General features: G+C 42.1%; 3 protein-coding genes and 1 long non-coding RNA gene across 7 annotated transcripts; 3 read left to right on the top strand and 1 right to left on the bottom strand.

Annotated features, from left to right (window-relative positions):
- Positions 1–28,340: 28,340 nt before the first annotated feature.
- Positions 28,341–59,056, top strand: LOC101953934 (carboxypeptidase B). Its single transcript, XM_005303294.4, has 11 exons — positions 28,341–28,477; positions 28,588–28,663; positions 34,098–34,222; positions 38,145–38,244; positions 38,338–38,439; positions 39,283–39,384; positions 42,688–42,798; positions 42,891–42,981; positions 43,690–43,892; positions 54,564–54,648; positions 56,429–59,056. The coding sequence occupies exons 1-11, from the start codon at positions 28,341–28,343 to the stop codon at positions 56,614–56,616; spliced, it is 1,320 nt and encodes a 439-aa protein (XP_005303351.2). The 3' UTR covers positions 56,617–59,056.
- Positions 59,057–75,352: 16,296 nt separating this feature from the next.
- On the top strand, positions 75,353–94,979 carry LOC101930758 (mast cell carboxypeptidase A). The gene is made up of 11 exons (XM_005303295.5): positions 75,353–75,489; positions 75,578–75,653; positions 77,694–77,818; positions 80,695–80,797; positions 81,446–81,547; positions 83,409–83,510; positions 84,890–85,000; positions 89,360–89,450; positions 89,630–89,835; positions 92,389–92,473; positions 94,632–94,979. The coding sequence occupies exons 1-11, from the start codon at positions 75,419–75,421 to the stop codon at positions 94,817–94,819; spliced, it is 1,260 nt and encodes a 419-aa protein (XP_005303352.1). The 5' UTR covers positions 75,353–75,418; the 3' UTR covers positions 94,820–94,979.
- A 5,843-nt stretch (positions 94,980–100,822) lies between these two features.
- On the bottom strand, positions 100,823–119,524 carry LOC135973671 (uncharacterized). Its single transcript, XR_010590622.1, has 3 exons — positions 119,387–119,524; positions 116,987–117,070; positions 100,823–100,903 (listed from the first exon to the last, which is right to left on the bottom strand). It is a non-coding gene; the product is annotated as an uncharacterized LOC135973671 (long non-coding RNA).
- Positions 119,472–143,687, top strand: GYG1 (glycogenin 1). Of its 4 annotated transcripts, XM_042853652.2 has the most exons (9): positions 119,609–119,738; positions 126,872–127,007; positions 129,623–129,797; positions 130,097–130,259; positions 136,602–136,728; positions 139,222–139,293; positions 140,566–140,785; positions 142,536–142,586; positions 142,836–143,687. In XM_042853652.2, the coding sequence occupies exons 1-9, from the start codon at positions 119,732–119,734 to the stop codon at positions 143,019–143,021; spliced, it is 1,137 nt and encodes a 378-aa protein (XP_042709586.2). In that variant the 5' UTR covers positions 119,609–119,731; the 3' UTR covers positions 143,022–143,687. The 4 variants fall into 4 exon arrangements, with proteins under 4 accessions (XP_042709589.2, XP_042709586.2, XP_042709588.2 ...); XM_042853654.2 differs by lacking the exon at positions 139,222–139,293; XM_042853653.2 differs by lacking the exon at positions 142,536–142,586.
- Positions 143,688–144,179: the final 492 nt, after the last annotated feature.

Below are 144,179 nucleotides of genomic sequence, written 5' to 3'. Positions count from 1 at the left end.
ATAATAGTGTATTTAGGCCGGGATTTCCACAAGAATTTCAATAGGATCTTGGCACCTAATTCCCTTAAATCCTTTTGAAAAACAGTCTTTTTTATTTAGTGGCAAGTTTGAGCTTAATTGGACAAGGAGCTTTTGAAATAACGGACAAGAAAATAGTTGTTTTTCATCTTTTGAAAAGTCTAATGATTTTTGTCCATTCATAATTTAAAAGCTTGTTCTGAAAACTTCTGATTTCCTTTTATGGTAGTTCTCAATGGCAACTGATATGCAGGGCTATTTTTACTGAAGTTAAGTGTAAATTGAGGGAATAATTACATTATTAGAGATCAAATATAGAACTTTCATTATGTGGGGGTTTCACAGGATAGTAGAATTTCTGTGAAATGTCCTGCAGACATGAGCTGCCACAGTTTGTAAGTTCTAGGAGAGGAATAATTACAGATCATGGAACTTAGAAACTGGTGGCTTTGCTACTACAGCTGCAATTCATGACACTGATAAGCTCCATTTGCACAGCTGAGAGAGGTTGTAAGTGCCATATGTGAAAGAATTGTGGTTTGCAGCAGTTAGAAGTTTCAGTGGCGGAGCTGGCAGAGCTTGTAACTTCCACAGTATGATTGAGTGCAGTTATTGGACTGCTTGGATCTTGGGATATTGTAGCTACCCTAATATGTGTAAGCTTGCAAAAATAGTCAAGAGAGAGCATCTGTGCATAACCTCACTTCATGCAATTTTTAGTCTCCATCAGACACCTTGTGTTATTGATAAACTCTGAGACTGCTACCATATGTATTGTAATATCTCACAAACTCTTTGTTTAATGGCTTGTAGAGTTTGCAAGCCTCCCAACCAAAACTTTATAGGTCCTGATGGCAGATTTTACCATTTCTGCCAGCCTCGCCAAGAATCCAGTGGAGACTGTAACTCATGTGAGCTCCTATCACCCACTAGTCAGATCTTACAAGAGCCATGAATCATGGTGACTTATATTTGTTATGAATCCCTTATATATCAAATACTTGTGAGTTAAAAGATTCATCAGCTTCTGGATAGAGCTTGTAACGTCCTGAAAGCATTGAAATAAGAGACTTGCGAAGATTATTAGAGAGACAAGATGGGTGAGGTAATATCATTTATTGGACCAACTTCTGTTGGTAAGAGAGACAAGCTTTTGGCCTCACAGAGCTCTCCTTTAGGTCTGGGAAAGCTACTTTGAGTGTAACAAATAAATGCAAGGTTTAGCAGAAGTAGTTAGCGCATCTTCTAAAGCAGGGCTTCTCACAACAAATTTTTTGGTGGCCTCAGAGTGCAGCCACCAACTTTTTTCTAAAACACTTAATAATTTTAGGAAAAACAAATAAATATGCATGTATACACATCCAGATCATTTAATTTATTTATGTAGAAGTGTTTATTTTTGGCGGATTCAATAATAAAAATAATGCTGTGAAAGTGAACATAAGAACATAAGAACGGCCGTACCGGGTCAGACCAAAGGTCCATCTAGCCCAGTATCCTGTCTACCAACAGTGGCCAATGCCAGGTGCCCCAGAGGGAGTGGACCAATAGGCAATGATCAAGTGATCTCTCTCCTGCCATCCATCTCCATCCTCTGACAAACAGAGGCTAGGGACACCATTCCTTACCCATCCTGGCTAATAGCCATTAATGGACTTAACCACCATGAATGTATCCAGTTCTCTTTTAAATGCTGTTATAGTCCTAGCCTTCACAACCTCCTCAGGTAAGGAGTTCCACAAGTTGACTGTGCACTGCGTGAAGAAGAACTTCCTTGTATTTGTTTTAAACCTGCTGCCTATTAATTTCATTTGGTTCTTGTATTATGGGAATAAGTAAATAACTTTTCCTTATCCACTTTCTCCACATCACTCATTATTTTACATACCTCTATCATATCCCCTCTTAGTCTCCTCTTTTCCAAGCTGAAGAGTCCTAGCCTCTTTAATCTCTCCTCATATGGGACCCATTCCAAACCCCTAATCATTTTAGTTGCCCTTTTCTGAACCTTTTCTAGTGCCAGTATATCTTTTTTTAGATGAGGAGACCACATCTGTACGCAGTATTCGAGATGTGGGCGTACCATCAATTTATATAAGGGCAATAATATATTCTCAGTCTTATTCTCTATCCCCTTTTTAATGATTCCTAACATCCTGTTTGCTTTTTTGACTGCCGTTGCACACTGCGTGGACAGAGAACTATCCACAATGATGCCAAAATCTCTTTCCTGATTAGTTGTAGCTAAATTAGCCCCCATCATATTGTATGTATAGTTGGGGTTATTTTTTCCAATGTGCATTACTTTACATTTATCCACATTAAATTTCGTTTGCCATTTTGTTGCCCAGTCACTTACTTTTGTGAGATCTTTTTGAAGTTTATCACAGTCTGCTTTGGTCTTAACTATCTTGAGCAGTTTAGTATCATCTGCAAACTTTGCCACCTCACTGTTTCCCCCTTTCTCCAGATCATTTATGAATAAGTTGAATAGGATTGGTCCGAGGACTGACCCTCGAGGAACACCACTAGATGCCCCTTTCCATTCTGAGAATTTACCATTAATTCCTACCCTTTGTTCCCTGTCTTTTAACCAGTTCTCAGTCCATGAAAGGATCTTCGCTCTTATCCCATGACAACTTAATTTACGTAAGAGCCTTTGGTGAGGGACCTTGTCAAAGGCTTTCTGGAAATCTAAGTACACTATGTCCACTGGATCCCCCTTGTCCACATGTTTGTTGACCCCTTCAAAGAACTCTAATAGATTAGTAAGACACGATTTCCCTTTACAGAAACTATGTTGACTATTGCTCAACAGTTTATGTTTTTCTATGTGTCTGACAATTTTATTCTTAACTATTGTTTCGACTAATTTGCCCGGTACCGATGTTAGACTTACCGGTCTGTAATTGCCAGGATCACCTCTAGAGCCCTTTTTAAATATTGGCGTTACATTAGCTAACTTCCAGTCATTGGGTACAGAAGCCGATATAAAGGACAGGTTACAAATCTTAGTTAATAGTTCCGCAACTTCACATTTGAGTTCTTTCAGAACTCTTGGGTGAATGCCATCTGGTCCTGGTGACTTGTTAATGTTAAGTTTATCAATTAATTCCAAAACCTCCTCTAGTGACACTTCAATCTGTGACAGTTCCTCAGATTTGTCACCTACAAAAGCCGGCTCAGGTTTGGGAATCTTCCTAACATCCTCAGCCGTGAAGACTGAAGCAAAGAATCCATTTAGTTTCTCCACAATGACTTTATCGTCTTTAAGCGCTTTTGTATCTCGATCATCAAGGGGCCCCACTGGTTGTTTTAGCAGGCTTCCTGCTTCTGATATACTTAAAAAACATTTTGTTATTACCTTTGGAGTTTTTGGCTAGCCGTTCTTCAAACTCCTCTTTGGCTTTTCTTATTACATTCTTGCACTTAATTTGGCAGCGTTTATGCTCCTTTCTATTTGCCTCACTAGGATTTGACTTCCACTTTTTAAAGGAAGTCTTTTTATCTCTCACTGCTTCTTTTACATGGTTGTTAAGTCACGGTGGCTCTTTTTTAGTTCTTTTACTGTGTTTCTTAATTTGGGGTATACATTGAAGTTGGGCCTCTATTATGGTGTCTTTAAAAAGCGCCCATGCAGCTTGCAGGGATTTCATTTTAGTCACTGTACTTTTTAACTTCTGTTTAACTAACCCCCTCATTTTTGCATAGTTCCCCCTTTTAAAATTAAATGCTACAGTGTTGGGCTGTTGAGATGTTCTTCCCACCACAGGGCTGTTGAATGCTATTGTATTATGGTCACTATTTCCAAGTGGTCCTGTTATAGTTACCTCTTGGACCAGCTCCTACGCTCCACTCAGGACTAAATCTAGAGTTGCCTCTCCCCTTGTGGGTTCCCGTACCAGCTGCTACATGAAGCAGTCATTTAAAGTATTGAGAAATTTTATCTCTGCGTTTCGTCCTGAAGTGAAATGTTCCCAGTCAATATGGGGATAATTGAAATCCCCCACTATTATTGGGTTCTTAATTTTGATAGCCTATCTAATTTCCCTTAGCATTTCATCATCACTATCACTGTCCTGGTCAGGTGGTCTATAATAGATCCCTAATGTTATATTCTTATTAGAGCATGAAATTTCTATCCATAGAGATTCTTTGGAACATGTGGATTCACTTAAGATTTTTATTTCATTTGATTCTACATTTTCTTTCACATATAGTGCCACTCCCCCCCCACACACACACACACAATCTGTTCTGTCCTTCCGATATATTTTGTACCCCAGAATGATTGTGTCCCATTGATTGCTCTCAGTCCACCAGGTTTCTGTGATGCCTATAAGTGATATTTGTATCTTTGTTAATATCACTTTTCACAGCAAGTCCTGGCAAATTAAGAGCTGGATGGAAGGGTGGTATATGAGGCAACGGGGGCCAGGGAGGATAGAAGTGGGGCTGGGGAAGGGAGCAGAGAACAGGAGTGATGGATGGGGGGCCCCACTGCAGCCACATGGTCGGGGCTGAGGGTTGGCACCTGGGGCTGGAGGTCACTGCCCAGCACCCACTGGAGCCCAGGGTCGGTGTCCACTGCTGCTGATTGGCTCCCAGGGCCTGGGTTTGGCACCACACAGCCAAAGCAAGGGATTGGAGCCCACCACTGCGCAGCCAGGGGTTGGAGCCTGAAACCCCGTGGCTTAAGGCAGGGCCACGTGGCCAAAGCAGGGGGTCAGCACCTGAAACCCCAGGGCCAGATCTGGGTGTTGGTGTCCAAAGCCCCATGGCTGGAGCCTTGGTCCGCAACTAGGCTCCCTGAGTCCCTGTTGCCCAACCACCTCAGGGCTGAAGCCCGAACCCCACCCCTCCCTCTCCGGTAGAGAACTCACCTTGCTCCTTCAGCGTTTTGCCTCACCTATCTCCAGAATTTGTGGAGGAAGTCAATTGTGTCCTGGAGTCCTTTATGTGGTCAGTGGTTTGAGGATGGTTACTAGGAGTCCTAATAATCCTTCAGTAAGAGTGCCATGGCCAGATATGATGGGTCTGTCTGGGTTCTCTTGTCTGTGTATCTTGGGAAGCATGTAGAAGCATAAGTGCTGGAACTAAAGGTGCTGGGGGTGCTGCCACACCCCCTGGCTTGAAGTGGTTTCCATTATATACAAGGTTTACAGTTTGGTTCAATGATTCTCAGCACCCCCACTATAAATATTGTTCCAGCACCCCTGTGTACAAGGTCCCTGCAGTGAGTTTCTGGGGCATGAGTTTGAGGAGTTTCTCTTTGAGTTGTTTGGGGAAGGATTTGATGATATCCTTAAGTTCCTGGGTAAATTATGGTGTGGTGTCGTCTCTGAGTTCTTTATAGTAAGTGATGTCAGAGAATTGTCAGTTGGCCTCATTATCGTAGTCATCACAGTTGAGGACTACATTGGTGTCCCCTTTGTCTGCTGGTTTGATCACTATCTGTTGGTTAGATTTCAGGGACTGTATGGTAACTCTTTGTGGTGCAGAGATTATGGTGCATGCATACAACAATTGAAATGATTATAGAATTCTCCAGTTCTTTGTGAACTCCAAAATGAAAGACCCCTGGAAATTACAAAATCTGCCTGCTTGCCAATGCTGAACATAAAATGAACCATGAGTCTGAGAAGAATGGCTTCTGAAGGTTCCTAGCATGAGTGCAGAGTTTGTAAGCCTGAAGCCCTGAAATTAATAGCTCATGCAGTTTGCAGATTCCATGAGACTGTCCAAACAGTTTCTAAAGTTAGTAAAAATGAACTTATGGAGTCATGAAGATAATAAAGTCTACTGAATAGTTGAACATATGAACATAAGAACGGCCCTACTAGGTCAGACCAAGGGTCCATCTAGTCCAGTATCCTGTCTTCCGCCAGCGGCCAGTGCCAGGTGCTCCACAGGGAATAAACAGAACAGGTAATCATCAAGTGATCCATCCCGTCACTCATTCCCAGCTTCTGGCAAACAGAGGCTAGGGATACCATTTCTGCCCATCCTGGCTAATAGCCACTGATGGACCTATCCTCCATGAACTTATCTAGTTATTTTTTGAACCCTGTTATGATCTTGGCCTTCACAACATCCTCTGGCAAGGAATTCCACAGGTTGACTGTGTGAAGAAATACTTTTTTGTTTGTTTTAAACCTGATGCCTATTAATTTCATTTGGTGACCCCTAGTTCTTGTGTTTTGAGAAGTAGTAAACAACTTCCTATCTACTTTCTCTATACCAATCGTGATTTTATAGACCTCAATCATATCTCCCCTTAGCTGTCTCTTTTCCGAGCTGAAAAGTCCCAGTCTTATTAATCTCTCCTCATACGGAAGCCGTTCCAGACCCCTAATCATTTGTGTTGCCCTTTTATGAACCTTTTCAATTCCAATAGATCTTTTCTGAGATGGGGCAACCACATCTGCCCACAGTATTCAAGATGTGGGCATACCATGGATTTATATAGAGGCAATATGATATGTTCTGTCATATTATCTATCTCTTTCTTAATTATTCCCAGCATTCTGTTTGCTTTTTTGACTGCCGTTGCACATTGAGTGGATGTTTTCAGAGAACTATCCACAATGACGCCCAGAACTCTTTCTTGAGTGATAACAGCTAATTTAGACCCCATCATTTTATATGTATAGTTGGGATTATGCTTTCCAATGTGCATTACTTTGCAGTCATCAACATTAAATTTCATCTGCCATTTTGTTGCCCAATCACCCAGTTTTGAGAGATCCTTTTGTAGCTCTTCACAGTCTGCCTGGGTATTAACGATCTTTAGTAATTTTGTATCATCTGCATGGTGCTGGTTCCTCCTTGTTTCCACATTATAGTGGAGTAAAACAAGCTCAAAAGTACATTAAACACCTTTCCATGTAAGCCAATTGCTGCAAGGATGTTATGTGATTATGAATGAAAGCAGCTGAGGTCAGCACAGTTTGTGAATGGGAGGGGAGGTGGTACACAGGACAGTCTCTCTCCGACCATGTGGTCTACACTCTGAATAAGAACCTCTGATGTAGATTTATTTTTAACAGAGTTTTTTAAAACATGCTTATGTGATTTCTCAGATTATTTATATAGACATATACATAGAGACATTTACAGTACACATTTACATAGACTGTTCATGTTCTTCCAATCTCTTATCCTCCTGCTTGATTGTAATTGTTCAAGGCCGATTTAATTATATAAGGTAAACAGTATAAATCAAAAGCCCTTGCAGAATTGTACTGCAGAAAACCAAAATCAAGATCTGTAATGATCTTATCTCCTTACACTCAATTACAAAAAGAGTACCTTCAATGGGAAAATCTTACTTTTATGATTGTTCTTCTATTGACCTATTTTTTCTGAACTCCCCTGAAAAGCTATGAGTACTTTTTAAACTTTGAGATAAAAAGAGGGAAGTAGGTCAAAGTACACTTACATCTATTTTCTGTTATTGAAACACACTGTACTGTAGCAGCCAGAATCAGCCTGAATTGTATGAGACTTGGAGGGTCAGAATGGTAATAAACTTAAAGCAAGATGTAGTCCCTATAGGTTTAAATGCAAAATAAGAATGTAACTTTCTTATTGCCAGTTTTAAAAATTATGCTGTTTTTCTTCCCTTTTAAGGTCAAGTATGAAGTATTTTCGAAAACAAACAATAAAAAGCATTATTAGAAAGAAAGGAAGATGATATTTCCTTCAGTCAAAGAATACAGAATCATTCTATCATTCTAGTGTAACTTTAAGTTGCAAACAGCAATGGCAGCATGAATGATGCAGTGCTTAAATTGCAAATGCAGTATTTAAGACAAAGCTTGAATTCAAAGAACATTGAGATGAGATGAGAAACAGTCACATGGGTTATTAGATTATTACTGGAGTCCAGACATTCCACCACAAATCCACATAATATTTTAAATTGCCATACACGATATTGTTTTATACACTAAATATATACACTTTATTATCAGTAATTGATATGAATAAAATAAATCTAGAGGTGTAGTTAACATTTGACAATGGCATCATCTTTAACAGTGTAAATATATGCAGAGAACTATATATATATATATATATATATATATATATATATATATATATATATAACACTCCTTTCTATTCAGTTGCTTGAAGAGTGAACAAGGTGTCCATACCTGGATGTGTTTCTTAAAATACATCCACTAGAACTAAACCAAGAAAGGATGTATCCCCTCAGTGTCATCAATCCAGCTTCCATCACAAAAAACCTCAAAAGAAGAGAGAAATATTCAAGAAGAAGTTCGGTTCTATAGGACAAGTTCATTCTTAGAGGCAGCATCCATCTCTTGCTTTGTTAGTTTTCCAGCAACAGCTGCTAATTATCTGTCATATTAATATGCTCTCAATATACTGTATTTGAAACAGCTGGATCAACTTGAAACCAACTGGAAAAACATGTTTCAAAAGAAAGGCAAAAGAAATGATCTGTAACATTAGAAACACAATATGTCCTACACGGGGTTTCCACCAGTCCGGTTTTTATCAACTCAGTTATTTTTGTTATCATTCAAGGTCTCCAGTTATTGTGCTGCTCTTAGCCCTGGTCTACACTGCGAGTTTAGGTCGAATTTAGCAGCGTTAGATCGATTTAACCCTGCACCCGTCCACAAGACGAAGCCATTTTTGTCGACTTAAAGGGCTCTTAAAAATCGATTTCAGTACTCGTACCTGATGAGGGATTAGCGCTGAAATCGATCTTGCTGGGTCGAATTTAGGGTACTGCGGATGCAATTCGACGGTATTGGCCTCCAGGAGCTATCACAGAGTGCTCCATTGTGACCGCTCTGGACAGCACTCTCAACTCAGATGCACTGGCCAGGTAGACAGGAAAAGCCCCGCAAACTTTTGAATTTCATTTCCTGTTTGCCCAGCATCACGAGCTGATCAGCACAGGTGACCATGCAGAGCTCATCAGCACAGGTGACCATGCAGTCCCAGAAAAGAGCTCCAGCATGGACAGAACAGGAGGTACTGGATATGATCACTTATGGGGAGATGAATCCATGCTATCCGAACTCCGTTCCAAAAGACGAAATGCCGGAATATTTGAGAAAATCTCAAAGGGCATGAAGGACAGAGGTTATAACAGGGACCCGCAGCAGTGCTGCGTGAAACTTAAGGAGCTGAGGCAAGCCTACTAAAAGAACAGAGAGGCAAACGGCCACTCCGGGGCAGAGCCCCAGACATACCACTTCTATGATGAGCTGCATGCCATTCTAGGGGGTGCCCCTACAACTACCACGCCCCTGTGCTTTGACTCTGTCAATGGACTCTCATGCAACAGGGATGCGGATTTAGGGGACGAGGAGGAGGACGACGTTGAAGTTAGCGCACAGCAAGGAAGCGGAGAAAACGTTTTCCCTGACAGCCAGGAACTGTTTATCACCCTGGACCCAGTACCCTCCCAACTCACCCAAGGCGGGCTCACGGACCTTGAAGGCAGCGAAGACACCTATGGTGAGTGTACCTTTGTAAATATTGTACATGGTTTAAAAGCAAGCGTGTTTAATGATTAATTTGCCCTGAAGATTTGGGATGCATTCGCGGCCAGTACAGCTACTGGAAAAGTCTGTTAACGTGTATGGGGATGGAGGGGAAATCCTCCAGGGACATCTCAATGAAGCTCTCCTGGATGTACTCCCAAAGGTTTCTGGAGAGGGCAGCCTTATTCCGTCCGCCATGGAAGGACACTTTACCACGCCAGGCCAGTAGCACGTAGTCTGGAATCATTGCATAACAAAGCCTGGCAGCGTATGGTCCCAGTGTTTGCTGGCATTCAAGCATCATCTCTCTGTGTTATCCTCAGGAGAGTGATATCATTCATGGTCACCTGGTTGAAATAGGGGAATTTTATTAAGGGGACATTCAGAGGTGGCCGTTCCTGCTGGGCTGTTTGCCTGTGGCTGAACAGAAATCATCCCCGCTGTGCGCCATGTGGTGGGGGGGAGGGGTGAAGCGATCATCCCAGGGTGGGGTGGAGGGCTTTAGTTGGGTTTGTGCTGCGTGTTAACTTGAAAACCGCAGCCCTTCCTTCTAAATGGCCAACCCAATTTAAATGGCCAACCCAGTGGGTGCTTGGTATGGGACACGAGGGCGCTGCTGTTTGAAACCATTCCAACATGGAATTCCAACCGGCAGGCCCTCAATATAAGAGTCAAAATGCGACCTTGTAAAGAAAGCACACGTGCTATGTAATGTTAACAGCTTGGTTCACTGTGAAAGAGTGTACCCATTGTTCTCTAAAATGTGTCTTTTTAAATACTACTCTCCCTTTTTTTTCCCTCACGCAGCTGCAAATGTTTCAACGCTCGCTGTATCATCTCCATTCCAGAGGCTAGCGAAGATTAGAAGGCGAAAAAAACACACTCGCGATGACATGTTCTCTAAGCTCATGCAGTCCTCCCACACTGAAAGAGCTCAGCAGAATGCATGGAGGCAGACAATGTCAGAGTGCAGGAAAGCACAAATGAACATGAGGACAGGAGGGACACGCGAGAGGACAGGAGGGACCAGCGAGAGATGTGGCGTCAGCGTGATGAAAGGAGGCATGAAGCAATGCTCAGGCTACTCAAGGATCAAACTCATATTCTCTGGCGTATTGTTGAGCAGGACAGGCAGCAGGAGGAACACAGACTGCCACTGCAGCCCCTATGTGACCAACCGCCCTCCTCCCCAAGTTCCATAGCCTCCTCACCCAGACACCCAAGAACGCAGTGGGGGGGCCTCCAGCCACTCCACTCCAGAGGACTGCCCAAGCAACAGAAAGCTGGCATTCAATAAGTTTTGAAGTGCATTGTGGCATTGTCCTTCCCTTCTCTCCTCCTCCACCACCACCCCACCTGTTGCTTCCCTCCTCCACCACCCCTCCCGGGCTACCTTGGCAGTTATCCCCCCATTTGTGTGACAAAGTAATAAATAATGCATGAATTTTAAACAACAATGACTTTATTGCCTCTGCAAGCGGTGATCAAAGGGGGGAGGGGAGGACGGTTGGCTTACAGGGAAGTAGAGTGAACCAAGGGGGCGGGTTTTTATCAAGGAGAAACAAACAGAACTTTCACATCGTAGCCCCCTGGCCAGTCATGAAACTGGTTTTCAAAGCTTCTCTGATGTGCACGCGCAGTGCTGTGCTCTTCTAATCGCCCTGGTGTCTGGCTGCGCGTAATCAACGGCTAGGCAATTTGCCTCAACCTCCCACCCCGCCATAAATGTCTCCCCCTTACTCTCACAGATACTGTGGAGCACACAGCAAGTAGTAATAATGATGGGAATATTGGTTTCGCTGAGGTCTAACCGAATCAGTAAACTGCGCCAGCGAGCTTTTAAACGTCCAAAGGCACATTATACCACCATTCAGCACTTGCTCAGCCTATAGTTGAACAGCTCCTGACTACTGTCCAGGGTGCCTGTGTATGGCTTCATGAGCCATGGCATTAAGGGGTAGGCTGGGTCCCCAAGGATAATTAAAGGTATTTCAACATCTGCAACGGTTATTTTCTGGTCTGGAAAGTAAGTCCCTTGCTCCAACCATTGACACAGACCAGAGTTCCTAAAGATGCGAGCATCATGTACCTTTCCCGGCCATCCCACATTGATGTTGGTGAAACGTCCCTTGTGATCCACCAGTGCTTGCAGCACCATTGAAAAGTACCCCTTTCGGTTTATGTACTCGCTGCCTTGGTGCTCTGGTCCCAAGATAGGGATATGTGTTCCGTCTACTGCCCCACCGCAGTTAGGGAATCCCATTGCAGCAAAGCCATCCACTATGACCTGCACATATCACTACCCTTGATAGCAGCAGGTCAAAGATCGCTTTGGCTACTTGGATCACAGCAGCCCCCACAATAGATTTGCCCACTCCAAATTGATTCCTGACTGACTGGTAGCTGTCTGGCGTTGCAAGCTTCCAGAGAGCTATCGCCACTCGCTTGTGAACTGTGAGGGCTGCTCTCATCTTGGTATTCTGGCACTTCAGGGCAGGAGAAAGCAAGTCACAAAGTTCCAGGAAAGTGCCCTTATGCATGCGAAAGTTTCGCAGCCACTGTGAATCATCCCAGACCTGCAACACTATGCGGTCCCACCAGTCTGTGCTTGTTTCCCAGGCCAGAATTGGCATTCCATGGCATGAGCCTGCTCCATTGTCACCAGGATGGACAAATTGCCGTGGCCCGTGCTTTTAGAGAAGTCTGTGTCCATGTCCTCATCCCTCTCGTGACCGCCCTGCCGTTGCTGCCTCGCCCGCCTTTGCAGGTCCTGGTGCTGCATACACTGCAGGATAATGCACGTGCTGTTTACAGTGCTCATAACTGCCGCGGCGATCTGAGCGGGCTCCATGCTTGCCGTGCTATGGTGTCTGCACAGAAAAAAGGCGCAAAATGATTCTCAGCCATTGCTCTCAGTGAGGGAAGGGCGACTGACGACTGGAGCTATCCCACAGTTCCCGCAGTCTCCGCCAACCATTTGAATTCTGGGTTGAGCTCCCAATGCCTGATGGGTCAAAAACATTGTCACGGGTGGTTCTGGGTACATGTCGTCAGCCTCCCCCCTCCCTCCTTCAGTGAAAGCAATGGCAAAAAATCATTTCTCGTCTTTTTTCACTGTCACCGTATTTCTCCTGGGTGCTGCTGACAGACGCAGTACTGCAGTGCTACACAGCAGCATCCCCTTGCCTTGCTTTGTGGACAACAGACGGTGCAGTATGACTGATAGCCATCATCGTCGTCCTGTGGGTGCTCCTGGCTGGACTCGGTGAAGTCGGTCGGGGGCGCCTGGACAAAAATGGGAAGGACTTCAGGTCATTCTCTTCTTTAAGTTTTGTATAATGGAGATTCAGTCCTGCCTGGAATATCATGCCAGCTGGAGGTTTCTGCCTCAGGCTGCTCTCCCAGTCGGCAGCACCGCACGGTCGCACCTGCTCCAGCCTACCCCAGTGGGAGCCGCGATCGGCCGGACCTGCGGACGCGGCACATAAACAAACCGGCCCGGCCCGCCAGGGGCTTTCCCTGAACAAGCGGCGGACTGGCTTTGAGAACCACTGCTCTAGTTCACCCATCTTATTATTTAGACTTCTAGCATTTATGTACCAGCACTTTAAAAACTTGTCACTGTTTATTTGTCTGCCCTTTTCTGATGTGTCAGATTCTTTTTTATGTGAATGTTTCTTGTCTGATCTGGCCCATTTCTTAGTTTAAAAACTGCTCTGCAACCTTTTTAATGTTAAGTGCCAGCAGTCTGGATCCACTTTGGTTTAGGTGGAGCCCATCCTTCCTGTATAGCAGGGGTCAGCAACGTTTGGCACACGGCTCACCAGGGTAAGCACCCTGGGGGGCCGGGCCAGTTTTATTTACCTGCTGACGCGGCAGGTTCGGCCGATCGCGGCCCCCACTGGCCGCGGTTCGCCGTCCTGGGCCAATGGGGGTGGTGGGAAGCGGCGCGGGCAAGCGATGTGCTGGCCGCGGCTTCCCGCCTCCCCCATTGGCCCGGGACGGTGAACCGCGGCCAGTGGGGGCCACGATCGGCCAAACCTGCCGTGTCAGCAGGTAAATAAACTGGCCTGGCCCGCCAGGGTGCTTACCCTGGCGAGCCGCATGCCAAACATTGCCGACCCCTGCTATATAGGCTCCCCCATCCCAAAAGTTTCCCCAGTTCCTAATAAATCTAAACCCCTCCTCTCTACATCATCGTCTCATCCACGCATTGAGACTCTGAAGCTCTGCCTGCCTATCTGGCCCTGTGCATGGAACTGGAAGCATTTCTGAGAATTCTACCATAGAGGTCCTGGATTTCAGTCTCTTTCCTAGCAGCCTAAATTTGGCCTCCAGGATGTCTTTCCTACCCTTCCCTATGTCATTGGTACCTACATGTACCACGACCACCGGTTCCACCCCAGCGCTACACATAAGTCTATCTAGATGCCTCGAGAGATCCGCAACCTTCGCACCAGGCAGGCAAGTCACTGCTTGCAAGTCATGTTGTTACTGCTTGTAGTAGGGTGGTTTGTTCAGTCAACAGGCCTAGTGATCCAGGCCTCCGAGTCAACTCTTTCTATCAGTTTGTTGCAGGATGGTTTGGTCAGCCAGCAGGCCTATTGGTCTGGGCCTCCAGTTCCAGCCTTTGTGTTAGTTCAGGGTGTCTCTGCCCTCTGGATGAGGTCTTGGGCTGAACTGGCCTCTTCGATGATAACCTCTAGCCCTGCCCTCCTTGGAGCCAGCGGCATAGTTCCAGGGTGATTAGGGGGACCTCTCCACAAGATTCTGGCCCAGGGCCCTGAAAGTGGAGCAGCATGCACTGGCCTAAATTCAGCCAACCCACTTGCTCACCTTCCCCTACACTACTTCCTTCCACCATTGCATTTTAGTTTAGGGCATAGTCACAGTGGCCTTAGGGTCTTTACTTTCAAATCGACACAGTCTAGGGCCAATGCCTGCAGCCTTCTCGAGCCCTTCCCAACAGTTCTCCCTTCCTCTTGGGGAGTGTCTAGGATGGCAGAGGAATCTTACAGCTGTAAGCCTTACATGAACAAGGAGAGAAAACAGAAGTAAGGAAACAGAGGGTTAACAATGGACAAAGCATGAATTCACAAGTGGCCTCCTAAATAACAGGTAGTCAACAGATAAGGAAATAGGAAGAGGAGTAATGTGTGATAACCTTGTAGCTGAGGTTTGCTTACTAGCATACTTTGCAGCTTGTGGACAGTTGAAGATTTGTACCGGGGTTGGTTACAAAAATTAGTATGGAAATTATGAAGTGTGGTACAATGTAAAATGTAATGTGAATGCATTAGTCTGTTTTAGAATATGTATATAATCTGATTTATTATTAGGTGCTTTGGAGCAGTGGTAGGTCCCTATACCCACCCCATTATGCTAGAGCTGGATCACCTCAACACAGTGTTCCTGTACGACAATTTAAAAAAAAACAACAATCCTGTAACAAGTCCAAATTCAAGCTAATTTCTTGGGAACTGAGTGGAAAGGTCTCGGAGAAAAATCCCAACAACAGCCAGATGGCCTGGGTAGACGTTTCCGCTCCTATTGCTGAGGCAATGCCTGAGGAGTGGGGCCTTTCTGGCCCACTACTCTAGCCCTTCCCCTGTCTCTGCCTTAGTGTGAGGTTTATAAACCCTGTCACACTGCTGTTACGGTATTGCAAGGATGATCTGCTGGCCTTTGCGGACACTGATTTCCAAACCCAGCAGCTTTCCAAACAGCAAACTACACAAAACATTCACTACAAACAAACCAAGTCACCCAACTGTGTTTCATGCAACTTCTAGATTGAGAATTCGAATGCGAAAGGAAAAACAATTCAAAGTCATTTTCTCTGCAAGTCCTGTATCTTGATGCCTTTGCACAAAAGGAATACGTTTTTATTATTGTATATGCCATTAAGGAGGCATGTGATAGAAAAATCCTGTGGCTCAGTTTCTGTTGCCTGGAAACCATAATTTTAAATACCCTGGTTTTTCTGCATTTAAATTCTCAAGCATTAACATAGTATTTGCACTGAAATTTCTTTGTTTGGGTAATTTTAAAATGAAAAAAAAATAAGTGATTGCACATTGAAATAAACATGCTTGCAACGCGAGATTCAACTGGTTAAGAAAAAAATACTAAAATACAAGACTGATCACAAACTGAAATAATCACATGCTTCTGCAGGGCTATAATAATGCAATCAGAGGCACCATCAACCCTGCTATTATTTCACAGTTTCCCTGGTTTGGATGCATACCTTGGCTCAGAAAATCCACATAAAATAGATACAGGGCCAGATACACTAACGCTGCTTTACAGTTCTCTATAAGTTATGTTTCCACTCACATTCACGGCCCTTTACACTGCCAGAGCAGAGTAAAGGTAAAAGGGCCTTAGTTTAAATGACCATCAAACCCACAGTGAATAGATGGGTGCAGTCACATCCTTGCATGGCATCTCGGGATACAGGGTTAAAAAAAAAAATAGATAAGTTCACCATTGATCTGATCCAGTATAACTATTCTTATGTTCTTGTACAATAAGAAAACCTTCAGTACCACCATTTACAAGTCAGAACTATCACCACTATGAACTGGAACAACATGTTATTACTCCTATATTACAGCTGGGCTGGGCTTATTCTCTCATCCAAAGTCTTTCTAAACAGCAAATTACACACCTTTTAATACAAATAAAAAAACACAACCCCCACAAAGCCTTGCGTTCCATTTTCAATTGATAATTTCAATATAAAAGAAGAAACTCAAACTTATGGTTCCCACGGGTACCATATCATGTTTAGCACAGGGGTGAGCCTTGTGGAAAAAAATAGTATGTGCTCATTAAATTAAAAATGTATCATAATGCACATGCCAAGGGAGTAGAATTAAAGTTATATGGACAATCATAACACTGACATTTCCTAGCTTCTGAGTGCTTGATTTTGCAACTTTAATAACATTCTTTAATATGGTTTTTAATGGAATACAATACTTTTGGACATTTTCCCCACAATTCAAAATAAAATAAGAACACACTGGAAACAGAACAACCTGCAATTGTCATGGAGGAAAGTCTGACATTTAGGTTACATATTCTGGATTTCATACTGTTTCCTTTGAGGGTCATCTCCAGAAAGGAGTACAATGTCGATCAGTCTGCACAGCACTGGAACTTAAACTCAGGACTTTTTCACATCTTACTCCTCCAATGATACCATCCACTTCTTCTCCCCTACCCCCTCCAGACCAGGATAGAGCTTCTAGTTTTTACTCCCCCATCTTTAGGACTAGGCACTGTTACAACTCTTCCTCCAAAGCTGAATAAGCCAGAAAGACATTTGCTTCCTCCTACCAGGAAGTGAGCTCACTCACTGCTTGAGACTAAAGAACAAATTTGAAGTCTATCGAGGCATTACATTCCCCAGGACCGGCTGTGCCCAGGGGACAATTCCGTTCGGCCTCAAACGCACACAGAGGATGCCATTCTGTAGAACAAAACAGTGTCCTCCACACAGCGTGACCTCGCACACATGGTACGTGCAAAGTCATGCCACATGGAGGACGCCATTTTGCAGGCAACTGTAGATTTTCATGCCTGACTAAAACAGAGCCGAAGAGTCAGAGGAGGAGCAGAGCCACCGCGGCTGGAGGCTCTGCTCCCCCCCTGACTCTTCAGCTCTGTTTAAGAGCCGGGCTGCCCGAGCGCTACCGGCTTCGGGCAGCCCCCATGCCTCCGGACCCTGCGCCGCCGGAGCCCGGGAGGGGGAGTGCCCGCCCGGCGGCTTGGGTCCAGAGGCAAGGGGGCTGCCCGAAGACGGTAGCACTGGGGCGGCTCGGCTCTTAAACAGAGCCGAAGAGTCAGGGGAGGAGCAGAGCCACCATTTTCCCGGACATGTTCGGCTTTTTGGCAATTCCCCCCGGACGGGGGTTTGAGTGCCGAAAAGCCGGACATGTCTGGGAAAAAGAGGACGTATGGTAACCCTAACAAAAAGTCAAACTTTTCCACAGAAAGCACACTTTTCAGAAAAAAAGACCTTTAGTAAAAAAAAACAAAATACAGTTTAGACAGAAAATTTTGGACCAGTCCTACCGATAGCTTTCTGGGGGCATGGAGTATGCCATTTTGTCGCCATGAAAGCCCAAAGTGCCCAGATTTCAGGGAAAAGATTCAACTGAACATTGATGAAATGGCGTTAGCCCTGAGAAGTGGGCATTACAATTGTTTCTCCTCTGTCAGCAAGGTTCTAGGTACCCTTCCACATGTGACAGTGCATGTGATGATAGCTTAAACTCTAGCAGGATATCTAGGATAACAGCACAAAGGCCATCCTTTCATATACATCATTTCAGACAGGAAAAACTACCTGCAGTTCATAATATTTGTATCATTTGGGGTGAAGTGGAAAAAAACCTAGGAGTAACAAAAACCTATCTAAGAAGGACACTAAACAGATTATCCTTTTCAAACAGTGTGAAGATGCTGTACTATGATATCTGTTCCTCAGTGAAGGACAGTTTCTCCATTTAAGCTGGCACGATGATATTTGTGTGCTCAGTAAATTATCCTAAGAATACCAATGTTTTCCTCCAAGTTTTCAGGGAAAGATTTTGTGATAAAACCAGAAACTCATGAGAGAAGATGAGACATGGGGGGAAAATCTATAACTGGTTATCATTGAGAACATCCAGGGCACAAAGCATATATGCAACCCTTCATTTATGTCTGTGTTTCCTTACATCCTTCATAGTGTCTCAGAGTAGCAATGGATTTCAGAAATATGTTCCTTACTTATGGTTGTCATGTCAGATTCTCTCTCAAATGCAAATGTTAGTGTGTACTGACCTTCTGCACTAGGAATGGTATAACTTTTGTAGATGTAAAATTTAATTGTAAAATCACAGTAAAAAAGAAAAAATTACTTGTCCAATATTAATGGACCATCCTCCAGTCACTTTTCCATGTGCATCTTGAAAGATTCATATAATATAGGTCCTACTGAAACACACAATAGACACAAACTGACACCTAAAATGTGTAGCTCCAGTTAAACAACTAAGGAGCTCTAGGTTATAATGGACTGGAGGCTAACCTACCATCTTGTATCATGCAACACTATGTACTGGGCCCTTTCTTTCCTCCCTTATACCTGTGCAATTTCTTGTTTTCCTGGGGAATCTCATACACCATTCAGCTCAGGACTACATTGAAGACCAGTGTGCTTCAGACACTAATGTAGAAGGCTCTGGCCTCCATTAAAAGACCATCCTTTTATTTGTTTAAAAAAAAAATCTACATAAAATGTGCTACTCATTGGTACTATGGCTAGCCTGAGAAAAAAGGACAGTGTAGCTTCACTGATGGTGACGGTGGCTGTCACACAAGAGAGCTGTTGACAAACTGACCTTCTAATCCAGTTGTTAAAGACAGTGGGGTTTTTGTTTGTTGGGTTTCTTTTTAATGATACTTTATTGGGTAACAACAGAAATAAAGTTTCACCACACAGACACACACAGGTACAGACATGCAGAGTCAAATTTTGCTCTACATTACACTGGTATAAACCCAGAACCACTCTACTATGATCAATGGAGTTTGGATTTACACTGAAATAACAAAGCAGACTCTGGGCCACTGAATTTAGAATAGTTATGCTGGCTGCATCTGTGTTACCTGAGACCACACACTGAGGTGCAGGCGGTGCAAGCTACTGGTCAAAGTTTGGCTTAGTTCTTGGAGCAGAATCAGAGGGCAGAATCAGCAGTCTGGTCAGGAGACAAGCCAGTGGTCAGAGCCAGGAGTTAGGAATCAGGGGTCGGGCAGGACTAGGGCTGGAGCAGAACATGCAAGGCCTGGAGCAAGAGCTGGACAGGAAGTAGATCTAGCACAGCTGCAGGTGTAGAATGCATTGAACAGCACTATCCTGCTGTTGTTACTAGGACTAAATAGAGATCTGATGGTCCTTCTGACCAATTAGGGAGCACAGTCACTTGAGGGAGGGCGGGGGGGTTATTAGGCTCAGCTGAGCTCATTGGATTGCTAGTGACCATGCCCAGAGCCAGCTGAGTTCCTGACACCTACATTGTTGCCATATGGAGGGAGTGCTGAATTTGTTCCAAAATTGTGCTGATTTAGTTTGTACTGTAGTTTGCACTGTATTTTACAGGCCTGGTTGTGATCTCAATCTAGCTTTATACCAGTATTATATAATGTTATAGATTTCAGTGGAATTAGTTGCCAGTTACATTGGTATAAGTGGGTTCAGAATCAGAACCCATGACTATCTTTTTCATTTAAGCATAGAATAAATTTTAATGTGGTTTCCCTGTGTGTCCTGGTAAAGTACAACATTCTATTGCTTACTGAAGAACAGGGCCGGCTCCAGGCACCAGCAAACCAAGCACGCGCTTGGGGCGGCACATTTTCAGGGGCGACATTCCAGCCGGCCTTTTTTTTTTTGCGTGCTTGGGGCTGCAAAAGCCTAGAGCTGGCCCTGGCAGCAGCAGCGGGTCCTGCACGGGAGGGCGCCTTGGGGCCGCTGCGGATTGCGTCAGGGAGCAGCGCCCGCACCTTATGGCCAGGCAGGCTCCGAGTGCGGGATACTCAGGCTGGGGCCCATCCCGTGGGGCGCACGGAGCCGCCTGCAGGTGCTGCAGGGAGGTTGCCCCCCAGCGCTGCATCCGGGGCTGGGCGAAGCAGCCCGAGCCACCCAGGGACTGCGGAAGGGCGGCCAGGAGCAGCAGCAGCAGCGGGGCCATAGTGGGGACCGGTGCCCGGGGCGCTGCCATGTGGGGCCTGCGTCCCGCTCTCCGGGGCTCCGCTCCCTCTGGGGGTGCCCTGCCCCGGCTCCTCAGCCCTCTGCCGGGCGGTCCCCCGGCTCTGCCCTCCCGGGTCCCGGCCGGTCCTGGAGGCAGGAGCCCCGGCTAGAGGGACCCTGAGCTGAGGCATGGCCCAGGAGCCCCACTGCTTATCCCAACCCTGCCAGCGCCGGACCGGCTGGAGGCGAGGGGGGAGCGGGCGGAGTCAGCACTGGTTGGGGGGATCCCAGGTCTGGGGCAGCAGGGAGTGCAGGGGAGAGCCCAGGGTTGGGGCGGCAGGGGTGCGGGTTGGGGGGGGAGAGCCCAGCGCTGGGGCAGCATAGAGGTCCGGGGGGAGCCTAGGGCTGGGGTGGGGGGCAGCCAAACATTTTTTTGCTTGGGGAGGCAAAAAAACTAGAGCCAGCCCTGCTGAAGAATCATAATGAATTATCCTTTGGCTGAGAAATCTGCTGTTACCCCTATTCTTATAGTTTCAATGAGCAAGTTACTTGGGCCAAATTTAGTCCCATTCACTTCAATAAACTGAATTTGGTCTTTGGAATTGTAGCCCTGCATCACAAATGGCTACTATGATTGTTTAAATCCAATGTGTTCCCTTGTGTATTCAAACACTGTTTACTTGTAAATTTATAGAGGAACAAGAAGTGCCAGGTTCAATTCTTTCTGACTAATCTGCTGTTCCTTACTCTAATAACAAGCAAACTGCAGCTATGAACTTTAAAAAACATGCATAGCTGTTCAATAACTGCGTTGCTTGAGGTGTTCATATATTATTTTTTTAGACTAATGAATTACTATGGAAGTGTTTTATGAATAAGTTTGCTTAATGAAGGAGGAGGGGACTGTTTGAAACAACATGCTGTGATTAGATTAATAAATTTATGTCTAGAGTACCTGATTTATCAAAATGTATCAGTTGTGGATTGTTTGGGGATTTCTCACATTTTGTTTATTGATTTTCACAATTTACAATATGATATACCAAACTACAGACCCATAACTTCTGCATTACAAAGAGAGGGTGGAAAGTAATACTAGTGTGCCTCAAATTATTTCTATCTTTTGTTAGTAGATAGGAAAAGCATTGACCCAAATTCATCCGTGGCTAGAATTTCACTGCTTAATTAATTATTTTATTATTATTTATTTATTTGCATTACCGTAGTACCCAGGAGCCTATTTCAGTGGAGTTGTTCCTCCTTATGCCAGGGGTAAATTTGACTTATTTCCTTCAATAAATACAATTGAGAAAGTTCTCTTAGCTCTAAAATGTGTTGGGTTTTAGTAAATGGGGAACTCCCTAACCTTCATCCCTTCACACCAGCCTAACAGTAGTTCATCCAGCCTGCTTCTCATCTAAGCAAAGGCCACCAGATTTCAAAATCATTCAGAGTTGAAGGTAACCATCCAAACACCGAGCTTTAAACTTTATCACGTCTAAGGATCACAAACACCAGATGCAGAAGAAAAGAACTTTCATGATTTACATCATCCATGAAGGCCAATACACACCAAAAGCAAAACAGAACAGTAAATTACCCAGCAATCCTAAAAAATTTCCACTACAGTCCACATTAGAATCAAAGCAGCAATTCTCTGTCTACTCTGTTCCTGACACAACACATTTTTGTGATGTTTTACAATGCATACTGAACTCTCAGCTTATGTAGAGTTTGTCTTTTCTACTATTCACAGTGATCCAGGCATATCCTACAGTGCTAGGCTGACTCCAGGACTGTGTTGTTGAAACTCACTCACTTAACTGGAGTTAAGATGGAGTTTCAATTGTCTGCCCAAATCCTTATGCTAAGGAGACAGATGGATGATTGTACTACTAGTGCCTGATTCATCCCTCAGTCCATGCAGAGCCCAGGACAGGTACTAAGAGATGCAGTGTGCTTTAGAGCTTAAACTAGTCTCTAATGATTAGACATCAGGATTTTTTTTATTATTATATGCAGATATATCTCATAGAGCTAGAAGGGACTTTGAAAGGTCATCAAGTCGAGTCCCCTGCCTTCACAGCAGGACCAAGTACCATCCCTGACAGATTTTTGCCCCAGATCCCTAAATGGCCCCCTTAAGGATTGAACTCACAACTCTGGGTTTATCAGACTAATGCTCAAACCACTGAGCTATCCCTCCCACCGAAGGATGAGACCTATGTGTGGGGGGCAGAGTATCCCCTACTTAATGCAGGGGTCTATGCCATTGACTGAAGCCTCTGGTTCTGGCCACTGCTGAAGACAGGATGCTGGACTAGATGGACTGCTGGTCTGAATCAATATGACAGTTCCTATGTCCAGCGATAGGATAATGAATTGAAAGTCAGGAGACTTGGGGTCTATTCCTGGTTCTGCCACTCACCTGCTGAGTAATACTGTGGCAAGTCACTTCCCCTCTCTATGCCCTAATCTCTGGGGTGGTAGGATCCTCCATTGCTAGTACCTTGATTTGATTTTTTTTGTTTTATCTTGTCAAGAACGAACATGTCAGTCTTCAGACATGAATCATCTTCCACCCAAGAGGGCTACAGTTAGATTGCAGCACTTGAGAACAGGTTTTCCGAAGGATGTGACTGCAATGCATTCTTGAATTAGACAGGCTGGAAGTGACAAATGCAAGGCTTTGGGTAGTATTAGCAGAGTTGTAAATATAATTTGAATGTCATTTTTATTCCAGACAGGAACACTTGAGGTAGTTACTTGGAGTGGCAGTAAATTGTACCAGATGCTAAGTGCATTTTAACAGCGTTTTAGCTGCATTTCTCATACTCATAAAGGGGCTCCCATTTTAATTTTCAGGTAACTCCAGATTTTCTGCAGAGTACCTGGGAAGAGAGAAATTGAAATTGTTTTGTATTGAAGCTTAGTGCATCAGTTATTTGAGTTTTCTTAACATATGCTTAACTTTATAAAGCACAAACTAAACTTTCCTAGGACCTCGAGGAAGAGCAAACCACAGAGAAGCCAGTTTCCAGCTTACAGGGCCGGCTCCAGGGTTTTTGCCACCCCAAGCGGCGAGAAAAAAAAAAAGAAGCTGCGATCGCGATCGGCGGCAGCTCCACCGCGCCGCTTTCTTCTTTGGTGGCAATTCAGCGGCAGGTCCTTCCCTCAGAGAGGGACTGAGGGACCCACCGCCGAATTGCCGCCGAATAGCCCGACGTGCCACCCCTTCCCCTTGGCCGCCCCAACCACCTGCTTGCTGGGCTGGTGCCTGGAGCCGGCCCTGCCTGTTTAGCAGCTCTGTTATTGCTCTGCAGCTGCATCCACACAATTCAATTTTGCAGGTTCAGAGTACAATATTTTGACCTTTGACTATTCCCAGGCTCTTTAATCCAAAAGGAACACAGATGACGTACAGACACCAGTCTAGACCATCTACACATGTTATAATTAATAAATCCCTTTTGTTGCTAGATTAGATTATTGCACAAACATATATAACAGCCTCTTTTGTAAATGAGTGATAAAAGTGGAATGACAACATTTTGAATTTATACAGCTGATGATCTCAAAATGCTTTCCAAAGTGGGAACAGACCCCAGATTCCCGACACCTACTCTCTTGCTCTAATTTCTAGACACACTCCCTACTGTAGAACATGGTGCTTCTGTTTTGCTGTTTAATCTGGAAATCTGATGTCAGACTGGATGACAGGAGATAGAGAGCCTGTTTATTTTACCATTAATTGTATGAATTACCAGTTGAAGCAGCAACTCTTGCAGGCCATTGTAATAAATCAATGTGCTGCAAACAACAGACAACTGGTTACACATTACACATGCGGGGGACCTGGGACCAGAACCCAGCTTCTGTAGCCAGAGGTCTCTACCACTTGAGCTAAAGGACAGCTTCTGTAACCATTTGTACTAGTAGATCCTTTATCCTTTCTGTGGTTCAGCCACTAGTGGGCAACACTGATTCACTCAGTGATACCCATTAAATCTCACAGGAGGCAAGTAAGGAGAAGAAAAGTCCATGAGGATGTATGATGTACATTATGTTCCCTCACAGCTGTGGTTTGCCTACATCCCAGATTCTTCATAAAACAGCTTTCATCTGATAGAGCCAGGGAAACCTAAGACCCAATAGGTCACAGGAAGCTGTGGCATCAGCCATATCTTTTTTGACCAAGCATCCCAAAAGGCTGAGGTTCTTTGTTTGAAGAGAGTTTTCAGTGGGTACTGGGACAGCAGTATATGCAGTCTGAAATCCTCCCAGTCAGGAGGGAATGGGATGTCTCTCCCTATAACAGCACGCTCCTTCTGCCTCATTGCCTCTCTATAGCTGCTCACTAATGACTGGGCCCACCTGCTCCTGCTTCCTGTCCTACACCTTGAGAAATATTCTTCTGGGTCCTAGGTCCCCAGTCACACCCACCCCCACTCCAGTAGGCATATCCTGTTTTATAACGAAACTCGTGCATAGGGGAAAACTTGGGGTCTTCTTCCTATACCCCATTAGAGATGGCCTATCAGGCATTGCCACTAGCTATTTTTGCCCTGAGAACCCTCATAAAGGTGGGTTCTCTGCTACAGAGGGGGCTCTAAGGGGGTAGAATTGGAGGGGAACAATATGCACCCCTCCAGCCCTGTCCGTCCCTTTCCTCACCCCATCCAGACCCTGTCCCCTCCTCCCAGACAGATCCCAATTCCAGGAAGTGCCCTCAGTTGGCCTAAGGGAAGGAGAATGTGGCCACAGAAGGGGACAATCTGGTCCTAGCACATTAAACTATGTCTGCAAAGGTGAAAATAATGGAAGATATCTATGTACAGCCACTAAAACAGCCTACCTCAATAATTAGGGTTGCCCCAGGACAATAAAGTTGAAAAAGCCTTTGATGAATTAAAAATATAAATAGAGGAAAGGTTACAACAAAGCTTGGCACACAGGCTTGATGGCAGATTCTGCAGTTCATGATATCTTCAAAGAACTCTCAAAGGTCATCAGAATATATTCAATAGCACTATCTTGCAAACTCAGGTTAAAGTTCAGGTATTACGTTAACAAATAAATGAAGGCAGGAAAGTTCCCACTATTCAAACATGTGTTGGTGTTTGGTTACATATATATGACATAGTTCAGATTTGGGCATTCATGAGTTTCTCATTAGTCTGTATTAACTCTTTGGAGCATAATAAAGATTTTCAACCAGGATTACAAGAACCTACAGTATTTTGTGACCAAGAGTACTGGAAAATTTTAAAATATAGTTCAACCAGATGTCTGAGTCAGGAAATCTGTTATGTTAGAACTAAAGCACAGATTTTATTTCTACTCATAGTGTTGGACTCAGTATGATAACAAATAGGACAAAAGGCTTCACAGGATGAAGGGTGCTTGTGAAATGGTGACACTAATATGTATTTTTCCTCTTATCAGTCTGTACTTAGCCTTCACATGCATTTTCAAAATGGAATACCGCAACATTTATGTTCTTAAAATTGAAATCAATAAATTGCTGGGAAAGTTGATTCTCTCTGGAATATACCCATTTATTAGTACACATCCTTTATTAGAGTTCATGTAACAGAACCCAGAGAACAAGTCTTGCAGGTGGCAAAATTCTATGTGGCTTGAATGCTAGAAGATGCACAAGCAATAATGACCAGAATAAAATTGTGGAGGCCAATACATTTTTTTTTATGCATTAAATAACTTACTCCTTGTTGATGAACTCCTAAACCATGATACATGCTGTCTTGTCTGTTTGTGTTTCATTTTTGGTTAAAAAAAATCTTGCCTTCAAATCTTTTCAAGAAGATGGGCAATGTGCATGAACAAAGATATCCAATTCTAACCTTTTCTGTCAGTTCCCAGTATATATGGCAATGGTTTACTCATCCATGTCCAGCTGATGTGCTATGGTCTTGTAGTCATAAAATGAAGGGAGCAGCTGGTCTATCCAAATTTAATTTGCTATTTGATTTCTCCTTATGCTGCTACTTTATCATACCGATATTGAACATTTATCTAATGTGGTTAGAAAAACAAGACTATGTTTAGAGCTAGCTTATGAGATAATTTGACACATAATCATCAATCCTGGGATGCAAAATGAACCACTTCAATAAGATTCCATGTCTGTTTTCTCTGACCTAATCTGTGATGGACACAGCAAAGACTGTCATCAGAATTATAATATTCTACATAGCTTGGCAGCTCAGTAGTACTAGCAGTAAAGCTGGGTTAGTGATTGTTTTGGAAACTGCATGAAAAGGCACAAAGAATTTCTTAAAAGTGAATTCAAACACTGAAATCTGACAGTCTTCTATTTCTGAGATGCTTCCTAGAGCTCAACAGGGAATGATGACATCTGCAATTTGTTTGATTACTTTTTGTGATCATTTATTCATTGCAAGTTCTGGGCTTGATCATTCTGCACTATTGTCTTAGCAATGTTCGTGAGACCATACAACTTTATCAAATATGGTAGATCTCATTTTAAAATTAAAACTTTTGAAGTCCTTGCATTATTGTTTTGGCAGTCTGTCAGAATAACTCCTGCTGTCATCCTGCTTAGCAGACTTGACTCTAAGTAAGATTATTGTTTGTGGCAACGTGCAGTGTTACAAAATTAGGTCATTAGTTGTAAATTAAGTTCAATCCTTATATTTTGGCAAATATAATTCTCAGGTACATAAGATACGTGCAATTTGGGAATCTTGTTTAAACAACAAATTCATCAGGGATCAGACTGTTAGGTGCAAATGGCTGCATATGTTGGATGTTCCAGTCTTAAAGTATTTCTAGGCTGTTCAGTGTAGTTTTGCAAAATTGCCTCCCAAGAGTATCATAGGATATTCAGGTGTGGAATCATGTTCATTCTTAAAAGAGTGTGACAAAGTTCCTCCTCTGCCTTGGTGGGTTCTGCGCTTTCTGGGGGATTTGCTCGCCTCAGAGGTTTTCGGCAGTCCTCAGTCTGGCTCCTTTTGTTAGTGGCACAAACCTGTCGTTCACTCGGCTAACCTCATCACTGGCCAGCATGGGGGAAAGGAGGAGAACAATCCCCCGCAGTCTCTGCTGGCCCACCTAATGGGTCGGGGGACAGGCCAGAGACCTTCCCCTCTGGTGGGACCCACAGTGCAGATCAACTCCTCTTATATCAAATAGGGAGTTGAGGGGATGCAGGGAACCCAGGCCCACCTTCTACTCCAGGTTCCAGCCCAGGACCCCATGGATTGCAGCTGTCTTTAGTGTCTCCTGTAACAACTGCATGACAGCTACAACTCCCTGGGCTAAAATACAAAGTTTAAATTAGTACCAGTGAACACAATTAAAATGAATCTATTGCTTGGTGAATTGAGTGGTATGACATCTAACTATCAAAGTTATGTGTTGTTATGAGCAAAATAGGGGCAAGTACTATTTTTCCTTTACAACCACTTGTGTGCATTTTTGCAGGTGAAACGGAGGGAACAGCGGAAAATGTGGCCCTTTATTTATATGACTACATGTCATTAGATTTTCTTTATCCATATGCGGAGTACAGTAGAGTATTATGTGAGCATTCAGAATGCTATGAAGGGTTAGAGGCAAATTCCTCCTAGACATTTAGATTAAAGATGCAATCATCACCTAGACAATCACAAGCAATGATCCCCACCTCGCTGAATGATGTACAGGATGTGTACAGGGCCCCTGTGGACTAGAGATATACTGTAGGCCCAATTGGCATACAGCTTGTGCACCGAATTTGTTCTCAGGTACATCCATTGAATTACTTTGAATAAAAATTCATGAAAATTGTTCACCAATCATTCACAAGTGAAAAAAAAGAGCAAGATTCATCATATAAATTCTCCACTCTGAATAGGTCATCCAGTTTTAGCGGTGAGCACCCTGAGCCAGCTGTGAGACTCTCAGCTCTGTTTCCACAGGTGTGCAACAAAATACACAGATCATAAACAGTGTACAGATAAAACAAGGACAGGAGAATAATCAATCAGCTAATGAAGGGCTGCTTTGCTGTGTGATCAGTAATGAGCAGGATAAACTGGATTATAAAAGCAGATGAGAATAATCACACGCCCTTTACTTCTAAAAAAATGTGGGCTTTATTGGTTCTTGTAGGTGCCGCAGCTGCTTCAGCTCCACTTCACAGTCACCATTTTGATGGGTAAGAATTCAAATTAAGGTTAAACCGGTACTTTTTTGCTAAACAAAACTCTCTTAGCTGATATGCCTGTTTTAATCATGTCTTTTTCTCCTGCCTCCTCCACTGCCAAGAGAGAAGGTGTTTCGTGTAACACCACACAATGAAGAGCAGGTAGAATTCCTCAACAACTTGGCCAGCAACATGCAGGTAAATAAGATGGAATTGGGTGGGGGAATAGACTGTAATTTAAAGCTCTTTTGTTTTACCAATACTGATCTAAGAAATACTATATATCGTACCGTTCAATTGGAAGCCTGATCCTGAGTCCATTCAAGTCAATGTGAATTTTCCTGTTGAGGGAGCAGGACTAGGTCACAAGACAGGAGCTAAATAAACACATTTCTAGAAAATCTAGCTGAATAATCCAAGATGCATGTTAAAGCACATAATGCAACATACTCTAAAAAACAAGAGGAAAAAATGTATGGTACGATACTTTTGAATACGTGTTATGCTAAACACCACATGAAAATTCCAGTTTCCAGTGGTTTTAACTTAATGGTTACAACAGAATTTGTTCACTTAGAAATAACCCAAAAAACTAGGCTTGCATCCAACTTCAACTTTCCTTTAGCCTCTCATGCAGTATATTTTCTTCCTTGGATTTTCTTTAAAGCTTCCTACCATGCCCAATCAAGCTGCCTGTTTTTTTACTGACCTTGATGTAGATATATGATGACATGACGATGACGTGAGAAAAAATAATAAAGACAGCAAATGTGTTTTCATTACTTCCCTTCAACTTTGATGTAGTAAAATAGCTGTGGAAAGAAAAAATGCCATTGTCGGTGAGATGAAAACATGACATTTTTAATGATATGCAGAAGTGGAGGCGCTATCACCAGCAATAGGGTGATACCATATGAGAAGGCAAGGCTATTGGTGTGCCACTGCCTCCTCACCCTCATTATATAAATGAACATGCCATACTTTCTTTCAAGTGTTCCTTATAAAGGAATTAAATTAGAGGGCTGGTTTTTCTTTTTCCTAAAAATGAAAATCAAAAATCTATGCAAAATTATGGCCAAAATAGTTGACAGTCAGGACTAGTAACCAATTCTGGGATAACAGTTAGCTCACACATAAATACAGCATTCATTGATGGACACACCAGCCACAAACCTCCCTTATACTTAGGGAGGTGATGGCCAGAGAGGGGGCATAGCCAGGAAAGATGGTGGATTGGCTCCTTGGAAGCAACCTTTACTAATAGGACTTTAATGAAGCCACCAGTGCGATTGAGAACTGACTTCTCCAAACAGTAAATCCAAGGGAAGTTTGTGGACGTACCACCACCAGTCCTCTCGGGGCTTAACTCCTCCATCTGGGGAAAGAAAACAGGTACAATTTGCACCTTGTACCAGATTTAGTGAATCAGGCCCCAAATTATTTATACACACAGTGATCCCCATCTCACCGATTTATGTACAGTATGTGTACAGTGCTCCTGTGGACTAGAGATACTCTGTAGGCTCAGTTCTGCAGATACTTTGAACCCAGAATTCGCATTGATCTGCATAGGTGCCTAAGGAATGCAGAAGCTGGTCTTATCTGTTGTAAAAGGTAGTTATTAAATGTATTAATTATTTGCATGAATTATATTTATTCTGTATACAGTAATAATGGGGAAAACATGCTGGTGCCCATATAACAGCAGACTTGGTTATCAGGAAATGACAATATTGACTACAAAAGGACCAAGAAAACTATAGTAATCTTTGCATCAAAAATTACTATTCCAAATGAAATATACTTGAAAATATTTGTTGTTATTGGAATCAGAGTTGCCTGTGCTTTAAAACATTTATGCTAGTCAAAACTTCCCCCCTGAAATCCTTCAAAAAGAGAAAAAAAACTTTGAACTATGCTTGAAATTACAAACTGTGAGGAAACTGCATAGTAAGCAACATTCACTTAAGGAATGGGTTGACACAAGTGCAAGTAAAATAAAAATAAATAAATAAATAAATAGAGCAGCAACAGAAACAACAAAAGATGTGATTTTTTTTTTTTTATTGTTAGGAAGAGAAAGTTATAAATCTTAAATAGTTAACACACATTTATCATTGTATATTTAGATGACAGCACTCCATTTACATTATTGTAATCCCCAAGGTAATAATATTTTGTTCATTGCTTAGATTCTAAGGAAAAAGATGCTTTAGAAATGTTTTTATTCACATCAGTAGCCTTTACTCATGCAAGTAGGCTTATTTAGTCCCAGGCAAAATGTATACACCTTAAGGTATAAATACAAATATAGCCCCTACGGCAGTGGGGCTCAAACTTTTTCACCACAAAGAACAAGGAGTCCTTGTGGCACCTTAGAGACTAACAAATTTATTTGGGCATAAGCTTTCATGTACATTGGCCAAACCAGACAGTCTCTATGCAAAAGAATAAATGGACACAAATCTGACATCAGGAATCATAACATTCAAAAACCAGTAGGAGAACACTTCAATCTCTCTGGTCACTCAATAACAGATCTAAAAGTGGCAATTCTTCAACAAAAAAACTTCAAAAACAGACTCCAACGTGAAACTGCAGAACTGGAATTAATTTGCAAACTAGGCCTGAATAAAGACTGGGAGTGGTTGGGTCATTACAAAACCTAAATCTAATTTCCCCAATACTAATTTCCCCCTACTGTGACTCACACCTTCTTGTCAACTGTCTGAAATGAGCCACTCTCATTACCACTTCAAAAGTTATTTTTCCTCCCTTGGTATCTTGCTGTTAATTGATTTGTCTTGTTAGACTGACCTCACACTTGGTAAGGCAACTCCCATCCTTTCATATATTTATACCGGCTCCTGTATTTTCCACTCCATGCATCTGATGAAGTAGGTTCTAGCCCATGAAAGCTTATGCCCAAATAAATTTGTTAGTCTCTAAGGTGCCACAAGGACTCCTCATTGTTTTTGTTGATAGACTAACATGACTAGCCCTCTGAAACTTTTTCAGTCCCCTCCTCCCCCAGTAGTGAAATCTGTTCCTGCCCCCCCTCCATTTCTGCACAGCCAAGGCTTCCTTAGCAGAGGAACTTGGGCTAAAGGCAGAGCTGGGGGCAGAACTGGGGATGAGGGAGGAGCTGGGGCTAGGCACAGACAGAGCCGGGCTGGGGGTTGAACAGGGGGCAGAGTGGAGCTGGGGGCAGAGAGGGAATGAGGGCAGAGGACAGTTGGGAGTGGACCAGGGGGCGAAGCGGAGCTGCGGCTGGGGGCAGAGCTGGTCTGGGGGCAGAGAGGGAGTGAAAGCAGAGCTGGGCCTGGAGGCAGAGCAGGACTGGGGGCTGAACAGGGTTGTGGGAGGAGCAAGGCTGGTAGCAGAGCTGGGCTCGGAGCAGAGTGGGGCTGGAAGCATGGCACTCCCTCCCTGCCCCCTGTGGGTGCTGGCTCCAGCTCCACCACATGCCCCCCGAACGTTCCTCCATGACCCCCTAGGGGGGCACAGCCCACAGTTTGGGGACCACTGGCCTATGGACCTAAGCCTACAAGCAGCTATCCAAAGTCAGACCACTGAGCCCATGCAGAGCCCCACTGACGTTCGGGGCCGGCTCCAGGCACCAGCATAGCAAGCAGGTGCCTGGGGCGGCCAATGAAGACGGGGGGCAGCACATCCGGCAGTTCAGTCCCGCCGAATTGCTGCCCTAGAATGAAGCAGCGCTAGAGTTGCTGCTGAATTGCCGCCAATCGTGGCTTTTTTTTTTCCTCCCTGCTTGGGGCGGCAAAAACGCTAGAGCCGGCCCTGCTGACATTAATAGGGGTCTATCCACATTGAGTTTATTGCAGGATCAGGGCCTAAGTGCCCAATCCTACAGTCCTCATATAGACAAAATTCTCACTGAAATCAAGAGTTTTGGCTGCAAGAGGATCACAGTTGGCACTAGTGAGACCATTACTGTAATACTGTGGATCGTTCCAGTGTTCACTCTTCAAAAAGAATGATGAAAAATTGTAAAGGGGTTGGGAAAGAGCTAAAAGAATGATCCAAGGTCTATAAAACTTGCCTTTATAGTGAGAGACATAAGCCCAATCTATTTAGTTTATCTAAGATAAGGTTAAGAAGTAACTTGATCATGGGAAAGAGATTTCAGTTAGTAGAGTGCTCTTTAAACTTGTAGAGGAAGGCTTAATAAGCTATAATGCTCAGAAGTTGAAAATAGATACATTCAGAGTATTAAAAAGGCAGAAAGTTTTAACAGTTAACATAGAATCATAGAATTGTAGGACTGGAAGGGACCTCGGGATGTCATCTAGTCCAGACCTCTGTACTCAAGGCAAGACTAAGTATTATCTAGACCATCCCTGACAGGTGTTTGTCTAACCTGCTCTTTAAAATCTCCAATGACAGAGATTCAACAAGCTCCCTAGGCAATTTATTCCAGTGCTTAACTACCCCAACAGTAAGTTTTCCTAATGTCCAACCTAAACCATCCTTGCTGCAATTTAAGCGCATTGCTTCTTATCCTATCCTCAGAGGTTAAGGAGAACAAATTTTCTCCCTTCTCCTCCTTGTAACAACCTTTTATGTACTTGAAAACTGTTATCAAGTCCCCTGCTCAGTCTTCTCTTTGCCAGACTAAACAAACACAGTTTTTTTAATCTTCCCTCATACGTCATGTTTTCTAGACCTTTGATCATTTTTGTTGCTCTTCTCTGGACTTTCTCCAATTTGTTCACATCTTTCCTGAAATGTGGCAACCAGAACTGGACACAATACTCCAGTTGAGGCTTAATCAGCGCAGAGTAGAGCAGAAGAATTACTTCTTGTGTCTTGCTTACAACACTTCTGCTAATACATCCCAGAATGAAGTTTGCTTTCTTTGCAATAGTGTTACACTGGTGACGCATATTTAGCTTGTGATCCACTATGACCACCAGGTCCCTTTCCACAGTACTCCTTCCTGGGCAGTCATTTTCCATTTTAATAATTATTAATTCATTATTGATTATAATTAATCATTGGAACAACTTACTTAGAGACATGGTGAATTTTCTACACTTGACGTCTTGAAATCAAGACTGGATATCTTTCTCAAAGATGTGCTATAGCTCAAACAGGACTTATGGTCTTGCTGGAGAACTTACTGGAAAAGAGTCTGTGGCCTGTGTTAGGCAGGAGGTCTCACTTGATGATCATAATCATCTCTTTTGTTCTTAAAAATATATGAAAGATGATATTTCTAATTTACTCACTCCTCAGATGGACATACACATTTGTCCAGAAGTTGTCTTTGAACCTGCATGCTCATCTCCTGCCTTAGGCCCCAGTCCATTAAAAACTCTTAAACATATGCTTAAGTACTTTGCTGAACTGAAATCTTGGAAAGCTGTCACTGCCATCTGAGCAAAACTACATCTCACAATATGTGACCTACATGCCCGAATACAATCATTGTAGTTAATTTTCCAAGTGATTTTGTTTAATTTTGGAAAACTTAGGTAGATCAATGGAATATAGCCCTGGTGCTGTCTTGAGTTAATGAAGTTTACCATATTATCACTATCGAGCCATAGATACCAACCTAACAATCGTAATCACATATGTATATATTTTCATCTGTTCCACTTTTCAGATTGATTTCTGGAATCCAGACACTATCACACAAGTAAAACCAGAAATGAGAGTTGATTTCCGAGTTGAAGCGGACAAGTCCTCTGATGTTGAGAGTCTCCTGGAGCAGAGGGGAGTGGAATATGAGTATGTTTTTTTCTTATTTGATATTTTGAATGTGAGAAGGGTAAATACAGAGAAAATTTACCCAGCCAACCCTCCCATAACAGAAAGGCCATAATTGTTAGTTAAGATATTAATTAATTAATTATTAATTATTATTGTAGCCCCTAGAGGCTGCAATTAGGATTAGGGTCATGGGCAGCGGGCATCAAAGGCTGGGGGAGGCTGAGCCTCCCCAAACACAGCCCTGCATGGCCCCGCTCACAATCTGCCCCCAGACTCCCTCCTGCTTCCCAGCGCTCTGCTATGGGCGGCTCTTCCCCTGTGGCCAGGGCTCTGGGCTTGGACTTATGGGGGTCGGCTTGCGGCCAGAGACGCCGCTCGGCGCTCTGGGGCTGAGGGCTACACCGCCCGCCTGCCCGGCACTCTGGGGCTGGGGACTTCGATGCCCACCCACCTGGCGCTCTGGGCATGGGGGGGCATGCTGCCCATCTGGCACTTCGGATGGGGGTCCTGCACCGCCTGCCCTCCCAGTGCTCTGCAGCTGGAGGCGCTCGGGTGGTCTGGGGCTGGAGCCGGGGGGTGGGCTGGCAGCCGCAGCGTGGGTGGAGGCTCTGGGCTCTGGTGGCAGTGGCAGAGCTCCGGACAGAAGGGGCAGGCCGGCATCCCCAAGCCAGGGGCTCACCCGCTGCCCACGATAGGTAGACTCTGTAAAACATATAGTAAGAGATTTGAAGAGTTTACAGTATAAAAAGTCAAAATAGACAAAAGGCAGGAAAAGACAGAGGCCCGGCAAATTGAAGTGAATTGCCCAAGGCCACACAGCAGTTCAGTGAGACTGGAAGAGGTTTCCTCACGCAAACAATGTTTTCATTTATTTTTAATTATCATCATAAAACTAGTATCCAGGAGTTAGAAAACCTAGATTTCACAGACCCATCTGTTTACAAAATAATCCCATGGCACTTTCTGAAACAATCTGTCCAATACAACACCTTGAGCAACGTGATTTACTTACAACAAAGAATATTGATTCAACTCATCTATTTATTATTGAATGGCTGCAGAGCTTTGTGTGGCTTGACAGCTTGTCTCTTTCACCAAAAGATGTTGTCCAATAAAAGATATTACCTCACCCACCTTGTCTCTGCATTACACAATGTCTTTGATGGTTGGAAATTCAGCAAATTAGGCATCCTATTCTTATTTAATCCAGGAAAAGATCTCTTGGGTGCAGTGCCTTCAGTTAATGCTTCCTCCTCCTGAAGTCACTTGGAATCTTACCACTGACTTGAATACAAGTCAGATCAGGCCTTAGGTGGAACAGTTGCAGTATTATATAAATTTTCAAGTCCCCTATTGATCTCAAGGAAGTTCCACACTTAAATAATGCTCTAAGGAGACGAGTAAATAATCAGTCCCTCCAAATAGGTCCTGGATCCAGTTATCGTCATGAAGTTGTAAGGGGACCATACATATAACTTCTTACAAAGTCTTCCAATATATCTGATGCAGTACTATTCAGTCCCAGAAGCTCCTAAGAGATATCACAGCAGCACTCAAGCAGGATGGAAGAATTCTGATAGTCCTCATGCCCACACAGTGAAGGACTTGTGCTGCAAAGTCATTTAGGCGCCTTTGAAAATCCCACTTGTAACTTATATTTTCAAATCACTATGCAAATACTGTGCCAGGATCAGCAATATGTTCTGGCTCCTTTGTGCCACTCTGGGGCAGCTGCCAATAAGATTTATGGAGTATAGTTGTAGCCATGTCGGTGCCAGGATATAAGAGACCCAAGGTGGGTGAAGTAATATCTTTTATTGGACCAACTTCTGTTGGTGAGAGACAAGTTTTCTGAAGGTTTCAGAGTAGCAGCCGTGTTAGTCTGTATCCGCAAAAAGAACAGGAGTACTTGTGGCACCTTAGAGACTAACAAATTTATTTGAACATAAGCTTTCGTGAAGAAGAGCTCTGTGTAAGCTCGAAAGCTTGTTTCCCTTACCAACAAAAGTTGGTCCAATAAAAGATATTACCTCGCCCACCTTTTCTCCCTAATAAGGTTTATGGCTGACATGTGTCACCGTAGTAGTACAAAACAGCTGAAACATATGGATATATGTGGACCATTAATTGTATAGTGGGTAAGTGAGTATTATCTCATTTTACCAATATACAGAAACAAACACCAAGTCAAGTGGCAGAGCTGGATTAGGGTAGACAAGCTTTTGGCTCACAGCCCCATGCTCGGTTCACTAGATCAAACTCCTTCCTACTAGATCATGCAGCTCTCATTAAATTAGTCCGTTTAATCTGCTAAATCTGTGTTTTCAATCTGTTAAGAATCCATCCCTGGAGACATTTACTGGAGCCCCTTAACATATCATAGGACAAATGTATGCAAAATAACTAATGCTAATGGGACAGTTACAAAAAAATTACCACTAATATTAAAGCAGAGACCTCAGTAGTTATCAGTGGTAGTAACGTTATTTCATTAAAAGACATTAAAAGACCAAACGGTTTCTTTTTCAAGTCTTAAGGAAACCACAGCAAAGCTATTAATGCTGCACTTGCCGCTATAATTGTATTTCTGACATATTCAGAGTAGCCCTATGAAGGAAAGACCCATATATTTTGGCAATAAAAATATAATTATAGTTCTTTAAAAGATTATTTTCAGTGCTCTTACTGCCCCCTTATAGCATAAGAATCCATTGAAAGTAAGATTTTCTCTTTAGCAAGGGAGTTATACTGGTATGTGCTAGAATTTCCTACAATATACATGAATTTGCACAAGTTCATGCACCTGTCTTCTGATTGTGAGGCCATCAGGGTCGCAGGGTGTCCCTGACAAACTTTAGCAGAATGTCCTTGTGACAGCCAAAGTAAATACAATTCTTTGATCTGCAGCTGCAGTGCCCTGAAATTATGTCAATGCAACTAGTTCAAGTGTTTGTTATGAAGGCTGGCGTTGCACAGCAAATTGACCTCTCGCTCTTCTATCCAGATCACTTTGATCAAGAACATATTGTTTTTGCAATTTTTGACCCTCTTGCTATTCAGGGTAAGACAAGCGCTGGGAAAACAAAAGTTAGAGTAGCGGGAATAAAAGCAAACTGTCCCAAGGTACTGTCTGATGATAAACCTTATTCATGAGTCTCAGTCCATGGGAAAGGTGAGTGGCAGAGATCCAGTCAGAGGCAGACAGGACTTTATTGCCTGTGTGATGTTTGTTTGTTGGATGACTGCATTCACCTTGCTGCAGCCAGCATACAACAAATATAGTAGAGCTAGGATTATTGTTCAGTCCATTGGCACTATGAGGCTGCCAAACCACACCTGAACACTGGGAGTTTGGTTTGACAGAGCGAGGGTTACCATTTTACAGATGTTTGCTCGGTGATATCTTTTCAATGCATTGGGATGTTACATCATCATGTTGTGACATTATGGGGCAAATGTCATTCTGTGTTATCAACTCAAGAAAGGCCCCATTCTCTAGAAGCCCATGTCCACAAGCAAGAAAATGATGGCCGCATAAGCTCACACTGCGGTGAAGGGGAGTGGGCTGCTCACAGAGGAAGAGCACTTGCTCCATGAGCTTATCCTTAGAGCTTATCCCTGCAGCTGACCCAAAAGAGCTTGCACTGTGGAGGGTTGGGAGAAAAGAGCTGACCTGGTGGACAGCTGCTGGCCAAGAACAGCGCATCCTTGGAGCAGAACATAAGGCAAAATTAGGCTAGATGTGAATTCACCATACATTGTGGTCAGGAATGTAATCCCAACCCAAACACTTCATTTCAGAATCACTGTAGTTCCAAATGGTAGATCAATGACATCTGCCCAATGTTTTCTCCAGCAGGGAAAGTCAAATTTTCTGGACAATTTCACCCCACTGACAAGTCTTCTTTCTATATTTGATATCACTGTGGGTTTATTGCAGAATTCTGATCGACAACCTGAAGACGGTACTTGATGCTCAGTTTGACAGCAATGTTCGTGCTACTGGACACAATTATGAAAAATACAACAACTGGGAAACGGTAAAGTCTATAAATATGCTACACTCTTCATTCATTAATTGCTTTGGCACTGGGGTTAGAGATGCCATTTAACTTAATGGTTGTATTAAACAGATAGCTGCTTGGACTGCTGACATTGCTGCTCAGAATGCAAACCTTGTCTCCCGCACTCAGATCGGGACTACATTTCAGGGACGGCCCATATACCTCCTGAAGGTGATTGGTTTTAATTTCTTTTTAACAGTCTGGTCGGTTCTCATAAAAATAATAAAATTACAATATTTATTAAGGCATCACTAACTCTGACATGTATTATAAATCCTCTAGGAAATCAAAACAGATTTTGAGAGCTACTTTTATTGTGAATTTTTATCCTTTTGATTTAAGGTAAAGGGTTTATAGAGTGAAACCCATAATAAATATTTTGGAAGTTCAGACCTATAAATTTAACCACATTCCTGTGAGCAATGTAAATGATAATTTACCTTTATGTAATTGTTCACGCCATCTGTTGTTTGTAAACCCACTTACTATAAAGAGATCTATAAATGTCAGTCTATCTGGCAACAGGAAACAAACCCAATTTCTCTATCTTCTTCAGATATCATTTTCTGTCACGTAACTCTTATGAATAAATAAGATACCAAGAAATAAATGAGGGGGGGGGAATGGGAGAGATGGAGAAAGAGACAAAATTACTTACCCAACACAGCACCAGCATTCACTAGAATGTATATAGCCAACTTGGTCTTTTCAGCTAATAATACTATCATAAGAAATCTACCAACACTGTGTAGTAATGAAATATTCTGTGAAAATATGGTCATGTCTGCATTAATAAAAAATAAAGCAAATAGGATTGTACTATTTTAACTTGAACAACTTAATTGTCCAGAAGGGCAAAAATCTACTCTGTTAGTATTAGGTTTTCAATTTAATCAAGGAATATAGCTCATACTGCTGTCAAGTTTCACCTTTAGAGTCACTAGTCTGGCGACAGAATAGTAATAATTTGTACACCAAATAGGTTGTTTTTTCATGACATTTTATCTACTATAGGTGGGGAAAAGTGGTTCAAACAAAAAGGCCATCTTTATGGATTGTGGTTTCCATGCAAGAGAGTGGATCTCCCCTGCATTCTGCCAGTGGTTTGTGAAAGAGGTTGGTAAGCTCAGTAACAAAAAAGGGTTTTCACAAAATAAATCAACTTTAGAGGAAACTGACACAGACTGTAACAAACGTGAAACAAATACAATAATACGATCTCTTGCAGTTCAGTCCTTGGCAGTTTCTAATCCAGTGCTTTCTAATTTTATTCTCTGATTTTGGATTTGGGTTGGAAATATACAACTTGGGCGCCATTCTCCCCTTGATGTGAAGTGTATACACACTATAGGCCGGATCCTCAGGACTGGCCATTTGATACCTGAGCAGCTTGTGGAAACAAAGAGCATCAGGACGCTTCAGGGATGTGATGACCCCTGAGGGGGCCATTCCAACATCCAGGAATTGCTGCAATCTGGGCTGCCTCTTGTCACTGGCCACATCCACTACACCAGGGACAAGGCTGGGAGGCAGAGGCATAGTGCAGGCTATTCTGGCTGTCTGCCAGGGGAATCCCAAGGCAACCACTCAAGTTTGCTTTGCGGTTTTAAGTATTGCCCTTTAATTTCCATTAAAATTCTTTAAAAGAAATGAGCTACTCATTCTCACTGTGGTAGGTATGACTAGAATCCCCTGTGCATAAATGTATATATAGAGAGGTGATAGACGGACAAACCAATGAATCTGCTTCATGTCTATATTATTATAACACTATTGTAACACTACAAATCCAGTCATGTTCCTGGCTCAGTTTGTGGTGTAGAAGTTTTGACACTGAATTCAATGGTTCAGAATTCAGCCCTGTGTGTGGTTTTAAAGAATGGGAGAAGTCAAGGTAAACTGTAGAAGGCATCTGAGTGTACATGATAGAAGTAGGATGGATGCCTGTCTTCCTAATGCTTCATATTCCCAGGTTCCTTGGAATCATTCTATTTCTCCAAAAAAAAAGAAAGAGAAAGCATGGAAGCTTTTCTTCACCTAAACAGAACAAGAAGATTATGGAAATGTAATCAAAGGCTGGGAAGACAGCTCCCTAATTGTTGTATTCAGGGGTAGGAAAATAATAATGTTGGTATTATTTGCCTTAAACAGTTACCACTTCTTACCGTTAAAGGTAATTTGTTACATATAATAAGAAATAACATTTTTCTGTAACTAGAAAGCATCACCTTCTAGTACATGAGACTCACACGTGAAGTGAGATTCACTCCATGCTTGCTTTATGAATTCTTAAAAGAAATATAAGTTTCTATTCTCTCTCTCATCTCCTAACACTACATAGGTAGGGAATGCTGATGAACACTATACACACAGCCTCCTCTAAAGGGAAAAAGATACACTCCTCTTCAGTAGAATAATCTTTAAAAAGCAACTCCATGCTGCTTAATTCTCAAATTTTATAAAAATTCCTACATTTAAAAGGTTTTAAAACAGAAGCAGCAGGAGATAGTTAAAATCCAAACAAAGGAAAACCAATGTATTTGATTGGCTCATGCTAGCACAGACATAGTGGTGATGTGGCTAATCTTCCTGTCCTCCGAGAGACATCCATGTAGTTTTGCATAAGGAGCAATGGAAATTGAAAGTGACAAGCAGATGGGAAAGTGATCTCTTTATCTCCCAGTAAAACTGAAGATAGTACCTGTTACCATTTTTCTTTTAGCAATTATTTTTACTACAATCATTGGGGGGGGGGGGTTAGCTGAAATAGTCAATATATGAATGTACTTGACTGAAGGTGATGACTTTCTTCAGTGGTTTTGGGGAGGGAGGAAGTACTTTAACATTATGATCCTCTTTTGTTTATTTAAAAGTGCTACTGGACACAAATGTCCAAAGGCAGAAAGGAAAGGCATGACAGGGCTGCCCAGAGGATTCAGGGGGCTTGGGGTCTTCGGCGGCAGGGGACCCCCGCTGCCGAAGACCCGGCACTTCGGCGGCGGGTCCTGGGGTGGAAGGATCCCCAGCCGCGGGTCTTCAGGGCACTTCAACGGTGTGTCCCGGAGCGGAAGGACCCCCTGCCGCCGAAGACCCAGAGGGGAAGAAGCTCCCGGGGCCCGGGCCCCACGAGAGTTTTCCGGGGCCCCTGGAGCAAGTGAAGGACCCCGCTCCAGGGGCCCCGAAAAACTCTCATGGGGACCCGGGGCAAATTGCCCCACTTGCCCCCCCACCCCCCCCGGGCGGCCCTAAGGCATTAGCTGAGTTAGAGAATATGCAAAAGGCAGGAAGAAGCACCAGTTCTCCCAGTAACCGTAATCTGCTTTTGAACACTGTTTATCAGTCAACAAACTACAGGCCTGATTCTCAATTGCTTTGCACCCTATGTAGTCATGCACATTTGTGCAAAGTGAGGGAAACATGAGTGCAATACACTACCAGATCAGAATGGCAGCTTTTCTATGCCCCATTTACACTCACTTTATACAGGTGTAAATCTGTAAATGATCACACAAAGCACAAAGTAGTGGAGAATCAGGCTCTACAGCTTTAGTGAAGGAGTTTTGTTGATGCCTCTGTGTGCTAAGGAAAGGAGTGGGGAAGATCATGTAATGTTCCATTATCTATGCTTTTGAGACTGTTTGTGATGAGAGCTTGCCAGAGTCAGAAGTGTATCTATTGTACTGAATGTCTCAGGAGGATCCTCACTGTACAATTCTATGGGATATTTTCTTGCATATTTTCTTGCATTCAAATAAAAAGTTTTAAGACGGTGGACTACAGGGATGCAAGAGCCCTTACAGAATATGTGGCCAGGACCACTGAATACCTCTAAATAGGAAGTCATTCTTTGGAGAGCTGAGTCTGCCTACTGGCATGCTGATTTAGTGCATTGCTCATGATCAGTGCTTGTTCATCTATGCAATGTTAAGTTAGATGAATAATGCTGCTTTAAAACAGTAGTGTGGTTCTAATTGATATAACTTGGGATTTATTCCTTGTTCTTTCCAGTACTTAAAAATATCTCAAAGCTTTAGCCTGTCTCACATGTCAGAATATGGAGAGTACAGAATCACTTTCCAGTGCTAAACTATTATCATTAATTCTAGGGTGCTTGGGCCAGAGCCAAAACCCACTGAAGTCAGTGGAAAGGCTCCCATTGACTTCAGTGGCTTTTGGATCGGGCCCTTAATGAAGCAGGCTACCTCAGAAGAACATACTTGCACTTTTGGATTTACATTGGTGGACTGGTTTGCACAAAGAGCCTTTTAAAAAAATTCCCATATTAAACATATCAGGTAAAAAGATTATGCATCAATTTCAAAAGACAACACACACTTGTGCTTTTAAAAATACATTTCAGAACCACCAGCAATTTCTGATTCCATGAAAACAACAGCTCTCTCTTTGATCTATATCTAGGCTGTTAGTACCTATGGAAGTGATACCCTTATGACACGTCTTCTCAACAACTTGGATTTCTACATCCTGCCTGTCCTTAATATTGATGGCTACGTCTACACCTGGACCAATGTATGTACACTCTTCTTTCTGAACAAGAATCTCACGGAATGGGTCAAATACTGTAACTGTCCATTAGTATTCACATGCACTTTCCATTTCAGTACCGCATGTGGAGGAAGACACGTTCCACAAACTCTGGCAGCAGCTGCATTGGTACCGACCCCAACAGGAATTTTAATGCTGGGTGGTGCAGTAAGTATTTCCTAATATTTGATGAAACTGAACATTGAAAGGTGCAGCATGTAACGTATCAAAAGGATGCTTCCACAAAGATGCTTCCCTCACTCCTAAAGTTGGTCCTTCAGGGCCTGGAGGAAGGATCATCATCAACGTACTTTAGGGAAGCTTACACCGTTGTTGTGCATGCTACACCTGTGCCTTAAGATGAACAGAAGACTTCTGTCACCAGGGCTGTCAGTCTGGAAGTTTCTGTGGGCACTGAATTCATACTGGGGGAAAGCATTGTACTGAAGCAAGAAAAGTGACAGTCACTAGACTTCCACTCTAATTCCTGGGAGTGCCTGGTGTTATGCAGCAGACATTCAAGGAAAGGTCCCTAATAAAGCACTGCAGGTCAACAGAATTGTTCACTTCTCATACATTAATTCACTTACATAAAATGATCACTTACTTCAGTAACATATGAAATGGTTTTATTCCTCCAAATATAGTAGCTGTGAAAGAAAAAAAAGTATTTGCAGAATGCTATGACACATTGCCTAAAAGTATGTGATCACATAATAAATATTCTGTCTCCATGTATAGTATATGCTCCAGGGGACTAACTTAAGGTTGCCTACAGAGTCTTAACTATAACTTTGGTGACACTAAATCACCACCTTTATGGTCCATTAACATAATTCTGTTTCATTAAATACAAACATTCGCCCTTTCCTGCAGGTGTTGGTGCCTCAAAAAGACCATGTGATGACACTTATTGCGGCAGCGCCCCTGAGTCTGAAAAAGAGACTAAGGCTCTGGCTGACTTTATTCGTAAAAATCTCTCCACTATCAAGGCATACTTGACTATTCACTCCTATTCCCAGATGCTGCTGTTTCCTTATTCTTATACTTACTCCATTCCAGAGAACTATGCAGAGCTGGTAAGTAGAACACAAATGTTGTGTCTCTTTGTAATTTTGGTGTACTGGGGAGAATATGCAAATTTCATCACTTGCTATTTAGGTCTGGTTAATTTCAGAGGTTTTCTTACACATCTGGAGAAAATCTGGACAGTAAGCTTTTTAACGTACATTGGTCTTTTATAGCCAGAGTCCTTGAAGAGGGTTTAGGTATGAGATAAACTCAAGAATCCCTGATACATCTCCATCATACAAGGGTTGGATTTGTCTGCAAGGCTGTGTTTGTCTGCAAATAATGTCATATTTAGAGATGTAAATTATACAGCACTGCTTCCACTTTATTCAATGGGTTACAGTGTATCCGGCTGCAATACATTACACACAAACATCATGCTCTGTTGGCCAGATCCACAGCTTGTGTAAGTTGGCATAGCTCCATGGCTTCAATAGAGTTAGAGTGATTTAAACCAGCTGGGGATATGCCCTGAAACATCATTATTTAATGAAGTTTAGGGCCACACCCAAGCCCTACAGCTTTTTAAGTCTGATAAAGGCAATTTAGTAAGTGAATTATTTATCCTTTAAAAAATATTAAAATAATTATAAATAATAAAATGACTTCAGTTCTCTGGAATATTAGCAATTACAAGTTGTTGGCATGAAAAGCAACATAACAAACAAAACAAAAAACCCATCTTGATCCTCTCTCTTCCCTTTAAGCTGCCAGAAGTCTAAGGCAATAGCATTAAGTTGGCCTTACTGCTGCAGAATTATGACAGATTTACGAGGGCTCCCACATGGATCTATCATAATTCTGAAGCAGAAAGGAAGAGTATGGCCAACTTAATAGTTTTGCCTTGGACTTCTGGCAGCTTAAATGGAAAGGAGAGTGTTAAGATGGGGGGTGGGGGTGGGGGGTGTTTTGTTTGTTATATTACTTTACATGCCAGAGAGTTTTAATTGTAAATATTCCAGTCATTTCTTACATCTTTTTTGTTTGTCTTTGATTTTTACAGAATATTTCAAATTTCACACATTAGAGCTCAGTCTAAATAAATAATATAAACTCCTAAACTGCTTCTTTGTCAAGTTCACAATTTTTCCCATATGCTAGAAGTTTGCATGGTCTTCTTCCCAGTTTGCTGAGTCAAGCTCAAGTGTGATAAAACATATTGCTCCAAGTACAGCATGTTTCTAACAGCATTACATTCAGATGGGAAAAGGTTCTATTGACACTCAGACACAAAAACTACAGTAAAACCTAACTTTAAAAAAAATAGACAAAACATTAAAAAAAAAATCCTGGATGAACAATTTTCATATTAACTTGCCTGTTCTACAGCATTATAGACTAAACGAATATATAAAAGCTTGAAGATCGGTTACAATTATCCATGCCAAGATTTTGCAATTTTATGAATAATAAAAAGCCCAATCTTTTTTTCTTTTGGCTCAGAGATTGAGTCTTCCATTCTTCACTATAAAAAAAAGTAATTCAGGAATGCAAGATATATATGTCAATAGCCATCCATTTGATTTCACTTAATATAAGTTAGTCTTTCCATTGTAATTTTATCCCATATTTTAAATCAGCCACAATGATCCCAGGGGGAGTTCTATTATTTTCCGCTACAAAAGAGCACATCCTGTCACCACTAAAAGGCGGTGATCTGATCAACTGTCCTCATGTCCTAATTAAGGAATATATTTCCTCAATTGGAGCTCCCAACAAAAAAACAGCAGGGTCCCAGAGACACGCAACTTGTACTAATATTTGATTTTACAAAAGGAGGCTACTTTTAGCCAAAAACCTTGGCTTTGGAGAATGAGATCATAGTATCAACCAATCAGCACTGTCTGTAGCTGGGATATCTAAACATAAAGGGCCTGATCCAAAGCCCATTAAAATCAATGGAAAGACTCCCACTGACTTCAATGGGCTTTGGGTCAGGTCCTAATGGTGTAGCTTTCCGGATTACTTCAAACAACTAAACATGTTCACATGAACTGTCACAAAGAAATTAGGTTTTCTCTTAGCAATTCCTCCTTGGTTAAAAAATGAGACAGGAAAAAAGGGAGGAAAAAATAAAAGGGCATTATATTATATACCATTTAATGTGTGTTATAGCAGCAAAGTTCTGCATAGATACAGACTTCAGAGAAAGGCTGAAGAACTGGCATCTAAAGCTTTATATAAATTGTTCTGGCAAATAAAGGGACCATAAATCATCCTCTAACTGAAGAAGTAAAATTTAGAACTATTATCTTATCTTAGATGTTTATTTTTCCGCTGACAGATCTAATAAATTAAAGGAAGTAGACTTGATATTTCTTATCTTTTTCAGTGTGGGATGAGATATGTAGTTGAACAACAAAACTTCACATGCCTACTTATCATTATTAACATATTGCTCCACACTGTTTAATTCAGAAGTTAGTTTAATACTGTGGAGCTAATGCTCCATTCCGAAGTGAGGCATGAAGGAAGGGAGCAAAATCAAGTAAAATTGGATTGAAATCACCCTAAGCCTGTGGATGAGGGGAATGGAGGAGCCAACATAGCCTTCTTCCAAGCCCACTGAACCTTCCTTTGGGCACAGTCTGCAGTGGGACTCTGCAGGTATTCAGGAGGCACATCGGGGTAGGTGGGTGATGCTGGAAAGCAGCCACTCACCACAGCATTCTTCTCTTAGAACCAGATATATAGAAAATATCCACAAGGATGTTAATTAGCATTAATGCCACTCCACACCTTCACTGCCTCTGGAAGAGGAGTGTAGAGAATGGGTCCATGGAAGTTAGCAACTGACAGCAGCGCTCTTCATTAAGTTGTGCTTCCAGATGGGATTGGGGCTACAGGAAGTAGAAACCAAGGTCAACAGTGGTGGAGATGGTTGCCACCACATCTTCTGGATGGGTTCCAGGCCATGCCTCCCGGCCCTAATATAAAGACTTTGAAAGGAAAATGTAGCTGTAACTCGATGGGCCAGATCCTTGGCCCTATTTTGTTCCCTTTGCACTGTCCTGGCAGCACGAGGAGGATAAACAGCTAACTTAAAGAGCAAAATAGAACCTCCTCTTGTGTAAGGCAATCCCTAAGTATGTAAAATGGTGCCACAGTTCTTGATTTTCAAGGTATGACGGGGCATTCTAGAGACATTCTGGGAATTCCAGTAATCTCAGGCCTAGAGGGTCATTACAAGTTACAGCAGCCTTGATGCTACTCTAACTTAAATTGGGGATGAAAGTAGCCCTTCACTGCTTCCAGTATCAGGGTGGAGGAAAGTGGTTGAAGCCACGTATGTCCTCCCTGGAGCACATGAGGTATACACAAAGGATTTTCCCATTCATGGGTTTTTTCTCCATGGGAAGGGAAACATAGCCCTGTATTAGACATAAGTCATTTCTAGGATCAGCATTTTCAAGCAATGCTTGAACAACAGTGAAAATACTGACCCTAGAACTGACTTGTGTCTAATGCTTGAACCACCAAGATAATGCCACCCAAGCTAGGAAAAACTGGGTCAGCTCGGGAATTTCACACAAGTAACAATATTCCTGTGATGTTTTCTTGGGAAAAGTATAACTGTCCTCCAAAAAGAGTACATTCTGTGTATTGCACAACTCCCCTCAACTCACTCTCTACTATATCCCCAGGTGTTGCACAGCCCAAAAAGAATATGTGCTTGGATCAACCAGAAAAAAATGTATCTTCCATTTAAAGAACAAAAGCTTCCCCCAGCCTTCCATAACTGAAAAAAATGGTTGGATACAGACCAATTGTCCATCCACTCTACAGCCAAGCTTCCCTTCAGCATTCTTTTAATACACCTCTACCCCGATATAACGCTGTCCTCGGGAGCCAAAAGATCTTACCGCGTTATAGGTGAAACCGCGTTATGTCAAACTTGCTTTGATCCGCCCCCCTGGAACGCTGCTTTACCGCGTTATATCCGAATTCGTGTCATATCGGGTCGCGTTATATTGGGGTAGAGGCAGGGGTGAAAGTAACTTACAGGACTTACTGGTACTGCCGGAGTCCTGAGGGGGGCGTGGCCTCATCTGGAAGAGGCAGGGCCTCAACTGGAAGAGGTGGGGCCTCTCAAGATTTGAAGGCCCTGGGGCTCCGGCTGTGACTGGGAGCCCCAGAGCCTTTAAATCAACCCGGGGCTCCCAGCTGCAGAGGTGGCTGGGAGCCCCCGGGGCTCAGGGGCAAATTAAAGGGCCCGGGGCTCTGGCCGCTGCAGAGCTCCGGGCCCTTTAAATCACCCTCGCAGCTCCGGAGGCTGGAGCTGCGGGGGGGATTTAAAAGACTCGGGGCTCCCCGCAGCCACGGGAGCTCCAGGCCTTTTGAATCCCCGCCCGAGCCCGGCTGCCGGGCTGGGTCCGGGATTTAAAGGGCCTGGAGCTCCCATCACTGTGGGGAGCCCCGAACCCTTTAAATCCCAGCCCCAGCCCAGCCGCCGGAGCTGCGGGCGGGATTCAAAGGGCTCTGGTCTCCCCACAGTGGCGGGGAGCTCTGAGCCCTTTAAATCCCAGCCCCAGCCCGGCTGCCGGAGCTGCGGGTGGGATTTAAAGGGCTCTGGGCTCCCCGCAGCCGTGGGAGCTCCAAGCCCTTTAAATCCCAGCCTCAGCCCGGGTGCCGAGTTGTGGGCGGGATTTAAAGGGCTCTGAGCTCCCGGGGAGCCCAGAGCCCTTTAAATCCCTGCCACAGAAGCCGGTGCGGTCCGGCACAGCATACTGGCTCTTGCCGGTACGCCGGACCAGACCGGCTTACTTTCACCTCTGGGTAGAGGTGTATTTACACTTAGCTTCTCTCTCAATAAAACTCTGTGTACATTTAATCACTTTTTTCAGAAACATTTCAGGCTGTAAATTGAATTTTCTCACATTTTGGCCCATGTTGGAGGGGATTAAAATACTTTTGCATTTATACCTACATAAGGAACAAATATTTAATAATGGGCTCCTCAGTCTAGTAAAGAACGTATATCAGGATTCAATGGCTGGAAGTTGAAGCTAGACAAATCCAGACATATACAAGCAACAGAAATCCTATATCAACAGAGATCAGGCTTTGGTGGCATGTGTGGCAGGAGGCAGGTTACCTAAACATATATTGGCTACCTTACTATTCATATATTGGTTATATATTGTATAGGGGGAAATTCACCCTTCTGCACTAACTTATGGACCACTTAAGCCCTACTTGAGGCCTTAAAATGTGCAAAGGAGTGAATTTCAGCTATACTGCATCGGGTGGTGAATTTTGATGTGATGACTATTCACCTCTAGGTTGAAAACCAGGTCCAGCAAACTAGTTCTGGATTTTACTAGTGCTCGTTTTGAAGTTATTTGTGAACAAAGTCAGCATAAGGAACTCTTAATGATCCAGGACCCAAGATTAGTTGGACAGGTAAACCTCAGTGGGGCATAATCTATGTTTTGGCCACAAAGGCCTGAACCTACACTTTTTCTAGTGGCTTTCTGATTGTTTGCTTGACTTGTTTCAAGTAGATGTAGGTGATCTTAATTGTGGAGAACAGTGAACAAAAGGAAATAATGAGAAAGGAAGATGGACAGGTGTAAATTATTTTTAGAAGTGGCTACTGAAGTAAAGAAGAGGAAAGTGGGTTTACTGTATGTATTCCTGCCTCTGACATTACCTCATACAATGGTGTGTTCTGTTATCAAATTGAGCTATCTTTAGTAACAACTTCTTCATCTTGGCTCATGTAGCAATCTCGAATAGCCTCAAGGCAGATTTCCCTCAGCTTGATGCTACTAGATAAAAACACTAGCAGCATGCACATATTTCTTGGAATGTCTGTGTAGCAGTCACAAAGAGGGTATAAGAAGGGCAGTGTTATATACTGTGATATTAAAGTTCTTGCATTGGATGGACTCACTTTGGACTTTTAGTGCTACCATTTCAAAGGGAAATCAAGGGATCCCTGGATAACGTGTCAGAGCATTACAGTGAGGCCAGTGCAGTTTAGAGCTCCTTGCGGAAAGCTGACTTGAGAAGGGCAGAGCTTGGAGGCAATAAAGAACAGGATAGGGGTAGAATGACAAACAGGATTCATGGACCCCAGTGGTTAAAGGAAGCACTGCTATCCATCACAGATTTTTCAAGATCCTGGAGTCCTATTATGTCAATAATCCCATCAAATATCCCACTGATGTCAATGGGAGTTGCCTGTGTGCAGCAACTGCGTAATCAAGGCCCCTGGAGTGTTTTTAACCAGCAGCAATGTGCAGAGACAAATCTGAGTTGAGAATATGAGAGCAAAAATGAGGAAGCTGCTCTCAAAAGATAATCTATTAACAGATAAAGGTGATTAGTCTGCTATATCATCCTATTAGTACAAACCCTTAGATGCAGTAAGGAGGGAGGCCAGCATTACATGTCTTTCTTTAAAAGCTAGTGGCTGAAATGCTAGTAACTGAACTTCAGTTAAATGAGATAACGAGATCAGGGAACACGATCCTTTTGTTACTCTGACTAGCTGACATGCTGCACAAGATTAAGCAAAACATCAAATCACTAGGAACTGCAATGGAAACAAAGCTGAGAGATCAGCACAGAGAATGTTAGATTCTCCTGTAACAGGCAGTTTCTGGAAGTTCAGCAACAAGTCAGAGAATGGACGATCATTTCTGCACGCAGTTACGTGGTATAAATCTGGAGTAGGTCCTTTTACTTCAGTGACATTACTTGGTTTTCACTAGTGTAACTAACACCAGAATTTGCTGCTATGAGTGAAGGATTCTTGACAGCGCAGGAGCCGGTGATGGGTCTTACAAACCCCACACTCGAGAACAAGGGGTTAAGGAGTCACTCTGTACCCAGGCTGCCCTGCCCAGCTGTACCTGCAAAGCCTGCACAAGCTGCAGGCAGAGCAGCTCAGATGGGGGGTGGGAACTACTGCCCAGGAGTTCTTGTTGCCTGAGAACTGGAAAAACAGACCTACTAAAACCTACAGAGGAGAGAGACAGGTGACTGACTGTGAAGGTCAGAGACTTTGTTTGTGGTTCTGTAATTTACTCTGAGCAGAAAAGGGAGACTTGGAAAGGAAGTGATCCACGGGGCAGTTGCGTGGCACTGCAAGATGCAGAACATACCTGCCCATCATCAGGCCCTGGATTGGAGCGTGTGGGCCCGGGCTCCTCTACCCACTCCCAAAAGATGTCACAAGAACAAAGCCTTTACCTCAGTGGAGAGACCCGCTGGGGAAGATCCTGACCCCAAAATCCCCATACTAAGGTGAAAACCCTGAAGTCCTTGGGAGAGCTGAAGGCCAGGACTATAACTGAAAAGGGGTGACCACCTGCTGCACCCCTGCCTGACCACTAGGCAGAACTGGTTGTGAGCGTTCCCTTTTACAGAGCCCAAACCAAGAAAGCAGGAAGAGAATCCTGTAACAAACCAGAAGTTCAAATTAATCTTGAGATCCAGTAGAGCAGGGGTCGGCAACGTTTGGCACGTGGCTCACCAGGGTAAGCACCCTGGCGGGCCGGGCCAGTTTTATTTACCTGCTGATGCGGCAGGTTCAGCCGATCACGGCCCCCACTGGCCGCGGTTCGCCGTCCAGGGCCAATGGGGGTGGCGAGAAGCGGCGCGGGCGAGCTATGTGCTGGCCGTGGCTTCCTGCCGCCCCCATTGGCCCGGGACGGCGAACCGCGGCCAGTGGGGGCCGCGATTGGCCGAACTTGCCGCGTCAGCAGGTAAATAAACTGGCCCAGCCCGCCAGGGTGCTTACCCGGGCGAGCCGCGTGCCAAACGTTGCCAACCCCTGCAGTAGAGTCTATAGAGAGCTAAGAGCTTTTCAAAGTTAAGAGGGGAAAAACCACAGCACTGCCTCTTCTTTTATCAGCATCACAAAGAACATAGACTCTAGGCCTAGGTCTCATCTCACAAAAATTAGATACTGTTTCCCCTTTTGAAAGTAATAGGCATACAGACAAGATGAGGCACATAGTGAAACCTCATTCCAGTTTCCCCGTTGTTTTAAGAAAGATAATTGTTTGCCATCATTATTCCTTTTTCCTTTCCTTTCTATTTTATTTTTTATTTTTTTGACTTAGACCTTCTCAATGTTCTTGCTTTGGTTGCTATAAAATGGCACTTTCATTTTGGTGCTGATGTTTTGTTTTTTTAGCCCTTTTCATACATTAAGCAAGCAATTGGGAAAGAGTGTTGCCTGATGATCACAGGAAGAGATCAGATATCAGGACTCCTCGGTTCTGTTCCTAGCTCTGCTACCGACTTATTTTGTGGTGAAATCACACAGGCACAGTCAGTTTACCGTATTATAAAATAGGCCATTTATTTCCAACACCATGCTCCAACCTGGAAAACCTGAGAGTGTCTTTTAATAGCTGAGAATTTCAGTTCTTCCTCTACAACAGTGGTGGGCAACCTGCCACATGCGTCCCTTCAGGGTAATCCGCTGGCGAGCCACCAGACCGTTTGTTTACATTTGCACGGCCGCCCACAGCTCCCAGAAGCTGCAGTTCACCGTTCCCGGCCAATGGGAGTTGCAGGAAGCGGCAGCCAGGCCCGCGCCACTGGGAGCTGCGGGCAGCCATGCAAATGGAAACCAACGGTCTGGCAGCCTGCCAGCGGATTACCTTGATGAGCCACGTGCAGCCTGCGGGCTGCAGGTTGCCCACCACTGCTCTACAAGCACCTTTCTTTACAGCTGCCTGGTCATTATGGTAATTCTGATCCACAGTAGGGTCATCCTTTTCATAGGAACCTTTCCCAGCATATTTTTCTGATAGCTAGTCTCCTAAATTTGGCAGATACAAGTATCTGATGTTTTAAATTTGCCATTTGGCAGCTAGCTGACACTTAATGCCTCCCCCTCCCTCCCTATCGGAAATATTCCTATTTTATTTTACTTAGTTTCTTGCCACTGAGGAAATGACACACTCCCACAGACACTATATTAGCACCATGTCCCATCCACAGTACAAGGCACTGCCATGTTGTATGTTTTCTCTTTATGTTCACTATAAAAGGAAGCAAATTTTAAATTTGTAACAGAACTCTTTTGTGAGGTGAACAAGAAATCTTTTATCTGCAGATCTCAGCTGCATGCACACTGATTTAAAGTCGATATAAACAAAAGGTGACTGAACAAAATTTGATACATCACTAATAGCAGATACTAGTCCCATGGACATCCATAGCAAAATTGCCATGGATTTTAATAGGAGAAGCATCCTCATTAAGGCAATTTTCAGAAGTGGAAGATTTAACTACTCTGATTATTAGGATTCCAAGGGGTTTCTTTGTATGTCACAACAGCACTCTTCTTCAGCTGCATATATAGAGAGAAGAGAAAGGCCAGAACCAAAGCCCCGCATTTAAATCTCACCCAGTCTTTGGGGAGTGCTTGGAACCTGCTCTCAGATCTAAACCTGGCTTTTGTAAAAGGTCTCCATGTAATGCGACAAACCAAAGCCCTACATACAAACTCCCAGAATTCTGGGGTGTACAAAACTCAGTTTTCAATGTGAATTTTGCACCGTGAACCTGTTTTATCCCACTGGAAGCAGTTACAATCCCATGATATAAAAACCTGCCATACCAGGAATATGGCTTGTTGTTACTTTCACAGAAACAAATAGTCACTTTACCAATCTATTTTTCAAACCATTTTCAAATGCAGCTTTTGGAAAATTCATAAAAATGTGCAAGAACTAAATGGAAGTCAGAATGTTTTAAAATATCTCTTCTCCTTGGGAAAATAATTTATGGAGTAATCTAGAGTGAAACAAGAGAGTTGAAGAAAGTATTTTGAATACCACATGTTCAACTCTGAACTACAGAGACAGATATGGTAATCCATTGTTTGTTTGCATGCTGAACATCTGTTCTCAACTAATGATATACAGACAAATATTTACCATCCCTTAGGAATACTTTCCATAGTTTTATTACCAACATGCCATATTATGAAGAAATGGGAAAGCCACACATTCCAAAGGAAAGTCTGTAACTTTTCATAATGCAAACATTCAGAGCTGCATTTTAGTGTTGAAAGACTTTATGCAACCCCCACTGAAGTCAGTGGGACTTGGATGGATCCCAACCTGCACAGGAAATGCAAACTGAAATCACTGAAGTGCTGTATAAGGCTCCAGGGTAATTCCTGCACTTCTGGGTATATTATTGTTGACATTTGCCATCTGCATTTTACAGGATCTAATTCTGATTTCACTTATACCACTTTTACTGTGTTGCTCTGGATTTATACTTGTGTAAGTGGGAAGAAAATGCTGTCTTCATCATTTCCATATATACATCCACTGTTGCCTAAACCTCACCGTCATTTTATTTCATATTTTTAGTTTATTCTCACAGATCCAAGTACACATTTCTGATAAATACAGTAATCCCTGGATCCTGTTGTGCTCTTAGTTTCCAGACTCCAGATAAATTTCATAATTAGAGCTCTGAGTACAGACTACTTATTGATATGCTACATGAACAAAGTGTAGACATTTGCAGATTGTTAGACGATGACAGCATAAACTCTGTTACTGAGTCTCAAAGAGGAACAACAGTTACAAATAATTTAAAACTTCTAAAATGAGGCCCTCATGAGTTAACTCAAATTTCTGAGTAAAGCTTTAAATGTCTGGAATAACTTATTCTTCTGCAATTGTCCTGCCTTATAGAATACCATTTCTAAAGCTGCAGTTCAAGAGCTGGCTTCATTGTATGGCACAAAATATACCTCTGGTTCAGGTGCTTCAACAATCTGTAAGTATTAACCTAAATATCATAAGCAACTGTAGTAAGAATTATTTCTCTAGACAGTGGGAGAAAATTATGTATTATGACTCAAGAAAAAAACATAAGACGAGCCCCGCCCATACACACTCTACTTACCTCCCTCCTAATGGTGTAGACCAGGGGTAGGCAACCTATGGCACACGTGCCGAAGGCGGCACGCAAGCTGATTTTCAGTGGCACTCACACTGCCCAGGTCCTGGCCACCGGTCCGGGGGGGCTCTGCATTTTATTTTAATTTTAAATGAAGCTTCTTAAACATTTTAAAAACCTTATTTACTTTACATACAACAATAGTTTAGTTATATATTCTAGACTTATAGAAAGAGACCTTCTAAAAACTTTAACGTGTATTACTGGCACGCAAATCCTTAAATAAGAGTGAATAAATGAAGACTCGGCACACCACTTCTGAAAGGTTGCCGACCCCTGGTGTAGACTGTGATATCTTTACTCTTGTTGAGTAGTACTTTTCTTCACAAGTAGTCCCATTTACTTCATTGTCCTGAAGGTGTGGATGCAACATTTCCAGTTCTGCAAACGTGCAAACATGTGCCTGTAGGTTACAAATGAGATTCGCACAATAACTATGTAGCACCCAGATACTAAGGTGATGAGCACACTAGGAATTCCTAAATCAAACAGATAAAATTAGATTAAAACATGAGAGAATTGGACTTGTTCAGCCTGTGAGTGTCTTGATTTCCGGGGCCTGCAAACCGATGCGACAATAGTATGTGAAACCTTTTTGACCAGAATTTGCCTTCATGGCTCTAGCCAGCAGATTGTTACTTTCTGTTACTGTGTGCTGATTTTAAAAATATATAAATTCCAGCCTCACTCTAATCCTCTCTTGAAACCCAGCTGTTGTGTTATGTCCTTTGTGATGTTATAAAGCTGATGACCTGGTGTTTCCAAACCCAGTTTTCCAGAGTTATATAGCTCAGATGTTTTGGCTCCTAATTCCTCAGGCTACTGTCTGCTTGAAATTCAGCATTGAAGGACTTAACAATCTGGAAGCCAATTTTTTTTGTCTTAAATATAATGGCTGCAATTGTTTGTCAATGTTTAAAAGATCTATTGAGATTTTTAAAAATGCCTTTGGGGATTCCTAGCAATTTTGAGGACCACCTATAGGATAAAAAGTATTAAAACCCCATTCTCTCCTTACAAAGGAACAACCAAGAGAGTATACTCTGAATTCTCTCATCAAGAGGGAAAGGAGCAGAGCTTATTTCCCAATGAAAAAGCAGAGTTCATATCCCCAGCTTTGTGGATCTTCAAAGCTCTGTGTAGATCTCTGGGAGATCCTCCAGAGACAGGAGATTCAATGTGATAGATCCTTGCTCCTGCGGATATCATGCTTCCAGTCCTCTCCTCAGGCAAAATATACTCCTCCCACTGCTTCTCAGGAGGGATCTCTACAGTGAGGAGAGAGCAGCACTGCAAAATAACTCAAACTCTGTATTCTGATCAGGATTGTTTCTTCTATAGTTTTAGAAGGGGGACATGTTTATAGTCCTCTTTTTACAGCTACAGATTTCCATTTTCAAGGCTATTAAAGTGTTTGGCAAGCTCTGTTCCATATTCTGGATGCAAACAAATGGTTCATTGACTCTCACTGCTTTTTCCTCTGCCCTTCCTATATTTCTAGCTATATGGTATAATAGTTATCAGTTATAATAAATCCCACTGATTACCAGTGGCTTGTTGTCCTTTTCTAGTAAAGTTTTCTTCTCTCCCAATGCAGATCCTGCTGCTGGTGGCTCTGATGACTGGGCTTATGATCAGGGTATCAAGTACTCCTTCACCTTTGAGCTCCGTGATACAGGCAGATATGGATTTGCACTCCCTGAATCTCAGATAAAGCCAACCTCTGAAGAGACTCTGATAGCTGTTAAATATATTGCCAATTATGTCCTTGAGCATTTATATTAGAATGGTACTGCAAAATTATTCAAGAAAGCTTGTTTCAAATATACTATCCCCTCTGTTCTCTTTCCCTGATGGCTGATGATTTCTGCTTTACAGGGTGCTGTTAGTTCTCCCTTACACTTGAGCTCTAGAGCCAATGGAAATATCTTGGGATTTTTCTATTAATCACAAATAAAAATGACAATGACTCATCTACTGTTTGAATATTGATAGAACATCTGTTACTCCAGCGACTGGATTGAATGGATGAAGAAGCCACCAGTGTCTATTTTGACTGTTTGGCCAGTTAACATGTTTTTTAAAAGCCCTTTAATGATCACTAAACCAAATTCAATCATGGGGCATTAACTGCAGTGGAGCTGTATGATAAATCTAGGGGCAGAACCTGGACCTCTCTTACTAGGCTAATATTAATCAGAAGCTTTAATAGCAGCTAGCTCTTAGGCGAAACAAGAGTGAGGGCAAATGGGAGCCCCACAATAATGGAGTTGGGGGAAAACCTAATAATGATTATATCTAATCCATCCCTATATCAGAGGCAGGCTGAGATCAAAAATCAGATAATGTGAATGGAGGTAGGGGTCCTGTCCTGAAAACTAAATGTAACAGGTTAGCGTTTGAACTGAAAATTAAATATAATAAAGAAAATATGAAAAATAATAACATAGGAATGAACTGATAAACTTCATTGGTCATTACAAATTCTACACACACACATATAGAAAATGGTTACATTGATTACTCAGGCTTTGTTCCAACAGGTTTAAATTAGTTAAAGCAATATGGGCAGTAGTTAAGAAGTCGATAAGTAACTACGTTCATATGTTATATATGATCCATCAGGTAGGTATGCTCATGTCTTTATATTTCTGCCTGTGTAGAATGTAATCCTTGAATCAAATAATCAAAACCACGAACATAAATCCTGAGCTGCTAGCTTCATTTTGTGACTGAGAACCAAATGCACAGACACGCAGGAACACCTGCACTCCCAGCAAAACTTCAATAGCTAAACAACAGAAATGAACAAAACCAAACAAAATGCCAGTGGAGCAAATTCTGTATGGATTCTCTCTGCATGCAAGACAGCTGTCTGGTGGAACTTGAGGAACTACTTAAAATGTGGATGGATTGGTATACTGAGAAAGGCAATTAAACCCTCTTTCTGAGCCATGACCTTTAAGTCCCAGAAGCTGTCCATCTGACTAGATGTGCTCTTTTCCCAACTAGTATAGGCTAGAGTCATTAGTGTTATTAGCATTTCAGTCATTTGAAGAGTAGGAAGGTTCAGATAATAATAAAACAATCTCCAGTGAAGCTCTAAGAGCAAGTCAGTTGCTTGCTGAGCAATAAGAAGGGGAAATATAAAATGTGACAGACAGTATTTGCTATACAGAGAAAAAGCAGAAACATGAAGTTTATGTTGCTTTTAGGCTTGATTGCAGCAACTCATGTTGTTCCTCGCATTCATCGTTTGACAGATAGAAAGCTCTCTGAGGATCATTGGCAGAGATTGTATCAATGATCACATTAGTTCAATATTATGTACACATTGTAGCACAGAAGAGCTGTACCAGACAAATGAGAGGACCCCACTTCAAATGGACTAATAGGCAAAGAAAGAGGCTGGAACCGAACAGGACTGTACAGTGTACTGTTATGGCTGTGACTGGTTACTGATCTCTTTTGAAGTGAGAAAATGTTTCATGTGAATCCTCAGAATGACAAACAAGTGAACTTCATGAAGGATTTGGTCAGCATCATACAGCGGAGACATTTTTACACAGCGTGCCATATATTTAACTCTTCACTTTGTTTTAATTTTTTTCAGCTTCTTGCAATGGTCTCAAATCTCAGATATGCAGGTGTAACTCACCATATACTGTACATACATCATTATAATATGGGGCCAAATTCAGAAGCGGTACCTCAAGTGGTATTGCTAGATTCTCTCTTACACCTACACTGATGTACAAGGGAGTATAAGCAGCAGGTGGAAGAAGGCATAAGAAAGTGTGTGTTAAAGAATCCTCATCCAGAACTTAATATACACCTTCTCCCAGCTCCGGGGAATTTAAGTTACGTTAATTTAGACTCCTTTATGCATTGGTAGAGCAGGTGTAAGTAGGTCTAAGGGAATCTATGGGTTACGCTATCTTAGACATCATCTAACCGTTTTGCCCACAAAATCTGCTAATGCTCATGTATACACCGAGTAGCTGATTATTTTTATAAGATATAGTGTAACACACACCTGTTATCTGGGATTACAATTGAGCCTTGTGTACTGTGGTGCAGTCTCTGTATAACAAAGGGTTTATAACAACTCCTAACAATAAAGGATATCACTGGCAGAGCAAGTATAAAATACATTGGGAAGGAAGGGATTGATCTCCTGTAATTTTAAGCAGTACAGTTGAATTTGTGCTCTATTTTTTTTGGTTTCCTGAGCTGACAAGCTACATTGTGTACCTATGTATCATAAATGTTTAGTTTTTATTCCTATTTGGTGGTGTCAATATTATTTTGAGCCATTGTCATATTTGACATCTTAATGGTCTTTCAAGATGAACTCAAAACATTTTCCTGCTCATTCTCCAGATTAGCAATCTATGCGGAAAAGCCTGAAAAAGGCATATTAAATTCTAGCACTGTAAAATCTATCTTCAACATCTCATAAAGAATTTGTACTAATTACCATAATACTGCACTATAGTGAGAGAGGCTTCTCAGCAGTACATTGGACATTCTCCAGAATAGATTATTTCATGACTTCCCAAAATGTAATGATCCTTGGTTCATGTTCCGATCTGTCTACATATTGAATGGAATGAAAGCCACAAACCATCTTCCTGTGAAATATTTAACACATCTTTAACTCAAGAGAAGCATTTCAAACAATTTATTAATAAAGGAATTGAATTCTATATAGCTATTAACACAATTTATGATAGCTTTGTGGTGAGAGAACTAAGAGAGGAAGGACAGTTCAGTGGTTAGGGCATTAGCCAGAGACTTGGGAGACCCAAGTTCAATTCTGTGCTCTACTTTCCTGTGTTACCTTTGGAAAGTCACCTAGCATCTTAGTTCCATTGGTAAAATTGAGATAATAGCTACTCCATACTCCACAGGGGTGTTCTGAGGATAAATACATTAAAGATTGTCAGATATTCCAGGAACTGGGGTGATATAGATATCTTTGATAGATATGTAACCGCAGTTTACAGACAGAAAAAAGGATGTTTCTCACCCCAAAAAAAGAAAAACAAGACAGTTTTGTTGAATTATCAAAGAAGCTGATAAAGATTGTGTCAGCCTAGGGTAATGTGAAAAGTACCACAGTACAAATCGGGGAAAGTCCAAGACTTCTAAACAAATGATGGCACTTTTTTAAAACTAAAAAATAATTTGTGAGCACATTTAGTGTTTGTGAAAGTGGCCAGATCAACAGCCCTCGAGACAAGAGTCCTGCATTTATCCCTACAACGGGTTACAGCAGTGAAAATGCCTTGCCAAAGTGCCTCAGTCCTGCTCTAGAAAAGTCTCCCCAAAAGGCGAGAAAATATTTTCAATCCTCATTTTCTCTTCTTAGGCTGCCAACAAGGTGGCCAATTAATGCCTGGTTTCTGTGATGTAGGCACTTGTCCACCAGAAATTGAACTGAAATGATTAAATTTATTTCCCACAAGCAAGCAGAAAAACAACCAGATATAACAATTTTGGTCACTACTCACATGGACTTAACTTGAAAGACCAGATATGCCAAATTCACCCACAATCTACATGAAAGACTCTATGAGCCAGATTCACCCATGGTATAAGTGGGCAGAACTCCATAAACATCAAGGGAATTGCATCCACTCACATCAGAGATGCATTTGTCCCTATGGGCCAACTATAGACCCTAAAGGATACATAGCGTTTTCAGATCTGAGTGTACTAACAATATTTTATTTAAATAAATGCTTTCCTAAGGATTTTGAAGATTGAGCAAATAGATGAGGTTTTCTGAAAGTAGGATTGTAAATATCTTTATAAATGTGTGTTCACAATTTAAAAAATAAAATCAGTCAATGTCTAGAGTTGTGGTAACACTGTCCTAACAGTTTTTCATTACAACTGTACATACTCACCAGGCCAATTGCACTATGTAAGCTCTAAAACGAGACACTCCTCATTTCTCTGTGCAGCTCGATTTCTGTCATCTGGATTCAGCTCATGATGAAGTTGCTAACGTGGAACTGGATTTCCAGGTCAATCCAGATATGTCCAGACTCTCCTGGAGTAGAATGAAATACCAGTAGTTCATGTGTATTGAAGAGTAATGGGAGACCATGTGCTTTGTGGTCTCTTCCAACAGAAATCTCTCAGCTAGTAATCAATTAGATTAGTGTGTTGGTAACTGTCTACAGATTTTTAGTTGAGCAGTTTCTAATACTGGCACCAGAAAATAGACGTATGACAGTAGGACAATGGATCACATGGATGAGATATTACAATACTATTAGGAGGCATCCTGTGGTGCTTGCATGATGTAGGTGGTCAGGTGTGGCTCCCTCACTAGAAGGAGTAAATAACAAAGCTCTGAGGAAAACGGAGCTTCATTTGCAAGGGTGTCTGTGAATATTTGCTTAGGTTTTGCTCCAAGTGATCACTGAGTTCCAGGCTGGAACACAACCCAAATCTTCAAACAAAACTTAGTAGAAACCACCAAATTTCACCTAGTTTTGTGTTGAAACTAGGATGACATTAATCAAAGTGTTCCAGTAGGTGAATGAAGAGGGATGGTAGAGACCAGCAGAAGGTTTGGGAGGAGGGGAGGCAGGGATGCATAAAAATATCTAAACTTCAAATTGGTCATCACTTCTTCCTCCCTGCCCATCTCCTGTTCTCTGCTTCCTCTTATTTGCAGCTTCAAATCATTTCCTTTGGCCTTTTAACTGTCTCATTTTCTCCTTTTAGCATCTCAGCTTCTCTCGTCTCCCTACCTCTTTCACTCTCCTTCCTCTAAATATCTCTGTTTCCTTCACTCTTTCCCCTGGTTCCCTTAATTCTCCTTTCACATCTCTCTCTTCTCAGAATTCTCAAAATCCCCAACTTCCCAATTTTCTTTCCTTTACTCTGTTCCCCGCTTGTCTCTCTTCCATCCTTATTTTTCACTTCCCACCCCTTCTCTTTTCCCTTTATCCTTTGATATCTGCTCTCCCACCAATATACACCTGCCCATATTCCTCACATAATAAATGATTCCAGCAAAGAGATTTCAAATTAAAAATGTTCTCACAGTCTAAGGAAATATATAAGGTGTTTCTGATGTGCCAAAGGACAGAAAGACCTAGGATTTTTAGAGGAATATGCACAGTAGCAAATGAGGCACAGACAAGGTGTATTTTAAATCTCAGAGTTTAAAAGAAATGGGGGGCGGAGGGGAATGACCATTCTGCATAGCAGGTGCAAGCTTTGCTACCTTGTCTTCCAAGAGGATGGTTCATGTCACTCTTTTCTCTTAGTCTTCCCTTACTCCCCTCTCATCTCTCTCTCTCTCTCACTAGAGCTTGTCAGAAAATGATGGGGGTCTTCCATGAACAATCTCAATTTTGTTAAAACAAATGTTTTGACAAAAAGTCAAATTTTTCCATGGAAAGCAGACGCTTTTTGTGAAAAACAACATAGTTGAAAACCAAATTTTCCATTGAAAAACAATTTCAATGGAAATTCTTTGAGCAGCTCTACCTCTTATCAAAACTTCTCCATGATCTTTATAAAAATTTGACATGCACCTGCAATTGACTTGGGTTTAAGGACCCCATCACCTAACCAAATGTATAAACATTCCTATTCCCAATTACATCAGACACTTAATTTGCTCCTCTGATCCGTGCACATGCCATTATGGTTCACTGTTCACTTTGAATGCATTCTTGAAAAATTAGGCCTCTGTGACTGATAATGTGTGGTGCCTCTCTGCCTAGCTGGATTCTGCTCACTAAGGGCCATATATTAGGTTAGTCTATCCAAAGTGCCCCTATTGATATCAATGGAAATCCTGAAAACAGACAAGTCATTTGCTATAGGGGACAATTAGGTAAAATTTCATCTGGGCGGTGTATCAAAGAAACACAAATTTCTCCATCTTCTCCAGCCTTACATGAATTCCTGTAGCATGTATCCTGGTCATGCTAATACTGTTCTACAGAACAGTTTTAGTATTCATCATGCCTTAGTTATACAAAATTAATAAAACTGAGTGCCAGAATGTACATAATGCCTATAAAGCCACTCGTCTACTTGGAGGATGAATGGAGACATTCATGTGCTCACTGACTTTCTTCTCTGACACAATATCCCTCTGTTGCCATGTTTCTGTTTACAAGCGGTAGATATGACAATTTCCTTTAACCAAAACAAATATATTTTTTCTGTCAAAATGAATTTTGTTCCCTAATCTCCAAGAGTTACAGTGCTATTCCTTCAGAGTGCTATCCTGGACTGAGCAGGGATCCTCCCTTTTAAGGACCCACCCATCTCCAGGCTTGTCAGATCTCACGGGTACATTGGGCTGGGGCTGATTATGCCAGAGAAGCACTGCAACACCTTGACTGGGGTGGGGATTTGCCCCACTGTGCAGGGGTAATATTCAAACTCATCTCTGCTCTTTACCCTTATTTAAATACATTTCAGGGTCTGATAATTGTCCCCTCATTTAAGATTGCTGCACAGACCGCTAATATGGCTAAGCATCATCCCAAACTGGTCTCTCGCATCCATGTTGGAACAGCTTTTGAACCGCGCCCTATGTACCTTCTCAGGGTATGGAGGCTTTGTCTGATTTAAAATGCTTTTATAATAGCTTTTGTATTGAGACACAGGTCACTGACTGAATGAAAAGGTAACCAACCATCAAATGATGCCATGCTACTCCAAAGTATTTCTGAGCAGGAGGAATGATAGCTTGGACATATGACAGTGAAGGCAGAAAGTGAAAATTAAGAGAAAATGGTGGGGACAGGAACATGAACCATTTCCCTCTTTCCCCCTTTCAAAGTTAATGTACAAATCTGACCAGGTCCTGGAACCCAAAACCTCCTTTAAAGTATTTTACAGCTATACCTAGAATTGAGTGGTTATAGCCTTTCAATGGAGCTGAATACTTTACTATAGGTTCGAACATTACTATCTATGGGAGGCTTCTTACAAAAATTAACATGTTTCAAATGTCTTTGTATGGTCTGTAAATATAAAAGAGCACAGAGTGTATGGAATTACTTTACTGCTCATAAAGAGTATTGTGTGTTGGCAGGGCCAGTGGCAGGAGAACAGGAAGACAGGCCACAGTGCAGATTTTTATTGTGGGCCCCTCTCTCAAATTTTAAGGAGTGTAACATTTACTTATACACATCAAGCACACCATGCAGGGAGGCTTGGAGCTGACTCTCTGGTCAGATGTGAATAACTGGAGAAACCCCCCACCTCCAACTGGCAACTGGGGGAGAGGGGCAGTGAGCTGAGACACAACTCAGAAAACACATAGACCCCACACAGGCCCATGGGGGGCAGAGGATAAAGTGGTGGCGGAGATGGAGTTTGGGGGCAGAAGCGGATGAAGACCAGAGTGGGGGTATGAGAGGATATGGATACCAGGATGTCGCCCAGCTGTGGGATGGGAGGTATATTGGGCTGCCAGTTGGTACTTACCCGAGAACATGACACCAACCCTTACCTCCTGGCTCCTGTCCCACGGGACTGGCTGGGCTCAACTACCCATTTGAGGTGTTGTGACCTTAGGGAGGGCCTACCAGGCCAAATTTGAGAGAGTGGCACTAAGACCCATGAGTAAGGCTATGTTAACGTCACGGAATCCCTGACTTCCAGAGACCTCCCCGACATTCTCTGCTTCAGCCCCCAGGGCTGCTGGACTCTGGAGCTGGCAGCCAGCGGGGCCCCGGCAGGGTTCCAGCGACAGCAGCGACAGGTGGCCCCCTGCAAGGGTCCAGTGACAGATGACAGATTTCTGAGGGGGCCCGCCTCAGAGTTCCAGCGACGAGAGACACCCTCGCTGGAGGGCTGGGAGGGGCGGATGCCTTGGGCAAGCAGCTGGGGGTGTCCCGTTTTCTCTTTGGGAAATATGGTCACCCTGCAGCTCCCAGCAGGGGGGCCTGCAGCTTCCAGCTGCTGCAGGCAGAGAGAGAACAACAGCTCCCAGGCACCATGGTGGCGGGGGAAACCATGGAGCTGCAGCAGCAAAAGTCACAGACAGGTCACAGCTTCCATGAATTTTTGTTTATTGCCCGTGACCTGTCCATGACGTTTACTAAAAATAGCCATGACAAAATCTTAGCCTTACATGCGCCATGTCTCAATGCCACTCACACAAATTCGACTCGGCCAGCTCCCCCAATCAGAGGCTAGCCAGGTCAAACCAAAGTGGTGCTGTGAGGAATGGAGGGGAGCCTAAAGGCAATACAGAGACCGGTCTGGCTAGCCTGCAATTACTGGGGGTGCTCAAGTGAGACTTCCTCCACCTAATGCCCTGACAATCCATGTTACAAGGGGTGTCTCCCATGGATCACCAGCCAATGCAATATAGACCATGATCCCTTCCTGCATCACATTTCTGGCAGCAGCATTCAGGGGAGATCTAGCTCTCCAAACCTTGCAGAGGTTTTGAAGTAAATGTTCCTCTCTTTCGCCTTTGCCCCAGGGAGGGAAACATAGGGGCCATATGTGTAAAGTCAATACCTGAGCATTAATTTTTCTTTAACCTGAAACCACATTTTGTGCATTACAGTATCTAGTATATTGTGAAGTACGTAGATGGAAATAATGAAGGACCCAAAGGAGCAAGGCTCCAGCCATCTATTTGTGTCCCTGTAATCAGCTTCAAAATGAAATCTAATCTTCTCTGTCTGAGGAAAAAAGAACAGGAGTACTTGTGACGCCTTAGAGACTAACAAATTTATTTCAGCATAAGCTTTCGTGGGCTACAGCTCACTTCTTCAAATGCATAGAGTGGAAAACACAGACAGAAGATAGAAACCTGTCTGAGGAAAGACTCCTAAGACATTTGTTCAGCTTCCCAGCAGAGAACACACTGATGTTCTGAAGTACCCTGTACATCACACCCAGCTCCCCCCCAATGTAAAACAGAATGATACTTCTTTCTTAAAAAACAAAAACAAAAAACCCTCTTATGGTTTTCTCATACAAACCAATACCAAACTGCAGCATTTTCCAATAATTCTTTGAAGAGAAAACTGAACAGTAAAAGTGCATGGAGTCCTGAGTACAAAACTACTTTCTTATGTGGCCTTATGCTGCACAATGCCTTATGATACCACAATGATTAGCAAAACACAACAATTAAACATACTGTATACGTCTGGTTTAAGACACAGGGATGTAATTGGCCACATAATTCATGTTTAAAAGAGACAAACCGGTGTAATTCAAAACCACACTATAATTTGTATATAGAAAAGAAAAAGAAAGCCATTGGCCAACTCCCATTAGCCCAGTGGCAGACAAATTAGGCTAGACCTAAAACACATGATTAATCCATTTGTTCTTTGTCATAGGGGTGAAACAGAGCCTGTACATGACAGAGCCTCTCTGAGGCATTTACCACTGCCCTCCTCTTTTCAGCTAAACTAGGGCTTAGATGATTAATGAGATCAAGAAAACAAGAAGTTGTTCAAAAAGTTATGGAGGCACATTTTGCTGGCTTAATAAAGCTCAGATCTTTTCAATGACTCAAAGTGAAAGCATTTAATTTTTCTAAAATGAATCTCTCCCTCTCTCTCTTTCTAAACTCAGAATGAAGTTGCAAAGGAAGCAGTGGATGCTTTATCACGTCTCTATTGCACAAAATATAAATATGGACAAATAGCCCAGATAATCTGTATGTTGTTTTCTATTTTTCTTTAGTTGTACAGTACTAAGTTGAGATTTTACTACGAATAACAAACTTATACCCTAAATATCTACTTATAGTACAAATTTATCCATCAGCAAATCTCACAATACAGTGAGATTAATCTTTACTGTATGTTATTGTCATTAATTTGTATTAAGGCAACATCCTGAGGTCCCCCTAAAGCTAGTAAATGATAGTCCCTAGCCTTCCAAACCAATGCCCTGATTCTGCTAACACTTAAAGAACTCTGTGCAACCTAATTCTAGCATCTCCTAAATTCTGAATGCTTGACTTTGAAACCTCATTAATATTTTCAATATAGTTCATGTGTTATTTCCTAGGTTTTAAAAAAAGCAAACTTAAACAGAAATTCCATCATGTGCAATCCTATGGAGAAGCACGAGGTCCTCAGTCAGGTTGAAATCTTTAGATCCATAGCATGTATCTCTGCCTCTTGAGCTAATAGAGTAACTGATAGCAGTCGTAGGTTGTCATGTTTTATGTGACCCAATCACTAGAAGTGAGTTTCACAGATATTTGCTAACAGCAGAGGAAAGGTGAGACTCAGGAATCTTGAGGTCCATTCCAGTCTCTGGAAGGGAGTGTGTTCTAGTGGGCATGAAACCTTTCTGCCCATTCTTCTAAAGTTTGACCCCCATCTGCCTCATCTCCTCCAACTTGTCTCTGTCATAGACCTGTCTTTTCCCCACCCCTGTATCCTTGTCCCATTCTCCTCATCTAGCCAGTACAAATCACCAAACCTTAGGCTTCCCAACCCAGTCGTTGTCTCAGCTCTCTAGAAACCTTGACTCAGTCCCAGTCTACCCTCCCAATCCTCAGTCAAAGTATCCTTGCACCAACTCCCAGCCTCCTTGCCCAGCCATTCATCCTCTAATTCATGGCTCTATCCACAAAGTCCCTTGTACATTATTATAATTTCATTTTCTGCCAAACATTTTTTTCCTGGTATGTATACAAGACACTTATTACACATGCACTTCTGACGATCTCAGTCTTTACAAACATTAATGAAATAATCCTCTGAAAACCACTGTGAGGTAGGTGAGTGTTATTACCTCCATTTTAAAATGATGGAAATGAAACACAAAAAGATTCAGTGACTTCCCTAAGGTCACACAATGAATTTGTGGGACAGATGGAAAGAGAATCTAGATTTCCTGACTCCTAGTCCTGGGCTTAACCACCAGAACTTCCTCTCTAATCATTTGCTTTGTGATATTTCTCTTTCACATATCTCTGTCTTACGGACCCTGCTACTGGTTCATCTGTAGACTAGTCTTATGATCAGAGCATTAAATATGCCTATGACCTTTTAGTTCCATGACAAGGGGAACTATGATTTTCTCCTCCTTGAATCTCAAATAAAGTCAACCTGTAAAGAAACTATGCAGGCAGACAAGTATATTGCCAATTATATCCTCAGCTATGCTTTATGAAGGCTTTCTATTATTATTACATACTAAAGCTATTCCCTTTCCTTGCCATTACAAATGTCTTTCTTTCTGAAACTATTGCATATCAAATACGATAGCAGGTTAAAAGATAGTATCCTTTACTTGATTTTTATGGCTCCTTTTATATTTTATACAAGCAGAAAGAGATAACTAGAGAGTACATATCAAGTGCTGAAAATTTAGTGCTTCGTATATTCCAGTACATCTCAAATCAGAAATCTGAGGCATTTTTTTCCTTTAAAATATTCATTTACATAACACTCAACACCAGCTTTTTTTATACGTTCAGGGTCTGCTTCTCTTCTCTGATTGGTTTTTTGACAGCTTAATCTCACTGTAAAGTTACTCTTGATTTGTCCCGGTGTAACTGAGGTGGGAGGCAGACCCCACTCCAAACCTAAACTAGAAACAGAGGAAATTAAAATTAGAAATAAGTTATAACATTTAATTGTATTTTCTTTTTCCTTTTTGTTTTCATGCTGCTTCTGCCAATTCTTCAGTATTTTTTAAAATGTGATCATTAAATGATTACGTAAGTTGTCTGAATAGTAACTGTGCTATTTTATATAGATTTCAAACAGCTATTCTTATGTTTATTCTCCTAAAAATGGAAATACTGTTCATGGAGCTGAAAGTTACCTTTAAAAGTTCTAAACAGAACATTTCCAATTCTAATAGAGCTAGACTTTCTAATGACAAAAATGTTTTATACTTTGCTCTGCTCCTCTGAATGTCCTTCTCTGAATCATGTTTGAAGAGTTACAATATAATCCTTATAAATGAAATGTAGCTTTATGTAGTTTAAAAGGAAGACTGGATAGAAAAATGTTTTATGTTTAGCTTTGGTCACCATTATTCCTTTCGCACTTTCCAGTTGTAAGTTGTGCTGTCATGGACAATAGCGGTGGGGACAATATACTCTGCAATAAAAAACTGCTTTTAAAATAATCAGCATGTTCAGTTTTTCTTACCAATTTTTTGTAAGTCCACACAAGGTGAACTTATATCACATTTCTTTTAAATAAGTCAGACATTAAAGAAAATTCACTCTGAGACAGTTAAAGAGCTAGATTCTGACCTCCCTCACACTGACATTAATCTGGAGTAAATCAGTGGAGCTCTATCAATATACCTGTGCAACATATCAAATTCTTTGGGGCAGATACTTTCTTAATAGTTTTCCAGTCACTTGTACTAAACAGACTCAAAGTAGTAATCATAGCCTTTTTAAAAATTATTATGGGCCAAGTGACGTCTGACTCAGTATGGGTGTGCAGTGAGCAAAGGACTCAGGAGCCAGTCCTTCCCCTAGCACTTGTGCACAGGAGTCAGCCACAACAGAGCTACCTGCATTCTCTGAATGTAAGGATGAGGTCTCTATTATTGCTAGCACTGCTGAGTGCCCTAGAGGGTGCAACACAGGTGACTGTTGTCCCCTCCCGCTGCAGAAAGGGATGGCTTGTGGCTGGAAATGCACAAGTTACACTTTTTGTAAAAATAGAGCAAAGTCCACTAGTTATACTGGGTTAACTACTATGATATCTGATGCCCTGATATGCTCCTGGCATCCCCATGCATAAAGCCTCCAGCTATCACCACTCATGTGGTGCACCTTCACTCCCTTCCGAGTGGCTCTGGCTACTGGAAATGATTTATTTTCTTTTAAATCCTGGAGCCCTGGAAGACTCTCTTCTAAGAAACGATGATTAAAACTAACAGTCAAGTTATTTGTATCCATTGCCATGTCTCTGACACAAGATACCAGTCAATCTCAATGTGTTTTAGCCCTGGTTTACATTATGAGTTTAGGTCGAATTTAGCAGCGTTAGATCGATTTAACCCTGCACCCATACACACGACGAAGCCATTTCTATCAACTTAAAGGGCTCTTAAAATCAATTTCTGTAGTCCTCCCCGATGAGGGGATTAGCACTGAAATTGACCCTGCTGGGTTGAATTTGGGGTAGTGTGAATGCAATTCGACAGTATTGGCCTCCAGGAGCTATCCCAGAGTACTCCATTGTGACCACTCTGGACAGCACTCTCAACTCAGATGCACTGGGCAGGTAGACAGGAAAAGCCCCGCGAACTTTTGAATTTCATTTCCTGTTTGGCCAGTGTGGCGAGCTGATCAGCACAGGTGACCATGGAGTCCCAGAATCGCAAAAGAGCTCCAGCATGGACCGAACTGGAGGTACTGCATCTGATTGCTGTATGGGGAGATGAATCCGTGCTATCTGAATTCCATTCCAAAGGATGAAATGCTGGAATATTTGAAAAAATCTCCAAGGGCATGAAGGACAAAGGTTATAACAGAGTCCCGCAGGAGTGCCACGTAAAGCCTACCAAAGAACCAAAGAGGCAAACAGCCGCTCCGGGTCAGAGCCCCAGACATGCCGCTTCTATGATGAGCTGCATGCCATTCTAGGGGGTGCCCCTACAACTACCCCACCCCATGCTTCCCTCCTCCTCCACCCCTCCCGGGCTACCTTGGCAGTTATCCACCCATTTGTGTGACAAATTAATAAAGAATGCATGAATTTGAAACAACAATGACTTTATTGCCTCTGCAAGCGGAGATCAAAGCAGGGAGGGGAGAGTGGTTGGCTTACAGGGAAGTAGAGTGAACCAAGGGGGCAGGTTTTCATCAAGGAGAAACAAACAGAACTTTCACACCGTAGCCTGGCCAGTCATGAAACTGGTTTTCAAAGTTTCTCTAATGCATGGCACGCCCTGCTGTGCGCTTGTAACCGCCCTGGTGTCTGGCTGCACATAATCAGCGGCCAGGCAATTTGCCTCAACCTCCCACCCCACCATAAACGTCTCCCCCTTACTCTCACAGATATTGTGGAGCACACAGCAAGCAGTAATAACGATGCGAATATTGGTTTCGCTGAGGTCTAACTGAGTCAGTAAACTGCGCCAGCGAGCTTTTAAACGTCCAAAGGCACATTCTACCACCATTATGCACTTGCTCAGCCTATTGTTGAACTGCTCCTTACTACTGTCCAGGCTTCATGAGCCATGGGAGCAAGGGGTAGGCTGGAGCAGGTGCGACCGTGCGGTGCTGCTGACTGGGAGAGCAGCCTGAGGCAGAAGCCTCCAGCTGGCATGATATTCCAGGCAGGAATGAATCTCCATTAGACGAAACTTAAAGAAGAGAATGACCTGGAATCATTCCCATTTTTGTCCTGGCATCACCGACCGACCTCACCGAGGTCAGCCAGGAGCACCCACGGGACGACGACAATGGCTAGCAGTTGTATTGTACTGTATGCCGTCCGCAAGGCAAGGCAAGGCAAGGGGATGCTGCTGTGTAGTACTGCAGTACTGCGTCTGCCAGCAGCACCCAGGAGACATACGGTGACAGTGAGTTGAGCGGGCTCCATGCTTGCCTTGGTATGTCGTCTGCACGGGTAACCCAGGAAAAAAGTCGAGAAACGATTTTTGCCGTTGCTTTCACAGGAAGAGGCCTGACTACATGTACCCAGAACCACCTGTGACAATGTTTTTGCCCCATCAGACATTGGGAGCTCAACCCAGAATTCCAATGGGCGGCGGAGACTGCAGGAACTGTGGGATAGCTACCACAGTGCAACGCTCCGAAAGTCGACGCTAGCCTCGGTACTGTGGACTTAATGCGCTTAGTGGGGACAAACACAATCAACTGTATCAAATCGATTTCTAAAAAATCAACTTCTATTAAATCGACCTAATTTCGTAGTGTAGACATACCCTTAGTGTCAAATGTGTACTTCTCACACAGAACGTTCCAAAGTGTAAGTTGCTTCGAGTACAGCTGGGAAAAGGATATGTCACTATTCACACAGATGATGAAAAATAGAATGACTAACTCATACGTATCCATGTTCATAAGGAAGAAACACAATGTCGCTGATTCTGATCTCATACCAGATTTATCCCTTTCATTTCAGTGGAGATGTGAGAGCAGATTCAGACCCACTATTACCAGGAATTGTTAAGACCCCTCCAGTAATGTTTCATAAAAGTCCTCATTGATGACCATTTTCATCCAGAGTCTGGATTAGTGGTAGGCAGACAGATTCCTCCATTCTGCCTGCCCTCTCCTAAGGTAAAACCTCTTTTTGTCTTTCCCCTTCACTGAGCAACATTCAGCCCTAGTGACCTTTTGTTATGACTTATACTGTTCCTAACAGCTTATCTTTGACATTTCCCCCAGAGGGATATTGATTCCCTCCCAATAAACCCCCCCAATCACTTTTTGGTAAATTTATTCTACTCAGCCTCCCTGCCTCACCTCTAGGGGACACAATTCAGGAGCAAGGGATGCTGTGTCACACGCGCCCAAGAATTTCCCCAGCATGTCAGCTGCAGCCATCTCCTCAGAATACTGTCAGAACCTGGATTCATTATTACAAGATCTGTTTCACTTTCTCATCTCCAGCATTCCTAAGAAATCTTGGAGTCTTGAAGACTTATTTCCAGAACTGCTACTAAACACTAGCAAATCTTGTGTAATTCACAGTAGGTCTTCTGCTGGTTATGTCAGATGAGAGAATTCCTCAGGCAATTGAATGTAAGGAATGTAAGAGTGTGCATCATATGCATGGAATGCTACTGCATGATGCTCATCAGAAATATTCTTTGGTTGCTATGGAGCCTCCATCTGTTTATAAATTTCAAGAAAAATGGGGATTCAGTATTCCTTTGTATGAGAAAGACTTAAAAGAGCTTAACAAGGTTTTTTTTGGGGGGGGGGATAAGAGAGAACATAGCATAAGGTTTCTCTACAGTCAGTACTGTACCTCTCATGCTGTTCTTTCTTCCTGAGAGAGAAGAGAGACTGTTTCATCTACAGTTCATGTGAGGAACTGTTAGGTAGAAATAGGTCAGAGTAGATAAATCAGCAGCTGTTTATATCCATAAGTGACAAAATATTACCCATTTTCATAGGCTGTATAACTACGTTTGAATGACTAGGACTTGGAACTTAACTCTAATGCCTGAAAAATACCAACAGAAGCTGAGAAAGAAAAAGAGACAGATATGTTGAAGACAAGGCAATTAACACAGTTCCCCATCTATTTATGCACCTCCTAGAATGTCCACAGTTTCTACAGGATGATAATCAGAGCAATAATAAGAGCTAATACACCTCTACCTCAATATAACGCTGTCCTCGGGAGACAAAAAATATTACCGCGTTATATCGTACTTGCTTTGATCCTCCGGAGTGTGCCCCCCCTGGAGCACTGCTTTACCACTTTATATCAGAATTTGTGTTATATTGGGTAGAGGTGTACCACTATCAGACATAGCTATAATTACATTGTATTTGTGGCCAAAGGCTCAGTGTTGCTCTGAACTTAATTCTTTCAGCCATCAGCAGAGAGAATTATGTACACAATAATGCAAAGCCCAGGATTCTTTTGAATTGAAAAGCAACATTTTTCAGAGAAATGGACTTCATCCCTACTAAAACAAGTCTGACTACTAGTTATATGGAAAGTAATCTGGCTAGCCTTTTAGATCAATGAAAGAGGGACAAGAAGAAGAATATAAGGGAGGTTCATGGATCCCTAATTAAGACCCCAAATACTTACACGTGTGCTTAAGTTTACTATCATGAGTCACCCAACTGAAGTGAGTGGGACTGTTGACAGTTAAGCACAATAAGTATTTGTAGGATCAGGGCCTAATGATAGAGAAAGGGTGAATAAAGGGGAGGTAAGAAGAGAAAGTGCTACAGAAATGTTAAATCTTTTATACCAAATCTAGAAATACTGTATGCATATGACTGCTGAATACTTTTTCATTGGTAAACATTAAAATAGCAGAGATACGGTTGAACAAGGAAAAATGGAATTTACATGGTATAAAACTCTTGAATAGATAAGTAAATACTTTTAAATAACAAATCTAGTAGAGAGGAAGATTCTGAAACCTATAAAAATAAGTGTTAAAACAGATCATTAAAACAACATCAAACTGGTCAAATTGGACAGAATATTCAAACAATACATTTAGCAAACATATCTGTAGTACATGACCGGTAAAAATGAGAAAGTGGGTCAAATTCAGCCCTGGTGTAAACAGGCAAAACTCCACTGAAATCAGTTAAGCTGTACCTGCTTATATAAGGGCTGGCTTTGAAAAAATGGGGAAAAGATTTCTCTCAACTACACCTATGCAAATGTAAGCTATTGATTTTATTATCTGTGCTGCAGTAGTGCTTAGAGTCCCCAACAAGAGACAGGGACTCACTATACTAGACACTGCACACATATAATAACGAAAATACAATCCCTGCTCCAAAGATTTTACAAGCTTTCTCTAAAGTTACAGTGGTGTAACTGAGAGCAGAATTTTGCTCAGAGTTGATAGCAGAGAATGTGAGGAAGTAATAGCATTGGTAAGCAGTTTTGTAGACGGAAGAGTTAGATAGTACACAAGTAACACGGGAAATGGATATGAAAGACTACCATTGACAAAGTACTAGGTCCAGATAAGATACAGTATGTGTATGTGTGATAAAGGACATGGGGATAAAAATCAAGCAGATCTTAATCATCATTTTTGACATTGTCTGATGGCAGTTTAGATTTCTGAGGCGTGGCTGACACATACATAACACTTATCTGAAGAAAAAGTGTCAGACATCTAAAGATGTAGTGCCAGATCCTGTTCCCATTGAAATCAATGGCAAAATTCAATATTGACTCAATTAGCCAGGATTTGACTCAAGTCTAGAAAAGGCCACAAGTAGAAATAAACGAGTTATTTAAATGAGCAAGTTAAACTAGACACAGGTTGGGATAACTCTGACACTCCACGCCCGTATGTGTCTGTACTGTGAAAAAGGAGAGGAAACCACAGACATCCACTGAAAAAAAATCTAAATAAGTGTGTCTTATTTAACTTGCCCATTTCCCACAGTCCTTTTAAACATAAGCTCCCATTGACTTCAATGAGAGATTTATAGGTGGAAGGGCATGGGTAGCCTGTTGTTGGCTGGGTGCTAATTTATACAAATCACATCTTCATTCAGGTAACTGTTTCTTACTGTACCTTTTAGCCAGACTGACCTTACTCGCAATGAAGAGTACCTTACACAACTAACTGAAACAAATTAGACTTCCTGTGGAGTAAGTTACTAATCACTGAGACTTTTAGTCACAAACCAACCTTCAGTTGTGGGAGGTTTTTTTAGATGTTAAATGCAGATGATCACACAAAGTAGGCATAGTGTTCTTCAATCTAGCCTGGAATAATTAATATGAATCTTAATTACATTAAATATGCATGTAGGTTAAGTCACAAAACCACCTCATGCTATCCAATAAAACCCCAAGAGGAAGTGAGTTGCTCACAGAGCAATAAGAAGCAGAGTAGAACTGAGCTGACAGACAGTATTTGCTCTAGAGAAACAAGAAACATGAAGTCTATGGTGCCTTTAGGCTTGATTGTAGCTACTTTTGCTCTTACTTCTTCTCGCTGTTTTGACAGGTAGAGCATTCTCGCTTTAACTGAACCTGGATAGCAACATTTTTGATGCTCAGATCTGTTACTCATTTCTTTCCTTTATGTTTTGAAGTGCAAAGGTATTTCGTGTGAAGCCTCAGAATGAAAAACAAGTGAACTTCTTGAAGTACTTGGCCAGCATTAAACAGGTGAGAAATTTTACAGGGATTTTACAGGGGATTTGGATTCTGGTTAATCAATAGCTGGTATGTTGTGGTGTGGAAATTTTTAAATGACACTATATTACAAGACAATGTCATATTTTTATTGAGTTCTTACAACGTGCTCGGGATTGTACAGACATTAAACAAGACACAGCCCTTATCCCCAGGGGCTTCCAATCTAGTTTAGAGACAGATAAAGCAGTTAAGACATCAGAGACAAATTATGCACAGCTGCCATTGAACTCAATGGAGGTTGCAGTCAAGTTTCTGAAGACAGAGGACTCTACACGCTATCCTCTGCTCCACAGGGTAAACTAATGCACCCCCAAAAGCCCCTACTCCCACAGAGGTGGTCAGAGCAGCAGCTCTGCTGAATTCTTCCCCATAGTCCTAGACTATTCAAAAGATCTTTCTCTTTGCAGACTAGACAGATTACCAACTGGAAGTTTCTGCTAATTGGACAAAGATACAGAGATCTTGAGGGATCCATGAATTTAATGGGGAAAAAATCCCATGCCAATTCTGAGGAAAACCCATTTCTCTTCCCAGATGGAATGAATCAGAGGAAAATATTTTCTAGCTGCTTTGTGGCCTTTATGTTAACATAAGGGTTTTCTACATACAGAGCCTTTTAGAAAGTACTGTACCTGGCATTTCAGTCTTATAGCAACTCCAAAGCTATTTTATTTAGGGGTCTATGAGAAGTTTATAAATCAGTCATAAAATGTTGCTCTCCTGTGAACCTTAGCATTAAAAGGTTTCTGTTCAGAAAAGAGGGCACTAAAATAGATATATGGCAGATTCAGCTGCTTTCAGCACACTTAATCTTTCCATATCAACCCTTGGGTTTATGTATGATCAAGACGTTTATAAAGCAAAAATGTAAAACAGTTTTTGAAAACCATGCAGGGGTTCCATTGACATTTTAATGGAACTGTTATGACTTCAGTGGCAGCATGACAAGCTGACTTTTCCACACTGTGTAGCCTAAGGACTTTTCAAAAACTATGTTGCTGTAATTAATCCAAATAAATAAAAGCAACAAGAAGCACCAGTTTATAATCAAAATAACCCCAAAGTGCTAGGAAATTTTTTCAAATTAAACATATTTCTCCTCCCCACATCAAGAGAAAACATCTAAAGTCACTTAAAAATACTGAACAAAATTGGACCATATTTTAGGAGACTACAAAAATATATTGTTTGAAAGTTTCCATAATTTTCAGCATGATGCAATGTAAAATGTATGCAATCTACATCTCCAAAAAGAGGTGTTGATCTTGGAATGCCTAACACATTATTAACTATGCAGATAAAAATGAAATGCTGTGCATTTACATAATAACTTCTGGTGAACCTGGTCTTTCTCCCATTGAAGTCAATGTCAACATTCTCCTTTTGGAATGGGAATTTTGCCATTGGCTACAATAACAAAAGGATTGTGACTTCTACTATAATATTAAAAGAAGTTCTACTAACATCTAAACAGCGGCAGAACTGGAGCATCACCTTTTCATAAAAGCAGGGGATGAATCTTAGATTCACGCTTGCGTGTTTTAAATGAAGGACCCTCCTAATCCAGCTCTAATTGAAACCAATGGGAGTTAGAGCAGACATGTAATGCCTTTTCATTGGGGCCCCAGTTTCACTTTCTTCGGGTTTGTAGGTATCCTGAAACATGTTTTGTGCAACTGGAGCAATGATACAATTGCAGTTCTCTTCTCCTGTTTGCCTTCAAGGGAGTATTTTAGGAAAAAATATTATTTTTAAATCATAATCTAAAATTACACCAATTATGAATGGTCAATTCAAGAGCAGTTGAAAAATGGTCCTTCATAGCAGACTCGAACTTCTGAGATGGTTCCATTCTCAGAAATATATTGAAATAGGGCTTTATTTCAAAGAGAAAACAAAACACTGACCTATAATGGTTCTCCTGAGCATTAAACTACTCACCATGCACAAGTGCACGCTTGACTTTGAGTACATACTAAAATGAGACACTTGGAATTTCTCCCTGTGCAGCTTGACTTCTGGCACCCAGATTCAGCCCCTCATATAGTCACTCAGATGCAGGTGGATTTCCATGTCAGTGCGCATCAGTCTAGATCTGTCCAGACCCTCATGGAGCAGAATGAAATACAATATGAGTAAGTTTTACTTAATTATTCTAGCTCAATGGAAAATAAAAGGAAGTTGTCTGGAGACCAGTGGGGAGGTTTTCAGAAACACCTAACTGTCTAAGGAGCTCACGTCCCTCTGACTTTCAATTAATCCCATATCTGTTGCACTCCACTCAAACAAGAAAACCTTTAGACAGGAATACCATTGTATAGGGTTGTGAAATGTCCAAGGATTTAGATTTTACTTTGGTTCCGAGTGCTAAGAATTTTGCATCAACCTTAGTTTACCCAAACCACTTCTCTGATTTGTTTTAATGCTATAGAATCCCAACAACACAACAAAGCCCCCTAATATTGTAAAGGATGCATAGGGCAGACCCTTACACATACATGGAGTCCCACTGACTTTGATGAGCATTGTGGGTGCTCTGTACTGCTGAAAATCAAGCCCAATGTGTCCTCAGATGGATACCCACAAAAAAAGGAAATTTGGGTGTTAATCGGCTTGTCACCATCTGTAAAATGAGGATAATAATTACATTACAGTGAGACTTAATTCGTAAGTGTGTGCAACTGCTTTGATGTCCTCAGATAAAAGACCCTAGAAAAATAGCACACGCTATTAATATAGTGGGCTCAGCGGAGAGAGAATGATTGAGTACCTAGAGACCTACAACTTTCTTCAGCGCTTTAAGCCATTGTCTGAAGTAAACTCAACTATACTAAAAATAATGTCCAGGAAGAGTATTATCTTTCTGAACCAAGTACAAGGACTTTACTGCAGTTAGTCTGTATGGCGTTTTTCCTATGGCTTGATAATACTATGTTATTAAATATACCTGATGAGAGAGGAAGGATGGTCTAGTAGTTAGAGTGCTTGCCTAAGACTCAGAAAATCCACAAGCTCAATTCCTTGCTCTGCCACAGAACTTGGGCTCTTAGGGCTTCTCTACACTTAAAACGCTACAGTATGCTTAGTGCCCTTAGATCTAGTATGGGTGCTCCACTCTAGGCGCATCTATGCCTCTGTGCCTCTAATTGGAGAATTTTGGTAGCAGTCCATTTGGCCCACACATGCGCCCTCCCTCCCTCATGCTCTGCCATAAGGCTATCTAGCACTGCGCAGGCCAACTGCCCTTGGTTCCTTCTCAGCCGCCCTTGGCCTGAGACAGAACAAGTAGCAGTCCAGTTCACTCACTTATGTTATATTTAATAGTGTTAGTTTATAGTTCTTCTTAGAGTTTCCATTCTTTTTCGTAGTACTTTAAAGTTTCAGTTCTTCAATTCTAAAAAAAATAAAAATTATTTTGATTGGTTTTCCCACCTTTGTTGTGAGATTGCCCCCATAGGAGCATGCTTGGTTCCCCTGGCTTTAAAAGGTCCCTCTCCTGCAGGAAAGCAATTCCAATAACTGACAGACACTCTTGCTGCATCTGGTGCCTTGTAGAGGACACATCCAGCAGAAGTGCACCTTTTGCCACCAGCTGGAAGCTAGGTCCTGAAAGAACTGGGAGCTAAAGCTGAAATTCCTCCTCATGGATGGCACTCTTAAACCAGCTCTGATCCAGTCCTAAGTCTTCTCCAGGATGCAGCTCATCCCCAGAGCTATCTGGCACTCTATTGGCAATATATGTAAAACATGCACGCTATAATGTCTAGTATCAGGGAGTAGCCGAGCTTGTCTGTATCCACAAAAACAATGACACATGAAGAGAAGGGACTTACCTTACAAGTGGAGAACCAGTGTTGACAGGGCCAATTCGATCAGGGTGGATGTAGTCCACTCCCATTAATAGATGAGGAGGTGTCATTTTCAGGAGAGGCAAAGCTGCTTTTGTAATGAGCCAACCATTCCCTGTCCCTATTCAAGCCCAAATTAATGGTGTTAAATTTGCAAATGAATTTTAGTTCTGCAGTTTCTCTTTAAAGTCTGTTTCTGAAGTTTTATTGTTCAAGTATAGCTACTTCTAAATCTGTTATAGAATGTCCAGGGAGATTGAAGTGTTCTCCTACTGGCTTTTGTATGTTACCATTCCTGATATCCGATTTGTGTCCATTTATTCTTTTACGTAGGGACTGTCCGGTTTGGCCAATGTACATGGCAGAGGGGCATTGCTGGCACATGATGGCATAGATAACATTAGTAGGCGTGCAGGTGAATGAGCCCTTGATGGGGTGGCTGATGTGGTTGGGTCCTCTAATGGTGTCGCTAGAGTAGATATGGGGACAGAGTAGGCAACGAGGTTTGTTACAAGGATTGGTTCCTGGGCTAGTGTTTCTGTGGTGTGGTGTGGTGTGTAGTTGCTGGGGAGTATTTACTTCAGGTTGGGGGGCTGTCTATAAGTGAGGACTGGCCTGCCTCCCAAGGTCTGTGAGAGTGAGGGATCGTTTTCCAGGATAGGTTGTAGATCGTTGATAATGTGCTGGAGAGGTTTTAGCTGGGGGCTGTATGGGATGGCCAGTGGTGTTCTGTTATTTTCCTTGTTGGGCCTGTCCTGTAGTAGGTGATTTCTCGGTACCCGTCTCGCTCTGTCAATCTGTTTCCTCACTACCCCAGGTGGGTATTGTAGTTTTAAGAATGCTTGATAGAGATCTTTCGTTCTTCCCTATCTCACAGAGGTGTTGTAAGAATAAACTCATTAAAGTCTGTGAGGTGCTCACAGGCTATGCCAATGGGCCTTATAAGTACCTTAGATCATTGGTTTTCAATCTGTTGTCCACAGACCCCTGGGGGCCTGCAGTCTATGTCTAAGATTTCCAAAGGGGTCTGCTCCTCCACTTGAAATTTTTTAGGGGTCCGCAAATGAAAAAAGGTTGAAAACCACTGCCTTAGACAGACTTATTGAATGTGATTAATATTTTCTTTACCAGCCAGCATATATATGTATTATTTTGTATTGTAGAATTTTATTGCATAACCTGCAAGAAGAGATTGAAAAACAATTTGATGGCAAGAGGAATTTTACTGGCAGACACAGTTACACAAAATACAATGACTGGGACAAGGTATGGTACAAAGCTTATGGATTTATGGGCAAATCCTGGCCTCCCCTTCACAGCTGCAGAGGTCCCTTTGGCAAGATTTGTAGAGGCCTCTCCAGCAGGATTTGAAAAGGCCACAGAGAAAGTGTACACCTTTTGCACAGAACGGGGCCCCATCCCTGTGGGTTAATCATGTGCAATGGGATTTGGGAAAGGAACATTGTGGGGGAGAAGTGGGATCAGAGAATCTGCCACCATACAAATCCCTCTGCACAAAGGGAATGGGAGGACAGAGAGAAATTATTGAGAGGCCATTCCTGCTTCCAAGTAGCCACCAAGGAGCATCTCTGCAGCTCCCCTGAAGCCTTGAAGAGGGAAGGGGGAAATGAGATTGCTTCGATTTTCCCCTGTATATAACCCAAGCAGCCAGCCAAATTACTCAGGTTGGGGAAAGGACATTTAACCCTTTGAGACAAATGGAGCCCTTAATCAAGAAAACAAGAAAGCATGTGCTTACGTCCTACTGGCTTAAAGGTAAGCATGTGATTACATGCTGCCCTGAATGAGGATGCTTTCCTGTATCAGTACTGTAGCAGAGACAGTCTCCCTTTAATTGTGAATCATATTTAATCCAAAACTTGATCAGTAACTGCACATAATTTATTAATCTAGATTGCTGCCTGGACTGCTAGAATTGCTAAAATTTATCCAAAACTGGTCTCCCGCATCCAGATTGGAAATACTTTTGAAAAACGACCTATGTACCTCCTTAAGGTATGCATTTCTTTCCGGTGAGATTACACACATGAAGAGTGGTTCAGATATTCAAATATCTTACCAATTAATTAAGTAGAGGTGAAAACAGCATCATACATAAATAATACTGCTCCAGTCTATTAAATTTCCAACGCTAATATGAAGAAACACATTTAGATGACATATTGCCTTAGAGAGTGACCAGATTTAACACTGACACTGCAGTTGGGAAATAGCAATGGAGATACAGGGTTTGCAGAGGCAGATTGGATACTGCAGTGATGTCTGTGGTAAAAGGACCTGGACAGACAGATATAAGCCAATACTGAGTACATTAGCTTTGGTCCCTTAAATATGGTCTAGATCAGGGGTCGGCAACATTTGGCATGGGATGGCGAACAGCGGCCAGTGGGGGCTGCGATCTGCCGAACCTGCTGCATCAGCAGGTAAATAAACTGGCCTGGCCCGCCAGGGTGCTTACCCTGGCAAGCCGCATGCCAAACGTTGCCAACCCCTGGTCGAGATGCTGAATACCTAACAAAAGATCTACCAAAATACACAGATCAGCAGGTCTTCATTTAGAGCCAAATCCTGTAAGCCAGGGGTTGGCAACGTTCAGCACGCGGCTCGCCAGGGTAAGCACCCTGGCGGGCTGGCCAGTTTTATTTACCTGCTGACGCGGCAGGTTCGGCCGATCATGGCCCCCACTGGCCACAGTTCGCCGTCACGGGCCAATGGGGGCGGTGAGAAGCCGCGGTCAGAACATCGCTCGCCCGCGCCGCTTCTCGCCGCCCCCATTGGCCCGGGACGGCGAACCGTGGCCAGTGGGGGCCGTGATCGGCCGAACCTGCTGCGTCAGAAGGTAAATAAAACTGGCCTGGCCCGCCAGGGTGCTTACCCTGGCGAGCCGCGTGTCGAACGTTGCCGACCCCTGCTGTAAGCCTTACTTAGGCAAGACTTCTGTGAGAAGGGCTCAAATCTCATGGATCACACCTATGGGGTGAGGATGGAGTGCTGCTCTCATAGCATTTCCCTCCTCTTTTGGGACCATGGAGAAACTCCTCTCCTGCGCAGGGACTCTGTTGCTGAGAGAAAGAGAAGTGGAAGAGAGGCCCAGCCACCTTCTGTGTCTCATACTGAGGCAATGGATATCCAATAAGGAGTTAATCCTGCTTGAAATAACATTTCCCATCAAGACTTTTCAATTCTGTGTCAGAGGAGAAAGACATACAAAAATGCTGCAACCAGTATAAAAGTGAACTGGGTTCTAGCCATACACAAAATACCCATGGTTTAAAAGCCCAGTAGTCGTGAATCTCAGTTACCCCATTTAGACTAGGGGCAAAATAAATGAGTTTGCAGACCATATTTTTAACACGCGATAAGTTTTCTGCACACAAAAACTATATGCTTTCAGTGTGAATGACTTACTGTAGGTTAAGAGAAAACAATCAAAACAAAAAATAGTAATGTCTTCATGAGACAGCAGCATGTTTCATGTCTCACGAAATGGCAGTTGCTTCTTCAGACAATAGTCTATGTGATATTTAAAGCAACCATAAAAGAAAACAAGATCATAGTAGTTATATAGCTGCAAGCTCCATAGTAGGTAACTAAACTGACATTTTCCTTCTACCATACAGAAGAGAGGGGCAGGTTTCATGGCATCACTATTCATATCAGATCTGAATGTTCTAAATATAAAGTGCAGCATTCACTACTTTGGATACTTTTTTTTTCTGTAAAGTTCTCTCAAAGGCCCACAGGCAAAGAGGAGCATGTTTTATCTTGTAGAAGTGTCACTGTGGGTTCTACTGGGCCCAGTTAACAGAGGAATAGCTCCACAACGAAGAAGAGTAACATCTTTGTCTTTGAGCAGGTTGGGAAGGAGAGCGGCAGGAAGAAGGCCATCTTCATGGACTGTGGGATCCATGCACGAGAATGGATCTCACCTGCATTCTGCCAGTGGTTTGTGAAGCAGGTGAGCAAACATGATCTTATTCAGATAGTCCATATCCAGAATTTTGCTAGGGGTTATATCCTGGCCTACTTCCTTTGCTGTATGGAGTTATGTAGCCTAGCCATGCTCACTTATCACAGAGTAATACTTGTCACAGAGTACTACTTGTATCCTATGGTGGGTGCTCCACCAAGAGTAGCTAAATATCCTTTCCCCAGCAATTAAATGGAATGTGAAAGATACCTCATAGACTGTAATAACTGTTCTGTAGGAGAGGAGAAGAAAGCCAAATTGGAGACTTGCCCCTTTTCTCAGATGTGGCTGTTGTTGGGGTGGAGTAAGAGAAGCAGGATCTGAAAAAGATCCCTCTGGGTGGGGTTTTGGCCTACGTTAAAAGGCAAATTTATAATGAAAAAGATCTTTTTTGATCTCTTGGCATATTCTGTGTTAAAATACTTGTTTGCTGAAGCTCATCTGTATTTTGTGTAGTCATTTTTTATTACATAAGTGGAGTCTTCAGCAATGTAATGCTGGGACAGAGCTGCACTAAACCAGTGGTTTTCAAACTTTTTTTCTGGCGACCCAATTGAAGAAAATTGTTGATGCCCGTGACGCAACAGAGCTGCGGATGAGGGGTTTGGGAGGGGCTCAGGGCTGGGGCAGAGAGTGGGGGTGAGGGGGTTACGGCTGCAGGGTGGGGCCAGGAATGAGGGGTTCAGGGTGTGGGAGGGGGCTCTGGGCTGGGGCAAGGGGTTGGGATGTGAGAGGGGGTCAAGGATCTGGGCTGGGGGTGCAGGCTCTGGGGTAGGGCCGGGGATGAGGGGTTTTGTGGTGCAAGAAGGAGCTCCGGGTTTCGGGAGGCTCAGGGCTGGGGGCAGGGGGTTGGGATGCGGGCTTACCTCGGGTGGCTCCCAGTCAGAGGTGCAGAGGGGTGCTAAGGCAGACTTCCTGCCTATCCTGGCACCGTGGTCCGCACTGCACCCCGGAAGCGGCCAGCAGCAGGTCCAGCTCCTAGGCTGAGGCGCACAAGCGGCTCCATGCGGCTCTCGCCCGCAGGCCCCGCCCCGCTCCCAGCTCTCATTGGCTGGTTCCCAGCCAATGCGTGTGCGGAGCAGTGCTCGAGGTGGGGGCAGCGCGCGGAGTCCCATGGCCCCCCACCTAGGAGCCGGACCTGTTGCTGGCCGCTTCCAGGGTGCAGTGCAGTGTCAGAATAGGGAAGAACTAGCCTGCCTTAGCTGAGCAGCACTGCCGACGGGACTTTTAACGGCCCGGTCAGCGTTGCTGACCAGAGCCGCAGCGACCCAGTACCTTACATTCAGCGACCCAGTACTGGGTCGCAACCTGCAGTTTGAAAACCACTGCACTAACCATACTTCTATGTACGTGTCTCTCTCTTACAGGCAGCCAGGACCTATGGGAAGGACAGGATCATGACACATCTATTGGACAGTCTGAACTTCTATGTTCTCCCAGTGTTCAACGTTGATGGCTATGTCTGGAGCTGGACTCAAGTACTACCCACATTTAGTTATTTTCTATCACTCACCTATTTTAGTGTCTGAAAGTCATTAAGATTTTACATCCCCACTTAAAATAAAAACATCTCTCTAGGACTTAAGTTATTATTCCGCTTGGAAATAGTGACCATAATATAATAACATTTAACATTCCTGTAGTGGAAAGAACACCTCAACAGCCCAACCCTGTGACATTTAATTTCAGAAAGGGGAACTATGCAAAAATGAGGAGGTTAGTTAAACAGAAATTAAAAGGTACCGTGACTAGAGTGAAATCCCTGCAAGCTGCACGGACACTTCTCAAAGACACCATAATAGAGGCCCAACTTAAATGTATACCCCAAATTAAAAAACACAGTAAAAGAACTAAAAAAGAGCCACAGTGGCTTAACAACCATGTAAAAGCAGTGAGAGATAAAAAGGCATCTTTTAAAAAGCAGAAGTCAAATCCTAGTGAGGTAAATAGAAAGGAGCATAAACACTGCCAAATTAAGTGTAAAAATGTAATAAGAAAAGCCAAAAAGGAGTTTGAACAACAGCTAGCCAAAAACTCAAAAGGTAATAACAAAATGTTTTTTTAGGACATCAGAAGCAGGAAGCCTGCTAAACAACCAGTGGGGCCCCTGGACAATCGAGATACAAAAGGAGCACTTAAAGACAATAAAGTCATTGCGGAGAAACTAAATTAATTCTTTGCTTCAGTCTTCACGGCTGAGGATGTTAGGGAGATTCCCAAACCTGAGCCGTCCTTTATAGGTCACAAATCTGAGCAATTGTCACAGATTGAAGTGTCACTAGAGGAGGTTTTGTTAAATTAATTGATAAACTTAACAGGAACAAGTCACCAGGACCAGATGGCGTTCACCCAGGAGTTCTGAAAGAACTCAAAGGTGAAATTGCAGAATTATTAACTATGGTTTGTAACCTGTCCTTTAAATTGGCTTCTGTACCCAATGACTGGAAGATAGCTAATGTAACGCCAATATTTAAAAAGGGCTCTAGAGGTGATCCTGGCAATTACAGACCGGTAAGTCTAACGTGAGTACCGGGCAAATTAGTTGAAACAATAATAACGAATAACACACATAGAAGAACATAACTTGTTGGGCAACATGGTTTCTGTAAAGGGAAATCATGCCTTACTAATCTATTAGAGCTCTTTAAAGGGGTCAACAAACATGTGGACAAGGGGGATCCAGTGGACATAGTGTACTTAGATTTCCAGAAAGCCTTTGACAAGGTCCCTCACCAAAGGCTCTTAAGTAAATTAAGTTGTCATGGGATAAGAGCGAAGATCCTTTCATGGACTGAGAACTGGTTAAAAGACAGGGAACAAAGGGTAGGAATAAATGGTAAATTTTCAGAATGGAGAGGGGTATCTAGTGGTGTTCCCCAAGGGTCAGTCCTAGGACCAATCCTATTCAACTTATTCATAAATGATCTGGAGAAAGTGAGGTGGCAAAGTTTGCAGACAATACTAAACTGCTCAAGATAGTTAAGCCCAAAGCAGACTGTGAAGAACTTCAAAAAGATCTCACAAAACTAAGTGATTGGGCAACAAAATGGCAAATGAAATTTAATGGGTATAAATGTAAAGTAATGCACATTGGAAAAAATAACCCCAACTATACATACAATATGATGGGGGCTAATTTAGCTACAACTAATCAGGAAAGAGATCTTGGCGTCATTGTGGATAGTTCTCTGTCCACGCAGAGTGCAACGGCACTCAAAAAAGCAAACAGGATGTTAGGAATCATTAAAAAGGGATAGAGAATAAGATGGAGAATATCTTGTTGCCTTTATATAAATCCATGGTACGCCCACATCTTGAATACTGCGTACAGATGTGGTCTCCTCATCTCAAAAAAGATATACTGGCATTAGAAAAGGTTCAGAGAAGGGCAACTAAAATGATTAGGGGTTTGGAACGGGTCCCATGTGAGGCGAGATTAAAGAGGCTAGGACTTTTCAGCTTGGAAACGAGGAGACTAAGGGGGGATATGATAGAGGTATATCAAATCATGAGTGGTGTGGAGAAAGTGAATATGGAAAAGTTATTTACTTGTTCCCATAATATAAGAACTAGGGGGCCACCAAATAAAATTAATGGGCAGCAGGTTTAAAACAAATAAAAGGAAATTCTTTATCACACAACGCCCAGTCAACCTGTGGAACTCCTTGCCTGAGGAGGTTGTGAAGGCTAGGGACTAGGGTTTAAAACAGAACTAGATAAATTCATGGAGGTTAAGTCCATTAATGGCTATTAGCCAGGATGGGTAAGAAATGGTGTTCCTAGCTCTGTTTGTCAGAGGTTGGAGATGGATGGCAGGAGATCACTTGATCATTACCTGTTAGGTTCACTCCCTCTGGGACATCTGGCATTGGTCACTGTCGGTATACAGGATATTGGGCTGGATGGACCTTTGGTCTGACCCAGTATGGCCATTCTTATGTTCTTATGTTATGTTCTTAGAGTACAATACTGTAACAAACTGTTTAATAGACCCAGGATTCCCTTAGATTGCCAATACTTTCCTCTAGTGTAAAGTAATGCACGTTGGAAAAAATTATCACAACTATACATACAAAATGATGGGGTCTAAGTTAACTGTTATCACCCAAGGAAGATCTAGTTGTTATTAGGATATTAGGAACCATTAGGAAAGGGATAGATAATAAGACTGAAAATATAATAATGCCACTATATAAATCCATGGTACATACACATCTTAAATATTGTGTGCAGTTCTGGTCACCCCATCTCAAAAAAGATGTATTAGAATTGGGAAAAGTACACAGAAGGGCAACAAAAATGAGTAGGGGAATGGAACAGCTTACATATGGGGAGCAATTAAAAAGAATGGGGCTGTTCAGCTTAGAAAAGAGACCAACTAGGGGGGGATATGGTAGAGGTCTATAAAATCATCAATGCTGTGGAGAAATTAAATAAGGAAGTGTTGTTTACCTCTTTGCATAACACAGGAACTAGGAGTCACCTGAATAAATTAATAGGCAGCAGCTTTAAAAACAAGCAAAAGGAAGTACTTCTGCACACAATGCACAGTCAATCTGTGGAACTCATTGCCAGGGGACATTGTGAAGGCCAAAAGTATAACTGGGTTCAAAAAATGAATTAGATAAGTTCATGGTGGATAGGTCCATCAATGGCTACTAGCCAAGATGGTCAGGGATGCAACCGCATGCTCTGGAGGTCCCTAAACCTCCAACTGCCAGAAGCTTGGCCTGGACGACAGGAACTGAATCACTCAAAATAGTCCTGTTCCGTTTATTCCCTTTGAAGCATCTGGCACCGGCCACTGTCAGAAGACATACGGATCATTGCTCTGAGCCAATATGGCTTTTTTATGTTCTTGTTCAAGACTGAGAATCACATCATTTTCCATAAAGAGGATCATAGGTTTTTTATTTTTAGTTCATGTCACTACCAAAACCTTAGGATAAAATTAACCCAGGTAAAGTAGGAGGGCTTAATCAAAGTCCTTGATACCATATAAGTCCCTCATTGACCTTTTGTGGAGATGGGGAAATGGATGAAGAGGTAACACAGCCAGTCCTTTGCATCTTCTGCTAATCATAGTGGGGCTCTACGCTGGCCCTGAATAGGTTGGTGCAGAGAATACTATTTAAGTTGGAATGGGATGGCGATACCTGATCCACACTTACACCAATCCAATTGCCCCAACCCCATGCATAGGGGACACCAAAAGCTGTGCCCCTTCTTCAGACAACAGTGGGGGCTGCGCTGTGTTGCAGTCCATGGACTGGATGTGCGGGGTAGATTCTATCCCCTGCCCCTATACAAGCTTGATTACATGGGTTACATGGAGCAGGGAGTATATATGAATTTCACCCATTAATAATTACTTCATTGCTTCTCAAATATGATAGATTGTTCTAAGATCAGAACAGGATGCTTTCTCTTTGTATTCTCTGCAGCTCTCAGTACTTTATCTGCAGTCACATCAGGCCCTGTGTTTATAGTTACTTGAAACCATCATATACAGCCAGCTGGGAACTGAAATCCAAGCAAATGGGAAGAAAAATGCCTGTTTTAATTGTTCAGTTCTTTGCTAACACATTGTAGACTTGAGGTACAGTTCATGCTTTGGAGACTCAGACTGACACAGGAAAAATTAATTAGCTGTGCATTCCCAGTGGACTGTTTTTCCTTTGACTGGTATTGTCTTTTATTTTAAAGATAAAATAAATAAGATGTTAAACATGTAGATTTTAGACAAGTTCTGAATCAATTTTTACCTTTCACAATGTACCCAATCTGAGAAAATAAGGAAGATGAGGTTTAAATACTTCAATCATTTTGTCTTGCAGGATCGCATGTGGAGAAAGAACCGTTCCAAAAACTCCAGCACCAACTGCATTGGCACTGACCTGAACAGGAACTTTGCTGCTGCATGGGGCAGTAAGTAATTTAACTAAAATAAAGAAGATATTAAAACTAATCAGCAGGAGTTGGTTGATGATGTGAGTAAATTGGTCAGTCAATGAAAATGAAGAAGTTTAATATTCCAATTAACACTTAACTAAATTTAGGCTGTAATTCAAATAATGATAAACTGTGATTACAAATCTTATTTGCAGCTACTGGTTTCATCTCAGATGACCCATGTGATGAAACCTACTATGGACCTGCACCAGAGTCAGAGGATGAGACTAAAGCTGTTGCCACCTTCATTCGTAACCACCTATCTTCCATCAAGGCGTACCTGACCATCCATGCTTATTCTCAGATGCTGTTGTTCCCTTATGGCTATACTTTCCATAAAGCACCTAATCACAATGAACTGGTATGTAGAGAAAAATAGACCCATGATGAGTTTGTAAGGGCTGAATTTGATCTCACACATCACTGACTTCAGCAGAGCTACTCATGATTTATACCAGGATAAATGAAATCAGAATCAGCTTGGGTAGCTTACTCATGTAAACTTTTGGAAACTATGAATCCAGTCCTCTGAGGCCTGGTCTACACTGGCAGGGGGGAGATCGATCTAAGTTATGCAACTTCAGATACGTGAATAATGTAGCTAAAGTCAACGTACACCTCTACCCCGATATAACGCTGTCCTCGGGAGCCAAAAAGAATCTTACCGCGTTATAGGTGAAACCGCGTTATATCGAACTTGCTTTGATCCACCAGAGTGCGCAGCCCCGCCCTCCCGGAGCGCTGCTTTACCACGTTCTATCTAAATTCGTGTTATTTCAGGGTAGAGGTGTATTTAGATCTACTTACCACCGTGTCTTCACTGTGGTTAGTCGACGGCTGACACTCCCCTGTCTACTCCGCCTGTGCTTCTCGCTCTGGTGGAGTCCCGGAGTCGATGGGAGAGCGCTCGGCAGTTGATTTATTGCGTCTAGACTAGAGGTGATAAATCGACCCCCGCTGGATCAGTTGCTGCCCATCAATCCAGCAGGTAATGTAGACATGCCCTTAGATATTGAGACCTTCACGTGGGTTCTTGTGTGCCTTCAACTCCCATTTAAAGCTGGTGAAAATTTTTCGACTGAAACTTTTTTAAAAAAATCAATGACTTTTATTAAAATGTGAAATTTTCACATCTTGATTTGCTTATATTTTTTATGGAATTGAAAAATGAAACATTTAGTCAGTTTTTCGTTTTCTTTTCAATTTAGTATTTTTTCTTTTTTAGAGGCAAAATAGGAGAAGGAAATAAAGGTGTAAAGAGGAAAGAGGGAGAAATAGGGAAAATAAGATAACTTAGTTTTTTCCATATTCTGTTTTCCACAAATATTGTGAAATATTTCAAATAATCAAAAACATTTCTTTTCAAAACATGTGGAATAAACACAACTTCAAGTTACTTGTGGTTTTCTCCCTCACCATTATCCAAGCAGCTCTGCTCCTATTATCTACACAGACATCCATCAGCACCTCAGAGGAGGAGATCAGACCCCTCTCTACGTTTGCAGCCAAACTCAACCTTTTCTTACCGGATCACTGTCAAATTTAACAAGCTCCAAACTGCACCCTCTCTAAATGCCCACCCAATAAAGAAAAAAAAAAATATATATATATATATACCCAACCCTCCAATGTAAGTGTCTCCTTCAGCTGCTTGCTTAGCTAGGCAAGCCAACAACAAAGCCATGATTATTAGATTGGCTGGACCTTTTAATTAGCTGCTTTTGCCCCATTTCTCTATTTGCCAGATGCAGGTGATCATCTCCTGTTAAATATCAGATTTTATAGTAATTGTTCCTTAAGTGAATTTAGAAAGGTGATAGGCTGATCTAGAGCAAGCTCCTCGATAGGGATAGAGGCCTGCTTTCTGAGTCCTTAACCTCTCAAGTAAGGGCTGGTCCCCACTTAGTCCGGACTTTGGACTAAGGTACGCAAATTCAGCTACGTTAATAACGTAGCTGAATTCGAAGTACCTTAGTCCGGACTTACCGCGGTCCAGACGCGGCCGGAAGTCTCCCCCCGTCGACGCCGCATACTCCTCTCGGCGAGCTGGAGTACCGGCGCCGACTGTGAGCACTTCCGGGATCGATCCGGGATCGATTTATCGCGTCTTAACCAGACGCGATAAATCGATCCCAGAACATCGATGGCGTGCCGCCGGACCAGCCGGTAAGTGAAGACTAGGCCTAAGACTGCCACAATGGCATTTGTGGTTTGGACACGATAGGAAATATCCTAAATCCACCAAATGAAAAATAAAACTCGCCACTAAACAACAACAAATGTCTAATCTTTCACTACTCTACCAATTTGTGCCACATTCCAACCAGTGATTTAGGCCTGAGGCACTACTGCAGTTTTATTCCAAGTTAACTCCAAAGGAGTAACACCAATGCAGAACTGGAGTAATACAAAAGGATCCTCATCCAATTACCGAGCCCCTCAATCTTTGTAATCCTTCTTCCAAAAGCTACTGAATGATGCCACAGAATAAGTGATTCCTTGATGAACATTTCCTTGGCCACTTTTGCTTTGAACTTAATTTGTAATTTAAGAATAATGAAATCTACCCCCATTCTTACAGTATCACCTGCCAGATGCCATGTGTGGAGATGAAACTCAATCCCGCTCTGCTGAAATCAATAGCAAAACTCTTGTTGATTTCACTAGGTGCAGGACTGAGCCCCTAGTTACCAATAACAACTTTTACACATAAGAGCCAATGTATCTTTCCATAGTTATGATGTAATGTTCTCTGAGAGTACAGGCAGAAAGAGGCAGGAACGTTCTAATTGTTAAGAAGACAGACTTTGTTCACCAAACAAATATGCTTTCATGGCATTTGCTCAAAGTATTTAAATCTCCAAACAACTAGCTCGCCTTTTCATTCTCTCTCATTCTTCCTTTTGAAAACCAGGCTGAAGTTGCAAAGGCAGCCGTGGAAGCTTTATCCAGCCTGTATGGTACAAAATACGAATATGGTGCATCGGCCACTCTAATCTGTAGGTATCTGAATCCATTTTCTTTTACATGTATTCAATTGCATCTCGTTATGAACACAAACCACTCATACCAAAGTTGTTTAGTAATACAGGGACTTGCTGCCCCTTCCACCTCCAAAGAGAGAGGGAATAAAACCTGGCAGACTCCCAACTGGGGGCTGGCAAGGTCAAGGCAGTGAGGAGTGTTGCCTCTGCATACCATACCTCACTCCCTTCCCTGACCGCAGGGGAGATGCTAAATCTGTAGCTGGGGAGGGGATGGTCAGGAAGTGTGGGGTGGCTACTCTCTGTCCAATCAAACCTGTAGGACATTAGTGTTAACCCCATCAGCTTTAACTTTAATTAAATGAACTTTCCTGCTTTCATAGTTATCCCTCCAGAGGAAAATTTTCTGGAGCAAGGTAAACTCTCTGATAGCCAAGAAGGCAGAAGGGATCAAAGGGAGCCAACACACGCACGCACACACACCACTTAATGTGCCTTACCCACTGGAAGATAAGGATTTTCTTCTCTCCTATATGGGAAAGACCCATGTAAAGGACAGTATGTTCCTCTGGTCCAGCTCTCTCAGACACTATTGTGCACAGTGTTTGTGAGATCTATAGTTGGATCTGATGGAAGAAATACAGCATGAAGGCCAGGTTTTGCCATGTTTGTCTCTACCTGAGAAGAAGAGTGGAAAATTACATCAAAAATTATAATAAAGAATGCAAATTCACCAATATTTTGATCACCTAAAAAGGAGTCGGTTTAGTGCACAATTGTCATGCAAAGATGTGAGGTAGCCAAATATAATTTTACAGCAAGATTCAGGATCCAAAATGTATTTTGGCCAGGAAAGACATTTCACTATATGCTGCTAGCATTTAAGTTTGCAAATTAAAGCATAGTAAATGAGAGAACCCAAACACCCTTGGCAAATAAATTCACTGAGCAAAAGCTTTTTTTAAAAAAATACAAAGGAGTTCTAGGCTGTAACAGCAGAGGCCAACAGTTCAAGTGGGCTGTTTACTTGTTTTATTATTTACATTTACTATGGTAATGATTGGAATTAAAATGTCAATTTTGCAAGCCTATCCACCATAAGGAACATGGATCATGTTAGTGGGACACTGTCAAGTATCCAAATAGGTTTTCTTTTTTATGCAACTTTCCACTATTTGTAAAAAAGTTTAGAAGCTTGAAAACATTAGTTTTATCCTTTTTATTTGGCAAATGCTGGTTTTGTTTTCTTACAGCATATAAGGCAACCTACCATCATTTGCTAAGTGTGTATTCTTGTCATCAGCATTAGCAAACTTGTTATGAAGATGTCAGCATGGTTTTGAGAATAGGCTCCTCATTCAGTCTGGTGAATCAAAACATTACATGGTCTTGCATGAAAACAGAGAGGGTGGTACATTGAACTATGTGACTTATGATTTTGCTCTGGAGATTATATCTTTCAAATAGAAAGCTTGTTTTGGCACATGATGCTTTTTAAGCATCTATCTGTTAAGTCCTTGCCCAGTTCCAGTGGAAAACAACACAGTAAACACTGCAACTGTCACTCATTCCACCAGTGTTAGAAAAATCAGACCTTTTCCTGCCACTATCTTCAACAGTATTTCCATAAAAATTGTGACCCAAATTCTTCCTCTTGTCATTATTGGAAGAGTAGCCTCCCACTTTCCCATAAGTAGACACTATACCTTTTCATTTGGTTTTGTTTTAAATTCTTTTCAGACAGAAGGACTTCTTCACTATCTCTGAATGAATTTGTCTTTGTTTAGATATCATCCTATTGTTACACTTCCCATATTCAATTAATGGCCATATGCTTTTGGTCAAAAGTACCGTTATTTTAGATTAAAAGAATAACACAGGAAATGAAGTAAAATCTCTGAGCCAGATCCTCCCCTCATATAGTTCAATCCTTTTACATACTAGTTTAATACATACTCCTGCAAGCTCTTCTGGGCAGGGACCTTGTCCTCATGCTTGACTACTAAGTGCCTAGCACATTAAGGTGCTATATACACAATAATAATAATCTCAATGACCTCCCCATTCCTCTGACACACACACCCTCCTATTTAAAATGGTTTTTTGCCCCTTTTCTCCTGTCACTATGTTTCTGTAGTACCAACTAATTATGCCAATATTGTATGTTTTACAGACCCTACTTCTGGTAGCTCTGTGGACTGGGCTTATGATGAGGGCATCAAATACTCCTTCGTCTTTGAGCTCCGTGACAAGGGCAGATATGGTTTTCTCCTCCCTGAATCTAAGATAAAGTCAACTTGTAAGGAGACTATGCTGGCAGTCAAGTCTATTGCCAATTATATCCTCAATTATGCTTCATGACTCTTGCCATGTGTACAGAGCATATTTTGCTTTCAAATAGTTAGAAATTTATTCCCTTCAGAGCCACTTTCAACCCATAGAAGAAAAAACAGTACCTATTAGTAGCATTTGCTGACCTACCGCTGATATTTACAAACCAATAAACAAGTTTTTAAAATAAGCCAACAGAAATTGAGTTCAAGAATAACACTAATATTGAGCATAAGAGCACTTCTCATTCTTAAGCCCAGATTCAATAAGGTTCTTAAGCATGTGCCTAAATTTAAGCACATGAATAGTCCCATTGAAATCCATTAATTAGTAGAACTGGTTGGAAAAAAAAACATTTTCCCCCATTTTTTCTGGAAATTTGAAAATGTCCAACTCCCCTTTACAGGTGAGGAAATTGGGATACAGAGCATTTGGGGCACCTGTTTTACATTAGTTTACAAAAAAAGTCAACTAATCTTTCACTTCCAATTCCAGATTTCCTGTATTTTATTTTGCGCCTTGGGCTATAGGAACCCACCCATATGATTTTTAGCCTACTATGAACATAAAACAGTTAGATTAATGGGCCCAGCTGATTCCCTCCACTTAGGTGAATGGAGAAAATCCAACGTGGGTGGAGTTAGGATGACCAGATCGCAAGTGTGAAAAATCAGGTCAGGAGGTGGGTGGATAATAGGTGCCTATATAAGAAAAAGCCCCCAAAATCGTGACTGTCCCTATAAAATCAGGACATTTGGTCACCCTAGGTGGAGTGGAGCCCCTTCACTGTTGGAGTGAGGGAGAATCATCTCCCCAGCATGGGACACAGTGGAAACTGTTACACTGGTGTACCGGGAGTACCGAGCTCCTTGGGTTTTGAGAGGGAACAGCTGGGACAAAGATGCTTTCACCAACACCATCCCCTATTGGTCCTGTGAATAACCACATGAATATCCCATTGAGAGTTAATGCTGCCTCAGGCAATGTAAGATTTCGGGGCTATTTTAGTTTGCATTTGGTTGGTCGATGGAAGGGCAGCACTTCAGAAACAATGAGTAAACTGTATCAGCTTTGAGACACTCCCCCGCCTCCCTGCAGCTGTCCACCCAGCATGGTGTCTGTGCTGGGGAGACATAACAGTCATCCACATACAGGAAGCCAACACAAACACAAGAGTAAATGCAGAAGAAATCAGACCAAATGAGTACTGAGCATACAGCTCACTGCAGTGCTCTATACTCTGGCACCCCAGGATCTCAACTAGTGGACCAGGAATGTGATATGCTAGGAACAAATCACTGAGGACATGCAGCCAAGTGCAGTAACAGCAGGGGGAGTTGCTCCCTCAGTATGTCCATGTTGTCCATGTTTTCAGTCGCTTTGTTACTGAAGTATTAGCTATAAGAGAGAGACAAAGTGGGTGAGGTAATATCTTTTCTTGGAACAACTTCTGTTGGTGAGAGAGACAAGCTTTTGAGCTTACACAGAGCTCTTCTTCAGTCTGGGAAACTAACTCAAGTGAGGGAGGGCAGGTGGCTGCAGCCCCCCGAGGCCTGGAGGGTGGGCGGCACGTGGCCCCAGTCTCCCCAGCCCCAGCCAGAGCACTGGGGGCTGGAGGACTAGAGCCAAAGGGAGCGGTGGTAAGCAGGGGGTGGGGCTGCGCCTGGCTGTTTGGGAAAGCACAGACTCCCCCGGCCTATGTGACCCACCGCCCATGGTTGGGGGTTGTTTGAATGTTCACCAGACACTGTCAGAATAACAGATGCAAAACCTGCAGACATAGCTCCACTGTTCAATGATCAACGCACACTCACCCAACACACCTTTCAAGATCCGTGGCTCCTACACACACCTAGAACAACATGTGGGGCACCTCATCCAGTGCACTAAATGCCCCAATAGCAACTATGTGGGTGAAACCAGACAATCACTACGCTCTTGTCCACCTTGTCTCTCTAATATCCTGGGACCAACAAAGCTACAACAACTCTCCATATTAGCTATAATGGCAGAATCGTCGCAACTGTATGATGGACAAGTTTACTTGCATGTGTCATACAAGCACTTGATGGGCCTTATTCTGCAGCCACTGACCTCAGTGGGAGTTGTGCTCTCAAGTGCACATACAGCATCAAGCTTAATGAGATCTGGCAAACCTGTGACACAGCTATACACACCATTTTCATTAGAACACCATTCTGGGAAGCCATAGGCTTTGAACAAGAAAAAGAATTCCAAGGTGCTTATAATAGGGGAGCAGCACATTTGGGAACCAACGTTCAACAGATATTTATCACACAGAGTCCGAGAGGAGGTCTTGAGAGTTCAGGTGACGACTGACACAAGAAATATTTCATAATTTTGCTTCTATTTATATATCTTCCGCTGCCAGAGAATAGTCTAAATTGGATCAACAGTGACACTCTGTGGGCAGGTTTTGCCACAACAGCCTAAGTTGTTAGGAATGGTGCTCTCTCAGATGCTTTCAGACATGTATATATACTGAAGACCAGTTACTATAATTCCAAGGCTAACAAAGGCCAATTTCCTCTATTTTCATGCTCAGATACCATGACAACCTACTGTGCTATAAATACATAGAAATAAAAAAAATAAACAGGTAAATTATTCATGGGGCTGCAGCTGCATAGAGGTGTCACCAGCTATGAGTGTACAAGCTCAGTGATTTGTGCAGTCAGGAGTCAATCATCCAAATCCTTCTTGTGTTTTATTACATTTTAATCTACTACATGGATTTAAATTTTAGATTTACACCCAGTATAGACTTCTGCCCTTCCTCTTTTCTCTTTAGCACCGTTTCATGTCTCCCTCTGCTTTGGCCCTTACCCCTGGCTGCCCCAGATGTTACAGGTTAGATTTTTCCAAAGCCCCCAAATTTACTTGATTACTGCATCTGCTCTAAGCTCCCTCTTGCAGGGGTGGCTGCCACTTCAGAATACCTCTCAGCCCTTGTTCTCAGATCTTTTATGGGCTGGCACGAAAATGTAGCAAAGGAGGTGGTGAGGAAGCCACCTTGAGTCCTAGTCTCTTGTGGGCTGTAATATTTTGGTCTAATTTCAGTTGTCGGATTTATTGTGCAGGCGTTGGGTGGTGTTGGTGTTCTGTGATATATATGAGGTCGGGCTAGATGATCTGGTAGTCCCTCCTGGCCTTGACTCTATGTAGCCCTATTCTTGGGGTACAGGAAATAGTGGTTGCCCATTATATTAAAGTAAGGGAGACAACAGTGTTCCCTCAGCAACCAGGGATGGTCTATCCAGGCTGGACATCACTGAAATAGTTGGTTTGAAATTACTTCAGTTGGCAGGAAGCAGCAACGCTGCAGTTGGGAGAGAGTGCGGGGTCTAGAAGTAGAAAGGACAAAATAGTCTGCTTTCCTGCCCCGCCTGCTCTCACGGACTAGAAAATGGTTGGCGAGAGAAGCAGACCAGGGGAAAAAGGGAACATACAGCTTAACCAGGCCAGCTGAGTCCAGGAAGTCTAGGCAAGAGAAGAGTTAGCAAGTGACAACTATTTGCATTCTGGCTTATCAATAAGAAGGGGCCATGACAGATCTGGTACAGAAATTTAGCTAATAGACAATGGGCCCAGATGGGCTAACATCGATCAGGCGGCTGGCCTCAGGAGAAGAGGCCCTCTGAATACAGACAGTGAGTAGCACACAACCCATAGCCAGGCCTAACCTTGACTTTCAGAAGAAGATCCAGACAATAGGTCTAACTGCCAATGGACTCTAGAGCAGTGCAAACTAACCAGACAGAACAGAATCTTAGATACAGCAACCAATTTACCTGAGACCAAAATCAGCTGCAAAACCCCAGCAAGTTTCTGCTCCAGAATTCATCAAAACCCCTAAGGATAGATGTACCAGTACTAGGGACTGCGACTGGAAGAGCAGTTTGGACTGTGTTTGTGATATGAGTTGGAGTCCTTGCTTGTTAGATAAGAATCTAAAGTCAATTGTGTTCATCCTGTTCTATTATGACAGCGCCACCCCTTTTTGTGTGTCTGACATGAACTTCCTTTGACAGCATGTTACATATGCAATCAGATGGGTGTCAGTAAACTCCTCAGTGGTCATTACTGCATAGAGCTAGTCAAAAAACAAAAGGAAAGGGATCTGCAAGAAAAATAAAATAAAAGAGTTTTAACATTCAAAATTTCAAAATCTGAAAAAAATTGACCAGCACCATAGTTGGTTAAAAATGAAGGGAGAAATTTTTCCTTTTTTATTTTTCTCTTCAAAGTTCCAACATTTTGAAGTTCTGAAATTTTGACTCTCTCTGTTACTGATAATCCCTCATCATCATACATGTGTAATTTCCTCATTGTTCACTAGATACCTCACAGAAGAGTTTGACCATATCCCTTGGGTTGTAAGAGTTTGACCACATCCCTTGGGTTGTCTCTTCCAAAAGGAGAGAGGGGACCCAAGTAGGTTAAGTAGAATACAGAAACATTTCTCACTCCTTAAGTTTGGTGAGTGGGAGACAGCCAATGATGACAGCCAGGGGAGCCCCATCATAAGTCAAGTCACAGTGCTCTCAAGTTTTAATTGGATATTTTTAATAGTCAGACTCTTAGTGAGTTAAGTGTCTTCAGGACATGATACAAACCAGCAGTCTCAACTCATGATAAGACAATAGAAGCCACCAGCAATAGTATGGTTAAATGACAGGCAGTCATATGCAGGTTTGGGAGTTATAAATTAGGTTATTTCAGCAGGTGTTGAAAGCAAAGCAAATTGTAAGTTCCTGGTTTGGCTGGAAGATTTAAAGATAAACTCTGGCTCTTGGCTTCAGGAATCAGCAAACAGAGACCTCTTCATGTTAGTAGAGATGTTCTGCATCTCATTAGAAGCAGCCCAGCCCCACCAGGGACTTCTCTATTGCTAACAATTTTACATGGAAGGCACTCAGATACTATGGTGATTGATGGGCAGTAGCATAAAACCCTAAGATAGTAATCATCTCTGCTTTTATACCTGATCCTTAATAGCTCCCATTTAAGTATGCTCTTTCCAGGTCTGGCAACTCAAGGAGATTCTTCAGGATGGGGCAAATTGTCTTGCAATCTCCAGACACAAATTTTATCCCCAGCCTTGCTCTGTTGCTATGGAGTATGTACACTCCATCACAGCAGACTTCCCCACACTGCCCTGCCTCTACCCTGATCCAGGGCTCGTCTACCACACAAACACTCATGGCAAAATGGGGTGTAAATCTCCTGCACACTAAGTGTCCATGCAGACCCTGTTGCCAGTCATTAAAAGTTCCTTTGTGCGCTTAGATCTACCCTGCTTTGTAATGACAGGGACAAATTAAAGCACAGTAGGAAACTTTCAGTGCATGGCAGCAGATTCCACATGGACACTTGGGCACACAGCAAGTTAGTGCAGGGTAGATTTAAACCCCAGCTTGCTGCAAGTATTTGTGTAGACAAGCCTCCAGAGGAACCAGCTCATGGACTGAGAAGATAGGTTGGTCACTACTGACCTTTCAGTCCTGGGTTAAATCTTCCTGCAAGTGGTTAGTAATAGAGTTTTGATACTGTTATCTAGGAGTTGGACAGAGATCCCCCAGCTCTGTCTGCACAGCCAGGAGATAGGAAAGATTTTGCCAGTTTGGTTGATAACAATTATTTCAGCTTTATCTTGCTAAAGCAGCTTTGTACATCACCTTCTACCATGATGTCAGCACAGCTCTGAGTAAAGTGCTTAGCTGCTGCTGCACAGCCAGAAAGGGAGTAAAAAACATTATCAAATAGCAAAATTACTGGACTGTTTCCTCTTATTTCTCCACAGTGGGTTGCTGGTTTTTATATATATATATATGCTTAAATTAGAGGGCTCTTCCCATTCAATTAGTAATGAGACTGTAGGTCAGATCTGGAGCCAAAATCAACACAATATCACATAAAATAAGCAGGTTGCTTGCCTGGCCAATTACTGAAAAAGCAAGACAGCATATATCTGAAATGAAGCCAGCAGAGCACGCTCTTACTTCATACTGACCTCATCTCAACTTTTAGTCCCTGATCCTCAACGAAATCTCCAGATTCCTTCCTAGACAGCTCACAGCTATTTCAGCCACACTGTGTGGGAAGAGGAGAGTGACTTAGAGAACAAAAAATCATTAGAGCAATGGCCATATTAAGGGGATAGAAGGGCCTGTGCTTACAGTCACAGGCAGCTTTTGAAACGCACAACACAGATCCGGGGTGGAAGGCTCCTCAATTTGTGGGAATAGCACTGAATTTAATGCCAAGATGACATGCTTTATCATTAACTCTCTCACCTGCTTAGGGAGTTGATGGTGGTAAATAGAAGAGTGGGGATAAGGCAGAGGAGAGTGTGAGGGGAGTTATGGGAGGGAGTTTGAGTAGAATAACCTCTGGGAGCTGGGGGCGGGTAAGTAAAAGATAGCATGGTATGCACTGTGTACCAAGTGGGATTTGATGTTACTTCTAAAGGGCTTACAGCATCAGTCTCAGTAGAGACTTTAAAATCGTAGATTAGCCAAACTCAGGAAGGCTGATCAAAGCAGTTATCACCATTTCTGAAAGTGTCACCTCCTGAGTCCTCTGTTCCATACAGTCTTCCATTAATTATGTAATAATCAAAATATGGTGCACTCCTGTTCCTCAGGACGGGCCACTACAATGCTAGCTACTGGTGAAATTCCTGTAGGGGCCTTGATAAGAGCCATGGAGTCTCTATTTGGCCCATCTCAACTCAAAGGACCAAATGGTCCCACGACTGCGAGCGCCATGCCATTCAGTAACATTACTGAACACAGAAGCAAGTCTGTTCAGGAGGCACAACGCAGCTGGAAAGTTAGATAGCTGTGTATCCAAAGGCTCCCAGAGTTAAAGTGGAATCCCAGTGTGGCATATGAGCAGCACAGTGCCTGCCCGCAGCATAGGAGATATTTGCCAGGAGAAAGGGATGTGCAGCCCTGTGCCCCAGCAATTCCTCGCTGCTGAAATAGACACATTTGGCCATGGTGTAATTTAGAGCAGGATTGAGGCTGGATTGATCCCTGGCTGGCCCCAGAAGTGGGGAAGCATAAAGTGGCATACAGCCATATTTATATCTCCCCACACTCCTTGTAAACTGAAATCAGTGCAGCTTGGATGCAGCCCAGGATAAGGCCAAAGTTACTATGCTGAGGCGGCTCTCCATCAAAATTGCAGCTGGGTCACTCTGGTTCTCCTTAGCTACCTTAGCCCCTCAACATCGGCTCTGGCTGGTGGGCTGTTCTTTGAATTATGGATGCTCTCCCTGAGTTTCTGTTGATGCTTTTATAGATTCATAGATTCCAAGGCCAGAAAGGACCATTATGATCATTGCTGCATAACAGGCCATAGAACTTCCCCAAAATAATTCCTAGAAAAATATCCAATCTTGATTTAAAAATGGTCAGTGATGGAGACTCCATCATGACTCTTGGTAAATTATTACAGTATTTACTCTCACCATTAAAATTGTACACCTTATTTCCAGCTTCAGCTTCCACCCATTGGATTGTGTTATACCTTTCACTGCGAGATTGAAGAACCCATTATTATATATTTGTTCCCTATATAGGTACTTATAGATTGAATCATGTCACCCTTCTCTTTAAACTTAATAGATTGAGTATCATTATAAGGCATGTTTTCTAATCCTTTTAGAATTCTTGTGGCTCTTCTCTGAACCCTCTACAACAGTGGTTCTCAAAGCCGGTCCACCGCTTGTTCAGGGAAACCCCCTGGTGGACCGGGCCGGTTGTTTACCTGCCGCATCCGCAGGTTCGGCCGATCGCGGCTCCCACTGGCTGCGGTTCGCCGCTCCAGGCCAATGGGGGCTGCGGGAAGCGGCATGGGCCGAGGGATGTGCTGGCCACCCTTCCCGTAGTCTCCATTGGCCTGGAGCGGTGAACCACAGCCAGTGGGAGCCGCGATCGGCCGAACCTGAACAAGCGGCGGACCGGCTTTGAGAATCACTGCTCTACAACATATCAGCATCCTTCTTGAATTGCAGGCACCAGAACTGGACACAGTATTCCAGCTGTGGTCACATTAGTGCCAAATAGAGAGGAAAAATAACCTCTCTCCTCCTATTCGAGATTCCCCCAATTATCCCAGAATCGCATTCTCTCTTTTGGCCACAGCATCATGTTGGGAGCTCATGTTCAGCTGATTATTCACTACAACTCCCAAGTCCTTTTCAGAGTCACTGCTTCCCAGAATAGAATCCTCCATCCTGTAAGTATGGCCTACAGTCTTTTTTCCCAGATGTATATATGACACAGCATGCCATATTCTTCATAGTGATATTATTATATGACATGATTATGGCACAATTATGATGCATTTTATGCAAGATGGGTCATATGAGATGTCATTGGAAAAGTTATGATTTGCCAAATATGATTATCCTATTTATGTGCATGTATAATTTTTGTATCTGAAGTTATGAATATTGACTATGTATCTGTATTTCAAATGTAGTTACACCTGGATAACACCCACTAGACAAGATGATTTCAGTCTAGATAGCTGGTTGGGAAGGGCCTATTCAGGGCAATGAGCCATTGGGGAAACAATAGGCCTTAAGATAAGCTTATTTCTCACCTCGTGAGTCTTCCTGAGAACGCTACAAACAGCCTGTGAGTGATGGCTGCTATAACTCTACAAGGACACGTGACCAGGCCACATGATGCTGGACTCCATCTTGGGATGTCAGTATTTTTCCACAGACTGGTCTGGGAACCAAGTTTTGGAACAAAGAGTTGCCGCTCTATACAAAAGCTATATAAGGCAGGGAGTGACATCATCTGTGGCTCTTCACTCCCCACACTGGAAGACTCCTGGAAACACCTGAGGAACAAAGACTGAACTGGGGGAATTGTTGGACCCAGGCTAATGGGATTTCTAGCCTGTGTATCAAACACCTGGGGATTCCAAGCTGTAAAGCAAGTGAAGCTTACCCTTTAAGAATCTGTAGCCTGTTGTACCATCAGTTAGGGTGAGAATCTGCTATTCATATCCAATCTATTGAGTATATTAAGTTTAGTTTGTGTTTTTGTTTATTTGCTAGGTAATCTGCTTTGATCTGTTTACTATCACTTATCACTTAAAATTTATCTTTTGTAGTTAATAAACTTGTTTTTGTTTTAATCTAAACCAGTGAGCTTTGACTGGAGTGCTTGGGGAAAATCTCTGCTAGGTTACCACAAATGTGCATTGTCCTCTTCACACTGAAGGAGAGGCAGACCGAATAGTAAACCCATATACTGGCCAGATTTGACCAGGATAGGACGGTACAGCTCTGGGGTCCTAAACTGGGAAGCTGGTGGTTACAGAACCTGCATCTGGGTATGTCCCTACCTGGGTGAATGCTGGTGGAAGCGCAGGCAGGAGGGCTTTGCAGCTTGTCACAGCAGTATAGTGTGATGGGGAGCCCAGGCTGGTGGGTCAGGGGGCTGAGTGGTACCCAAGTTCCAGCTGACACCCCAGGGGGAACCAGTCACAGTGTACATTTACATTTAGCCATATTAAAACACATTGTTCGCTTGCACCTAGTTTATCAAGTGATCCAGATCACTCTGAATCTGTGGCCTGTCCCCTACATTATCTACCACTCCCCCAAGTTTTGTGTCATCTGCAAACTTTATCAATGATGATTTTATGTTTTTTTCTAGATCATTGATAAAAATATTAAATAGCATAGGGCCAAGAACTAATCCGTGTGAGACCCCACTGGAAACACACCCATTTGATGACAATTCCCTGTTTACACGTCCATTTTAAGACCTATCAATTAGCCAGTTTTAAATCCATTTGTCTTCCATGATAATTTTATATTGTTCTAGGTTTTTTTTAATCAAAATGTCATGCAGTAGCAGTCAAATGCCTTAGAGAAGTCTAGATAGATTACATCAGCACTATTACTTTTTTCAACCACGCTTGTAATCTCATAAAAACAAGATAGCAATTTAGTTTTACATTACCCCCCTTTAATTCTTTATTAATCAAGTCCTGTTTTAACTGCTCCATTATCTTGCCCAGGATCGAAGTCAGGCTGACAGGCCTATAAATTACACAGGTGATTCAGTTTGCCATTTTTAAAAACCGGAACAACATTAGCTTTCTTCCAGTCTTCTGGAATTTCCCCAGTGCTCCAAGATTTATTGAAAACCAACACTAGTGGTCCAGCAAGCTCAGGCAGCTCTTCTAAAACTCTTGGATGTAAGTTATCTAGACCTCCTGATTTTTAAATGTCTAACGTTAGTAGTGCTGTTTAACATCCCCCAGAGATACTAGTGGAATGCAAAGAGTGTTATCAGCACCAGTTGTATCTTCTGTAGCTCCCTGCTGGAGCGTGTGCTACACAGTCTGGGGCACTGCATTGTAGCTGTCCCCAAATGGACACTTCTACGTGGTTAAATAGCTGTGAATGATATATTGACTTGGGGAGTTAAAATAAAAGTAAACTAAATGTTTCACTTAGTGGGAGAAGGCCCCAGGTGTCCCAAGGGAAGAACTGACACTGGTTCTAGCAATGAACTTAGAAAAAAATATTTTACAAAAATTGGTACATCAAGATCAGAGAGACCATTGAAAAGAGGCTGATGCTGTAAGATACTTTTCACATGGCAAACAACCAGAGTGGTAATGACTGTGTAGATTACAGTGTACAGTGCCAGTTATATATAAAGGAAGTGTGAAGTGCCTGGGGACACTAACTCCTTTATTCTCCCCCATCATTCCTCCTACGCCCAGAAGCTCAAAAAAATGTTGCTTTATAGCTGCCTAGGGGGTACAATGTCAAAGCCCTGGGACTGGCTCTGCTGCAAAGCACTGTAGAGTTAAGCTGTCCATTTTGAGCTTTAAACAAATAGGACTTGGTCCAAACTATATTGAGATTGTTCTGTTCTCATATAAGCAATGGCAGTGTGCCAGTTCCCATCATCCGGTGCAAGTCAAGGATACCCTTTGTCATCTACGCTTATGTTCTGTCTCCAAGATGTCTGAATTACCCTCCCCTGGGTTATATGCTTACAGTTTTCCAATCAATAACGCAATGCAGTTTTTAAAAGAACAAAATAACTTTGTAGAGCACTACTATAAAATTTTAGCAAATCTGGTAGGAGGATCAGCACCGTTACTTTCCCTGATTATTAATTTACTGAGTGCCAATAGTGTGCATGGTGCTGTACAAGACATGGTCCCTGCCCTAAGAAATTTACATTCTAAAATTACACAGAAAATACAGTTTAGATACAATGCACCAGACTTCCCAGGAGATGCCGCAGTCCCAAAGAAGTACTGATTTTTTTAATGTTCTTCTGACTTTGGTAGATTAATGAGGGTAGGCTTTGAAAACAAATATGTTAAGGAACAACTGGAATAAAAACAAGGTGGTCATTTGACCAATGAAAGGGAGGGAGTTCCAAGAGTAATGTGTGACATGGGAGAAGGCACCACGACGAGAGTGGCAGAAGGAAACAAACCGGAAGTTAAGTAAGGAGGAATGGGTGAAACTGTGGCAGTGGGTGGGGAGAAGAAGGATATGAGAAATAGAAACTCCCCAACAGACTGCCTTTCCAAAGCAATTTTAACAATACTCAATGAAAGCAGGAAAGGCTTTCTTAGGACTCATCAAGCTTGAATGTAAGAAAGGGGTTGACTGTTGCAGCAAAATGCTACCCTGAGTTGGGGTGATGCAGACTCACACCACCTCAGTGGAAACTCCAGAAAGGATTGAGCCTCGGGAAAGTACAGTCCCACCCAAAACACTTAGGTGCCCAGGGTAGTGTGCTTATTGCATCATCCTGTAGTGCGGCATACTCCCATCTCCATAGCCAGATAGTGCTACTGATCTCGGGGTGGGGAAGGGGTTCCCCTGCCCATTTTGGGATAACATGCTTCTAGAAGTGCTAGGACACACAGGGAGTGCAATTGTGCTAGGACACTGCACAAGGGGAACAGCGTGGGGAAAAGCTTCTTCCCTCTTGTGCAGCTGGTGAGCAGCAAGCCACTTGACCCAAAGAATTTACACATGCCTTCTGGAGGGCTTTCACTGGAATAACAGCATACAAAATACACTAGTACTAGACTAGCGTACAAGCTGCAGAGCAGTGTTAGAAAATGTTAGAAAATGGGTGTGATGTCTCAATAAAAGGAGCTTTCAGGTTCTCAAGCTAATTTAACAGAGAACAATCTCCAGATACCAGTAGAGAAAAAACATATTACCTGCCGCACATGCTCTTTAAAAGAGAAAATTAGAACATTAAATACTTGTGAGTGAACATATCTAAATCTCATAAGGAACTTTAGTCCCTTCATTATAAACCTCTCATAGCCCAAACTAAAGCCAATTTGTCAACAGAATTTATCTTTGCCCTGTCTGCAGTTGGCAGCCTTAGTGTGATAAAAATGAATGTGCTGACAGTGTTTCTCCCTGTCTCTCACTTGCCACTGATCTGCATAGACAATTTCTAATACACCTCTACCCTGATATAATGCAACCCGATATAACACGAATTCGGATATAACGCGGTAAAGCAGTACTCCGGGGGGGAGGGGGGGCTGCGCACTCCAGTTGATCAAAGCAAGTTCGATATAACGCGGTTTCACCTATAACGCGGTAAGATTTTTTGGCTCCTGAGGACAGCGTTATATCGGGGTAGAGGTGTGCAATTTTTGGTCAGTTTCATTTTGCATAATTGAGCTCCTGTTCCAGACAGACATAAAGCAAGTCACACATTTTTGAGGAGGGTCTCTGTTCATAGCTGGCTGTAGGAGTTGAAATCTAACTGGAGTTTGTGGAGCTTTACTCTGGGGGACAATACAAGTCTTCTGCAGTTACTAAAACCAAGCAGGGCTGGTGCTTCCATTAGGCGACCCTAGGCGGTCGCCTAGGGCGGCAGGATTTGGGGGGGCGGCATTTTGCCACCCTCGGCGGAAATTCAGCGGCGGGGGGTCCTTCCACTCCGGATCTTCAGTGAAAATTCAGCGGCGGGTCCTTCACTCGCTCCGGGACCCGCCGCTGAAGTGCCCCGAAGACACGGAGCGGAAGGACCCCCACTGCCGAAGACCCCAGGCCCCCTGAACGCTCAGAGGACGAGTGCTGCCACCTAGGGCGGCAAAAACCCTGACGCCGCTCCTGAAACCAAGAGTTTGTAAAACTAAATCCTGAGGAAAAAAATTTTGTGACTATTAAGGATCTGATTCTGGCCTATAAAGGGGCCCACTCTACACCTATTTTACACCCACCTACTTTACAGCTCCTTACACTGCCAGTGCGATATAAAGTATCTAGGATTGCTACCTGGCTCTTTTTTGTACTGATTTGCCAGTTAAAACATTTAATGTGCCTTTCTCCCCCCAACACCACTTGACCAACGTTAGAATTCGCTATAGGGGGGATGGATAGCTAGGGGGAAGGGATAGCTCAGTGGTTTGAGCATTGGCCTGCTAAACCCAGGGTTGTGAGTTCAATCTTTGAGGGGGCCACTTGGGGATCTGGGGCAAAATCAGTACTTGGTCCTACTAGTGAAGGCAGGGGGCTGGACTCATATGACCTTTCAAGGTCCCTTCCAGTTCTAGGAGATGGAATATCTCCATTAATTATTATTATAGTTCACACCACTGTAGACCAGACTGCAGTGCCCTGTTAGGATAAGGTCAGAAAAATAAAAAGCTACACATATTGTGGGTTTTTTGGTGTAAAATGTTTCTCTAAAACATTTTTGTAATAATTAGCAATAGTCGGCACTAGAGCACTTTGTGTTGGCATTCGGTCGCCAGATGTTTTTTTGTATCTCAAAGGTGGCAGCCCTAACAGCAGCCTTAGTACAAATGAGAATCAGGACCTAGGTCTGCTGGAGAAAGTGCAGAGAAAGGGGAAGAAATACAGTTTTATCAACTGAGTTCTATAGCAGGACCCTTAGCTTGGTTAACTAGTTTCAAGGATTTCACAAATGTCACTTCATTTATCTTTGGCCAGAGGATTATATATTCAAAATTTGTCTTAAAATGATTCAGCAAGTCACTGACCTCACTTCAGTGGAGTTACATCAGGGATGAATTTAGCCCACCGGGCTTAAGCAGTTTTTACACTGTAAACCACAAGGGCATATAAATACCTCTCTTCATTTAAAAAAATAAAAATAAAAAATTGGCAATGTATTCTGTTGCAACCCAAGAGTCATTTTCCATAAACAACACTGGTATACATAGTGACCACTGCATCAATGGCGCCCTTGATCCCTCCAAGCAAAACATTCTTAAAGTAAAAATATCAATTTATTTTTATGTTTTCTGAAAGTAGATTATGGACAGAAAGGGACTGTATTAATTTCTTAGAAAGTATGGACTTCACTGCTCCACCCCATAGCTAACAGTGGGTGCATTTTACTTTATCCTGTTTGATGATTTCTTAAGTATTTACATGTTATCACCAATAACCCATATGTATGATTTGGGGTTTTCTTTTACATACAGTGCCCAATGTTTAAATCTATAATCCTATAAAAAGATAGATTAAAATAAGAAATCCTAGCTGAATCCTCTTTTTGTAACACCTACACAAGACTCTTCCAGTGATGAAGGCTCTCTGCATATACATTTTCTAGTTTTCAACATGAACATTGCTCAGACAGTTTTAAATAATGTTATCATCCATGCAAAGGAGGCAGGACTATGGAAAAGATAAGATGACCGCAGCAAGAGAACACTCTGAATAAAATCACTTTTATATAATAAGATTTTCATTCTTTCAAATCTTCATACTAATCAAGGGGAGAAAAAAAGACCAGAAACACAACAAGGCATGTGCATTTTGAATGACTCTACTTTTGTGCACAACCTTGCAAATCTGACCCATCCTTAAGATTCTCCTGGATATTCAAAGCCAAGTCCCAGTCACTGAACAATTTACATTATTCATTACTTTAAGGAAAACAAAGGGCAAAGAATACTAGTAGCAGATGAATGTCTCAAACGCTGAGACAATGGCTCTGTTAAGGAAAGATGGTTTCACCAAAGTTGGACTGAACAAAGCCACTCTCCTGAAGCACCTTTAAGACACACAAAACCCCATGCAGATTGCCAACCCAAATTACTTCCTTCTCTCTTGCCCTCCACAAATTATTTGGGCTCACTTTGGCCTCTCCAGCTTCTCCTCCCAAAGAAGAGTCTTTGGCTGACTGCCTTCCTTCCTTCACAGGTCTTTCCTGGCAGCAGTTTTTGGAAGCCACAACAGGTTTCCACCCACTGGAAAAGCACTCCAGGCCTCCTCTTCTTCCCCTCTAGACTTCTCTCTGATTAAAATCCCTCATCCACCCCACCTCCCTTGAATTCATCTAATTTCTCATTCCCCCAAACTTCTCTCTCTGCCCTCAGCATCCATCTCTTTTCTGAAATTCACCTAATTCCCTCCCTTACCCCAAACACCTAGTTCTCTCCTCCCTAGCTCTCTAAATAAGTCTGTCTTTCCCCAACTGCCCTTTCCCAGTTCTCACCTTCCCCAGTCCCAATCCCTCCCCACCTTCTCTTTTTTATTTCTGCATATTCCCCAGGCCTAAAATTTCCCCCATTTCTCCTTTCCCTCCTTTATAATCTCACTTATTCTCTTCTCACAATTGCTAGTGCCTATGCCCTCTCCCAAAAATCCAGTCTCCTGCCTCTCACTAAATTCCCCCATTCCCTCCCTTTCCCAAACTCACCTCATTTTCTCTCACCCCAAATCACTTCAGAACTTGTGTTTTCCTTCCTGTATGCATTCTCCCTTCCCCGAAGGCTCTTCCTGCAATCGCAGAAAAGTTGGCTACAGACCTGGCAGCTGAATACATCTCCTCTCAATTCAGCTCCCTTACTGCTTGGCCTAGTTGCTCTCTCTGCTCTACCCTGTAATAAAGCAGAATGCTGCAGTGTGGCCCAGAGAGATTGCTGTCTGAAGACAGACCTAGCTGCCCCCCTTTTCCCAGCCAGCAGGGGATCAGAGTGGACTATAATGGCTTGATGGAGGTCACTCAGAAATCTAAAAAACAGTCAGGGTCAGCTGGGACTGGAAAAATGGGAGCTATCAGGTAACAATTCAAGTTGGGCAAATAAGGGATTTTTCAGTTTGCTGGCAATTCCAGAAAAAAAAAAAAACCAAAAAAAAACAAAAAAAAACACTAAAACACATTTTGGTTTAGATTGAACTGAAAACATTTAAAAAAAAATTCTGGCAACAAAAGGTCAGAAAAAAAAAATCAAGTGAGGTTGAACAAAATGTTTTGTTTGACGCAACTCACAATTTTTCATTTTGATTTTGGGTATTTTAACAAAAGCAAACAAGGACTAGATTCACAAAACAGCTGGAGGAAGAGTTTCCAGTTTCCCTGTAACTTTTAGCCCAGTGGTTAGGGTACTCACCTGGGAGGCAGAAGACGAAGGTTTAGTTCTCCCTTTGCCTGATATGGACAATGGAGATGAACTTAAGTCTCCTACATGGCAAAAGGGCATGTTAGTCACTGAGCTATGGAATATTTTGAGGTGTGCTTTTTCTCTCAAGCTCCCCTACTGAAGATGTTCCACCTTGTATAAATAATAAACTAGTCATTTGAACTTGGGTCTCCAATTTATTGGGTAGGTGCCTGAACCACCAGGCTACAGCATCAGTCTTAGTACTGCTCTCTGGCCCAATGACTAATCATTGTCACTATGAATTACAGTACTATGATTTGTAATGATGAATGACTATGAAGTACCACTATGAAAGACAATGAATAGCTATTGGGCGAGAGAGAAAGAGTAACAATTCTATTATAATTCAAGGGTGTTACGATGCTCACATAGAATGCGGGGTACCCAAGTTTATAAGTTGTGAAGATGAATGTTTGTAAAGTGCTCAGATACTACGGTGATGACCACCACAGAAAGGCCTGAAGATATGGGCCAAATTCTATGATCCTTAATTAAGAAAAACTCCCATTGACTTTAGTTTTCAAACTGGCAGTTTTGTTCAATGAAGGACTATTAAATTTGACCCTAAATATATACTGCAAATACAGATGGGGGCATGACACTCCTCTTACAAATACAGTATAATGATATAGGTATTTTTAATCAATATCAGAACATAACAATGGTGGGGTGGGTTTTTTTCCCCCCAAATCTTAACCAATTGACTAAATGGGGTCCAAACCCAACTTTCCAAAATATTGAAAATAAAATATTCTCACTCAACCCAGTGAAAGGCCTGCTCTGAACCTCAGGGCATTAGCAAACTTTTCAATGTCACTGACCAGCTTTTCTAGAGAATACTCGGAATTCACTAGATCTTATAGGTAAGTAACCCTCCCTATGAACTCAGTATGATCTCGGTCTATTCAAATGTTCTCCGGGTTTCCCAATCTCTAAGAATTAAAAATATCATTTTGAAATCATCAATAAGTATAGAATGCAAAGTCTTTCATAAATTTACCTTTTTCAGAGGCTGACTGTAATATGTCATTCATAGTCTGTAGAAAAACTACCTTTAGCTCAGGGGTTCCCAAACTGGTTCGTGGCTTGTTCAGGGGAAGCCCCTGGCGGGTCGCGAGACGCTTTGTTTACCTGAGCATCCGCATGGAATGGCTGCTCGCAGCTCCCAGTGGCCACGGTTCGCTGTGCCTGGCCAATGGGAGCTGCGGGAAGCAGTGGCCTGGCCCGAGCTGCGAGCAGACGTACCTGTGGACACTCAGGTAAACAAAGCATCTCATGGCCTGCCAGGGGCTTACCCTGAACACGCCGCAAACCAAGTTTGGGAACCCCTGCTTTAGCTAAACTAAAGATGCATCTGACTCCGACCCACAAAGTTTGTTTAGCTTTGGTTTAGGCAATTTTAGAAATGAAGCAAATTTCAAATCCATAAATAAACTTCTCCAAACTTCAGGGATATCAGATTTGGTATTTTGGCTGGGCTCAATTCTAATCTAACAGATTCTGAAAACATAACCATCTGAGCATGCCATTTTCTTTCATAAGTTGTCATTTTAATTTCCTTTGAAGACATACAGCTTTTTAAATGTGGGGTTAAATTCTTTGTCAAGAATAAGAAGCTGTAAGGCTGCCAAACAAAAAAAATACCGGTCTGAACAGTAACAAGCATAAGTGTTTCCAATATTTTTTCTAAAGCTGTATTAACAATTTTCATTAAAGATTTCTTAAACCAGTGATCACCCAAGACCATTTGCTTTGGGAAGGAAACTGGATACCACAGGGCCATGATTTTTTTTTTTTTTATCTTTTCTCTGCATCTGTATGTCAAATGCTGCTTACTACACAGCTTTGTACTAAGGTATGGAAACTTAATATATTTGTACTCTGTAAATGTTGGCTGTGTATAAAGTTGGTTTTCTGTTTCTCTGCCTTGTTATTCCCTCAAAAATAATAAAAAATATTTGTATTTTAAATTACTTTTACATGTCCATAACAAATACAGTTTCCTTTCCACACATGTGACAACGTGGCACAATTAAAGTCTTTCCAAGTGTGACTCAAATCTTAGCTATGGTCCCCAAATAAACCTAAAATGTATCTATAATGGGTACGGGAAGGAAGAGCAGTAATTTAAATGGAGATACTGATATTAAAGGCAATTCCAGAACTAAAATATATCTATCATCTTTCTTCAGAACTGTAGTTTACTGGACCAACTGAAGTTGACTTTCTGTTTATTTTTACTGACAGAACAAAACATTTCCCCAATCCATGGTCACGTAAGTGATGCTCAACTCTATCTATCCAAATGGTCTTCCTGAATATAAGCCATATTAGCATTAAGTGCTTAATACAATACTTGCTAAAATCTATGCTCTCTCAGCTGGACAAGTATATCCATTAACATTTAATGAAACAGCTTTAACTTTATCTATAAATGTATTCCATCTTATTTTTCCAGCAACATTCATAACACAAATCAGCCAGTATTAGAAGCAATAAAATAAATTTAGATGTAAAATAATGACTGTGAAACTCCCTAGCTATATAAAAATAATTTAAAGAAGTTCAGTAAAGTAGACATGCTCTCAGTGGAAGATGGGATTATTTTAAAGACATTTTGATCTAAACTATGCAGTGTGTACCTTGTAAACAAGACTGTTTCAAGGTTATAGAGCACCCCCTCCAAATATCAAAACAGGGGCCTCTGAACCATTCAGAAGGCAGTGAAAACAATTCCCACTTTAAATGGTGCTTCTGTTGAGAGATACTGGAGAATTGTGAAGTGGGAGGATCTCTACAATCTATAATTACTATTTTACACTATGTAAAATTAACCTGTAGAACTCACTATTACAAGACAATACTGTGGCCAAGACTTTAGCAGGATTCCAAAATGGATTAGACATTTTATTTAAATAATAAAAACACTCATAGTTACAACAGACAGGATTCAAAAATGATCAAAGACCAAAAAATACTCAAAGCCACATGCCTCAGAGAATAAGCACTGACTGCTGGGGTCATGCAGAAACTTCCACAAAAAACATGGTCTTTGAAACCTGTCCATTATAGGATTTCTTGCAGCTTCTTCTGAATCACCTGGAACTGGCCAGATACAGGGTACTGGATTAGATGGACCACTAGTTTGATTTGGCACCAGATCCAAACTTCCACAGAGTTTGTATTCAGGTTTTGGTTCATTCCATTATAGAGCTATGGCCAAGCCATCTAGGGTTAACCAAACCTTCATGCAAAATTCACTGTTGTTCAGATCTGAGGATTTGCTTTAGGCCTAGTTAGGATTTTGACATTGTTCAAAGCAGGAAACAAAACATGTTGTGAAAGACATTGTCTTGAACTTTAAAAAACAATTAATAAATTTCAGTAAATAAATATGCATAGAACAACATGTGGAACTACCATTCAGCAACATGTATGTTACCACTGATCCTTTCACAGCTACACTATTCCCAAGCAAATTGTTTCTCTCCATAAAGAAAGGCTCTATGAAAAACTGCACAAACCAGTTTCTTGAAGCATGTTACAACTGTGAAGTTTATTTCACAATTTGGTGATATCAAAATAATATTTATAAAGCCTCTACTCAACCACTTCAGACACTGTGCAATACTGTAACTACACTATGAAGCACAAAAAAACATGGTATTAAAGAAAAACTTTATCAAAATTCAATGGAGTCAAAAAATAAGACTAAAAATGGGGAAAATATGCAAGGAGTAAGATTAGAACCATGGGGCCAACAGTAGTCAACATAAATAACATCCCAGAAAAGAAAAAAAGTGAAGGAAGGTTGTTGTTGTTTTTTTAAAGTGGGGTGATATGAACTGAGACAACAGAGGAGTGAGTTACATTCATTATGGGCCGGTCACCTTACGCGTGGCAAAGACAGGTCACATAAGAGTGCAAACAGCCATCAAGCCAAGTCATGAAAGAGTGCGCAAATGTAAGCTAGGTCTACACCATTAAGGGATTTAAAAATCAACAACTTAAATTCAATCTGTCACTTTATAAACAGCTAATGCAGAGGAAACAGGGCAGGTGTAATAGGTCTGCAATTCCTCAATCCAGTGAGAAAACATGCTGCTCCATTCTGAACAATCTGCGAGCAATAGAGATGCTGAAAACCTGATAAGAAGGAATTAAGTCGTGCAGCGAAAAGGACATGAGTTGCTGTTGTGAGGTTGTCATGAGATAAACAATTGTGTGGTCTGCGCAAACCATGTGGAAAAACACCTTTATACCATCTCTGACACATGGGGGCTAATCTGTGGAAAGGGCACGGTCAAAAATGATACCAAGTTTCTTAACTTGACTCACTATTTTAAAGAGACAAGGTGGGTGAGGTAATATCTTTTACTGAACCAACTTCTGCTGGTGAAAGAGACAAGCTATGGAGCTACACAGAACTCTGAAGAAGAAGAAGAGCTCTACATAGCTCAAAAGCTTGTCTCTTTCACCAATAAAAGATCTTCTCTCACCCACTTTGTCGCTCTAATATCCTGGGACCAACAGTACAACTACACTGCTATTTTGAAAGCATTTTTAAAAATGCATTGGATGTATGCAAGACTCTTAGCTACAGTTAACAGATATGAGGACTGTGACACAGGGAGTAAATTCAGATATTGAACAGTTAATGTAGGGGGAATTATTTGGAGTGATACAGTTGAGATGGCAAAGATGCTTGGTACAGCTGTTATGGAAGCTGTAAATGTGACAGTAGGAAGTTGTTTTCTATATTTTGAAGCAAAAGAACAATTATTTATCTTATAAGAGCTATTCTACTACTATAATCTGATTTGGGAGGGAATCCTTGGGGCCTGGTTTAGTTAACATTTGCTTCTGACCCATGTAGTCATTACTATGGCAAGACATCTTCCTTTCAGTGTATATATGCTGCTTACATGGTAGGCTTTAAATACCACCAGTGCAGCCTGTTTGCACTGCTATACAGATGATAAAAGGGATCTCTCTCCAATCATCACTCTAGTTGAAGCCTTGACTAATGAATGGCAGCTTTTATGTGCAGACCTGCAGGTCCTAGAGATTTCAACTTTATGAAACTGAACCCCTATAAAAAGGAAGCCTTATTAATCTGCCTCCATGCAGACACACCTAGGTCAAGAACCCAGGAGTATCTACCTGCAAGCTCACACTAAGTCTACTGTGTTATATGATGAGCAAAGGCTTGATGACGGAGTACAGATCGGAGAGTGGGTTCTTCTAAATTCTGATCCTAGCTGTGCCACTGATTTGCTGCATAGTCTTGGGCAAGTCACTTAGGGCCAATGCTGCTCTAATTTACACCGGTATAAGACTGAAGTAACTCCCTTGAAGTCAATTAAGATAAACTCCAGATTAATGCCACTGTATTTTTACACTAGCATAAATGAGTAAAAATGATGCTCTTTAATTTCTATGAGCCTCATTTTCATCCTCTATAAAATGGGGATGATAATACCTGCCTCATAGCTGTGAGGATTAACTGATTAATGTTTATAGAGCCCTTTGAAGAAGGTAACTGCTAAGCACTATTCTTACTGTACTCCCTATCTTGCAACACTGAAGCTGTTTGCACTTTTGGGGCATGAAATGAGTGGATGTCTCTCAACTTGACTACAGCAAATGAGTTTTCTCAGTGGGGTGTAACTGACAGAATCAAAATAATACAGTAATAAACAAAACTGCTCAAACCTTCATTGGCTCAGTCATTTCCAGCATGTCAACCCTTTTCTCAATCACTGCACCAGTCCTTAGTGAAATCCAGGAATGGCCAAACTGGGTGGGGGAAAAAAAACAAGAAAGTCTCATCACAAATATTAAACCAAAGCCTTTTCTTAGGTTTGATAACTATGGGTAAGTATCACCCCTGCTTCTTCCCAAACCCTAGCAAGATGCCTACACTTCCTGATCTTGAAATTTCAGAGAATCTCACCACTTTCTGTGCTGTTGTCTTCAAATCTTGTGAATTTCAGGGCTTCCTGGCATGAGGGGTGCAATACATTCTGAAATGCAGGATGCCTTACAGTTCATTCAATGCTAAGACAACAGCACAACAATGCTCACCAGAAAGAATACAAGACTTTAATATTATTATTCGTAGCACCTAGAGATCACAACTAAGGAGAGGATAAACTAAAGCTTGCTGACTAGTCTGGGGCAAGGTTGGTTCAGATGATAAATGGTGGTTAAAATAAAGCATGATGTTCAGGCATATAGTGAGAGACAGTTCCTGCCCCAAACCATTTATAGTCTAAATATATAAGACGGAAGGAAACAAAGGCAGAGAAAAGTGAAGCAACTTGCCCAGGGCCACATAGCAAATCAGTGACATAGCTGGGTTTAGAACTCAGGTCTTCTGGGTCCTACCCAAGTGACCTAGCTGCTAGATCGGGGTGGCCAAACTTACTGACTTGCTGAGCTGCATATGATAATCTTCAGAAGTTTTGACAGCTGGGCGTGGCAGCTGAGGCTCGGGGCTTCAGGTGCCTCCCGCAGATCTGAAGGCCCAAGATCCCCCTCCCTGCAGGGCAGAAGCCTCTAGCCCCACCACCCTGCCACAGGACAGAATCCCTGAGCTCCCCCTACCCCACTCTGGTGGAGAATGGGATGCGGGGAGGAGGAGCGCCGTGAGCCATACTTTAACTGTAAAAGAGCCGCATGTGGCTCATGAGCCACGGTTTGTCCACCTCTGAACTGGATTATACTATCACCCATTTGGAGCATCACCAAAGGTAGGGATTATAGAGAGGGGCTTGGCAGAGTTGGGGTAGATCCATACTAGGAAAAAAGATATTTTTTTACCACATTAGCTAGGAGACAGCCTAATGTTTACCTCAATGTGCTAACCTATGTTAAAACTGTACCTGCCTTGTCCATGCTAATATTCTACCATGTTTTAGTTAGCTAACATGGTAAAAAAAAAAAAAACCATCTGTTTTCCTAGTAAAAACAAGGCCTTGGAGAGGGAACTGTGGCTGTTAGGAAGGAGGTAATAGAGTTCTGGGGAAGGATAGGGTTTTTGAAGGGAATGAGCAGAATATAACTGACTTTGAAGCAGGGAGGGAGAAGGGAACCTTAAAATGTTTAAGGTTAAGAGAGAACAAGCATCTAAACTGTTTGACTGTCTAAACAGAAATTTTTAACTTTTTTTCAGATCTCCCATAGACTCATAAATAGTGCACTGATTTAAGTTTTCTGTGCACACTATGCTTTTAAGTAATAAATGTTCAAACTATTTATTTGGTCTTTCTATGTTCACAACTATTCACTTCAGTCCACCACAGCCTATTTTCTATGGGCAAGGTTCTTATTTCAGTTGCACCTGAAATATGTAAAATGTGGAGTAGTTCAGTGATACCACTGGAGTTTTACACGGATATAAATCTAGATCTGGAGTAACTCCCTTGATTTTGCTAAAGTTTACACAAGTGTAATCTGGAGTAACTCCACTGACTTCACTGCTGTTCCTCCAGATTTTACAGCAGTTCAACTGCTATAACAATTTGTCCTTACTACAGAGTGCCCACAATGTTCAACACAAATTTTTGATTTCAGATCTTTAGTAACTTTGTTCCACAGTTGCTGAACCTTGCACTTCCCCTGCACTGGGGCTACCATAATGTAGTTTTTAGTATTTAAAATGCAAATATTTTCTCTTTAGTATTTTACTTTCTGATTCTGAAGGGAGTATGAGCTATTCTGTTCCATAATCAGCTGTGATTGTTAACGAGGCAACAAACTGGACCTGGAAGTTGTTGAGAAAGAACAATACAAAAAACTCGTGTCATTTTCACGGGGTCACTTATCAGAACATAACCCCTGGCTGGCCATAAGCACAAGCACAGTACAGAAGCTACTTGGAGTCCCATTCTTTGTGGGAGTCTTGCACCCCACACAAACCCTGCAATTCAGGCCACAAAACTCTTCCTAGCAGTGGGAAAGGAAGAGGAAGCAATGCCACATTCACCACCACCACCACCCTTCAGTAAAGCAGGCGGCAACCCAGATACCCCAGCAATGAAAGCGGCTAGCACCAGGTGAATCCCCAACGAAGCCGTCAGGGCAGCTTTCAGGTGTATCAGCACAAAGCACCTGGGAAAGGAATGGAGGATCTGGCTTTTAGCACACGGCACCTAGAGACCACGGTGCTGGGTGCGTGCAAAGCAAATACAGGGAAGAGAAAGAAGGAATTAGCCCGAGGAAAGGCTGTTCTGGTACGGGGGCTACCCCTCTCCGCTCCTCGCCCGTGCTGGGAGCCCCAAGACCGGCGAGTCGAGTCTCCCCACGCCAGCGCTAGCGAGAGGCTGCGTACGTGCCTCACGTGGCTCCGCCCGCCCAGATATAAAGGGTGGCTCCGGCAGCGGCTCGCGGATAGCCGGCGGCCGCAGCATCTGTCCCGGGCGAAGGGGCAGCAGTACGGGTACCGGCACCGGCACCATGGCTGGTAAGTGCGCCCTGCCCGAGCCGGGCCCGCCCGCCCGCGGGGGCTGAGCGGCGCAGCCCCTTGTCCGGCTGGGTGATGGAGCTGCGGGAGGGTTACCGGGGGCGGCTCCTGCGGCCGGGGCTGCGCCGAGCCCCCTGCCCGGGCTAGCGCTACCCCCGGCTCGGGCCGGCTCGCGGGAAGGCTGCCCCTCCCCCAGAGCGGGAGCTGCCGCCGGAGGCTCGCGGAGCAGGAAGGAAGCGGAGCTCGGCCTAGCGGGGAACCCGGCGCTCGCTCGCTTATGGCGGCTCCTATTTTTAGGCTAGCTGTGCTGCCTGCCTGCCCCCGTGCTCCCCCGGCCAATGGGCGCCTCTCCTCCCCGGCTGGGCAAGCCGCGCGCCCCCGCGGCATGCCCCCACTTCTGTCTCCCGCGCCCGGCTCCTGCGGGAGAGGCCCCCGCAGCACCACTGCCCCGTCACCCAGGGCCACCCCCGGGAGGAGGTCTAGGAGCTGGGGCGAGCGTTACCCCCGTGTGCACACAACTAGGTTCAGCTTCTCAGCCACGTAACTTGCAGAACAGATGGGCCTGGCCCCAACTGTCCCCTGAACTTCGGGGAAAGGTCAGGGCTGGACCTGACGCCTATGCCTTGAAGTGGAATCCAGGGGGTGCATCTCCAGGAAGTGAAAGTCCTGTTCGGCTTCTTGATCGGGGCTTGTCAAATAGCTCAAGCTTAAATTAAAAACTAGACAACTCGAAATCTAGTTGCCCTAAAACGACTTAAGGCTACCTTCTAGTGCTATGCCTATCCCTGGGGTCCTTGGCAAATGCCTCAGTGTTGTGCTCTTAAAGACAGCCCCCCCCCCCCAGCTGTAACACCCCTATACATGGTGGAAACTGACAAGACCACCTACTCTCAACTGCATGAAATTTAACAACTCTGATTCTTCAGCTATAATAATATTAGCTCTCATAATAGCAGGTATCTCTCAGAGAAGTGTAGCTAACAAAAAATGGAGATACTTTTAAATGGGTCTGAAGATGTTCGTTTGACTCTGCCTTTCAAATGCTGAAGGGATGCTGTCTGCTCAAAACCTCTATTAATCTTTCCTAATAACACTTGTCATCACAAGAATTTTCTTAAAACTTGCCACGAGTAGATGATCTTCTGTCATGTCTGATGGCCCAGGCCAAGAAAAGTGGAATGAGGAAGTCAGTTTTGCTTTCAGATTATTAGTACTGCTATGTCTGGGTTTAACACACTGCTTGGTAATTATTTAAACAACTTTCCTTGCATTTTTTTCCAAAAGCTCATACAGATGCCCCATTGATCTTACATAGATTCTAATGAAACTTGTATTTACAGAATTTAAACTTGCTACTGTCTGAAACTCAGAGAGGTGGAGTCTGAACTCCCCTCCTCCCCCCACTCCCACCCAAAAAACCCTAACTAACTAGAATGGAAACACAGGGCAAGCATAGACTTGTAAATATAGTGACCTCAGGCATATGTGAAGGAGGACTGGTCCACAGAAGGTGTTGGACCACTCACAATTGCTTAGCAGCAGGTCAGTCCTACATAGCTCTGAGGGGTGAAATATTGGAACGGCCTACCGAGGGAAACGGTGGGGGCGACGGACCTGTCTGGTTTTAAGATAAAGTTAGATAAGTTTATGGAGGGAATGGTTTAATGGTAAAACATAGTAGTCAAGGAAAGCCAAGCAATAGTGGGTAAATAGTATAATGGCTAACGGGGTCGGGCTGGAGACTCTTGCCTATATGCTCGGGGTCTTACTGATCGCCACATTTGGGGTCGGGAAGGAATTTTCCTCCAGGGCAGATTGGCTGAGCCTCTGGAGGTTTTTCGCCTTCCTCCGCAGCATGGGGCAGGGATCTCTAGCAGGAGGGTCTCTGCCGATGGAAGTCACTAAAAACAGGATTGGGGACTTCAACAGCAGAGTTCAGGGAAGGGGTAGGGACGGTTTTATGGCCTGCAGCATGCAGGGGGTCAGACCAGATGATCATAATGGTCCCTTCTGACCTTAAAGTCTATGAGCTCTACGCTGGCTAAGACAGCCTTTTGGAGGGAGACAAAAGAGGCTTTATGTTCAGGCAAGTAAAACAGGTGCCCCATGGCTATAGATTTGCACGTGTCCACAGTACCTCTCTGACACATTAGTGTGAAGGGTACTCCCCTGTTCAGCTGCTGTAGCCTATAAATAGAACAGAAAGTGGGGGTGGTAGAAATAATAGCTAGAGGATGGAGTTGATGGAAGGATGTTACTAAAAAGTCAATTGACAACGTAGTCTGTTGACAGCAAAGTCTGGAGCAACTTCATTGTTTCTGATAACTGTTGTGTGTTCAAATTTAAAAGAAGTGGCCTGAATCTTCCACACCAATACAAAGCATAATAACCAGCCTAGGCTTGGTGCTCCATAGGGAGGGTACATTCCATGTTAACACTAACATGTCCTGTTTCATACTGCATAGACTTGAACTATGTCAAGTGACCCTCCTCTGAAGGGGTTGCCACACCATGCTTCCATTAAGCAAAAGTAAATAAAGCCTTGCTGTCCTAAGGGAGCAAAACTAGCAAGTAACTCAAAAGGGATTGGCCTTATATTTCTAGCTTTCCCTGTTGCTCATCCTCAAACTTAATTTAATGTTTCAGTCTGACCATAAACCCTTATACATGTTACATTGGCCACTTTAAGAATTTCCTGTATTGCTCAGTGGTGTTGGGTTAGTAAATCCAGCAGTGTGGTACTTGAATATGCAGTTTCAAAAAGGCAGGCGAACCCCCTGATGCCATACAAAGGTCTTAAAAAGTAAACAATGAGGGTGTTAGATCACTGGAAGAGCCTTGTAGCCTAGAAAACATCTGGACAAAGACTTTAGTTTGAATGATGGCACAAGTGATGCAGTCACTAGTTTGTAAAACTATTATTGTCTGTACAATCCCTGTTTTTAAATGCAATACATTAGTGGCTCACTGAGTCAGACCTAGTGAATTTTTAGCTTTTCAAGACAGAACTCTTCATTCAGTGGGAAAGTGAGAAGAGTAACTTGCAAATCCAGGGACAAGAACACAAGTGTTTGCTACTAGAGGAATGTTTACACTGCTTAAGACACTAACAACTTGCTTGTCTGATACAGTTAATGCAAGCAGTTTATATAACTTCTGTATTCATACTGGCTTCTTGGGGGCAGAATGGAAAAATAGTTTTTCAGAATTTTTCCAAATAATTACATCTACAGTCTGCATGACTTCTAGAGCTGTAGTTCAGCATTAGTGCTACTAGTTTCTGAAGTTCTTAACAGACTGGGAATTGTTCTGTCTATACAGTCCCTAGACCAGGGGTCAGCAACCTTTCAGAAGTGGTGTGCCGAACCTTCATTTATTCACTCTAATTTAAGGTTTCACGTGCCAGTAATACATTTTAATGTTTTTAGAAGGCCTCTTTCTAAGTCTATAATATACAACTAAACTATTGTTGTATGTAAAGTAAATAAGGTTTTTAAAATGTTTAAGAAACTTAATTTAAAATTAAATTAAAATGCAGAGCCCCCAGATCGGTGGCCAGGACCCGGGCTGCGTGAGTGCCACTGAAAATCAGCTCGCGTGCCGCCTTCAGCACACGTGCCATAGGTTGCCTACCCCTGCCCTAGACGCACCAAGCAATATGAACTACTACAAATCACTACTACTCAGTGAATTTAAGTAGGAAACGTATCCCCTTCGATGCATGACTCTGTAGAAACTCTTCTGAAGTCTAAAACTTGGCTAGGTTGGAAACATTTATAAATACTGTAATCTAGATGACCCAAGATTAATTTAATTTTGTTGCCATTCTAGTCAAAGGTTCTCAGAACTTGTTGGCCACAATGCTGCTGGCTATGTAGGTTCCAGGTACTAAACTGCCTTAAAGTACATCAGACTCTTACAATTGCTTACAATTTGCCATATAGGCAACTGCTGCTATAGTTGAAAAAAAATTAACATGTATGCCTTAAAGAGGACCCTTTAACATCTCACTTGTAATATCAAAGATGTGGTCCATCCTCTGAGATTAAGAATACCAGTTTCTTCATCTACAGCAACTTGGTTACACTAGTCAAGATTGACTCCACATAAAATTTTAATGCAAAAATATAAATAAAGTTGCAATATTAGAAGCTAAATATGAACTTTATCTCATTTCAGCTGCAAGGGCTGGGTTTTATTGCAATAAGAATCTTAACTTGCTTCATAACTAATGTGGCCAATTTACTATAATTTTCCACTAAAATTGTAATGAGTGGTGGTGGTTGCAGCAAAGAAGTGGGGGGAAGACTCCCCAGTTGCCATTTTGAGGCTAAGACGTAGCTGCAGACCTCAGGTTCTAATCCAACCATTCTTGCATAAGAACTATCATAGCAATATGCACTACACACTCAGGCAACTCTTTGGATGGCTCCATAAATCTGCAGTTTGCATTGTGGACCGCAGAAAGTAAATGATACCTGCCACTGGGTTGCTCCACGTGGCACTCCAAAAGCGTGGCCTCTTCTGTGCAGAACTAACTCCTGCAAGACTGTAGCCCTTTGACATGTTAGTCTACCTCAGCTTGTCACACCTTAGAGGTTTGTTGTGTCAAAGCTGTTGCCCTGGCAAACTTCTTAAGTGATCACTATTTCTTTTATTCTATATTTATGTAAAATGTGTAGCCACCTGAGGTGCTCAGAAGTCTCTGGTTACTAAAAAGACACGAAGAACAGCTCTGTGAATGCTTGTCTCTCACCAACATAAGTTGGTTCAATAAAAGATATTACTTCACCCACTTTGTTGCTCTAAAAATACCTGCATCACATTTCTGTATCATTCAAAATATGAACATTGATAAAATCTAGCTAAATCTCCTCAAAGCAAAACAAAAATTCTGAAACTTGTTTCAGTAAACACAGTTCTCAGCACAGCTACCCATCTTCCTTGGAAGCAACCAGGGTGGACTTGAAATTGGTGGTTTAAACTGATTTAAATCATTTAAATTAGCAAACAGAAAATATTGATTTACATCAATGATTTAAATCATGTTTTGCATTGTTTTTTTCTTTAGTAAAATAAAAATTGATTCTCACTGATTAGTTGCAAACAAACATTTTAATGGCTACCAAATAGAGCCTTACACTAACCTTGTTGTTTCTCTTTGCTAACCAGAAAGAGGCCACACCATACATTTACATATTTAAGTAATTCTGTATCTTAAAGTACACTTGTTCAGATTAATTCCAACATTTTATATTATGTTGGAAAATGGTGAATGATTTACCAAATTACTAACCTTTTACTTTTGATTTGTCAAGTTCTTGAATAGGAACTCAAATTCAGTTACAATGCACAAAAACAGTGCTTTATTTTTTATTAAATAAAACTACATTAAATGTGCTGCACACACTTTTTTTCTTATCAAAACTTATCAAATGTTTAGTAAAATAAATCAGCTAGATTTAAATACAAAGTAAGTATTATCTGTAGTTATTGAATTGAACAGATTGTTTATGGTCAGTGTCCTTCAAGACTTTAGAACTAGTAGATATATTCTTCTCACCTATTCTTATTAATAGACTGGAAGAGGAAAACAAGATTTCCTGCTTTTTCCATTATCAGCTGGTTTCTTAACTCTGAACTGAAATGAAACTAGGAAACTATTCTCTCCTCACCTTCAGAAGAGATACCACTGTCAAAAGCTGGTTTGGCATGTCATACCCTGGTTACATGTGCTTGTTTTTAGGCAGTGATTTTCACCAGTTTAATGCATTTTTTTCTTTAAAACTTGGCAGCAAATATATACTAATTAAGATTTTTTTATTTAATTTTAATTATTTTAGGCCTTTATAGGTTGTCATTATTTCAAATTTAATTTTAAATAGGTTTATTTCTAAAACTTTAATGTTGATTTAAAATCTGACTTCTACAAAAGTTGTTTCCAAGGTGGACGAATAAATCTGTGAGCATGCTTCTTTGCAAAGCATCTTAATCTTCAAAGGATAGGTCAACTGCACAAACGTGACTAAATTGCAAAAATTGTTTGGTCAATAGTGATTCTATGGTAGGATTGGTAGAGCTAGCTTGGCAACTAAAATATGCATTAGCTAAACGTCACTTTAAACTAAGTTCTTGTTGCTGAGTCACCTGACTTGATCAGGGGTAAATGGGAGGGGTATGTTAGTGTATCTAAGATTGTTGGGGCACCAGAGGAATGGATGGATGGTTTTACTGTAGTTTTAAAATAATCCAGATATTGTTTGTGGTAGAGAACAATGTGAAATATAACTCTGTAAGTAACTCCTACAAGCTTAAATGTTGCCACCATTCAAGTTGTAATTCACTCCTTTTCATATTACTAGATAGAAGATAAGACACTTCCCATTAAAAGTTTGCATTCTCATTGTAGTTTTGCAAGTCTTGCTAAACAAATAAACTGCAAGGTCCGATAAAATTTCAGAATACTGTTACTCCATATGTAGATCTCACATGTTAGAGGCGGGAGTGAAATATCAAATGTACTAACAGAACTCCCTGAATATTCAATTTTAAACACCTTATGGAGAGACTGGCTCTAGAACTAAAGTAGTACTATCTGGCAGACAGATACTCACTGCAGATTGGCCAGTACAAAAACACCTTACATTTGCAACTGATGTTTACTTACCCAGTTGCAGTTCATGGTGTGGATTCTGAGTTCCTTCTAGATGAGGAACTTGCATCCAGGTCCTAGCTGAGTTGAATCCAAAGCGTAAACTAGAATGAAGTTTCTACTTGGCAAAAACTAGAGGATTGGATGTGGCAGTTGGATTTCTCTTCACACAATATGGAATGTGCATCCTTCTACATTTAGACCATGTCTGTCAATGCACTGGCTGATCTAATCAAGGCATGTTGCTTTAGCATACCTCAACTGTGCCAACCTCTTCCATAAATGTTGTATATGCCTACTAATGTACAAGGGATCTTAAACACAGTGAGTGGTTTATTTACTCTTTTGAGGCTCCTCAACATAACTCTCTGCCTAGCACCTTCTGGCGTGAAATACAGTGGTAGAACTGAATAATTTTAGCAAGCATACTTTGATTTAAAACTAAATGTGAATACTAACACAACTTCTCTTCCTTTTCAAGATCAGTCTTTTGTGACTCTAGCTACGAATGACTCTTATGTTAAAGGAGCACTGGTCTTGGGTTCATCTCTGCAACACCAGAGAACAGTAAAGAAACTAACTGTGCTCATAACGCCTCAGGTCTCTGCTCCCATGAGGTATGTCACTTCATGAGTATTTTCACCTAGTTGTTCATTGAATGCTCCTGTTACAATAATTTTTAACCCCCAAATGAAAGCTCTCTGTCGTGACCTTCTAAAGCTCGTCAGAATATTACAAAACACTAAAGGCAGTAGATGCCAATTAGTATTCTGTGAACTTCTATACACTTGCTGCTTCCAGCAGTAAACTATCCAATCCGAGCATACCGGTTGACAAGTCATACACTGAAGAGACTGACAAATAGCTAAATTTAATCCACTAGCCAACGAGACACAGGATGGTCTTGTGGTTAAGGCACTGGTCTGGGTTTCAGATGAAAGTTCAATGTCTGGCTCTACCACACTTTCTGGGCAAGTCGTATAATCTTTCTCTGCCTCCCTTCATCAGTAAAATAGAGATAACGCTTCCTCTCCTACCCCTTGTCTGTGTTGTATTTTAAGGCTATGTCTATGCTACCACTTACGTTGATATAACTTATGTTGCTCAGGGGTGTGAATAAACCATCCCCGAGTGACATAAGATACACCGACATAAACGCCGGCATGAACAGCACTATGTCCACAAGAAAGTTTCTCCCACCAGCACAGCTAACGCCACTCATTGGGGGTGGATTAATTATGTTGACGGGAGAATGCTCTCCCATTGGCGCTACTGTAAGATCTCTAGTATAGACATAGCCTTAGACTACAGGTCTTCAAGGTAGGGTCTCTTTTGCTGCCAGCACAATGGCACAGTAGTTTAGGGCACTAGCCTGAGACTCAGATCAAGGCTGAGTACCCTGCTCTTCTACGAGGCTTCCTGTGACCTTGTTCAAGTCTTCATCTCTCTGCCTTTGTTCCCCATCTGTAAAATGGGGGAAGACTAGTCCTTCTCTAACTCAGATATTTTGAGGATAAATGCATCAAAAGCCGAGGCACCTGGATAATCTAGTAACGGAGGCCATATAAGTAAATTAGATAGAACTTCAAATTTGAAACAACTCATCCCCCCCTGCGAACTTTAATACTTACCTTTCATATTAAATTCTTCATGAAGGCAGGAAATAAGCAAGTTGGTTATAGCTCATCCTTTGAGCTTCTCAGTCTTATCTGTCACTGAATATATTAATGTAACAAGCCTTTGCTACAACAAAAGCTAAACTTCGGCATGGAACCGAGCTTAGAAGTCTTTGACTAGATGAGAGTTTAACTTCAGGCCATAACGTCCCTTTGAACTTGGGAGTGGGAAGTAACTAGCTGGACTAGTTACATGACCCTTGTTATCTAATCCACAGGAAGCTGTCTTGGCCAAATACTGCTTGCTATAATGACAGGTGATTCCAGGTTTATCTCTACTATCTAACACAAAATGGGCTACTTAATCAGTCTCAAGGCTCTCACCTCTGCCTCACTTATACAACAGCATTCTATTTAGGTGAATCATCTTCCTGTCTACCAGGCTAACAGTTTCCTCCTGAAGAGGTGGGCATGAAAATACAAACTCCAACATTACAATTAAAACAAATCTATTTGGACAGCCAGTGGAATGTGGCATGAATAGAACTTGCAGATTTTATTATTGATCTGCAATATTCATGTATATTTTAGAAGTAATTTTTTTTAACTTCCCCTGGGACTAGAATAATATTGAATATCACTTAAAGTACAACCGTTGACAATCTAGAGGGCAAAGTTGTAGTTCAAGACAATTCAACTTATACAAATTTACAGTTTAACTCCCTGATAGCAACTCAAAATACTCAAGACACTTATGGGTTGGCTAGCCCAACCTGCACTACAGGTATTAAACGTAAAATGTCAAGAAAGCTGAAACCATAAGCATTAGTCCCTCAAAGTAGTCTGTAGAAATTAAGATACTTCTACAGATACTGATGTTTAATTTTAGTGGGTAGATTAAACGATGATAAAAACTGGACTTGCATAACTGCCAAGAGCTTTAAGAACTCATAATATATCTTATTTCAGTTTAGCTCTTCAGAATTAATATGATGCTTTTAACTTACAGTGGACACAACATTGGTCCAAGAGACCATTTCCAAGAAAAAAGGAAGTAAACTAAACTACGTAGATGTCTACTGCACTCACTGCCACATGAAGAGCCATGGCTAAGTAAACACTCTCTTGATGTGCTAGATAAACTAGCAGCAGTTGGGTCTGTTCCTTGTGGCTTTAAAGGTCAACAAGAACTGTTCAGGATTCAGCTGCTGTCCAAAGTCCTGCACAGACCAGTCTAATAGCTTCTTGTTTCTTAGCTATAAGCTTAAAATAGTCTGTCACCTCACCAAGAGGCAGTGTTCTCAGGTCTGGCTGAGCCTCCCACACAGTTTGTCTCAAACTACAAGACCTGATCTGCCTGACTTGTGTATATACACAGGGCTTCAGTTCTCTTTGCTACTACTCCAGCACCAGTCAGGAGCACTAACTGGTAACTAAGGTATTTCTATGCTAGAAACTTGACAAGACTCTTGTGCACCTGTCTAAATAAAAGACAGTCTAGACTTCAAATCCTTAGTGTGCACTAAGAGTCTAGGCAATACAAAACTATCTTGGGGTTGGGGATATTGGAAAGACCTAACTTGCAAAAATAAATCAACAATTACTACTTTCCACAGGAAAGTGCTAGAAAAAGTCTTCGATGAAATCTTGTTGGTAGATGTCTTGGACAGTGGAGATTCAGCCCATCTAGCACTAATGAAAAGACCTGAGCTGGGTGTCACACTAACAAAACTCCACTGCTGGGAACTGACTCAGTATTCAAAATGTGTGTTCATGGATGCAGACACAATGGTAAGTTATATATTTGCTATTCAGAATACAGTTCCTTCTAGTGGCTTGCAATAGAAACCTCTTCTTACTGGGGACCTGTAACTTGGTATGCAGGGAAGTGCTCTTAAGCCTACAAAACCACTTGTAATTGGTAGTAATAAGGGAATATATCCATGTCAAAGCTGTTCTGCATAAAATGAGACCTTTGATATGAACCCTTACCTTCATATCTTGGGGTGGATAGCAAAAATCAACAAAACATAATGCTATGAAGCGTTAGCCTAGAAAACAGAAAGCAATTTTTTCCCCCCTACAACTAGGTTTTATCAAATATTGATGAGCTTTTTGAGAAAGAAGAGCTATCTGCAGCACCAGATCCAGGCTGGCCTGACTGTTTTAATTCTGGAGTTTTTGTTTATCGACCTTCCATTGAAACATACAATCATCTGTTACAACTTGCCACAGAGAAAGGCAGCTTTGATGGTATGTATTGACTCCAACTCCAATATTTGAGGTTTGGATTGTTTAAAATGCTGAGGGGGGGAGGAATATCTCAGATGGGCATGCCTTAGGGGACACCACTTACATTAGAATTCTAAAATTCCAGCACCTCATTGGAAAGAGTACTCATGTTTACAGGAAACTCATATGCATGGACTCCTATAAATTGAGTCTGACTTCATTATAGTCAGAAATCTAACATCAAACATTAATAAGCTTATCTTGTATTAAAGGCCTAGATGGACTTCAGAGGGACCTTAATGAGTCTTAAGTGGGAAAGGTAGGCCAACCTAAACAGCCATTTCTAAAACTTTCTCTGTAGCTCTCAACTAGAAGAATGAAGATTCTTTAGATTATAAACCAGTATCCTGCATTTTAGATACAAACTAGTCACTAATGGATTTGATTGTGTTGGTCACTTACTGATTAAATCAGTGAAAATAAGCTCCCATCAACTCAACTTTTCACAAAAATCATTTGTGGATATCCTTGGAGATAAAGTGAACATGATGTTTCCAAAGTTGGACTGCTCTAAGTGGCTTTTTGAAATGATTTGTTCTAAAACGTATTCTTCTACTCTCATCAGCTAGTCAAATAGCTGAGTAAAATTAGAGATGTTTTTATTAATCAATAGCAGCATTTCCTCAAAAAGAAAAGGTGGGGGGGGGAGAGATTTGTCTCTATGGAGACAACAGTCGTATTACTCAGAGGCAAGGCATGTGGGGGAAGCATGTAGGGTCATGTGCTTCCTCTCCCCCCCCCCCTTTTGCTGGTTGGTTTGTACTGAGCATGCTTGGTAACTGCTGAGGTCAGCTGCCCTCATTCTGGCAAGCATGGGTCATCTCTGGTGTTACTAACTAGTTTTAACAACCTTGTTCATGCTGATTGAGTAGCAAACTGTCTTGCAGGCTTCTTACCTCCAAAGAGAGTTCAGACCTAATAGTCCCAAGAGTAAATTTCCTGGCCCATGCAGTTCCTTGCTTTTTTTGTATTCATTCTGGCAAGTACTGCTAATGGGCCCCTTAATCTAGAATGGTGGCCAAATGAGATTCTACAAGTGGCCTATTGACTGTAGATGACCTCTGTGTTAACTTCCTTTGGAGCACCATTTTCAAGTAAGTTGGTAGTACAGTTGCATTTGCTGCCTCACTGAATAATTGGACATGCCGAAAAAGGGCTTCTGGTTCAGTCCAGCAATCCCATACAGTTGCTACATGTGGACCAGCAAACTAAACTGGACTATCACCTTGAGGGTTATGAGGTAAGACTTAATGGTGAAGAAACTCTGCCCTTACTCAGGTTTTAGCCCTCAAAAGCAGGAATTTAGCCTTTGAATTAGTCAGTGGTAATCTCTATTAGAATTCTAGTAACAAGAAACTTTACAGACTGAAGATGTTTTAATCACAGCCAGTGCTAACAAGTATAGAACTTAGTTGCAAGATACACAAGTACAAAATTATCAACCATACAAGAATACACTGAAGTTAAACTAATCAGCTACTAGAAAATGCTTTTTGTATTTCTGTAGTACTGAAGCTTTGACTCTCAAGTGGCTGCATTAAGTTCAAGTTCATGAAGAAAACAGTGTATCAAAAAGGATAACTTCAAGGCTGTGAGTTGAATAACCCCATGTTGTCACCTGGCTCTACTCTAGGTCCTGCTGCACTTCATGTTTTTATATATGCCATAGGCATTTTGTTTGACATGGTTATAAAATGTCAGTCAAGCAATATGCCTGTGGCATATGTAAAAGCATGAGTAAACAGGCTTTTGATCTAATTTAGTATCAAGAAGTACCTCTCAAATCTAGTTGGGACAAATTCCTGACAACTGGTCTCCCACTAACTTGGTAGTCCCTTTTAAAACCTTAGAGGAGCTGTGGTTCACTTGAAGCCCAAGACTCTTCCTGAGAATAGCTATCCTAAAATACTATTTCAAATGAGGTTAGCTTGACAAACTGGTGTCAGACAGGAAGTTTGACTTCAGTCTCTATCATGCAAAATCCCCACTGTAGCCATAAAGAGCTTGATAAAGCAACTAGTGTAGCACATAATAAATTTAACAGAATAAATCATGGTTGTGCTTCTTGGGGGTCAGACAATAACTTCATCTGATGGTATTGACAATGATACTCTGGCCAAGGATCTAAAAGTGCTGCTAACCAGCATGCCTGTCTCAAATTATTTCAGTGAGTGCTAAACTCAAGCATTCTTCCAACATGCAGCTAGTCCCATGTTTATAAAGAAGTGGTTCTCAACCCGCGGCCCATGGGCCACTTGCAGCTGAATCAGCACACAGCTGCAGCCTATGTGACATCCTAAGGGCCATACAGGTAGTATTTATGTTGTGTGGATGCGGCCCACATAACACAGACTAGAGAGCTGCATATGGGGCCCTCAATGGTAAAGAAGTTGAGAACCACTGTTATAAAGCAAAACCTACATTATTGCTATGATAGGGACTCTAATGTGGTGTTCAAAAATCTCACTCCTAAACATGGTACAATGACATACTAACAATTCATTTCCCATCTTAAACTTTGTGCATAAGCATTATTAGATCAATAGGTTTTGATGTAATTGTATAATGTATAAAAAAAGCTGTTTTTGTGCAGACCTAGTTATAAGAATTGAATCTAGTAACAAAAAAGAAGCAAGCTTAAGGCTGACCTATAAGGGTAGTGAAAGAGCATTGTTAATGTTTTAACTCTATTCATACTGTTTCCACCACTTGGGTCTTTTATACTCCCAGGCCAGTCACTCTCTAAAACAGGAGCACTTTATTAAATTTGTCATAATCCAAAAAAAGCTTGCACATGCCCACTGTTGAAGTCTTACAGTAGCATGCCATTCTGCTGTGATCATATCTGCTCACCAGAGCTATCTTCAGCAGAACACCAATCCTTAAGGGATAGGGTACAAGAAAATATAGCTCAGGCATTCCACCCTAGTAAACAAGATTCACACTACAATACTCCTCTTAACTCAGTGCCACTTCTACAGTAAGAAAGCAATTGCCAGTGGCCATAAGACTTGCTGAATATTTTAATACAGCACACAGTGGTCACAACTCTTGGATACTAATTCTTTCTTAGGTCCCCAAGAAGTTTGTGAAAATATCTTCCACTATAATACTGCTTGCCTCAAATATTGGTATACATGACTACAAAGTAGTCAAAATATCTATTTTATAAAGACAGACTAAAAATGTCCACTAGTTTTCCATTTCTGGGAAATGATAAATTGATCTTATCTGTGAACTCAGCTGCCCTAAAGGTTTAGGATAACATGATGCCGTAATCTTGGTCCACGCTACTGTATCTAATGGGGAAGGAGAAGGGAAACTCAACTTCGTAACTGGAATGTCCGATGCTTGCCTTAGACAAGACTTCCAGGTTTCTAGCAAATTTCTAAAAACCTGGGGCTTTATGAATTTAAAAGCAAGACTAGCTAGAATAAAAAGTCTACCTATCTTATAGTTTATAGGAGTGCAAGGGAAACTGGTTCTACTAGATTTTCTTCTAGCATGGGATCCAAGCTGGTATTCTAGCAGTTAATAGTTTCAGATCTAAAACAACATGTAGATGTAAGATGCTAAAGTATTGATTATACCTGCAACTGTAGTAGCATATTGCACAATTATTATACAACACTAACTTGAACTGGCATTCCACTTTGGTGGGTTCGGAGGGGTTCTTGGTTTCAGTAAGACTAGGACACTGAAACAGTCATAACATAAGGAGCGAAGAATATGCAGTGGAGAGGAAGTATTGGATGATGGTATTTGGGAGGAATTTAGTAACCTGTACTATGCAGGAGGACTAGTTATATGATGCAAAACTTACAGCTGTTCTTTATGTCTACATGCAAATCTATTCCAAACAATCACTCAGGATAGTAGAATCACTTAGTCTAAACTTACAGACCAACACAAAACATGGGAGGTCTGGCTCCTCTACCTCAAACTGTTGTTGTAACAGAACTGTATTAAGATGTGTTCAGCTGGTAAAACACCATAGGAATATGCATCTCAAACATTTAGATGCAGAGACACTTTCTAATATGGTAGAAGTCTTACAAAATAAAGGCATGCAAGTTCCCAATATATAGTAATAGTTGCATATCTCTTGACTTGGAAGAGCTTTCCTAACAACATCGGATGACAAACTCACTTAGTTTCTGTGCTCTCTCAAATTTACCCCATGTCTGGGGTCCTACCAAATTCATACCCATGAAAAACGCGTCACGGACCATGAAATTTGTTCTCCCCCTGAAATCTGTATAGTATAGGGTAAAGCCCACAAAAGGCCAGATTTCACAGAGGAGACCAGTGTTTCTCAAACTGGGGGTCCTGAGTCTCTGACCCAAAAGGGAGTTGTGGGGAGGGTTGCAAGGTTATTTTAGGGGGGGCTGCAGTATTGCCACTCTTACTTCTGCGCTGCCTTCAGAGCAGGCAGCCAGAGAGTGGCAGCTGTTGGCCGGGCACCCAGTTCTGAAGGCAGCACCCCATCATCATCAGCGCAGAATGTTGGCAGTACTATACCATGCCACCCTTACTTCTGAACTGCTGCCTTCAGAGCTGGGAGGCTGGAGAGTGGCAGCTTCTGACTGAGGGCCCAGCTCTGCAGGCAGCAGCGCAGAAGTAAGGGTGGCAATACCGTACCATGCCATTTTGCTTCTACTGGTGGCAGCAGTTCTGCCTTCAGAGCTGGGCTTCCGGCCAGCAGCCACTGTTCTCCAGCTGCCCAGTTCTGAAGGCAGTGCTACCACCACCAGCAGCACAGAAGTAAGAGTAGCAGTACCACACACACACAATAACCTTGGGATCCCCCCACAATTCCTTTTTGGGTCAGGACTCCTACAATTACAACACTGAAATTTCAGATTTCAATAGCTGAAATAATGAAATTTACTATTTTTAAAATCCTATGACCGTGAAATTGACCAAAATAGACTGAATTTGGTAGGGCCTTACACATGTCACTTCTAACTTACTGCTGTATCAATTGGCTGCTTGGCAAAAAGCTAATAGTAAAACACTGCCATGATTTCTTCAGAATTGTTTTATCTTACCTTTTGGCTCTGCTAGTGGTGATTTCATTCTGACAAGTGATAGTCTGGTTTCTTATACACCTTTTTTGCCCTAGCTGGCTGGCATAAATATAGTGGAATTGTTAGTCATACTAACAATGGGGGGAGAGTAGTAATACAATAATTTTAATCCTACCTTAATCCAAAAACATATATATCAGGAATCTCACTTGTGTGTCAAAGCTGTCTACTCTTTATCAACATTATAAGATCAAATTCAGAATAGCATATCATGTCCTAAAACAGAAAGAGTTAGAGGGGAGCTTGCGTAGTTCTTGGTCTGGAAAAGTGCTGAGGCTGTTTCTGTAAGTAAAGAACAAATGTCAAGGTGAACAACACAAGCAAAGTCTGACTAATCCACGTTCTCGTCAAATTCCTACATTCTGTTCAGCATTCCAAGTCTCTTAGGAAAACACATGTCATAATGGCTCTGCATGCAGGAAATCATTCACTGACTTCTGCTGTTGTAAACTAGCCTACATTCAACATGGGGGTCTGAACACCTATTGTATGCATCAACTGAAACATAAAACTTCTAGTTTCACATAAGCTTATGAAGCTAACTAGGAGCTTTAATATAGTTGACTTCTAGTATGACATCTCTCAGAAAATGTAATTAAGGCCTACACTGCTTCTAGCAAACCATCAGTCCTTGATCGAAAAAAGCAGTTTCATTATGTACAGGACTGCTGAGCCACATGTGGGCTTCTAATAATCAACCGGTGGTCAGAATTATCTTGGTTACATGTGTAAACATGGAGTGACAGATCATAATCTAGTCTACTGTATTTGCCTCACTGCAACTGGAATAACAAGTCTGACACTTCCAATGTTTACTACTCCAGTTTAACTCAACTTCCAGTTGTGAATGGAAACTGAGTTGCATCATGCAAGACCAAATGCATGTTCACATGTAAATTATACCAGTAGGGATTCTAAGCCTTTGGCTGTCTTCTGGGAGGTAAAATAGCCTAAAGTATGACTTAAATTTACAAATCTATAGCTGCCTCTGGCAAGAGGAAGAGGGCTAATGTGCCCTCCCAATGGTGAAAATGTTATAGTTTAAGAAAACTAATTTCTATAAATAGAATGCTACTGTATTGCTGATTCCTACTGGGTGTGGTAGCTCACATGACTAAACTGAGTCTTGAATCCGTGATTTAGTGAAGAAACTTAAAACAGGAATACTGATTGTGTTCATGCAGCCTGTTAACTCTCCATCTTTCCCTTTCAGGTGGGGACCAGGGGTTATTAAACACCTTCTTCAGCAGCTGGGCAACAACAGATATCAACAAACACTTGCCATTTATTTATAACTTAAGCAGCATTTCTCTATACTCCTACCTCCCAGCATTTAAAGCGTAAGTTCAACATTTTCTTGTAGAAAAATTATTCATAATCTAGTGTAGCCATTATACAGGCCAAATTTACTAGAGCTTTTGTGAAGCAGACCCATCTCTTACTAGATGATGAAAAGGCTGTATAAAATCAGTTCTTTGACTCAATTTCAGTGTGGAGATCCAAGGTTAGGCCAAATGAACAGTATGTGATAGCTAGTGCAATCTCTTAATTTCACTTTGAACCATGTAATGGTTTAATTTGATAAAAAAACTAATTAAAATGGAAGTATTCTTTACATGTCTGTGGCCTAAACTACCTCTGTCAGTAGCAGCAGCTTATTCTTTGAATTAATTTACCTAGCATAGGTGCATTTGCCGAGGACCTGTTCTGTTGCAAGAGTACAACTCAACACACTTTTAATCACAGGTATACTACTGTGACCAAAGAGGCATTATCTGCACTGCTGTTGTCCTTGCTAAAGAGTTTGGTTGAGTGAGGTTTAGCCCAAGACAAGGTGGGCTGAGTATGGTGACAACATCTATATAGATTATAATTTCTCTCCTTTTTTGGCCTGTTACTAAAACGAATCATGATACAAGCGTAGTTATTGGGTTGCCCCTTTTGGGGGCTGTCATCGGTGGCATAAATATTTGACTCAAAACAAAAATGCTGCAGGGACAGTCATGTCCTGCAAATAAGCAGACCTGGGTGTCAAACATGAGGTTTTTCCTCTGTTGCTTACACTCCACCTCACAGCAATCTTCCTAAACCTGCAATAGCCAGCTTCTAGGGCAGCAAATAACAAAGCTTGTTTTTGTCCTTCTGAGCACAAACGCAAGTCCCTGCCATTTCAGGTAACGTTTTTCCCATGTAATGGTACTTTGTGTTACCAGCCTAATTCTGATCTAAACTCTAGGATTGTTACAGCATAAAGTGTGTAAAACTATTCAAATATGGGTGCAATTTACGATCTTTTTATTACAACTGGGCCATGTTAACTTGCTTCAAAAGCAAGTGAGGAGCAATTGCATGAAAACGCCAAGTGATCTTTAGATGACATCATGTTGCTAGAGATTAATGCAGCAGCTAACATAAGCAGTATTGTTGCTGGCTCAAGTTCAAACCATGTCTTGTGATCTGAACATCTGAAATATTGTCAGGTTAAAATTAGAACGCTTATTTTAAGAAGAAATACATGCAAGCCAGAGTGAATACTCACTACTGAGTAGTCAGAATAAACAGCATTCAGTAAGCTGAAAGCTATTGTGATGTACACAATAGTCTCCTCAGCTACTCCCTTGCTGAAATTAGTCATGTCGCAAAAAAACTTTATAATTGACCTTGATTTTGCCATGAGAGGTCAGCTGGATCTGCCTGGCCCAGGCAAAAACTTCCTTCAAACCGAATGGAGCTGTTAAAGCTAGTGGTTTCTGGATTTTGCAAGTAACACGTGGGCTGTCAGAGTAGGCATTCTAAACGAACATCTTTTTGATGTAGATGCCCACATCCACTAGACACAGTTCAATAGTTGTAATGAACCAAACTTTAAACCTACTCTGACATCAATATCTAATCCTTCAGAGTCTCTGTACCATGAGGCTAAGATTCACACCTGCAATCTTACATGCTGGGTACCCCTGCTTTTGGGGAGGACGGGGGGAAGGAATACAACTAGTGACTGCAATCTGTTTGAACATACTTAAGTTTTCTATAGAAAATAAAGGCACTTTCATCCTGACTGACTCCAAAATGAGTGGCAGCAGAGAACAATCCAGGAATGCATGGAATGTGCTAGTGTAACTATTGTAGAAGACCAGTTTCCTTTACAAGCCTAATCTTATTCACACAACAGGAAGGATCAGCCTAAACCAGTGTTTCTCAAATGCGGCCACCGTAGGTACATGCAGCCACTAAGGGCTTTTTGTGCAGCCACAGCCTCCTGGGCAGTGATTGAGGGGGCAAAGCAATGTTAACAAACAAATATCAATTTTCACAGAAACAGACTTGCTAGCTAGTCTTTTTTTTTTTTAAAACATTTAAAAAAAAACACCAAAAAAGCAAAAGAAACAACAAAAGACAAGAACGTGCAAAGCACATTATTTGTTTCTATTCTCTTTAGGTCCGATGTAGCGTAGACTTACCCTGAAACAGATCCAATTGACTGACCCTCAAGAGGACATAATGGAGTTGTCTTAAATCCATTAAAATGGTCTTGACTAGCTTAAAAACTAAACTTGGCTATTTATTCTGATCCCTTAGCCACTCGGGCACTGCACTTAAAGCTTGAAAACGAAGTTCTTCAAAGCAATCTCTTGTATATTCCTTGTATTTAACAGTGAATTTGACCTAAACTCTGGCAGCAAGATTCCTCCTGCTGATCATACAATAGCTTCACATCACTTTCAAACATTTATGTTGACACATGAAAACATACAATTTAATAAAATTTAGTGTTTAAACTACCACAAAACACTAAACTTTTAACATGCTGCATATCTTCTCAATGGAGCTAGGTTTACCCCAAGAGCTGAGGAAACTGGGAGTATTTCCCAGCTGCTGAGGAGAGAGCCAGGGCATCCGAGAAGGTAACCTGGGCTTGTTGAATGATCTGATTTCTGCTGACCTGATCAGAAGTGAAATGGGGAATATGGATATCAAAAACCACTGATTTAAAGTTTTCACTAAAATGAAAATGAGGCAGTTCACCATTGGGAAGATTTCTGCCTGCAGACTTGAGAAGGCAGCGTACTGCTTGACTAGGTTCCTGATAGAAAGCTTCCTCTGCAACCAGAAGGGCTAGAAACTCTAAGGGCTTGTCTACACTGGCACTTTGCAGCGCTGCAACTTTCTCACTCAGGTGTGAAAAAACACCCCCCTGAGAGCAGCAAGTTTCAGTGCTGTAAAGCGTCAGTGTAAACAGTGCACCAGCGCTGGGAGCTATGCCCTTCATGGAGGCGGGTGTTTTTTAGACTACACAAGCCACGCTTTAGCATTGCCAGTGTAGACTAGCCCTAACTCATACTCGGAGTGGAGGCAAAGTCTATAGCAATGTAACACCAAGAGTTCACTGGGGTGGGCTCTCTGATCCTACTAGACTACTACTAGCAAGGTAAAGGGACTTTAAAAAGTACACTCACTATAGCTGCATGATGATTTATGTAACCCTTCCATTAAAAACTAAGTGTAATCAGACATTCTTGATCTACCTGGAGAGCCAAGATTTTAAGGGTTCTGAACAGCCATGTATTTGAAGAAAGAAATTTGTCAAGGCAGCAATGGGGGGGGGGAGGGAAGAGAGAGAGAATCATGAAAACACCTCCATGCAGTCTCACCATGGCAGGTGAGACAGACTGTATCCTTCAAGGATGCCTGAACTATCCGCTGCAGTGGCAGAAGCTTTCTGAAGCTGGATATTCTGACCAACTCAAACCTCCCCTTCTGTAGGGCTGAAGACTAAAAAACCAGTGATCTTATCACTGATGGCTGATTAGCTAAGTGTATGGTGTCTAGCTATTTGGATCACTGAATCTGTAGTGGAAACTCTCACTCTTAAAACTTGTTCTGATTGCAACTGCTGCTTGAGACTGTTCGATCCTGAGCTCTCCTGGACACCAAACTACCAAGAGACTGGCTGCTGTAAGTACTGAAATGGCCCAAACCAGTAGGTTTTGGCTATTTTCAATCTCAATAAGCTATTTGAGGTAGAAGTCTATCTGCATTCTCCTCTTGCATAGTGATGCTTTCAGTGCCAGTAGGCAGTTGCAATTTCTTAGCATTCCATCTCCTAAAGAAAAAGCTATCATGTATGTACTTTTCCTGGACATCTGGTATCTAATTCAAATTCCTTTGTTTGGCAGGTTTGGTTCAAATGCTAAAGTGGTGCATTTCCTAGGAAGAATGAAACCATGGAATTACACATATGACTCTAAAACCAAAAGCATAAAAGGTGACACAAGTGATCCCACAATGGTTCACCCAGAATTCCTCAACATGTGGTGGCATACCTTCATCACCAACATCTTACCCCTACTAGAACAACATGGTATTGTTAAAGACGCCACTACAGGTGTAAAGGCGGTATGTCATCATCTTGTATCTTAGATACCTGTATTGAAACATTCTAAATGCGGATGTTCTGTACTTCCCCCATCCCAGACTTCAAATTACTGAAGGCTTCAGGGAGAATCCATTGACTTGAAGCATAGCTTTTTTTCAACTCCTTGTTTAAGACTTGAAATAAAGTAGAACAGAGGAAATAACTGGGTTGGTCTGGTCACTGGTGTAACTGTTTACTCACCTCCCTTTCTAAATAACTACACCTCTACCCTAATATAACGCGACCCGATATAACACTAATTCGGATATAACACGGTAAAGCAGCACTCCAGGGGGGGCGGGGCTGCGCGCTCCAGCGGATCAAAGCAAGTTCGCTATAACGTGGTTTCACCTATAACGCGGTAAGATTTTTTTGGCTCCCGAGAACAGCGTTATATTGGGGTAGAGGTGTACTGTGAACTGCAAAAGTGGCTATTAACAATGGTGTAGAAATCAAACGGGGGTAAATTTTTTCCCCCCCAACTACATACAGAGCCCTGACTCTCACTGACTTCAAGCGAACAGACTTGGTCTTCTAGCTCAAGCAGTAAAGGCTCATTGTTTTGGGGGTCAGTCCCCACAGATGATACCCAAACAAAAATGTTGTATGACAAAACAAGGAGTCAGGATCCTGAAGTCCTTAAGTAATTTGTAGCAACCTAACATTTGTACTAACTAATAGGAATTATCTGGCTGTTAACCAGCTTAAAGCTCACCAGATTAAATTCGAATAGTTCTACAACAGGTGTTCCCAAATATGCTGAACTAAATGTCTCTAACTTTCCAAAGTCCACACATCCCAAGTTGGAAAGTGCTTGAACCTGTGAGACTAAACTTTGTCTCCATTTACTTCTCGTACCGAAGTTCTGCTAACACTGCAGAAATATTAACCCCCTTATCTTTTTTTAAAAGGATTTTTGTCTTGTAACAAAATACTGAATTTTTACTGAATATCAAGGTTTACTCCAGATATTCCGGAAATGATTCCATTCTGTGGAAAAGGCCATACAGAAATACCTTGTAACCCACCCTTTACTGGCCAGAGTGAACCCCCATTTTATGCTCCCTAAAGACTGATGAAGAGCAAAATGTTGATGCTGAATGGCCTAAAATTAAAACTAGGATTGAGCAGAGACCTCCTGTGTTAGAGGTTCCCCCTTATCACAAAACTGAATTCTGAACATTAGGTGAGAACAAGCAATCTCATACAGTGGTTAAGATCTCTCCCTGGATGATAGTGTGTGCAATGATGGTCACCACTACAGTGATGTGAGATATATGGGTGTGATCAGCCTTGCAGTTCAGAAGCTACTCTGTAGAAGTAATATAACTGCACTAATATTCATGCATCTCAGACTGAGACTGCAGATGGTTATAAGCATGACTAAAAGAGAACTTGGCATACTAGGAGTGCTCCTGCGACACTCCACAGGCTGTTATTGACAGTCTCTATAGGAGGGAGGGGAGAAAAGATAGTCTAGGAAGATTGCATCTGTAGAGCAAGTGGAAAGTATAGGTTAAGGCAACGTTCTATCTTTATTTTAATCTTTTACACATTGAGTTTAATAGCATGTATGGAATGCAGCTTTGCAGTAACTTTATACTAAATTTAGTATAACCGAAAATAAAGTAGTTTTAAGTTCTCAACCTTTCTAAGCCCAAAGTTACTGATCTGTTTTAGAGCTATGCTTTCTCTTGTCCATCTTACACCTTTCTAATGAACTATTTGCAGCTATCGGGCTTGGTCTATTCTCTGGCTTTCTCTTGTGGCTTCTGTAGAGAGGTATGAAGAACTTAAACCGATATTGACCAGTACTTTCCTGTGCGCTCTCCATTGACTTCTTAATTTGTTCATTTTTCTTTTTGGCTAGGAAAGTTGTATAAACCCTGCATTTTTTTTTTCCCCCCAAACAGTGCTTGCTGCTTTGCATGAGAACATCTCATTGGTTCTCCCACCCTCAGCCCTCTATTGCTTGCTTAGAAATAGGACCTATAACTCTTATATAGTCTACTTACTATGCTCTCCTTTCAGGACGAGGTTACAGAGGCAGTGTCCCACATGTCACTTTCAGCAGCAGCACTAACTTCGCCATCATCTCCCCCACCAGCTGAATCTTCAGAAGAACGGAAGGAGAGGTGGGAGCAAGGCCAGGCTGACTACATGGGAGCAGACTCCTTTGACAATATCAAGAAAAAACTTGACACTTACCTCCAATAGAAGCACTTCTATTGCCGATATTCATAGAGATACAAGAACTTCTTCCCGAGCTATTGCAGCTAGGAAAGTGTTGAATGTGGTCAGTTAAGCTTACCTAGTAGCTTGATAAAACTCATCAGGCTGAAGATCTTTGCAGTACTACAGGTGAGAACTGAGCAAAAGCTATAAAGTAGAAATCCTCGTGCCGGCTGTACCTGCACAATCCTGAAGTCTTCCCTTTTAAGTAAAACTGCTGGATATGCCTATTTAAAAATAAAAACAAAAAACTGGGGAACAGGGCACTAAACTGGCTTGACACTTATTCCTTTAAACCTGTAGGGCTGTGCTTTACCTCTTAAAAGATGAATGGCGTTACTCCTTTTGCTTGCTATCTTATATAGGAGATCATATTTTTGAGATTGTTTAGAAGTTGAAGTGGTTGTAACACTGCCTTACTGTAAATGTTAGTACTAAACTGTTAGCATACATGCAAACTTAATACAACTTCTAACAGCAAAGGCACTGCTTTATGGTATTAGTCTCACACTGAAGATCTTGACCAGGTTTTTATGTACAGTACATACAGCATGGTAGAATGTCTTTGTTTAGTTCTGTATACTATGGGACTATAAAACTGAGTTTTACCTGTAATATTGCACTCATTGCAAAATAAAAACTCGTGATGCATTTCTGGCTTCCCCCCTAACTCAATCTTGAGCCATTCCAAGTAAAATATTGGAGAAATCTGCAGAGGTCTCAAAGTCCTGACTGTTAGAGATGGGAGACCACTGCAGTAATTTAAAAAAAATAAATAAATAAATAAACTAAGATTAGTGATACTCCTATTCCAAACCTTAAATTCACAAGCTATTCTATGAGCCTACAACTTAATGGACATCTTTATTTTGGGGACATTGTACGGGTGTTCCAAAAAAAGGGACTCAAATAGCCAGCTGCATGGGGCAAGCTCCCTAGTTTCCAGGTAGCACATAACTATCTGGTGTAGTTGCCACTGGATGGATAGATAGTGATGAGCAGTATAAAACACTCACGTTTCTGCGGGTCAGACTAGGAGCAGAGGAGTCCTGTAGGGAGTACCTTTTGACACAAACTAGTCAGCTAAGCAGGCCTGAGATCCAGAGGATGTCATCCCTCAAATGTCAACCAAAAGTGCTTCAG

This window comes from Chrysemys picta, chromosome 9 (assembly GCF_011386835.1).
Source record: "Chrysemys picta bellii isolate R12L10 chromosome 9, ASM1138683v2, whole genome shotgun sequence".
In the NCBI taxonomy this organism is placed as follows: domain Eukaryota; kingdom Metazoa; phylum Chordata; order Testudines; family Emydidae; genus Chrysemys; species Chrysemys picta.
This window is presented reverse-complemented; position numbering and strand designations above follow the sequence as displayed.

Bases quoted from the DNA above. Each gene is read 5' to 3' on its own strand.
- LOC101953934 (XM_005303294.4), top strand. From the start codon at position 28,341: ATGAGCAGGATAAACTGGATTATAAAAGCAGATGAGAATAATCACACG. The intron at 34,223-38,144 runs GTATGTTTTTTT...GGTTTATTGCAG, and splicing joins CAGAGGGGAGTGGAATATGA to AATTCTGATCGACAACCTGA. The intron at 39,385-42,687 runs GTTGGTAAGCTC...ATCTATATCTAG, and splicing joins GCCAGTGGTTTGTGAAAGAG to GCTGTTAGTACCTATGGAAG.
- LOC101930758 (XM_005303295.5), top strand. From the start codon at position 75,419: ATGAAGTCTATGGTGCCTTTAGGCTTGATTGTAGCTACTTTTGCTCTT. The intron at 75,490-75,577 runs GTAGAGCATTCT...TATGTTTTGAAG, and splicing joins TCTTCTCGCTGTTTTGACAG to TGCAAAGGTATTTCGTGTGA. The intron at 92,474-94,631 runs GTAGGTATCTGA...TATGTTTTACAG, and splicing joins TGCATCGGCCACTCTAATCT to ACCCTACTTCTGGTAGCTCT.
- GYG1 (XM_042853652.2), top strand. The intron at 127,008-129,622 runs GTATGTCACTTC...TACTTTCCACAG, and splicing joins CAGGTCTCTGCTCCCATGAG to GAAAGTGCTAGAAAAAGTCT. The intron at 142,587-142,835 runs GTATGAAGAACT...CTCTCCTTTCAG, and splicing joins CTTGTGGCTTCTGTAGAGAG to GACGAGGTTACAGAGGCAGT.